Here is a 144,179-nt window from a genome sequence, read left to right on the forward strand (position 1 = left end):
TGTAGCTAAAGCAAAACCAACAGCACCACATGTCACTCATCTGTACACAAGGAGAAGAAAGGGCAGTTAGGACTGTAGTGGTTGGAGACTCAATCATTAGCGGAAGAGAGAGGGGCTTCAGCAGCTGTTCAAGTGACAACAGGATGGTGTGATGCCTCCCTGGTGCAAGAGTCCTGCAGGTTACTGTGTTGCTGCAGTGAATGTTTGCAGTGCATTGTCTAGGTACATAGATATAACTAAGGAGAGATGATATCCTGAAGACTAAAACAAGTGAGTTAGGAGCAAGATTGAAAACAAGTAGCTCAAAGGTAATAATTTCTGGAACACTACTTATGACATGTGACAGTGAAGCACGGAATTGACACATAAGGCAGCTTAATACATGGCAGGGGGAGTGATATAGGAGAGAGAGGTTTTGATTCCTGAATAACTGCATCCATTTCTGGGCTAGGTGGGACCTGCTTAAGACGGACGGTCTTCACCCAAAAGGTGACAGGAGCGACATGCTTGTGGGTGGTTTTCCTACCACTGATGGGAAGACTAGTTTGGCAGTGGAACAAAATCTAAGGGAAGGCTCTGGGTGAGCTGGAATTGGTAAGGGCTTAAGGAAAAAAAGAATCAAGACAGAAAATAAGAAAGCAAAAAGCAGCTGAGCAGTGTAGCATGAAGATAAGTGGAAGCCAGGAAGTGTCAGAAAAAGTGAGAATGTTTAAAAACAAATGTTCTTCTGGTGGAGGTGTTAGAATTCAAAAAGAAGGAATAAATCTAACATAAGAGCATGTTACCTGAATGCTCACTCCATTTGAAACAAGGTAAATGAATTGACGGCACAAATGCTCTCAAATGGGTATGATTTTGTGGCCATTACAGAGACATGTTTGCAACGTAGTCATGACTGCGAGTTAAATATCCAGGAGCATCAGACCTTTTGGAAGGAAAGACAGGAAGGAAAGGGAGGTGGTGTAGCTCTGATATTTAAGGATAACAGAGGGTGGTGGTAAGAGATGATATAGATTCTATGCAGAAAAAGGTTGAATCAGTGTGGGTGGAAATTCGAAATACTAGGGGGAGAAAAGCATCAATAGGCATAATCTATAGGCCATCAAATAATAACATCACAATGGGATTGGCAATAAATAAAGAAATAACTGATGCATGTAAAATTGGTACAGCAATTATCATCAGGAATTTTAATCTACAAATTGATTGGTCAAACCAGATTGGCCAATGCAGCCTTGAGGAGGACTTCATAGAATGCTTCTGCAATAGTTTCCTCGAACAGTATCTAATGGAACTATGAGGCTGCAAGCTATCCTAGATATGATCCTGAGTTATGAGGCAGGAATAATTAATGATCTCATACTTAGGAATTCATTCCGAAGGAGCAATCACAGTATGGTTGAATTTAAAATGGAGATGAAGGGTGAGTAGGTAAATTCCAGTATCAGTGTCTTGTGCTTAAACAGAATAGACCTTGGCAATTGGATGACGAAGAAGTTGACCAAAGTAGACTGGGACCAAAGATTATGTAGTAGAACAATTGAAGAAGAGTAGAGAATTTTCAAAGTGATTTTCACAATGCTCTGCAGCGGTACGTGCGGTGAAAAAGCATGTCTGTTGGAAAAATGATAACCAGCCATGCATAACTAAGGAAATGAAGGAGTTAAAAATCACACAATGCCAGGTTATAGTCCAACAGGTTTAATTGGAAGTACACTAGCTTTCGGAGCGTCGTTCCTTCATCAGGTTGTACACCCCAGTCCAACTCCGGCATCTCCAAATCAGAAGTAAAGCAGGGTATCAAACTGAAAGCAAATACATACAAAAGTGGCAAAGATGAGGGGGAAACGAGAGGACTGGGAAATCTTTAAAGGTCAGCTGAAAGCCACAATAAAAGCTATCAAGGAAGGTAAGATAAATTATGAAAGTAAAGTAGCTCAGAATATAAAAATGGATTGCAAAAGATCCTGCAAATATATAAAATGAAAAAGATTGGCTAAAGTTAACATTGGACCTTTAGAGAATAAGAATGGAGATTTAATGATGGGAAATGAGGAAATGGCCAAGTTGTTGAATAGGTATTTTGTATCAGTGTTCACGTGGAAAACACAAATAACATGTCAAAAATTGATGACAAGGAGGCTATAGCTGGTGAGGACTTTGAAGTCATCATCATCATGAAAGAGGTAGTTTTGGGTAAGTTAATGGGGCTAAAGTTAAGCGAGTCTCTGATTGAATGCATTCCAGGGTTCTACAAAAGATGGCAGGGGAAATAACAAATGTGCTCATTGTAGTTCACCAAAATCTGCTGGACTCTGAGGTGGTCCCCGCACATTGGAAAATAGCGAATGTGATGCCACTGTTTAAAAAGGCAGGTGACTATAGGCCTGTCAGCTTAACTTCTATAGTGGGGAAAATGATTGAATTTATCATCAGGAAAGAAATTGTGGTAGATCTGGATAGAAATTGTCCCATCAGTCAGATGCAGCATGGGTTCGTAAAAGGCAGGTCATGTTTAACTAATTTACTGTAATTCTTCAAAGACATTACAAATGTGGTGGACAATAGGGAACCAATGGATGTGACATATTTGGATTTCCAGAAGAAATTCAACAAGGTGACATTCAAAAGGCTGCTACATAAAATAAAGGTGCACTGCATTACAGGTATTGATGAGCGTGGATAGAAGGTTAGTTAACTAACATAAAGTAAAGAGTGGGGATAAATGGTTTTTTTCTGATTGGTGATCAATGGCTAGTAGTGTGCTTCAGGTATCAGTGTTGTGATTGCAATTGTTTACAATTTACATGGATGATTTCAAGTTGGAGACCAAGTATAGTGTGTAAAGTGTGCGGATGATGCTAAAATGACAGAGCAAAATATACTGAGGACACTGAAAGTCTGCAGAGGGGTATAGAGAGGTTAAGTGAGTGGGCAAGGGTCTTGGCAGATGGGGAACAATGTTGGTAAACGTGAAGTTATTAATTTTGGTTGGAAGAACAGCAAAATACACTATTATATAAATGGTGAAAGATTGCATCATATTGCTGTACAGAGGGATCTGGGTGTCTTTGTGCATGAATCATGAAACGTTCATTTGTAGGAGCAACGGGTAATTAAGAAGGCAAATGGAATCATGTCCTTCATTGATAGAGGGGTGGAGTTTAAAAATAGGAAGGTTATGCTTCGATTCTACAGAGTTCTGGTCTCCTTACCTGAGAAGGATGTACTGGCACTGGATGGGGTGCAACAAAGCTTCACTAGGCTGATTCCAGAGTCGAAAGGTTTGGCCTATGAGGTGAGATTGAGTAGACTTAGACTATTCTCCTTGGAATTTAGAAGAATGAGGAAGAACTCTTAGAGAAACATATAAGATTATAAAGGGAATAGATAAGATAGAAGCAGGGAGGCTGTTTCCACTGGCAGGTGAAACCAGAGCTTGGGGGCATAGCTTCAAGATAAAGGGGAGCAGTTTAGGACTGGGTTGAGGTAGAACTTCTTCACCCAAAGGGTTGTGAATCTGTGGAATTCCTTGCCCAATGAAGCAGTTGAGGCTACTTCACTGAACATTCTGAAGACAAAGATAATAAATTTTTGAACAGTAAAGGAAGTAAGGGTATGGTGAGCAGGCAGGTTAGTGGAGCTGAGTCCATGAAAAAATCAGCCATGCTCTCATTGAATGGTGGAGCAGGCTTGACAGGAAAGAAGGCCTATTCATGCTCCTCTTTCTAATGAACTAATGAGACATGTTCAAAGATATCGGGATTGCAAGGGGGGAAATTGAAGGGTCTCTGACAATAATTTTCAATTCCTCTCTCATCCAAAGGAGAGGTACCACAGGACTAGAGGGCAGCAAATGCATTTGAACAAAACTGGAAAGGAAGCTATTGGAAATCATTCCGAGGAACAGAATTAATCTCCACTTGGAGAGGCAAGATTGAATCAAGAATCAGTCAGCATAGTTTTGTAAGGGGTAGATCATGTCCAACAAAATTCAGTGAAGTGTTTGAGGTGGTGACTAGATGTGTAGATGAATGCAGTGCAGTTATATAGCCCACATGAACTTCAGCAAAGGTTTTGATAAGGTTTTGCCTGCGAGACTGGTTAAGATGCTAAGAGACCATGGGAAATGACACAGATAGAAAGCTGGCTGGCAGACAGGAAACAATAGTTGTAACAGGTCACTTTCTATGAAACAGTTGGGCACTGCAGGAGTCGATGTTTAGACCCCAGTATTCACAATATATTTTAGTGATTTGGAAAAGACAATTGAATGTTAAATCCCCAAGTTTGCAGTTGACACAAAGCTACATAGAAGGTTGAACCATAAAGAGGATCTTGACCTGCTTCAGTGTCTTTTGCATCAATTGAATAAATAGGAAAATACATGGCAGGTGAAATATAATGTGGATAAATGTGAGCTTATCCACTTTGTAGGCAAAAGCGAGAATGCTAATTCTTATCTGAATTGTGATAGACTGGGAAAGGGAAAGATTTAATAGGACCTGGGTGTCCTTATACACCAATTGCTGAAAGTAAGCATGCAGGTGTAGCAGGTGTTGAAGAAGGCAAGTGGCATGTTGGTTTTCAGAATGAGAGAACTCAAGTACAGGAGCAGGGATGCTTTGCTGCAATTAGATCAAGTATTGCTGAGACTACACCTGGAGTATTGTATGCAGCATTGGTCTTCATATTTGAGGATGGATATTGTGGCTTCATTGGAAAGCAACAACAGTTTAACCAAAGTATTACCAGACTGCCCCGCCTGGGATGGCAGGACTGACATATGAAGACAGACTGGATCATTCAGGATGATGGTCACTGCAATAATAGAAGAATGAGGGTGAATTTCATAAAAATTGATTTTTCTTTTACAGCAGTAAACATGGTAAACACAGAAAGGAGGGTGCCAATGACTGGGGAGTCCAGAACCAGAGGTCACAGTTTAAGGATACTGAGTAGTCCATTTAGGACTGAGATAAGGAGAAACTAAATTATCTGGAGAATGGTATGTCTGTTCAATTCTCTGTCAGAGAAAACATTTGAGGCTAAAATATTGAATGCTTTCAGGTAGGAGTTATAGACATTTCTTAGGCTTAAGGAATTGAAGAATATAGGGCAAAAGCAGCAAAAGGATACTGAGTACAATGGTCACCCATGATTGTATTGAATGGTGCAGAAGGCTCAAGGGGACGATTGGTCTACTCCCACTACTATTTTCTTGGTTACTATGCTTCTGTGGTGCAGCACAATTTGGTGAATTGGATGCAAAATTGGCGTAGCGTCAGGAAGTAGAGTGTGATGATCGAAGATATTTTTGCGACTTTCAAACATGTTTCCAGTGGCATAGCACAAGGTTCAGTGCTGAATGCCTTGTGAACATTAATGATCTAGACATGAACCTCGGAGGTATGATTCACAATTTTCACAATTGATTTACAATTCAGGATTGATGTGGACATTTTTCTTGCTGTAAAAAATGAGGAGGATAGTGTTGGATATCACAGCACTGCTGGTCATATGGTCTGAATAGTGGCAAATTCAACATAATCCTGAAAGAGTGAGGTGAAGCATTTTGTTGTGGAATAAGCAAGCCAACGTCATTCATGTTGAATAGTCAGATCCGAGGAAGTACAGAGAGTCAGAGGGACTCAGCTTGCATGGTCATAGATCCTTGACAGTAAGAGGGCAGATAGAAAATGGTTAAAAGATGTATGGGATATTTGTCTTTGTTGTCAAGACAGTAAATACATAATCAAGGAGCTTGTGATGGAACTAAGTGCAATGATAGGCCACATCTGCAGTATTGTGTGCAGTTCTGGTCAGCATATTATAAGAAGGATTAATTATACTAGGCAGGGTGCAGAAGAGATTCAGCAGCATGTCACCTTGGCTGGGGGATTCAGCTATGAAGGTTGGGGTTATTGCCCTTAGAGTTGAGAAGGCTGAGGTGGATCTGATTTAAGTTTACAAAATCCTGAGTGGAATAAATTTGGTAGTTAAGCAAACCTTCCCTCTTAGCAGAGCGCTCATTATCCAATAGACACAATCTTAATTTAAGCAGCAGTAGGTTTAGAGGGGATTCAAGGCCAAAAATAAAATCTGCCATCCAGTTGTGGACATCCAGATCTTACTGCCTAAAAGGGGTGTAGCTGATAAAATTTAAACTAAATTATTAAATCTTGATTTGAATCTAGTCTCAGTGAAGGTAAAATGAAACTATTACAGATTTGAATCTTAAAAGGCTTTTTGAAAAGGCTTATTTTGTCAAAGTGTGTTGTCTTGAGCTTATTGTGATAACTCACAGGAAATACCAATGTGAAGGATAATAACACTGATAGTGCATATGATGAATGTGTTGATTGTGTTAGTGTGCTGATTGTAGTTGGGAAAAGCATTGTCATGGAGAACACTCCATTTAATGCTGATTGACAGTGAACTGCAAAGTTTTTACTTAAATACAAGCCAGGCAGTTTGACTCTGATTGGTCGAAGGTAATTCCATGCCCTCTTACTTTTCCTTTGTTATTTTTTACAAATTGTCTGAGATGAGTGCAAGATGAAAAGCTATAACTGCTTCTTTATCAGCAATAGTGTGTCTCCAAATGACTGTTATCAATTGTAAGAAGAACCTGTCTCATTGACGAGTAGCTGCTAGAACTGGAGCTATTTTCCAATCAACTAGCTCAGTGTTGTTGTTACACAAATCTGGAGCAAGTGGGATTTAAACCTGGGTCTCCTGCTCCAAAGGTAGGGATACTACGACTGTGCTATAAGACCCTTCTTTCTATTTGAGTAGGAAACTTAACACCCTAACCCAATCTGTCCTGTCTATGCTTCAAGATTTGTGGCAATGTGATTCATTTATAACACTGTTTGGAAATGGCCTGGTAACCCATTCAGTTCAAAGTTAATTAGGGAGGAGCAACAGACACTAACCTGGCCAGTGATGCCCACACTTCTGAAAAGAAAAAGCATGTCACTTGGTTTGATTAAGTGACTGCAAATTCTGTGGATTGCAAGCAGCTTCACCTCACGAATTACACGTTTTCAAGAAGATGCTGATCAAAGCAACGAGGAATGATGAAAAAAATGCAGGTCTTTTTGGCATTTTCACAGCCAGAGAATGCCCACAAGCAATGTACCTCATCATCACTGTGATCACCTGAACTGTATCTGATCATTTTTGAGATTTGCTTCACTCAAAATGACCCAGAATTTTCAGCTGATATTCCACCTCTCACAGTTTGCATGCCTGACTTTGCTAATGAACATGGTGAACCATGACGCGTAGTAATATCATGACTTTAATATAGGTTCAATGGAACAGGTCAAAATTCCTATTGAGTTGACACAAGTTGCTATTTAAAAGTAGACCAAATAAACAGGGTAAAATTAATACAAGAATATTTTAAAATCAAAATTGTTTCAATAATGCACTCTAACTGAGGTGGTGGTAAAATGTAGCTAACTAAGGGAGTACTGAAGAGAAAAATGGATTCTTTGTAATTTTTTTGGTGATCTCCAAATAGTATTGTTATGTAAAAACGTGTGTCATTTATGTGCACAGGTGCCCCCACTACCTGAAAGTAGAGCATTCCTCTGAAACCATTCGTAGGCCGAAATGATTTAAAGCAAAGAAGCAATAACTATTAATTTATATGGGAAAAATTCCAGAGCATTCCCAGACCCAAAGAATAACCTACCAAATCATACTAAGTAACATATAAAACCTAAACTAACACTAACATAAAAAAATCACTTAGGTATGCCAACCGCTTGGATGCCTTCCTTCAATGCCTGTATGCCTTCACCTGCTTTTCTTCTACAGGTTTACCCGAATGCCTATTAGTAATGCCCCTGGTGCTCCTGTCCTTAGGCCTTGACTAGCATACCATTCAGAAAATCTGAAGGCACTTAAAAGCATTGATAAGAATACACTTCCTGTTGTGTTTCATTCATATCCAAGCAGTTGGAATACCTAAATGCTTTTACATTGAGTAAATGAGTGGATACATTTGTCCTTTTGCAGAAAACTACTGCAGAGAATATAACCCCGATACTAGGTGTCTTGTGATTGTCGATAATTGTACTGCTCATCCGCCTGTGGCGATAACATTCATGTTGTGTTCTTACCGCCGGGTACAACGTCATTGCTGCAAAAATGTGACCAAGGCCTAATAGCCACAATTAAAGTTCCGTATATGCAAAATGTGATGCATTTTATTCTAAGTGCGATTGACAGAAAGGTCAACTCAGAAGCCTCTTTGTGAGAGATCTGGGAAGAGTACAACATAAAATTGGCAATCGCCAACCTTGGAGATGCTCTCGGTAGGCTTACAGTCTCAATGAGAAATGGCGATTGGAGAAAACTGTATCCTGAAGCAGTGAGCAATTTTAAAGGCTTTGAACCAACAACAATAAATATGGCAACAGTGACTTTGGCTAAGAAGGCTGAATTTGTGGAAGTTTATGAAGATGATGTTGAAGAAGTTTTGATATCCCATGACCAACAACTGACAGATGAAGAACTGATGCAATTGCAAGAGGAAAGGATACAATCAAAACAGAATGCAATAGCAAACAGCCCAAAGGTGAAGTTATCCAGGAGCTGAACATGTAGCATTTGTGGAGATTTTCACTACAATTGACAGTGCTGCAATGACTGCAGAGAAGTATGACTTTAATTTTGAAAGGACATATTGGTTTAGGGCAGGTTTGCAGGATGTTTTGAGAGTCTATAAAGAACTGTATGATAGAAAAATGCTTGAGGATAAGCAGTGAAGCATACTGTCACGTTTCAAGCCTTCCACATCAGCCACAGCAGATGATGAACCTCGACCTTTCACATCAAGGCAGGCAGACATAGAAGCAAGTATAGACATTAGTGACCTGCCTGCCCTGATGGAATAAGACGACAATGAGATGTTAACACATCACCCTCTTCCTCTTTCTCCTACACCCCAGTCTCCTGTACCTCCAACCACCCCAACCTCTGACAGTCTTTACTCTTTGTTAGTGTTATTTTAGATTTTATGTGTTATTTGTTATGATTTGGTTGGTGACTTTTTGAGTCTGGGATTGGATAGAAATTTTTCCCATGTAAATTAATGGTAATTGCTTCTTCATTTTCAACCATTATGGCTTACGAATGGTTTCATAGGAACATTCTACTTTCAGATAATGGGGGCACCAGTATTATAAAATTTTCATGATCACGTTTATGGGTTCTTTTCCATATTTCCAGTGATTTGTTTCTGTCCAAATTCCTCACAAGTACAAGTAATGTTGTCAGTCATATTTATCAGTGAGATACAATAACAAACAGCCCTCTAAAATGCATTATCTGTAAAAGTTTGAAGCAGAAAAATTAACTCAGAGTAAACATAACTGCAACCAGCACTGAGGGCCTTCCTATTTGAAAGTATCATTGACAATTTTTGGGGTTGTTTTCAAACTCTCATTGGAGAACATGACCAAAATAAATTGAGGAGTTGAATGAAGTGACTTGGATCAATGGTCTGCAGAATTTGGAAGGAAAAATCTATATTCTACCTGAAATCTGCATCAGTTGCAGTTGCCTTCGTGACCAAATATCTGAGAAAAAGGACTAGCCCAGAATATTCATGGCTGACAAACTTATTGTAACTTTGATACAGGTTAGTAGCATTCAAGGTGACAGTGCTGCTCATTAGAGGGATTCAGCATCCTGCACTTTAGCATTCACTTGAAATTCTTCAGCTCATAGTCAGATAAATGTATTGTGTAAATATTCCCTCCCTTTGTGTTAATTGCAATATAAGATACAGATCTATGTTTTAACTGGTTTGCAAACATAAGCATTTCTGCATTTTGCAAATATGCGTTTCCAAGACAGGGTGCTGAGTGGCTTAGAGGGGAATTTGCAAGTGATGGTGTCCCCATATTTTTACAACCCTTCTCAAACATAATGGTGGAGTTTAAAGGTGCATTTTAAGAATCTTTGGTGAATTTCTGCAGTGTGTCTTGAGATGGTACATATTGCTGCTACTGTGCATCAGTAGAGAGAATGCTTGTAACTGTAGTGTCAATCAAGTAGGCTTCTTTGTACTCGTTGGTGTCAAGGTTCTTGAATATTGTTTGAGCTGTATTCATCACACAAAATGGGAAGCATTTCATCATGCTTCTGATACATTCCTTGAAAATGATGGACAGACTTTGGGGAGCCAGGAGTTGAGTAATTTACAGCAACATTTATAGCTGCTGATCGTCTTTTCTAGGTGCGGATTTTTTTATTATTATTAATTCACAGGATGAGGGCATTGCTGGCTAGGCAGCATTTGTTACCTATCTCTAATTGCCTAGAGCAGAATTAAGAGTCAACCATATTGCTATGGTTCTGGAGCCATATTTAGACCTGAACAGGTAAGGATGGCAGTTTCCTTTCCTAAAAGACATTAGTTGAACTAAATGGGTTGTCTCAACAATGGATTCATGGTCATTATTACACTCTTAATTTCAGTTTTTGTTTAAGTGAATTCAAGTTCCACTGTCTGTTGTGGCAGGATTCAAACATGGGTCACCAGAACATTATCAGGGTTTCTGGATTAACAGTCCAGCAATAATGACTTTAGGCCATTGCCTCATCCCAATCCAGTACAGTTATTTTTGTGATCAATACGAACTCAATGTTGCTGATAATGTGGGATTGATTGATGGTTATGACAATCAACCGTTCATGTTGTGGAGTACTTCAAACTTACGCTCATCACAAGGTCTTTCATTCAAACATCAAGCAGTGTTTATTTTACACCAGAAGCACAATGGTCTCCATTGCTAAACCAGGCAAATTAGTCAACAATACAGAACTTCAAACAGTCCCTCTTGTATCTACAAACACAGTGCCACCTAGAAAAGGGCTGACCTTTTTTTAGAAAGACTGACATTTAGGACATCACTGCAATGGCATAGGATAACCACCAGCTGTAAGCTAATTAGGAAATGGGGGAGGTCATTGTCACCATCAAATAGCCCTAGACAATATCCATTCACTCCTGTCACAACAAAAGCTAAAGTCTGTTATACAATGACATGCTTGGGAGCCAAGGATTCTTTAACTTTATGGAAAGAATTATTGTTTGCTGAACTAACAATATTAATATGCATCCATCCAGAACAAAATGACAGGGTTAAGTTGGATAGGAAGCACTAAACACACTGCATGGTACCCTTCAAAGATGGTAATGTGATATTATTTACTGGAATTGCGCAGGTCTGTCTGTCACTCGTGGTTTGCATTGTTTCCACACAGTTAGTCCTGTTTTGTAGCATTCGCAAGTTTACTACTTAATTTAAGGAATGCCTGGTGCTGCTTCTGGCATGCCTTCCTGCATTCTTTATTAAACGAGGGCTGATCTTCTGGGTTGATGGTAATTGTAGAGTGAAGGATATATTGTGTCATGATGATTCAGATTGTGTTTACATTACAATTCTGATGCTTGTGATGGCCCATGGCACCTCATGGATGTCCAATCTTGATTTGCTAGATATATTTACAGTCTATGCCACTTATGACAGTGACATAACAAAACAGTATGTGAAGACTCATGCAGGCAATTAGTCATAATAGAGTATACTGACATCATGCAATTTGAATTATGCATTTTACAGATGTCTAAGTTAAATTCTTGTCCACATGCATCACAGTTTATTTGTCTTTCTGGGGAATGAAAAACACTTTGTGTTTTTTCTTCTTTAATTAATGTGCATAAATACATTTTTAATAAATCCATCTCTCTCGACCATACTTTTTCCATTGAGAACATTTTATCAACACAGATGGCCAAAATATATATTTGAAGATCATACTTTAACATTATAAGAAATCCATTGAAATTGCAATTCTTAAAAGAATTACTGAAATTGTAAAGTCAAATTTTGTTGCAGGATGCTGCAATGTCATTAGTATTTACAATTTCGAACAAAAAAAACATAGAATTTGGAACCATACAATGTTTAAAGTTCTATGGACTCTATTATCATCATCAAAAAGTTGCTTAATGAAAGCTTTGTAGACTCTTACTGCTGATATTATGGTCTTCGTATGGATATTCAAGTAACAGAATAGGAGGGTCATAATAGTACAGTGTGCTGATCCTGTGTGTACAAGCACCAAATTAAGTCAGCAATTAACGTGTTATGCCTGAAACAAAATTAGGTAGCTTGAAAAATATGTTTAAAAAGAATCAAAAGTATTGCCAAAAGTAAAATTGTAAACCATTCTGCGTGTGGCAAGCTATTAGATAACTTCATGCAACTTTAAAACAGACACAACGCATGTAGAACTGCAGTCAGGTAGGGTTAGAATAGCAGATACATAGTCAAATTTCAGAGATGAAAAATTAATGGTGTGATTGTACGAGGTGATTTCAATTTCCCCATTTTGTTATAAATTCACTCATGCAGTTTTGGCATCTCTCTGGACCAGCATTTATTATCTATCCCAAGTTGCCCTTGAGAAAGCAGAGATGAGCTGCCTTCTTGAACTGCTGCAGTTCGTGTGCTGTCGGTAGACGCGTAATGCCATTAGGGAGTGAATTCCAAGATTTTGAACCAATAACAATGAAAGAGTGGTGGCATATTTCCAAGTTTGGACTGCGTGTTCCTGTTTCTCATGTATCTGCTCCTATCCTTCCAGATGGAAATTGTCATGGGTTTGGAAGGTGCTGTCTAGGAGCTCTGTTGAGTTTCTGCAGCACATTTTGCACATGCTTCACACTGCTGCTACTGAAAATTGGTGGCGTTGAGAGTCAATGTGAACCGATGTATTGCCAGTCAAGTGGGATGTTTTATCCACAATGGTATCAAGCTTCATGTATGTGTCGAAATTGCACTCTTCCAGGCAGTTGGGGAATATTTCATCACATTTCTGACTTGTGCCTTGTTTTTGGTGGACAGGGCTTTGTCAGTTAGGAGGTGAGTTACACACTGCAGAATTCCTCGCCCTGGATATGCACTTGTAGCCATTGCATTTATATTGCTAGTTCATATCCATTTCCCCTCAATGGTAACCTCAGGATATTGATAGCTGAGAATTCAGTGATGGTAACATTATTGAATATTAAGGGGAGTGGTTAGATCGGCTTTTATCAGAGATCATCATTACCTGGTAATTGTGTGGCACGATTGTTACTTGCCACATGTCAGACAATGCCTAAATATTGTCTCAGCCTTGTTGCATTTGGACATGGGTTGCTTCAGTATCTGAGTCACACATGGTGTTGAGCATTGTGCAATCAATGGAAAATACCCCCACCTTTGACCTTATTATGGAGGTAATGTTGTTGATGATGAAGTAGCAGAAGATGGTTAAATCCTGAGGAGACTGACCTCCAACAAACACAACCAGTGGGCGGCACGGTGGCTAGCACTGCTGCCTCACAGCGCCAGAGACCCGGGTTCAATTCCCGCCTCAGGCGACTGACTGTGTGGAGTTTGCACGTTCTCCCCGTGTCTGTGTGGGTTTCCTTCGGGTGCTCCAGTTTCCTCCCACAGTCCAAAAATGTGCAGGTCAGGTGAATTGGCCATGCTAAATTGCCCATAGTGTTAGGTAAGGGGTAAATGTAGGGGTATGGGTGGGTTGCGCTTCGGCGGGGCGGTGTGGACTTGTTGGGCCGAAGGGCCTGTTTTCACACTGTAAGTAATCTAATCTAACCATCTTTTTTTGTGACAGGAATGGTTATAGCCAGCAGATTGTTTTGCTCTCTGATTCTCATTTACTCCAGTTTTGCTAGGGCTCCTTCATGCCATGCTTGATCAGATGTGGCCTTGATGCCGAGGTCCATCACTGTCACCTCACCTATGGAAATAAGCTCTTCTGTGCATGTTTGAACTAAAGCTGTACTGAGGTTAGGAAGTGGTCCTAGTGGAATCCAAAGTAGGCAGCAGAGAGAAGGTTATTACTGAGCAGATGCTGCTTTAGAGTACTGTTGATGATATATTCCATCGCTTTACTGATGATGGAAAGGAAATTGATGGGACTGCAATTGGCCAGGTTAAATTTATCCAAGTATTGACAACATTTGTGGATTCTCCTCCTTCACTGAACTGGATAATTGTCTGCCACCATTTATGATTGAATGTGATAGGACTGCATCACTTCAATCTTATCTATTCCTTGTGAAATTCTGAGACAAGAAAAAGAAAAAAATAAATTCATATTTGAATTAGAGGTATAAGTTTCATCGGATATTAGTTTGTGTATCCTCATTATTTTTAGGTGCAGTTGAAAACTGTTGTTTTTCTAAGTAGAACTGTTACCTTACATTTCTGTTTAGCCAAATATTTATAATCACCATTATCTCTAAGTGAATTCATTACTTCAGTTGATTACACCAGGTCATTACAACAATTCCTTCTCAATGCATTCATTAATTATTGTACAGTCTATAACATTACAATCATTAATAAAATGTAATTCAGAGCTGCTTCTCAAAATAAAAGGTCATTAAATAATTAGTTAAAAATTTTCGGTTCAAACATTATGGTGGATAGATTTGCGGAGTCATAAGGTGAGTAAGTAACTGTAAGATTCATAGCTGCTGACTTGCTCTTGGAGCCATATTAAGACTATAAGACCATAAAATATAGCAATAGAATTAGGCCATTCAGCCCGTTACGTTTGCTCTGCCATTCGATCATGGCTGATCTGTTACTCAACCCCTTTCTCCTGCTTTCTCCCTATAATTCCCTTCCTAATCAAGAACCTACCTCTATCTTAAATGCAATCAATAACTTGGCCTTTGCAGCCTTTTGTGGCAATGAGATCCACAGAGTCACAACTGGAAGAAATTCCTCATCATCCCTTCACTCTGAGGCTGTGGCCTGGGTCCAAGTCTCTCCTACTGGTAGAAACATCTTCTCCACAACCACTCCATCCAGGCATCTCAATATCCTCTAACTTTCAATGAGATTCCCCCTCATCCTTCTAAACTCCATTGAGAACAGACCCACAGTTCTCAACTGTTTCTTTTATGACCAGCCCTTCATCCTCACAATCATTTATCTAAACCTCCTCTGCACCCTCTCCAATGCCAGCGCATCTTTCTTTAAATGCTGGGCCGAAAACTGCTCACAATATTCCAAATATGGTCTGACCAGTGCCTTATATAGCCTCAACATTACATCCCTGCTTTTGTTTTCTAGCACTCTTGAAATTAATGCCGCTAATGCATTTGTCTTCCAAACCATCAAATGAATCTTCATGTTAAGCTTAAGAGAATCCTGAACTAGGACTCCCTAGTCTCTTTGCACTTCAGATTTCCAAAGCCTTTCCCCATTTGGAAAATAGCTCATGTCTTTGTTCTTCGCTCCAACATGTATAACCTCACACTTTGTCACATTTTATTCCATCTACTACTACTACTACAACTCACCTAACATGTCCAAGTCCTTCTGCAGACTCCCTGCTTCTGCAACAATATCTGTTCTTCCATCTGCCTTTGTATAATTTGCAAACTTAGCAACAAAGCACTCAGTTCCTTCAGGCACATTGTTAAAGCATAAGGTCAAAAGTTGAGGTCTTTGTACTGACCCCTGCGGAACTTCACTAGTCCCCACTTGTAATCTGCAAAAGACCAATTTACATGTATTCTGTGCCTTCTACCAGTCAGACAAACCTCTATCCATGACAGTATATTGCCCCTAACACCATAGACTGTCATTGGTAGCAGAGACTAGGATCTGAGTGCATAGCCTTAGAGTAAAAGGAAGACCTTTTAGAACGGAGATAAGGAGAAACCTTTTCAGCCATAGAGTGTTGAATCTATGGGAGTCATTGCTACAGAAGGCTGTGGAGGCCAGGTCATTGATTATATCTGAGATAGATAGGTTTTTGAATATCAAGGGTATCAAGAGTTACGTGGAGAAAGCGGGAGAATGGGAATGAAAAGCAGATCAGCCATGATTGAATGGCTGAGCAGACCCAATAGGTTGAATGACTTAATTTCTGCTTCTATGTCTTATGGTCTTATCTTCTTTTACAGTTTTCTGTCAAAGGTCTTCGAGCAATCCACATAGATGATATTCACTGGCTCTCCTTTGTCTTAACTATACTTTCCCTCCTCAAAGAATTCTGACAGATTTGTCATGCATGACCTACCCTTGATGAAGCCATGCTGACTCTGCCCTATTTTACCATGTACTTCCATGTATTCCACAAACTCATCCTTAATGATGGACTGTAAAATCTTACCAACCACCAAGGTTGGGCTTTCCAACCCACATTAGTTCAGTTTCTGGGTCATGGTCTTTGACCAGAAAAAAACTTGATAGTGTGGGTCTTAGTAATTATGTCACCATTAAATGTCAACAGTGATATTCAGATTTCATCATGTTGGAGAAGGTCATTGTCTGGCACTTGCATGGTGAAAACATTAGTTGTCACTTTTCAATCCAAGCTTTTGTCATTTGGGCCAGTGGTGGAATTGATAATTCATGACTATGGATCAGAGATTGCAAGTTTAATTCCCACCTGACTTGTATTTATTTGGGACAGCATGGTGGCTCAGTGGTTAGCACTGCTACCTCACAACACCAGAGAACCAGGTTTGTTTCCAGTCTCAGGCAACTGTCTGTGTGGAGTTTGCATATTCTCCTTGAGTCTGCATGGGTTTCTTCCAGGTGGTCCAGTTTCCTCCCAGTGTCCAAAGATGTGCAGGTTTGGTGAATTGGCCATTTTAAATTGCCCCTTGTGTCGAAGGATGTGTAGATTAAGTGGATTAGCGATGGGAAATTCAGAGTTATGGGAATAGGGCAGAGTTTTGGGATGTTCTTTGGAGGGGTCAGTGTGGAGTTGACAGGCCAAATGACCTGCTTAAACACTACAGGGATTCTATGATCATGTTCAGGTCATGCTGCATTTGAACATGGGTTGCTTCAGTCTATCAAGAGTCATGAATTATGCTGAATGGTGTGCAATCATCAGTCAACATCCTCAGTTCTGACCTTATGATGGAGGGTACATCATTGGTGATGCAGCCTAAGATGGCTGTGTCTAGACATGACTTTGAGGAATTCTATGGCGATGTCCTGTCATTTAGATGGCTGATCTTCAACCACCAAAACTAGGTATGACTCCAATGAGTGGAACATATTTCCCTCATTCCCATTGACTCCAGTTTTGCCAGGGCTCCTTAAAAACATATTCATTTCACTGCAGCGTTGATGTCAAGGTTATTCATTCTCACCTCATTTCTGGAAATAAGCTCTTTTATGCATGTTTAAACCAAGCTGTAATGAGGTAAGGAGCTGAGTGGCCCTTGTAGAACCCAAACTGTGTATCAGTTAGCAGGTTATTGCTGAGTAAATGCTACTTGAGAGCACTGTGGATGATACCAGACAACATTTTGCTGATGATAGGAAGTAGACAAATTTGCAGTCATTGACCAAGTTATAACACTACACCTTTTTTGCACAGAACATAACATGTTTGTTTGCCACATGGTCAGGTTGATGGCCAGTGTTGTAGCTCTATCAGAATTATTTCATTAATAAATCCGTGACTTCTAGAACACAGTTCTTCAGTACTACCACAGGACTATTATCTGGGTCCAGAGCCTTTGCAGAATCCAGTACTTCCAGTGAAATCATGTGTCCTGAAAAGAGTTGGCTGAATTCTGGTGTTTATGATACTGTGGACCTAAGGAGGAGGAAAGACAAATAATGCCCTCACCAGTTTGATTGGAAATCATTGTTAGTGTTTCAGTATTATAATTTTCACAGATGTTCTGGTCTCTGTAAGAAACAAACTCAATAAAATTTAGACAAGACCAACAAATCTGGAACCAATACAATTTATTACGAACTTGCAAGTAAGGGCTTCAATTGCATAAGCAAATGAGCAATTTAGACTTCAGTTAGTTTACAATTATACCTTTTGAACTGAGTGAGGTCACCTCTCCAGACTTCTAATTACCCAATCTCTTTTACTGGGTTATACAACTGCCCATCTTCGCTCCACACTTATTGGGCAACAAATTGGGCAACAAATACAGAAATAACTGATGCATGTAAAATTGGTACAGCAATTATCATCAGGAATTTTAATCTACAAATTGATTGGTGAAACCAGATCGGTCAATGCAGCGTTGAGGAGGACTTCATAGAATGCTTCTGCAATAGTTTCCTCGAACAGTATCCAATGGAACCTATGAGGCTGCAAGCCTCCTGTGTAATGAGGCAGGAATAATTAATAATCTCATACTTAGGGATTCATTCAGAAGGAGCAATCAAAGCATGGTTGAATTATACAGATGGAGAGTGAGTAGGTAAAATCCACTATCAGTGTCTTGTGCTTTAACAGAACAGACCCAAGTAATTGGATGAGGGAGAAGTTTACCAAAGTAGAATGGGACCAAAGACTATGTGGTAGAACAATTGAAGAAGAATAGAGAATTTTCAAAGTGTTTTTCACAATGCTCTGCAGAGGTAAGTGCAGTGAAAAGGAAGGCCTGTTGGAAAAATGATAATCAGTCACGGATAACTAAGGAAATAAAGGAGGGTATCAAACTGAAAGCTAATACATACAAAAGTGGCAAAGATGAGGGGGAAACAAGAGGAATGGGAATTCTTCAAAGGTCAGCAGAAAGCCACGATAAAAGCTATCAAGTAAGGTAAGATAGATTATGAAAGTAAACTAGCTCAGAATATAAAAATGGAGTGCAAATGATCCTGTAAATATATAAAATGAAAAAGAGTGACTAGTGTTAACATTGGTTCTTTAGAGAATAAGAATGTAGATTTAATGATGGGAAATGAGGAAATGGCCAAGTTGTTGAACAGGTATTTTGTGTCAGTCTTCATGTGGAAAACACAATAACATGCCAATAATTGATGGCAAGGAGGTTATAGCTGGTGAGGACCTTGAAGTGATCATCATCATGAAAGAGGTAGTTTTGGGCAAGCTAATGGGGCTAAAGTTAAGCGAGTCTCTGATTGAATGCATTCCAGGGTTCTACAGAAGATGGCTGGGTTAATAATAAATGCGCTCGTGGTAGTTTACCAAAATCTGCTGGACTCTGAGGTGATCCCCGCACATTGGAAAATAGCGAATGTGATGCCACTATTTAAAAAGGCAGGTGACTATAGGCCTGTCAGCTTAACTTATATAGTGGGGAAAATGATTGAATTTATCATCAGGAAAGAAATTGTGGTAGATCTGGATAGAAATTGTCCCATCAGTCAGATGCAGCATGGGATCATGAAAGTCAGGTTATGTTTAATTAATTTACTGTAATTCTTCAAAGACATTGCAAACACGGCAGAAAATAGGGAACCAATGGATGTGACATATTTGGATTACCAGAAGAAATTCAACAAGGTGCCACTCAAAAGGCTGCTACATAAAATAAAGGTGCACTGCATTACAGATATTGCATGAGCGTGGATAGAAGGATGGTTAACTAACAGAAAGCAAAGTGTGGGGATAAATGGGTGTTTTTCTGATTGGTGATCAATGACGAGTGGTGTGCTTTAGGTATCAGTGTTGTGATTGCAATTGTTTATAATTTCCATGGATGATTTCAAGTTGGAGACCAAGTATAGTGTGTCAAAGTTTGCGGATGATGATAAAATGAGTCACAGAGCAAAATATGCAGAGGACACTGAAAGTCTGCAGAGGTATATAGATAAGTTGAGTAAGTGGGCAAGGGTCTGGCAGATGGGGAACAATGTTGGTAAATGTGAGGTAAATGGATGAGGCGCAACAAAGGTTCACTAGGCTGATTCCGGAGTTGAAAAGTTTGGCTTATGAGGTGAGATTGAGTAGACTTAGACTATTCTTATTGGAATTTAGAAGAATGAGGAGGAACTCTTGTAGAAACATATAAGGTTATGCAGGGAATAGATAAGATAGGAGCAGGGAGGTTGTTTCCACTGGCAGGTGAAACCAGAGCTTGGGGGCATAGATTCAAGATAAGGGGTAGCAGTTTAGGACTGAGTTGAGGAAAAACTTCTTCACTCAAAGAGTTGTGAATCTGTGGAATTCCTTGCCCAATGAAGCAGTTGAGGCTACTTCATTAAATATTCTGAATACAAAGATAATAAATTTTTGAACAGTAAAGGACGTAAGGGTTATGGTGAGCAGGCAGGTTAGTGGAGCTGAGTCCATGAAAAGATCAGCCATGCTCTCTTTGAATTGTGGAGCAGGCTTGACAGGAAAGAAGGTAAAAACAATGACTGCAGATGCTGGAAACCAGATTCTGGATCAGTGGTGCTGGAAGAGCACAGCAATTCAGGCAGCATCCGAGGACAGGCAAAATCGACGTTTCGGGCAAAAGCACTTCATCAGGAATAAAGGCAGAGAGCCTGAAGCGTGGAGAGATAAGCTAGAGGAGGGTGGGGGTGGGGATAGAGTAGCATAGAGTACAATAGGTCAGTGGGGAAGGAGATGAAGGTGATAGGTCAGGGAGGAGAGGGTGGAGTGGATAGGTGGAAAAGGAGCTGGGCAGGTCGGACAAGTCCGGACAAGTCAGGGGATCGTGTTGCTGGAGGTTAGAAACTAGGATGAGGTGGGGGAAGGGGAAATGAGGAAACTGTTGAAGTCCACATTGATGCCCTGGGGTTGAAGTGTTCCGAGGCGGAAGATGAGGCGTTCTTCTTCCATGCGTCTGGTGGTGAGGGAGCGGCGGTGGAGGAGGCCCAGCACCTCCATATCCTCGGCAGAGTGGGAGGGGGAGTTGAAATGTTGGGCCACGGGGTGATTTGGTTGATTGGTGCGGGTGTCTTGGAGATGTTCCCTAAAGCGCTCTGCTAGGAGGCGCCCAGTCTCCCCAGTGTAGATGAGACCGCATCGGGAGCAACGGATACAATAAATGATATTAGTGGATGTGCAGGTAAAACTTTGATGGATGTGGAAGGCTCCTTTAGGGCCTTGGATGGAGGTGAGGGAGGAGGTGTGGGCACAGGTTTTACAGTTCCTGCGGTGGCAGGGGAAAGTGCCAGGATGGGAGGGTGGGTCGTAGGGGGGCGTGGACCTGACCAGGTAGTCACGGAGGGAACGGTCTTTGCGGAAGGCAGAGAGGGGTGGGGAGGGAAATATATCCCTGGTGGTGGGGTCTGTTTGGAGGTGGCGGAAATGTCGGCGGATGATTTGGTTTATGCAAAGGTTGGTAGGGTGGAAGGTGAGCACCAGGGGCGTTCTGTCCTTGTTGTGGTTGGAGGGGTTGGGCCTGAGGGCGGAGGTGCGGGATGTGGACGAGATGCGTTGGAGGGCATCTTTAACCACGTGGGAAGGGAAATTGCGGTCTCTAAAGAAGGAGGCCATCTGGTGTGTTCTATGGTGGAACTGCTCCTCCTGGGAGCAGATACGGCAGAGGCGGAGGAATTGGGAATACGGGATGGCATTTTTGCAAGAGGTAGGGTGGGAAGAGGTGTAATCCAGGTAGCTGTGGGAGTCGGTGGGTTTGTAGAAAATGTCAGTGTCAAGTCGGTCGTCACTGATGGAGATGGAGAGGTCCAGGAAGGGGAGGGAGGTGTCAGAGATGGTCCAGGTAAATTTAAGGTCAGGGTGGAATGTGTTGGCCTTTATTCCTGATGAAGGGCTTTTGCCCGAAACGTCGATTTTGCCTGCCCTCGGATGCTGCCTGAATTGCTGACAGGAAAGAAGGCCTATTCATGCTCCTATTTCTAATGAGCTAATGAGACATGTCCAAAGATACCGGGGATGGAAATAGGGAGGAAATTGAAGTGTCTCTGACAATAATTTACAATTCCTCACTCATCCAAAGGAGAGGTACCACAGGACTAGAGGGCAGCAAATGGGATCTGATTATTTAAGAAGTGCATTTGATCAAAACTGGTAAGGACACTGTTGAAAAACATTCCAAGGGACAGACTTAATCTCCACTTGGAGAGGCAAGGTTGAATCAAGAATAAGGAGGAGAAAGTGAGGGCTGCAGATGCTGGAGATCAGAGCTGAGAATGTGTTGCTGGAAAAGCGCAGCAGGTCAGGCAGCATCCAAGGAACAGGAGAATCGACGTTTCGGGCATAAGCCCTTCTTCATTCCTGAAGAAGGGCTTATGCCCGAAACGTCAATTCTCCTGTTCCTTGGATGCTGCCTGACTTGCTGCGCTTTTCCAGCAACACATTTTCAGCTCTGAATCAAGAATAAGTCAGCATGGTTTTGTAAGGGGCAGATTATGTCTAATAAAATTCATTCAAGTGTTTGAGGTGGTGACTCGGAGTGTCAATGAATGCAGTGCAGTTATATAGCCCACATGAACTTCAGAGCTGAAAAATGTGTTGCTGGAAAAGCGCAGCAGGTCAGGCAGCATCAAAGGAGCAGGAGAATCAACGTTTCGGGCATAAGCTGGGAATTTTTCAGCTCTGATCTCCAGCATCTGCAGTCCTCACTTTCTCCCACATGAACTTCAGCAAAGGTTTTTATAAGGTTTTGCCTGTGAGACGGGTTAAGATGCTAAGAGACCATGGGAAATGATACAGATAGAAAGCTGGCTGGCAGAATGAAAACATTCGTTGTAACGTGCCATTTTCTATGAAACAGTTGGGTACTGCAGGAGTCGGTGTTTAGACCCCAGTATTCACAATATATTTTAGTGATTTGGAAAAGTCAACGGAATGTTAAATCCCCAAGTTTGCAGTTGACGCAAAGCTACATAGAAAGTTGAACTGTGAAGAGAATGTTGACATGCTTCAGTGTCTTTTGCATCAATTGAATAAGTGGGAAATGCATGACAGGTGAAATATAACGTGGATAAAGTGAGCTTATCCACTTTGTCGGCAAAAATAAGAATGCAAATTATTATCTGAATTGTGATAGACTGGGAAAGGGAAAGATTTAATAGGACCTGGGTGTTCTAATACACCAATTTCTGAAAGTAAGCATGCAGGTGTAGCAGGTGTTGAAGAAGGCAAGTGGCATGTTGGTTTTCAGAATGAGAGAACTCAAGTACAGGAGCAGGGATGCTTTGCTGCAATTGCATCAGGTATTGCTGAGACCACACCTGGAGTATTTTATGCAGCATTGTTCTTTGTAATTGAGGATGGATATTCTGTCTTCAATAGAAAGCAACAACTGTTTAACCAAAGTATTACCAGACTGCCCCGCCTGGGATGTCAGGACTGACATATGAAGACAGACTGGATCATTCAGGACGATGTTCACTGCAGTTATAGAAGAATGAGGGCGAATTTCACAGAAAACGTTTTTTTTTTACAGCAGTAAACATGGTAAACACAGAAAGGAGGGTGCCAATGACTGGGGAGTCCAGAACCAGAGGTCACAGTTTAAGGATACTGAGTAGTCCATTTAGGACTGAGATAAGGAGAAATTAATTTATCTGGAGAATGGTAAGTCTTTTGAATTCTCTGTCAGAGAATACAGTTGACGCTAAAATATTGAATGCTTTCAGGAAGGAGTTGTAGTTCTTGGGCTAAAGGAATCAAAGAATACAATTCAAAAGAAGCAATAGGATACTGTGTACAATGGTCACCCATGATTGTATTGAATGGTGCAGAAGGCTCAAGGGGATGATTGGAATACTCCCACTACTATTTTCTTGGTTACTATGCTTCTGTGGTACAGCACAATTTGGTGAATTGGATGCAAATTTGTCTTAGCATCAGGAAGTAGAGTGTGATGGTCGAAGATATTTTTGCGACTTTCAAACATGTTTTCAGTGGCAAAGCACAAGGTTCAGTGCTGGATGCCTTGTGTTAATGATCTAGACATGAACTTCGGAGGTATGATTCACAAATTTCACGATTGATTTACAATTCAGGATTGATGTGGACATTTTTCTTGCTGTAAAAAATGAGGAGGAAAGTGTTGGATCTTACAGCACTGCTGGTCATATGGTCTGAACAGTGGCAAATTCAACATAATCCTGAAAGAGTGAGGTGAAGCATTTTGTTGTGGAATAAGCAAGCCAAGGTCATTCACATTGAATAGCCAGATCCGAGGAAGTACAGAGAGTCAGAGGGACTCAGCTTGCATGGTCATAGATCCTTGACAGTAATAGGGCAGATAGAAAATGGTTAAAAGATGTATGGGATATTTGTCTTTGTTGTCAAGATAGTAAATACATAATCAAGGAGCTTGTGATGGAACTAAGTGCAATGATAGTTAGGCCACATCTGTGGTATTGTGTGCAGTTCTGGTCAGCATATTACAAGAAGGATTAATTATACTAGGCAGGATGTACAAGAGATTTAGCAGCATGTCACCTTGGCTGGGGGATTCAGATATGAAAGTTGGGGTTATTGATTTTAGAGTTGAGAAGGCTGAGGTGGATCTGATTTAAGTTTACAAAATCCTGAGTGGAATAAATATGGTAGTTAAACAAACCTTTTCACTTAGCAGAGCGCTCATTATCCAAGAGACACAATTTTAATTTAAGCAGCAGGAGGTTTAGAGGGGATTCGAGGCCAATAATAAAATCTGCCATCCAGTTGTGGACATCTAGACTTACTGCCTAAAAAGGGTGTAGCTGATAACATTTAAACTCAATTATTAAATCTTGATTTGAATCTAGTCTCAGTGAAGGTAAAATGAAACTATTACAGATTTGAATCTTAAAAGGTTTTTTGAAAAGATCTGTTTTGTCAAAGTTTTTTGTCTTGTGATAACTCACAGGAAATACTAGTGTAAAGGATAATAATACTTACAGTGCATATAATAAATGTGATGATTGTGTTGGTGTGCTCATTGTAGTTGGGAAAAGTGTTGTCATGGAGGACACTCCATTTAGTGCTAATTGACGGTGAACTGCAAAGTTTTTATTTAAATACAAGCCAGGCAGTCTGATTGGTCGAAGGTAATTCCATGCCCTCTTACTTTTTCTGTGTTATTTTGTACAAATTGTCTGAGATGAGTGCAAGATGAAAAGCTACAGCTGTTTTTTTTTCATCAATAATGTGTCTCCAAATGACTGTTATGAATTGTAAGAAGTACCTGTCTCATTGACTAATAGCTGCTAGAAGAGGAGCTATTTTCCAATCAACTAGCTCAGTGTTGTTCTTACACACATCTGGAGCAAGTGGGATTTAAACCTGGGTCTCCCCCTTCAAAGGTAGGGATACTATGACTGTGCCACATGACCCTTCTTTCTATTTGAGTAGGAAACTTGACACCCTAGCCCAATCTGTCCTGTCTATGCTTCCAGACTTGTGGCAATGTGACTCATTACTAACACTGTTTGGAAATGGCCTGGTAACCCATTCAGTTCAAAGTTAATTAGGGAGGAGCAACAGACACTAACCTGGCCAGTGATGCCCACACTTCTGAAAAGAAAAAGCATGTCAACTGGTTTGATTAAGTGACTGCAAATTCTGTGGATTGCAAGCAGCTTCACCTCATGAATTACAGGTTTTCAAGAAGATGCTGATCAAAGCAACAAGGAAAGGTGAAAAAAATGCAGGTCTTTTTGGCATTTTCACAGCCAGAGAATGCCCACAAGCAATGTACCTCATCATCACTGTGATCACCTGAACTGTATCTGATCATTTTTGAGATTTGCTTCACTTGCAATGACCTAGAATTTTCAGCTGATGTTCCACCTCTCACAGTTTGCATGCCTGAATTTGCTAAAGAACATGGTGAGCCATCACACGTTGTAATATCATGACATTAATATAGGGGTTCAATGGAACAGGCCAAAATTCGTATTGAGATGGCGCATGTTGCTATTTAAAAATAGACCAAATAAATAGGGTAAAATTAATATAAGAATATTTTTAAAAACAAAATTGTTTCAATAGTGCACTCTAACTGAGGTAGTGGTAAACTGTAGCTCACTAAGATAGTACCGAAGAGAAAAATGGATTCTTTGTAATTTTTTGCTAATCTCCAAATAGTATTGTTATGTAAAAACATGCGTCATATATGTGAACAGGTTCCCCCACTATCTGAAAGTCGAGCATTCCACTGAAATCATTCGTCGGCCGAAATGGTTTAAAGCAAAGAAGCAATTATCATTAATTTATATGAGAAATATTCTCGAGCGTTCCCAGACCCAAAGAATAACCTACCAAATCAAACTAAGTAACATATAAAACCTAAACTAACACTAACATAAAAATCACTTAGGTATGCCAACCGCTTGGATGCCTTCCTTCAATGCCTTGTATGCCTTCGCCTGCTTTTCTTCTACAGGTTTACCCGAATGCCTACTAGTAATGCCCCTGGTGCTCCTGTCCTTAGGCCTCGACTAGCATTCCATTCAGAAAATCTGAAAGCACTTCAAAGTATTGATAAGAATACACTTCCTGTTGTGTTTCATTTACGTCCAAGCAGTTGGAATACCTAAATGATTTTACTCTGAGTAAATGAGTGGAGGCATTAGTCCTTTAGCTGAAAAATACAGCAGAAAAAATAACCCCAATAACAGGTGCCTTGTGATTGTCAATAATTGTACTGCTCATCCGCCTGGCATTGCCGACTATGGCGGTAACATTCGTGTTGTGTTCTTACTGCCGAATGCAATGTCATTGCTGCAACTGCGTGTTTAAGACCTAATAGCCACAATTAAGGTTAAGGAGATGCAAAATGTGATGCATTTTGTTGTAAGTGCCATTGACAGAGAGGGCAACTCAGAAGCCTCTTTGTGAGAGATCTGGGAAGAGTACAACATAGAATTGCCAATCGCCAACCTTGGAGATGCTCTCAGTAGGCTAACAGTCTCAATGAGAAATGGCGATTGGAGAAAACTGTGTCCTGAAGCAGTGAGCGATTTTAAAGGCTTTGAACCATCAACAATAAATATGGCAACAGTGACTTTGGCTAAGGAGGCTGAATTTGTGGAAGTTTATGAAGATGATGTTGAAGAGGTTTTGGCATCCCATGACCAACAACTGACAGGTGAAGAGGTGATGCAATTGCAAGTGGAAAGGATACAATCAAAACAGAATGCAATAGCAAACAGCCCGAAGGTGAAGTTATCCACGAGCTGAACGTGAAGCATTTGTGGAGATTTTCACTACAATTGACAGTGCTGCAATGATTGCAGAAAAGTATGACTTTAATTTTGAAAGGACACGTTGGATTAGGGCAGGTTTGCAGGATGTATTGAGAGTCTATAAAGAACTGTATGATAGAAAAATGCTTGAGGATAAGCAGTGAAGCATACTGTCACATTTCAAGCCTTCCACATTAGCCACAGCAGATGATGAACCTCGACCTTTCACATCGAGGCATGCAGACATAGAAGTAAGAATAGACATTAGTGACCTGCCTGCCCTGATAGATTCAGATGACAATAAGATGTTAACAGATAACCCTCTTCCTCTCTCTCCTACGCCCCAGTCTTCTGTACCTACCACCACGACAACCTCTGACAGCCTTTACTCTATGTTAGTGTTATTTTAGGTTTTATGTGTTATTTGGTATGATTTGGTAGGTGACTTCTTTAGTCTGGGAATAGATAGCAATTTTTCCCATGTAAATTAACGGTAATTGCTTCTTCGTTTAAGCCATTTCGGCTTACAAATGGTTTCACAGGAACGCTCTACTTTCAGATAATGGGGGAACCGGGATTATAACATTTGCATGATCACATTTATGGGTTCTTTTCCATATTTCCAGTGATTTGATTCCATCCAAATTGCTCACAAATACAAGTAATGTTGCCAGTCATATTTATCAATGAGATACAATAACAAAACAGCCCTTTTAAAGGCATTATCTCTTAAAGTTTGAAGCAGAAACGTTAACTAAAAGTAAACATAACCACAACCAGCACTGAAGGCCTTCCTATTTGAAAGTATCATTGACAATTTTTGGGGTTGTTTTCAAACTTTTATTGGAAAACATGGCCAAAATAAATTGAGGAGTTGAATGAAGTGACTTGGATCAATGGTCTTCAGAATTTGGAAGGAAAAATCTATGTTCTACCTGAAATCTGCAACAGTTGCAACTCTGATGCTTTTGATGGCCCATAACACCTCATGGATGTCCAGTCTTGAGTTGCTAGATGTACTCAGAGTCTATCCCATTTATGACAGCGACACAACACAACAGACAATGCAGGCAATTAGTCATATTAGAGTATACTCACATCATGCAATTTGAATTATCCCAATCAGTTAGTGATCAATACTAACTCAATGTTGCTGATAATGTTGGATTGATTGATGGTTATGACAGTCAATAGTTCATGTTGTGGAATACTTCAAACTTAAGCTCATCACAAGGTCTTTCATTCAAACATCAGGCAGTGTTTATTTTGCACCAGTGGCACAATGGTCTCCATTGGTAAACCAGGCAAATTAGTCAACATTACAGAACTTCAAACAGTTCATATTATATGTACAAACACAGTGCCTCCTTGAAAAGGGCTGACTTTTTTTTTAGAAAGACTGACATTTAGGACATCACAGCAATGACATAGGATAACCACTAGCCTGTATTCTATTTAAGAAATGGGGGAGGTCATTGTCACCATCAAATAGCCCTAGACAATATCCATTGACTCCTGTCACAACCACAGCTAAAGTCATTTATCCAATGACATGCTTGGGAGCCAAGAATTCTTTAACGTTATGGAAAGAATTGTTGTTTGTAGAACTCACACCATTAATGTGCATCTATCCAGAACAGAATGACAGGGTTAAGTTGGATAGTAAGCACTAACCAACCAGCATGTTATCCTCCAAAGATGGTTTTGTGATATTATTTACTGGATGAAAACAAATTTGCAATGAAGTTGGATAGCTGCTTTTGCACTTTGTAAGCTTAGTATCTGAGAATCATTTTAAAACCTATAATTGCCATTCGGCTCATTGCCACACCTCAGATAAACTTTGTCTTCGCTGAAGATTATTTCAAGCGCTTCAGCCTGATATTTGCATTTGTGTTAGAATTCCCCATTATTGATATTAAGAATATTCATCCTTATTCTCCACAAAGTTGTTTATTTGTCTGCCCACCATTCCTGACTAGGTATCACAGAACTGCAGATCTTAAATCTGACTCATTCATTGTGGAATTCCGCAGATCTGTCTGTTGCTCGTGGTTTGCATTGTTTGCTCACAGTTAGTCCCGTTTTGTGGCATCAGCAACTCTACTACTTAATTTAAGGAATGCCTGCTGCTGCTTCTGGCATGCCTTCTTGCATTCTTCATTAAACGGGGGCTGATCCCCTGGGTTGATGGTAATTGTAGAGTGAGGGATATATTGTGTCATGATGATTCAGATTGTGTTTACCTTACAACTCTGATGCTTTTGATGGCCCATAACACCTCATGGATGTCCAGTCTTGAGTTGCTAGATGTAATCACAGTCTATCCCACTTATGATAGTGACACAACACAACAGACAATGCAGGCAATTAGTCATAATAGAGTATACTCACATCATGCAATTTGAATTATGCATTTTACAGATGTCTAAGTTAAATTCTTGTCCACATGCTTCACAGTTTATTTGTCTTTCTGGGAGAATGAAAAACACTTTGTGTTTTTTCTTCTTTAGTTAATATGCATAAATACATTTTTAATAAATCCGTCACTCTTGACCATACTTTTTCCATTGAGAACATTTTCTCAACACAAATGGCCAAAATGTATATTTGAAGATCATTCTTTAACATTGATTATATTTTTCAAAGTGTTCCATTATACGAAATCCATTGAAATTGCAATTCTTAAAAGAATTACTGAAATTGTAAAGTCAACTTTTGTTGCAGGGTGTTGCTATGTCATTAGTATTTACAATTTTCAACAATAAGAAGTAGAATTTGGAACTATGCAATGTTTTAAGTTCCATGGACTCTATTATCATCATCAAAAAGTCACTTAATGAAAGCTTTATCGACTCTTACTGCTGATATTATGCTCTTCGTATGGATATTCAAGTAACAGAATAGGAGAGTCATAACAGTACAGTCTGCTGATCCTGTGTGTACAAGCACCAAATTAAGTCAGCAATTAAAGTGTTATGCCTGAAACAAAATTAGATAGCTTGAAAAATATGTTTAAAAAGAATCAAAAGAATTGCCAAAAGTAAAATTGTAAACAATTCTCCGTGTGGCAAGCTATTAGATAACTTCATGCAACATTAAAACAGACACAACGCATGTAGAACTGCAGTCAGGTAGGGTTAGAATAGCAGATACATAGTCAAATCTCAGAGATGAAAATTAATAGTGTGATTATAATAGGTGATTTCAATTTCCCCATTTTGTTATAAATTCACTCATGCAGTGATGGCATCTCTTTGGACCAGCATTTATTATTTGTCCCTAGTTGCCCTTGAGAAAGCATTAATGAGCTGCCTTTTTGAACTGTTGCAGATCGTGTGCTGTAGGTAGACGCATAATGCCATTAGAGAGTGAATTCCAAGATTTTGAAAGAATAACAGTGAAACAGTGGTGGTATATTTCCAAGTTAGGACTGCATGGTGCTGTTTCTCATGTATCTGCTCTCCTATCCTTCCAGATGGAAGTTGTCATGGGTGTGGAAGGTGCTGTCTAGGAGTTCTGGTGAGTTTCTGCAGTGCATTTTGCACGTGGTTCACACTGTTGCTACTGAAAATTGGTTGTGTTGGGAGTCAATGTGAATGGATGTGTTGCCAGTCAAGTGAGATGTTTAATCTTCGATGGTATCAAGTCTATTGTATGTGTTGAAGTTGCACTCATCCAGACAGTTGGGGAATGTTTCATCACACTCCTGACTTGTGCCTTGTTTTTGGTGGATAAGGTTTTGTCAGTTAGGAGGTGAGTTACACACTGCAGAATTCCTCGCCCTGGATATGCACTTGTAGCGATTGTATTTATATTGCTCGTTCATATCCATTTCCCCTCAATGGTAACCTCAGGATATTAATGGTTGGGAATTCAGTGATGGTAATGTTGTTGAATATTAAGGGGAGTGGTTAGATTGGATTTTATCGGAGATTATCTTGGCCTGGTAATTATGTGGCACGATTGTTACTTGCCACAGGTCAGACAATGGCTGAATATTGTCTAGACCTTGTTGCATTTGGACATGGGCTGCTTCAGTATCTGAGTCACATGTGGTGATGAGCATTGTGCAATCAATGGAAAATACCCCCACCTCTGACCTTATTATGGAATTAAAGCTGTTGATGAAGTAGCAGAAGATGGTTAAATCCTGAGGTGATTGACCTCCAACAACCACAGCCATCTTTTTTTGTGACAGGTATGGTTACAGCCAGCAGATTGTTTTGCTCTCTGATTCTGATTGACTCCAGTTTTGCTAGGGCTCCTTCATGTTATGCTTGATCAGATGTGGCCATGATGTCAAGGTCCATCACTGTCACCTCACCCCTGGAAATAAGCTCTTCTGTGCATGTTTGAACTAAGGCTGTACTGAAGTAAGGAAGTGGTCCGAGTGGAATCCAAAGCAGGCAGCAGACAGCAGTTTATTGCTAAGCAGATGCAGCTTTAGAATAATGTTGATGACATATTCCATCACTTTACTGATGATTGAAAGGAAACTGATGGGACTGTAACAGGCGAGGTTAAATTTATCCAAGAATTGATGACATTTGTGGATTCTCCTCCGTCACTGAACTGCGCAATTGTCTTCCACCATTTATGACTGAATGTGATAGGACTGCAACAATTGAATCTGATCCATTCCTTCTGGAAATCTGAGACAAGAAAAAGAAAAAAATAAATTCATATTTGGATCAGAGTTATAAGTTTCATAGGATATTATTTTGTGTATCCTCTTTATTTTTAGGTGCAGTTAAAAACTGTTGTTTTTCTAAGTGGAACTGTTACCTGACATTTCTGTTTAGCCAAATATTTATAACTGCCATTATCTCTAAGTGAATTTATTACTTCAGTTGATTATATCAGGTCATTACAACAATTCCTTCTTAATGCATTCATTACTTTAATTATTGTACAGCCAATAACATTACAGTCATTAACATTAAAAGGGTAATTCAGAGCTGCTTCTCAAAATAAAAGGTCATTCAATAAATGAGCTAAAAATTGTCAGTTCAAACTTTATGGTGGATAGATTTGCGGAGTCATAAGGTGACTTAGTAACTGTAAGATTCATAGCTGTTGACCTGCTTTTGGAGCTATAATAAGACTATAAGACCATAGCATATAGCAACAGAATTAGGCCATTCAGCCCGTTACATTTGTTCTGCCATTCGATCATGGCTAATATGTTACTCAACTTCTTTCTCCTGCCTTCTCCCCATAATTCCCTTAATAATCAAGAACCTACCTCTATCTTAAATGCAATCAATAACTTGGCCTCTGCAGCCTTTTGTGGCATTGAGTTCTACAGAGTCACAACTGGCAGAAATTCCTCATCATCTCTTCACTCTGAGGCTGTGCTCTGGGTCCCAGTCTCTCCTACTGGTAGGAACATCTTCTCCACAACCACACCATCCAGACATCTCAGTATCCTCGAAGTTTCAATGAGATTCCCCCTCATCCTTCTAAACTCCATTAAGAATAGACTCACAGTTTTCAACCGTTCCTTTTGTGACCAGCCCTTCATCCTCACAATCATTTATCTAAACCTCCTCTGCACCCTCTCCAATGCCAGCGCACCTTTCTTTAAATACTGGGCCGAAAACTGCTCACAATATTCCAAATATCGTCTGACCAGTGCCTTATATAGCCTCAACATTACATCCCTGCTTTTGTTTTCTAGCACTCTTGAAATTAATGCCGCTAATACATTTGTCTTCCAAATCACCAAATGAATCTTCATGTTAAGCTGAAGAGAATGTTGAACTCGAACTCCCTAGTCTCTTTGCACTTCAGATTTCCAAAGCCTTTCCCCACTTGGAAAATAGCTCATGACTTTGTTCTTCCTTCCAACATGTATAACCTCACACTTTGTCACATTTTATTCCATCTACTACTTCTTTGACCACTCACCTAACATGCCCACGTCCTTCTGGAGACTTCCTGCTTCCGCAACAATATCTGTTCTTCCATCTGCCTTTGGGAAATTTGCAAACTTAGCAACAAAGCACTCAGTTCCTTCATCCACATTGTTAATGCATCAGGTCAAAAGTTGAGGTCCTAGTACCGACCCCTGTGGAACTCCACTAGTCACCACCTGTCATCTGCAAAAGATGACTTTACATGTATTCTGTGCCTTCTACCAGTCAGACAACCCTCTATTCATGACAGTAGATTGCCTCTAACACCATAGACTGCCATTGATAGGAGAGACTAGGATCTGAGTAAAGGGAAAACATTTTAGTACGGAGATAAGGAGAAATGTTTTCAGCCACAGAGTGGTGAATCTGTGGAATTCATTGCTACAGAAGGCTGTGGAGGCCAGGTCATTGATTATATCTGAGATAGATAGGTTCGTGAATATCAAGGGGATCAAGAGTTACGTGGAGAAAGCAGGAGAATGGGAATGAAACGCTGATCAGCCATGATTGAATGGCTGAGCAGACCCAATGGGTTGAATGACCTGATTTCTGCTTCTATGTCTTATGGTCTTATGGTCTTATCTTATTTTGCAGTTTTCTGTCAAAGATCTTCCAGAAATCCACATAGATGGCATTCACTGGCACTCCTTTGTTTTACCTATACTTTACCTCCTCAAAGAATTCTGACAGATTTGTCATGCATTACGTCCCCTTGACGAAGCCATGCTGACTTTGCCCTATTTTACCATGTACTTCCAAGTATTCAACAAACTCATCCTCAATTATGGACTCTACAATCTTACCAACAACTAAGGTCAGGCTAACCAACCCACAGCACTTCAGTTTCTGGGCCATGGTCATTGACCAGAAAAAAATTTGATTGTGTGGGTCTTAGTAATCATGTCACCATTAAATGTCAACAGTGATATTCAGATTTCACCATGTTGGAGAAAGTCATTATCCGGCACTTGCATGATGAAAATATTATTTGTCACTTGTCAATCCAAGCTTTTGTCATTTGGGCCAGTGGTGGAATGGATAACACACCTGACTATGGATCAGAGATTGCAAGTTTGACTCCTACCTGACTTGTATTTAATTTGGGACAGCATGGTGGCTCAGTGGTTAGCACTGCTGCCTCACAACATCAGGGAACCAGGTTTGATTCCAGTCTCAGGCAACTATCTGTGTGGAGTTTGCATATTCTCCTTGTGCCTGCATGGGTTTCTTCCAGGTGCTCCAGTTTCCTCCCACTGTCCAAAAATGTGCAGGTCCGTTGAATTGGCCATGGTAAATTGCTCATTCTGTCTAGGGATGTGTAGATTAAGTGAATTAACAATGGGGAATTCAGGGTTATGAGGATAGGGCAGAGTGTTGGGATGTTCTTTGGAGTGGTCAGTGTAGACTTGATAGGCCAAATGACCTGTTTCAACATTGCAGGGATTCGATGATCATGTTCAGGCCATGCTGGATCAGTGAACATCCTCAGTTCTGACCTGATGATAGAGGGAACATCATTGGTGATACAGCCTAAGATGGTTTTTGTCCAGACATGACCTTGAAGAATTCCTATGGAGATGTCCTGTCATTTAGATGGCTGCCCTTTAACCACCAAAACTATCTAAATTTACTCTAGGTATGATTCCAATGAGTGGAACATATTCCCCTCATTCCCATTGACTCCAGTTTTGCCAGGGCTCTTTAAAAACACATTCAATCAACTGCATCTTTGATGTCAAGGTTATTCACTCTCACCTCATCTCTGGAAATAAGCTCTTTTATGCATGTTTAAACCAAAGCTGTAATGAGGTAAGGAGCTGAGTGTGGTAGAACCCAAACTGAGTATCAGTTAGCAGGTTATTGCTGAGTAAATGCTACTTGAGAGCACTGTGGATGACACCCTACATCATTTTGCTGATGATATGGAGTAGGCAGATTGGCAGTAATTTACCAGGTTGTAATTCTACACTTTTTTTGTACAGAACATAACTTGTTTGTTTGCCACATGATCAGGTTTATGGCCAGTGTTGTAAGTCTATCAGAAATATTTCATTAATGAATCAGTGGGTTCCAAAACACAGTTCTTCAGTACTACCACAGGACTATTATCTGGGTCTAGAGCCTTTGTAGAATCCAGTGCTTCCAGTGAAATCATGTGTCCTGAATAGAATTGGCTGAATTCTGGTGTTTATGATACTGTAGACCTGAGGAGGAGGAAAGATGGATAATGCACTCACCAGTCTGGTTGGAAATCATTGCTAATGTTTCAGTATTATAGTTTGAACTGATGTTCTGGTCTCCAACTGATTGAGGATGAAATGTTTGTAGAGCCACCCCCTGCAATGATTAATTTAGTTATGCGCCACCACTCATGAATCAATGTGAATGCACCTTCAGGGCTTTGATCCGAAGTTGGATGGGGAATTCTTTATCCATGTCATTTGCTGTTTATGGTGTTAGGCAAGCATTGGTCTCATTTTGTAGCTCCAACAAGCCAACACCTCATTTGTAAGTATGGGCCACTCTTGACATGCCCTCCTACACTTTCCATTTAACATGGGTTGATTCAGTGTCTTGATAAAAATTGTAAAGTGAGGTGACGTTCAGGGCCATGAGCTTTGAAATTTGTTTGAATGCAATTTGTCTGCTGTTGATGGATCACAGTGCCTCATGGATTCTGCTTTGACTTACTCTACGTGATTCAATATGATGATATTACCACACAACGCACTTAAGGGTATTCTAAATGTGAAGATCAAACTTGCCTCCAGAAGGACTGTGGAAATGATTCTTCTACCCATATTATCATGAACAGATGCAATTGCAGGAGTTGGTTCACCAAGGATGAAGTTGGTATATTTTTACCTCACGATAGTTCCCTCATCACCCACCACAGACTCAGTTTATCAGCAATGGTTTTTTTTAAATTCACTTTTGGGACATGGGATGTGGCTGTCACTGCTGAGCCAGCATTTATTTATTATCTCTAACTGCCCTTGAGAAGGTGGTGTTAAGCTTCCATCTTGAACCATAGCAATCCATGTGCTGTAGGTCGACCCATGATGGCATTTGGGAGGGACCTGCAGGATTTTGACCATTTCACAATGAAGGAATGGCAATGTATTTCCAAGTCAAGATGATAAGTGGTTTGGAGGGAAACTTAATGTCACCATGTATCTGCTGCACTTGTCCTTCTGGATGGAACTAATTGTGGGTTTGGAAGGGGCTATCTAAGGATTTTTGATAAATTTCTGCAGTACATTTTGCAGATAGCACACACTGCTGCTCTGAGCATCAGTGGTGGTGGACAGAATGGATGCTTCTTGGTGTGGTGCCAATCAAGTGTGATGCCTTATCCTGGATGGTGTCAAGCCTCTACAGTATTTTAGAATTCAACCAGCTCACTCAAAAGTGGTGCTGCTGAACCACTCTTGATAGTAAACATTGAACTCACCCAATCACAGTACATTCTGTACCCATTCACTCTCAGTGTTTCCTCCAATTTCTGTTCAACATGAATGAGCACTGATTCATCAGCTGAGGGTGTGCAGGATGATATATGCTGTTCGGTAGCTTAAAACATGGCAGGGGGAGTGATGTAGGAGAGAGAGCTTTCGGTTCCTAAATATCTGCATCCATTTCTGGGGTGGGTGGGACCTGCTAAGATGGATGGTCTTCACCCAATAGGTGACAGGAGCGACATTCTTGTGGGTGGTTTTGCTACCACTGCTGGGTAGACTAGTTTGGCAGGGGAAGGAAATATAAGGGGAGGCTCTGAGTTAGCAGGAATGGGTAAGGGCTTAAGTAAAATAAGAATCAAGACAGAAAATAAGAAAGCAAAAAAAAGCTGAGCAGTTTAGCACTAAGATAAGAGGAAGCCAGGTAGTGTCAGAAAAAGTGAGAATGTTTAAAAAAAAATGTTCTTCTGGTGGAGGAGTTAGAATTCAAAAAGAAGGAATAAATCTAACATAAGAGCACGTTATCTGAATGCTCACTCCATTTGAAACAAGATAAATGAGTTGACGGCAGAAATGAGTTTGAGGCCATTACAGAGACATGGTTGCAGTGTAGTCATGACTGGAAGTTAAATATCCAAGAGTATCAGACCTTTCGGAAGGACAAACAAGAAGGAAAGGGAGGCGTTGTAGCTCTGATATTTAAGGATAACATCAGAGTGGTGGTTAAAGATGATATAGGTTCTATGCAGAAAAAGTGTGGACGGAAATTAGAAATAGTAAGGGGAAAAACTTATCGGGAGGCATAATCCATAGGCTATCAAATAATAACATCACAATGGGATGGGCAATAAATAAAGAAATAACTGATGCATGTAAAATTGGTACAGCAATTATCATCAGGAATTTTAATCTACAAATTGATTGGTGAAACCAGATCGGTCAAGCCTTGAGGAGGACTTCATAGAATGCTTCTGCAATAGTTTCCTCAAACAGTATCTAATGGAACATATGAGGCTGCAAGCTATCCTCGATATAATCCTGTGCAATGAGACAGGAATAATAAATGATCTCATACTTCGGGATTCATTCCGAAGGAGCAATCATAGCATGGTTGAATTTAAAATACAGATGGAGAGTGAGTAGGTAAAATCCAGTAGCAGTGTCCTGTGCTTAAACAGAATAGACCCTGGCAATTGGATGAGGGAGAAGTTGACTAAAGAAGAATGGGACCAAAGACTATGTGGTAGAACAACTGAGGAAGAATAGAGAATTTTCAAAGTGATTTTCACAATGCTCTGCAGAGGTACATGCAGTGAAAAGGAAGGCCTGTTGGAAAAATGATAATCAGTCACGGATAACTAAGGAAATAAAGGAGGGTAACAAACTGAAAGCTAATACATACAAAAGTGGCAAAGATGAGGGGGAAACAAGAGGACTGGGAAATCTTCATAGGTCAGCAGAAAGCCATGATAAAAGCTTTCAAGTAAGGTAAGATAGATTATGAAAGTAAATTAGCTCAGAATATAAAAATGGGTGCAAAATATCCTGCAAATATATAAAATGAAAAAGAGTGGCTAATGTTAACATTGGTTCTTTCGAGAATAAGAATGTGGATTTAATGATGGGAAATGAGGAAATGGCCAAGTTGTTGAAAAGGTATTTTGTGCCAGTTTTCATGTGGAAGACGCAAATAACATGACAATAATTGATGGCAAGGAGGCATGAGCGTGGATAGAAGATTAGTTAACTATCCGAAAGCAATGAGTGGGGACAAATGGTTGTTTTCTGATTGGTGATCAATGGCTAGTGGTGTGCTTCAGGTATTAGTGTTGTGATTGCAATTGTTTACAATTTCCATGTATGATTTAGAGTTGGAGACCAAAGTATAGTGTGTCAAAGTTTGTGGATGATGCTAAAGTGAGTGACAGAGCAAAATATGCAGAGGACGCTGAAAGTCTGCAGACGGATATAGATAGGTTAAGTGAATGGGCAAGGCTGTGGCAGATGGGGAACATTGTTGGTAAATGTGAGTTTATCCATTTTGGTAGGAATAACTGCAAAATGCACCATTATATAAATGGTGAAAAATTGCATCATGCTGCTGTACAGAGGGACCTGGATGTCCTTGTGCATGAATCACCAAACATTGGTTTGTAGGAGGAGGAGGTAATTAAGAAGGCAAATGGAAACATTTCCTTCGTTGATAGAGGGGTGGAGTTTAAAAATAGGAAGGTTGTGCTGTGGCTGTATCTGTTCTGATCTCCTTACTTGAGAAGGATGAACTGGCACTGGATGGGGCGCAACAAAGGTTCACTAGGCAGATTCCGGAGTTGAAAGGTTTGGTTTATGAGGTGAGATTGAATAGACTTAGACTATTCTCATAGGAATTTAGAAGAATGAGGAGGAACTCTTATAGAAACACATAAGATTATGAAGGGAATAGATAAGATAGAAGCAGGGAGGTTGTTTCCACTGGCAGGTGAAACTGGAGCTAGGGGGCATTGCTTCAAGATAAGGGGGAGTAGTTTAGGACTGAGTTGAGGAAGAACTTCTTTACCCAAAAGGTTGTGAATCTGTGGAATTCCTTGCCCAGTGAAGCAGTTGAGGCTACTTCATTGAACATTCTGAAGACAAAGATAATACATTTTTGAAAAGTGAAGGAAGTAAGGGTTATGGTGAGTAGGCAGATTAGTGGAGCTAAGTCCATGAAAAGATCAGCCATGCTCTCATTGAATTGTGGAGCAGGCTTGATAGGAAAGAAGGCCTATTCCTACTCTTATTTCTAATGAACCAATGAGACATGTCCAAAGATACCGGGGATGGAAATAGGGAGGAAATTGAAAGGTCTCTGACAATAATTTTCAAATCCTCTCTCATCCAAAGGAGAGGTACCACAGGAGGGCAGCAAATGAGATGTGATTATTTAAGAAGGGCATTCAAACAAAACTGGTAAGGACGCTATTGGAAATCATTCCGAGGGACAGAAATAATCTCCACTTGAAGAGGCAAGATTCAATCAAGAATAAGTCAGCATGGTTTTATAAGGGGTAGATCATTTCTCACAAAATTCATTGAAGTGTTTGAGCTGGTGATGAGGTGTGTATATGAATGCAGTGCAGTTATATAGCCCAGATGAACTTCAGCAAACGTTTTAACAAGGTTTTGCCTGCGAGACTGATTAAGATGCTAAGAGACCATGGGAAATGACACAGATAGAAAGCTGACTGACAGACAGAAAACAATAGTTGCAACGGGTCATTTTCTATGAAACAATTGGGTGATTAGACCCCAGTATTCACAATATATTTTAATGATTTGGAAAAGTCAACTGAATGTTAAATCCCCAAGTTTGCAGTTAACACAAAGCTACATAGAAGGCTGAACTGTAAAGAGGATGTTGAGCTGCTTCAGTGTCTTTTGCATCAATTAAATAAGTGGGAAAATGCATGGCAGGTGAAATATAACGTGGATAAATGTGAGCTGATCCACTTTGTAAGCAAAAATGAGAATGCTAATTATTATCTGAATTGTGATAGACTGGGAAAGGGAAAGATTTAATAGGACCTGGGTGTTCTTATACACCAATTGCTGAAAGTAAGCATGCAGGAGCAGCAGGTGTTGAAGAAGGCAAGTGGCATGTTGGTTTTCAGAATGAGAGAACTCAAGTACAGGAGCAGGGATGCTTTGCTGCAATTGCATCAGGTATTGCTGACTCCACACCTGGAGTATTGTATGCAGTATTGTTCTTTATAATTGAGGAAGGATATTCTGGCTTTAATAGAAAGCAACAACAGTTTAACCAAAGTTTTACCAGACTGCCCTGCCTGGGATGGCAGGACTGACATATGAAGACAGACTGGATCATTCAGGATGATGTTCACTGCAGTTATAGAAGAATGAGGGTGAATTTCATAGAAAATGATTTTTTTTTACAGCAGTAAACATGGTAAACACAGGAAGGAGATTACCAATGACTGGGGAGTACAGAACCAGAGGTCACAGTTTAAGGATACTGAGTAGTCCATTTAGGACTGAGATAAGGAGAAATTAATTTATCTGGAGAATGGTAAGTCTGTTGAATTCTCTGTCAGAGAATACAGTTGAGGCTAAAATATTCAATGTTTTCAGGATGGTGTTATAGACATTTCTTAGGCTAAAGGAATCGAAGAATACAGGCAAAAGTAGCAACAGGATACTGTGTAGAATGGTCACCTATGATTGTATTGAATGGTGCAGAAGGCTCAAGGGGATGATTAGTCCAATCCAGTTACTTTTTTCTAGGTTACTGTGCTTCTGTGGATACAGCACAATTTGGTGCACTGGATGCAAAATTGGCTTAGCACCAGGAAGTAGAGTGTGATGGTTGAAGATACTTTTGCGATTTTCAAACTGTGTTCAGTGGCATAGCACAAGGTTCAGTGCTGGATGCCTTGTGTATGTTAATGATCTAGACATGAACCTCGGAGGTATGATTCACAATTTTCACAAATGATTTACAATTCAGGATTGATGTGGACATTTTTCTTGCTGTAAAAAATGAGGAGAGAAGTGTTGAATCTTACACCGCTGCTGGTCAGATGGTCTGAAAAGTAGCAAATGCAACATAATCCTGAAAGTGTGAGGTGATGCATTTTGTTGTGGAATAAGCAAGCCAAGATCATTCACATTGAATAGTCAGATCCTAGGAAGTACAGAGAGTCAGAGGGACTCAGCTTGCATGGTCATAGATCCTTGACTGTAATAGGGCAGATAGAAAGTGGTTAAAAATTATTTGGGATATTTGTCTTTGCTAGTCAAGACATTAAATACATAGGGGTAAAAACAATTACTGCACATGCTGGAAACCAGATTCTGGATTAGTGGCGCTGGAAGAGCACAGAGTTCAGGCAGCATCCAAGGAGCAGCAAAATCGACATTTCGGGCAAAAGCCCTTCATCAGGAATAAAGGCAGTGAGCCTGAAGCGTGGAGAGATAAGCTAGAGGAGGGTGGGGTTGGGGAGAAAGTAGCATAGAGTACAATGGGTGAGTGTGGGAGGGGATGAAGGTGATAGGTCAGGGGGAGAGAGTAGAGTGGTTAGGTGGAAAAGGAAATAGGCAGGTAGGACAAGTCTGGACAAGTCATGGGGACAGTGCTGAGCTGGAAGTTTGGAACAAGGGTGAGGTGGGGGAAGGGGAAATGAGGAAACTGTTGAAGTCCACATTGATGCCCTGGGGTTGAAGTGTTCCGAGGTGGAAGATGAAGTGTTCTTCCTCCAGGCGTCTGGTGGTGAGGGAGCAGCGGTGAAGGAGGCCCAGGACCTCCATGTCCTCGGCAGAGTGGGAGGGAGAGTTGAAATGTTGGACCACGGGGCGGTGTAGTTGATTGGTGCGGGTGTCCCAGAGATGTTCCCTAAAGCGCTCTGCTAGGAGGCGCCCAGTCTCCCCAATGGAGAGGAGACCGCATCGGGAGCAATGGATACAATAAATGATATTAGTGAATGTGCAAGTAAAACTTTGATGGATGTGGAAGGCTCCTTTAGGGCCTTGGATAGAGGTGAGGGAGGAGGGTGTGGGCGCAGGTTTTACAGTTCCTGCGGTGGCAGGGGAAAGTGCCAGGATGGGAGGGTGGGTTGTAGGGGGGCGTGGACTTGACCAGGTAGTCACGGAGGGAACGGTCTTTGCGGAAGGCAGAAAGGAGTGGGGAGGGAAATATATCACCTGGTGGTGGGATCCTTTTGGAGGTGGCAGAAATGTCGGCGGATGATTTGGTTTATGCGAAGGTTGGTAGGGTGGAAGGTGAGCACCGGGGCGTTCTGTCCTTGTTACGGTTGGAGGGATGGGGTCTGAGGGCGGAGGTGCGGGATGTGGACGAGATACGTTGGAGGGCATCTTTAACCACGTGGGAAGGGAAATTGCGATCTCTAATGAAGGAGGCCATCTGGTGTGTTCTGTGGTGGAACTGGTCCTCCTGGGAGCAGATACAGTGGAGGCAGAGGAATTGGGAATACGGGATGGCATATTTGCAAGAGATAGGGTGGGAAGAGGTGTAATCCAGGTAGCTGTGGGAGTCGGTGGGTTTGTAAAAAATGTCAGTGTCAAGTCGGTCGTCATTAATGGAGATGGAGAGGTCCAGGAAGGGGAGGGAGATGTCAGAGATGGTCCAGGTAAATTTAAGGTCAGGGTGGAATGTGTTGGTGAAGTTGATGAATTGCTCAACCTCCTCGCGGGAGCACGAGGTGGCGCCAATGCAGTCATCAATGTAGCGGAGGAAGAGGTGGGGAGTGGTGCCGGTGTAATTACGGAAGATCAACTGCTCTTCATAGCCAACAAAGAGACAGGCATAGCTGGGGCCCATACGTGTGCCCATGGCTACCCCTGTGGTCTGGAGGAAGTGGGAGGATTCAAAGGAGAAATTTTTAAGGGTGATGACCAGTTCGGCCAAACGAATGAGAGTGTCGGTGGAAGGGTACTGTTGGGGACATCTGGAGAGGAAAAAAACGGAGGGTTTGGAGGCCCTGGTTATGGTGGATGGAGGTGTAGAGGGATTGGATATCCATGGTGAAGATGACGCATTGGGGGCCAGGGAAACGGAAGTCTTGGAGGAGGTGGAGGGCGTGGGTGGTGTCTCGAATGTATGTGGGGAGTTCCTGGACTAGGGGGGATAGGACAGTGTTGAGGTAGGTAGCGATGCGTTCAGTCAGGCAGGAGCATGCTGAGACAATGGGTCGGCCAGGGTGGTCAGGCTTGTGGATCTTGGGAAGGAGGTGGAACCCGGCAGTGCGGGGTTCCCGGACTATGAGGTTGGAAGCTGTGGGTGCGAGATCTCCTGAGTTGATGAGGCTCTGTATGGTCTGGGATGGGAGGTGGGGTCATGGTCGAGGGGGCAGTAGGAAGAGGTGTTCTCGAGTTGGCATTTGGCTTCAGCGGTGTAGAGGTCAGTGCGCCAGACTACCACTGCGCCCCCTTTATCTGCTGCCTTGATGGTGAGGTTGGGCTTGGAGCAGAGGGATTGGAGGGCTGCGCGTTGTGAGGGTGAGAGGTTGGAGTGGGGGAGGGGGGTAGACAGGTTGAGGCGGTTAATGTTCCGGCGGCAGTTGGAAATGAAGAGGTTGAGGGCAGGTAATAGGCCAGCGCTGGGTGTCCAGGTGGATGCAGTGTGTTGGAGGTGGGCGAAGGGGTCGTCGGAAGGTGGGCGGGAATCCTGATTCTGAAAGTAAGCTCGGAGGCGGAGGCGACGGAAGAATTGTTCGACGTCACGGCGTGTATTAAATTCATTGATTCGTGGACGGAGGGGGATGAAGGTGAGTCCTTTGCTGAGGACTGATCGTTCATCCTCAGTGAGGGGGAGGTCTGGGGGGATGAGGAAAACTCGGCAGAGCTGGGAGCTGGGATCTGGTGTGGGTGTAGAGCTGGGAGTGGGGGTGGAACCTGTAACTGGAGTGGCTATGATGGTGGGGGGAATGGGAGTGGAGTCATGAGCAGGGGTAGTGTTCCCCTCGGGGTTCTGGAGGGTGGGGATAGTGACAGTGGGGTCTGTGAAGGGCATGTCAGCAGAATGCAGGTGAGGGGCGGAAATGATGGTGACCACGGCAGTAGGGGTGGCAGAAGTCACTGAGCATGTGGCATCAGCGATGATGTGAGGGGCGGAAGTGATGTCACGTGTGATGCATGAGGAATTGTGAGGGGTGCAAGTGGTTGTGAGAGTGGCCATGATGGTGGCAGAAGTGACATCATCAATCAGCGTGGGGGGTGGCAGCTGCATAAGCCGCATGGTTTATGGCATCTGAGTAGATTCCGGAATGTTTGAGGAGCGCTGGTTACGGAGGTGGGTAGATAAAAGTTTATTGTACTTACAGTTTTTGATGTTTGTGATGGAATTGAAATACTGTTTGTTGAGAGTATGAATTCTCATGAGGATGGAGTACAGAGTGGGTCCTTTGCATAATCAAGGAGCTTGTGATGGAACTAAGTGCATTGATAGTTGGGCCACATCTGCAGTACTGTGTGCAGTTCTAGTCACCATATTATAGGAAGGATTAATTATACTAGCAGGGTGCACAAGAGATTCAGAGCACATCACCTTGGTTAGAGGATTCAGCTATGAAGGTTGGGGTTATTGCCCTTAGAATTGAGAAGGCTGAGGTGGATCTGATTTAAGTTTACAAAATCCTGAGGGAAATAAATATGGTAGTTAAACAAACCTTTCCACTTAGCAGAGCACTCATTATCCAACAGACAAAATTTTAATTTAAGCAGCAGGAGGTTTAGAGGGGATTCGAGGCAAAAACTAAAATCGGCCATCCAGTTGTGGACATCCAGAACTTACTGCCTAAAAGGGTTGTAGCTGATAAAATTTAAATTTGATTTGAATCTAGTCTCAGAAAAGGTAAAATGATACTATCACAGATTTGATTCTTAAAAGGCTTTTTGAAAAGTTTTATCAAAGTGTTTTGTCTTGAGCTCATTGTGATAACTCACAGGAAATACCAATGTAAAGGAAAATAACACTGATAGTGCATATGATGAATGTGTTGGTGTGCTGATTGTAGTTGGGAAAAGCATTGTCATGGAGAATACTCTAACCCAATCTGTCCGGTCTATGCTTCCAGACTTGTGTCAATGTGGCTCATTCATAACACTGTTTGGAAATGGCCTGGTAACCCATTCAGTTCAAAGTTAATTAGGGAGGAGCAACAGACACTAACCTGGCCAGTGGTGCCCACACCTCTGGTTTGATTAAGTGACTGCAAATTCTGTGTATTGCTAGCAGCTTCACCTCACGAATTGCAGGTTTTCAAGAAGATGCTGATCAAAGCAACAAGGAATGGAGAAAAAAATGAAGGTCTTTTTGGCATTTTCACAGCCAGAGAATGCACACAAGCAATGTACCTCATCATCACTGTAATCACCTGAACTGTATCTGATCATTTTTGAGATTTGCTTCACTCAAAATGACCCAGAATTTTCAGCTGATGTTCCACCTCTCACAGTTTGCATGCCTGACTTTGCTAATGAACATGGTGAACCATGACGCGTAGTAATATCATGACTTTAATATAGGTTCAATGGAACAGGTCAAAATTCCTCTTGAGTTGACACAAGTTGCTATTTAAAAGTAGACCAAATAAACAGGGTAAAATTAATACAAGAATATTTTAAAATCAAAATTGTTTCAATAATGCACTCTAACTGAGGTGGTGGTAAAATGTAGCTAACTAAGATCATACTGAAGAGAAAAATGAATTCTTTGCAATTTTTTGGTTATCTCCAAATAGTATCATTATGTAAAAACGTGTGTCATATACAGGCGCAGGTGCCCCCACTATCTGAGAGTAGAGCATTCCTCTGAAACCATTCGTAGCCTGAAATGGTTTAAAGCAAAGAAGCAATAACTATTACTTCATAGGGGAAAAATTATTGGGCAGTCCCAGGCCCAAAAATATAACCTACCAAATCATACTAAGTAACATATAAAACCTATACTAACACTAACATATGAAATCACTTAGGTATGCCAACCGCTTGGATGCCTTCCTTCAATGCCTTGTGTGCCTTTGCCTGCTTTTTTTCTGTAGGTTTACCCGAATGCCTATTATTAATGCCCCTGGTGCTCCTGTCCTTTGTCCTCAACTAGCATACCATTCAGAAAATCTGAAAGCACTTAAAAGCATTGGTAAGAATACATTTCCTGTTGTGTTTCAGTCACATCCAAGCGTTTGGAATACCGAAATGATTTTACTCTGAGTAAATGAATGGATACATTAGTCCTTTTGCTGAAAAATACTGGAGAGAAAATAACCCCGATAATAGGTGTCTTCTGTTTGTCGATAATTGTACTACTCATCTGTCTGGCATTGCCGACTATGACGGTAACATTCATGTTGTGTTCTTTCCGCTGAATACAACGTCATTGCTACAACCGTGTGACCAAGACCTAATAGCCACAATTAAGGCTAAGTATTTGCAAAATGTGATGCATTTTATTGTAAGTGCCATTGACAGAGAGGGCAACTCTGAAGCATCTTTGGGAAGAGTACAAAATAAAATTGGCAATTGCCAACCTTGGAGATGCTCTCGGTAGGCTAAAAGTCTCGATGAGAAATGGCGATTGGAGAAAACTGTGTCCTGAAGCAGTGAGCAATTTTAAAGGCTTTGAACCAACAACAATAAATATGGCAACAGTGACTTTGGATAAGTAGACTGATTTTGTGGAAGTTTATGAAGATGACGTTGAAGAAGTTTTGGCATCCCATGACCAACAACTGACAGATGAAGAGCTGGTGCAATTGCAAGTGGAAAGGATACAATCAAAACAGACTGCAATAGCGAAAAGCCCAAAGGTGAAGTTATCCAGGAGCTGAACATGAAGCATTTGCAGAGATTTTCACAACAATTGACAGTGCTGCAATGATTGAAGAAAAGTCTGACTTTAATTTTGAAAGGACACGTTGGTTTAGGGCAGGTTTGCAGTTTGTTTTCAGTGTCTACAAAGAACTGTATGATAGAAAAATGCTTGAGGATAAGCAGTGAAGCATACTGTCACATTTCAAGCTTTCCACATCAGCCACAGCAGATGATGAACCTCGACCTTTCACATTGAGGCAGGCAGACATAGAAGCAAGTTTAGACATTAGTGACCTGCCTGCCCTGATAGATTCAGACGACAATAAGATGTTAACAGATAGCCCTCTTCCTCTTTCTCCCACACCACAGTCTCCTGTACCTCCCATCAGCCCAACCTCTATCAGCCTTTGCTCTATTATGTTAGTGTTACTTTAGGTTTTATGTGTTATTTGTTATGACTTGTTAGGTTACATTTTGAGTCTGGGAATGCACAGAAATTTATCCTATGTAAATTAATGGTAATTGCTTCTTCATTTTAAGCCATTTTGGCTCACGAAAGGTTTCATAGGAATGCTCTACTTTCAGATAATGGGGGCACCAGTATTATAAAATTTGCATGATCACATTTATGGGTTCTTTTCCATATTTCCAGTGATTGTTTGTTTGTTTGTTTGTTTGTTTCTATCCAAATTGTTCACAAATACAAGTAATGTTGTGAGTTATATTTATCAATGAGGTACAATAACAAAACAGCCCTTTTAAAGGCATTATCTCTTAAAGTTTGAAGCAGAAAATTTAACTAAGAGTAAACATAACCACAACCAGCACTGAAGGCCTTCCTATTTGAAAGTATCATTGACAATTTTTGGGGTTGTTTTCAAACTTTTATTGGAAAACATAGCCAAAATAAATTGAGGAGTTGAATGAAGTGACTTGGATCAATGGTCTTCAGAATTTGGAAGGAAAAATCCATATTCTCCCTGAAATTTGCAACAGTTGCAGTTGCTTAAGTGACCAAATATCTGAGAAAAAGGACTAGCCCAGAGCATTCACAGCTGACAAACATATTGTAACTTTGATACAGGTTAATAACATTCAAGATGACAGTGCTGCTCATTAGAGTGTTTTCAGCATCCTGCACTAGAGCATTGACTTAAAATGTATCAGCTCATAGTCAGATAAAAGTATTGTGTTAACATTCCCTCTCTTTGTGTTAATTGCAAAATAAGATTTAGATCTATTTTTTAACTGGTTTGCAAACATAAGAATTTCTGCATTTTGCAAATCTGCATTTCTAAGACAGGATGCTGAGTGGCTTAGAGGGGAATTAACAGGTAATGATATCCCCATATTTTTACAACCCTTCTTAAACATAATGGTAGTATTCATGGGGTTGAAAGGTGCATTTTAAGAATCTTTGGTGAATTTCTGCAATGCGTCTTGAGGTGGTACATACTGCTTCTACTGTGCATCAGTAGAGTGAATGCTTGTAACAGTAGTGTCAATCAAGTAGGCTTCTTTGTACTGGTTTGTGTCAAGGTTCTTGAATATTCTTTGAGCTGTATTCATCACACAAAATGGGAAGTATTTCATCATGCTTCTGATACATCCCTTTGAAATGATGGACAGGCTTTGGGGAGCCAGGAGTTGAGTTATTCACAGCAACATTTCGAGCTGCTGATTGCCTTTTCTCAGTGCAGAACTTTTTAATTATTATTAATTCACAGGATGAGGGCATTGCTGGCTAGGCAGCATTTATTACCTATTTCTAATTGCCCAGAGCAGTGTTAAGAGTCAACCATATTACTATGGATCTGGAGCCATATTTAGACCTGAACAGGTAGGGTTGGGAGTTTCCTTCCCTAAAAGACATTAGTTGAACGAGATGGGTTGTCTCAACAATGGATTCATGGTCATTATTAAAGTCTTAATTCCAGCTTTTGTTTATGTGAATTCAAATTCCTCTGTCTGCTGTGGCAGGATTCAAATATGGGTAACCAGAACATTATCAGGGTCTCTGGATTAACAATGCAAACATCAATTCTTTCCATAAAGATAAAGAATCCTTGGCTCCCAAGCATGTCGTTGTACAAAAGACTTTAGCTGTGGTTGTGACAGGAGTGAATGGATATTGTCTAGGGCTATTTGATGGTGACAATGACCTTCCCCCAATCCCAGGTCATTGCCTCCTCCCAATCCAGTAGTTATTTTTGTGATCAATACTAACTCAACATTGCTGATAATGTGGGATTGATTGATGGTCATGACAGTCAACAGTTCATGTTGTGGAGTATTTCAAACTTACACTCATCACAAGGTCGTTCATTCAAACATCAAGCAGTGTTTATTTTACACCAGTGAGACAATGGTCTCCATTAATAAATCAGGGAAATTACTCAACAATACAGAACTTCAAACAGTTCCTATAGTATCTACAAACACAGTGCCAACTCGAAAAGGGTTGACTTTTTTTTTAGAAAGACTGACATTTAGGACATCACTGCAATGACATAGGATAACCACCAGCCTGTAATCTAATTAAGAAATGGGGCAGGTCATTGTCACCATCAAAGAGCTCTAGACAATATCCATTCACTCCTGTCACAACAAAAGCTAAAGTCTTTTGTACAACGACATGCTTGAGAGCCAAGGATTCTTTATCTTTATGGAAAGAATTGTTGTTTGCAGAACTAACACCATTAATGTGCATCTATCGAGAACAGAATGACAGGATGAGGTTGGATAGTAAGCACTAACCAACCAGCATGTTATCCTTCAAAGATGGTTTTGTGGTATTATTTACTGGATCAAACGATATTTAAAATGAAGTTGGATGGCTGCTTTTGCATTTTATAAGTTTAGTATCTGAGAATCGTTTTAAATGTGACAATTGCCATTCAGCTTATTTGCCACACCTCAGATAGGTTTTGGCTTGTTGGCGATGGCTATTGCTTGGAACCTGTGTGGTACAGACAATAATAGCCACTTGTCAGCTCAAAGCTCATATCTTGTTGCATTTGGACATGGTGAGATACAGTACCTGAGAAATTACCAATGGTGCCTGAATATTGTACAATCAAAGCAAACATGCCAAATTTAGACTTTATGACTAAAGGAACTTTATTGATGAAGCAGCTAAAGGTGTTTGAGCCTCGATCACAGCCCTGAGGAATTCCTGCAGAAATATACTGGACATTAATGACTGATCCCAACAACATCAATCATTTTTCTCTCTGCCAGATATATTTCCAACCAGAAAATAATTTTCCTCTTATTCCCATTGATTTCAATTAAGATAGGGATTCTTGATGTAATATTCAGTAAAATGCAGACTTGAGTTTAAGGGCAGTCACTCTTAGCACATCTCTGGAATTCAGATCTATTTCCATTTTGCTCTATGACTATAATGTGGTCAGATCTGAGTGGCCCTGGCAGAATCCGAAAATGAACATTGTGCACAGCTTATTGCTTGGCAAGTGCCACTTGTTAGCAATGTTGATGGCCATTTACATCACTTTACTGATGATCAAGAGTGGACTGGTGGGATGGTAATTGGCTTGGATTTATTTATCCTGCTTTGTATGTAGAGGATGTACATGGACAATCTTTGACAAGGTCAGATTACTGGAAGTGTTGTGGCTATACTGGACAGTTGGCTCAAGACACATCTCATTCTGGATCAGAAATCCTGAACACTATTGCTGAAGTGTTGACAGGGCCACACTTCTTGATACTATTCAGTGCCTTTGTCCATATCTTGATGTCACAAGAAATGCTAAAATGGGCTGAAGAATGGCATCTGCGATGTTAGGGCCATCCAGATGAGGTTGCGATGGATCATCTACTTGGCTCTTCTGGCTGAAGATTATTTCAAATGATATTTGCACCTGTGTTGGAGCTCCCCATTATTGATGATAAGAATATTTATCCTCATTCTCTACTAAGTTGTTTATTTGTCTGTCCACCATTCCTGACTAGATATCACAGAACTGCAGATTGATATCACAGACTCATTGATTGTCGAATTGCGCAGGTCTGTCTGTTGCTCGTGGTTTGCATTGTTTGCTCACAGTTAGTCCCGTTTTGGAGCATCGGCAAGATTCCTTAATTTAAGGAATGTGTGGTGCTGTTTTTGGTATGCCCTCCTGCATTCTTCATTAAACTGGGGCTGATCCCTGGGTTGATAGTAATTGTAGAGTGAGGGATATATTGTGTCAGGATGATTCAGATTGTGTTTACATTACAATTCTGATGCTTGTGATGGCCCAGAACACCTCATGGTTGTCCAGTTTTGAGTTGCTAGATATACTCGCCCTCCTTCGACTGACTGAACTGGTCCTCACCCTGAACAACTTCTCTTTCCAAACCTCCCATTTCCTCCAAACCAAAGGAGTAGCCGTGGGCACCCGCATAGGCCCCAGCTATGTCTGCCTCTTCGTAGGATATGTGGAACAGTCCATCTTCCGCAGCTACACTGGCACCATCCCCCACCTTTTCCTCCGCTACATCGATGACTGTATCGGCACTGCCTCGTGCTCCCACGAGGAGGTTGAACAGTTCATCCACTTTACCAACACCTTCCACCCCGACCTCAAATTCACCTGGACCATCTCAGACTCCTCCCTCCCCTTCCTAGACCTTTCCATTTCTATCTCGGGTGACCGAATCGACACGGACATCTACTATAAACTGACCGACTCCGACAGCTACCTAGACTACACCTCCTTCCACCCTGCCCCCTGTAAAAACGCCATCCCATATTCCCAATTCCTTCATCTCCGCCGCATCTGCTCCCAGGAGGACTAGTTTCAAAACCGTACAACCCAGATGACCTCCTTCTTCAAGGACCACAATTTCCCGCCAGACGTAGTCGACGATGCCGGCCACCGCATCTCTTCCACTTCCCGCTCCTCCGCCCTTGAGCCCCGCCCCTCCAACCGCCACCAGGACAGAACCCCACTGGTCCTCACCTACCACCCCACCAACCTGCATGTACAACGTATCATCCGCCGTCATTTCCGCCACCTCCAAACGGTCCCCACCACCACTGATATATTTCCCTCCCCTCCCCTATCAGCGTTCCAAAAAGACTACTCCCTCCGTGAATCCCTCTTCAGGTCCACACCCCCCACCAACCCAACCTCCACTCCCGGCACCTTCCCCTGCAACCGCAAGAAATGCAAAACTTGTGCCCACACCTCCCCCCTTACTTCCCTCCAAGGCCCCAAGGGACACTTACATATCCACCACAAATTCACCTGCACCTCCACACACATCATCTATTGCATCCGCTCCACCCGATGTGGCCTCCTCTATATTGGGGAGACAGGCCGCCTACTTGCGGAATGTTTCAGAGAACACCTCTGGGACACCCGGACCAACCAACCCAACCACCCCATAGCCCAACACTTTAATTCCCCCTCCCACTCCAACAAGGACATGCAGGTCCTTGGACTCCTCCATCGCCAGACCATGGCAACACAACAGTTGGAGGAAGAGCGCCTCATCTTCTGCCTGGGAACCCTCCAACCACAAGGGATGAACTCTGATTTCTCCAGTTTCCTCATTTCCCCTCCCCCCACCTTGTCTCTGTCAAATCCCTCGAACTCAGCACCGCCTTCCTAACCTGCAATCATCTTCCTGACCTCTCCGCCCCCACCCCACTCCAGCCTATCAACCTCACCTTGACCTCCCTCCACTTATCGCAATTCCAACGCCCCTCCCCCAAGGCCCTCCTCCCTACCTTTTATCTTAGCCTGCTGGACACACTTTCCTCATTCCTGAAGAAGGGCTTATTCTCCTGTTCCTTGGATGCTGCCTGACCTGCTGCGCTTTTCCAGCAACACATTTTCAGCCATACTCACAGTCTATGACAGCGACATAACACAACAGAGTGTGAAGACTCATGCAGGCAATTAGTCATAATAGAAATGCTCACATCATGCAATTTGAATTATGCACTTTACAGATGTCTAAGTTAAATTCTTGTCCACATGCTTCACAGTTTATTTGTCTTTCTGGGGGAATGAAAAACACTTTGTTCTTTTTTCTTTAATTAATGTGCATAAATACATTTTTAATCTGTCCGTCTCTCTCAACCATACTTTTTCCATTGAGAACATTTTCTCAACACAGATGGCCAAAATATTTATTTGAAGATCATTCTTTAGCATTGATTATATTTTCCAAAGAGTTCCATTGTAAGAAATCCATTGAAATTGCAATTCCTAAAAGAATCACTGAAATTGTAAAGTCAAATTTTGTTGCAGGGTGCTGCTATGTCATTAGTATTTACAACTTCAAACAAAAAGAAATAGAATTTAGAACTATGCAATGTTTTAAGTTCTATGGACTCTATTATCATCATCAAAAAGTCACTTAATGAAAGCTTTGTAGACTCTTCCTGCTGATATTATGGTTTTTGTATGAATATTCAAGTAACAGAATAGGAGGGTCATAATAGTACAGTCTGCTGATCCTGTGTGTACAAGCACCAAATTAAATCAGCAGTTAATGTGTTATGCTTGAAACAAAATTAGGTAGCTTGAAAAATATATTTAAAAAGGATAAAAAGAATTGCCAAAACGTAACGCTGGAAACAATTCTGCGTGTGGCAAGCTATTAGTTAACTTCATTCTGGATTAGTGGTGCTGGAAGAGAACAGCAGTTCAGGCAGCATTCAAGGAGCAGTAAAATCGATGTTTCGGGCAAAAGCCCTTCATCAGGAATAAAGCTTTATTCCTGATGAAGGGCTTGTGCCCGAAACGTCGATTTCACTGCTCCTCGGATGCTGCCTGAACTGCTGTGCTCTTCCAGCACCATTAATCCAGAATTAGTTAACTTCAGGCAACTTTAAAACAGACACGGCACATGTAGAACTGCAGTCAGGTAGGGTTAGAATAGCAGATACATAGTCAAATCTCAGAGATGAAAATTAATGGTGTGATTATAATAGGTGATTTCAATTTCCCCAATTTGTTTTAAATTCAATCATGCAGTGAAGGCATCTCTCTGGACTAGCATTTATTATCTGTCCCCAGTTGCCCTTGAGAAAGCTGTCTTCTTGAACTGCTGCAGTCCGTGTGCTGTAGATAGATGCATAATGCCATTAGAGAGGGAATTCCAAGATTTTGACCCAATAACAGTGAAAGAGTGGTGGCATATTTCCAAGTTAGGACTGCATGGTGCTGTTTATCATATATCTGCTCCCCCATCCTTCCAGATGTAAGTTGTCATGGGTTTGGAAGATGCTGTCTAGGAGCTCTGGTGAGTTTCTGCAGTGCATTTTGCACGTGATTCACACTGCTTCTAATGAAGATTGGTTGCTTTGGGAGACAATGTGAATGGATGTGTTGCCAGTTAAGTGGGATGTTTTATTCTCGATGGTATCAAACTTCATGTATGTGTTGAAGTTGCACTCATCAAGGCAGTTGGGGAATATTTCGTCACACTCCAGACCTGTGCCTTGTTTTTGGTGGACAGGATTTTGGCAGTTAGGAGGAGAGTTATGTACTGCAGAATTCCTAGCCCTGGATATGCACTTGTAGCCATTGTATTTATATCGCTAGTTCATATCCATTTCCCCTCAATTGATAGCTGACAATTCAGTGATGCTAACATTATTGAATATTAAGGCGAGTGATTGGATTGCTTTTTATTGGAGATCATCATTGCTTGGTAATTGTGTGGCATGAATGTCACTTGCCACATTTCAGACAATGTCTAAATATTTTCTAGGAGAAAGTGAGGACTGTAGATGCTGGAGATCAGAGCCAAAAATATGTTGCTGGAAAAGCGCAGCAGGTCAGGCAGCATCCAAAGAACAGGAGAATCGATGTTTCGGGCATAAGCCCTTCTTCAGGAATGGTGGTGGACAATTAGCCAGTTCAGCGAAGGTAGAGGATCCACAAATGTCATCAATACTTGGACAAATTTAACCTGGCCAGTTACAGTCTCATCAGTTTCCTTTCCATCTACAATAAAGATTTGGAATATATCATCAACAGTATTGTAAAACAGCATCTGCTTAGCAATAACCTTCTTTCCTGAAGAAGGGCTTATGCCCGAAACATCGATTCTCCTGTTCCTTGGATGCTGGCTGACCTGCTGCGCTTTTCCAGCAACACCTTTTCAGCTCTAAATATTTTCTAGGCCTTGTTGCATTTGGACATGGGCTGCTTCAGTATTTGAGTCAAATTGTGCAATCAATGGCAAATGCCCCCACCTCTGACCTTCTTATGGAGGGAAAGTTGTTGATGAAATAGCATAAGATGGTTAGATCCTGAAGTGACTGACCTCCAACAATCACAACCATATTTTTTGTGACAGGAATGGTTTCAGGCAGCAGATTGTTTTGCTCTCTGATTCTCATTGACTCCAGCTTTGCTAGGGCTCCTTCATGCCACGCTTGATCAGATGTGGCCTTGATGTCAAGGTCCATCACTGTCACCTCATCTCTGGAAATAAGCTCTTCTGTGCATGTTTGAACTAAGGCTGTACTGAGGTTAGGGGGTGGTCCTAGTGGAATCCAAAATAGGCAACAGTGAGTAGGTTATTGCTAAGCAGATGCTGTTTTACAATACTGTTGATGATATATTCCAAATCTTTACTGTAGATAGAAAGGAAACTGATGAGACTGTAACTGGCCAGGTTAAATTTGTCCAGGTATTGATGACATTTGTGGATCCTCTTCCTTCGCTGAACTGGCTAATTGTCCACCACCATTTATGGCTGAATGTGATAGCACTGCACCACTTTGATCTAATCCATTCCTTGTGGAATTCTGAGACAAGGAAAAGAATAAAATGAATTCATATTTGGATTAGAGGTGTAAGTTTTATATGATACTAGTTTGTATATCCTCTTTATTTTTAGGTGCAGTTGAAAACTGTTGTTTTTCTATGTAGAGCTGTTACTTTACACTTCTGTTTATCCAAATATTTACAACCACCATTATCTCTAAGTGAATTCATTACTTCAGTTGATTACATCAGGTCATTTCAGCAATTCCTTCTCAATGCATTAATTACTTTAATTATTGTACAGTCTATAACATTACAATCATTAATAAAATGTAATTCAGAACTGCTTCTCAAAATAAATGGTCATTAAATAATTAGCTAAAAGTTGTCAGTTCAAGCTTTATGGTGGAGAGATTTGGAGAGTCATAAGGTGAGTTAGTAATTGTAAGATTCATAGCCGCTGACCTGCTCTTGGAACCATATTAAGACTATAAGGCCATAAAATATAGCAGCAGAAATAGGCTATTCAGCCAATTAAGTTTTCTCTATCATTCGATAATAGCTGATATGTTACTCAACCTCTTTCTCCTGCTTTCTCCCCATAATTCCCTTACTAATCAAGAACCTATCTCTATCTTAAATGCAATCAATAACTTGGCTTCTGCAGCCTTTTGTGGCAATGAGTTCCACTGAGTTACAACCGGAAGAAATTCTTCATCATACCTCCACTCTGAGACTGTGCTCTGGGTCCCAGTCTCTCCTACTGGTAGAAACATCTTCTCCACAACAACCAGGCATCTCAATATCCTTTAAATTTCAATGAGATTTCTCTTCATCCTTCTAAACCCCATTGAGAACAGACCCACATTTCTCAACTGTTTCTTTTATGACCAGCCCTTCATTCCCATGATCATTTATGTAAACCTCCTCTGGACCCTCTCCAATGCCAGTGCATCTTTCTTTAAATACTGGGCCCAAAATTGCTCACAGTATTCCAAATATGGTCTGATCAATGCCTCATAGAGCCTCCAGATTACATCCCTGCTCTTGTTTTCTAGCACTCTTGAAATTAATGCCACTAATGTATTTGTCTTCCAAACTACCAAATGAATCTTCATGTTAAGCTGAAGAGAATCCTGACCTAGGACTCCCTAATCCGTTTGCACTTCAGATTTCAAAAGCCTTTCCCCACTTGGAAAATAGCTCATGTCTTTATTCTTCCTTCCAACATGTATAACTTCACACTTTGTCACATTTAATTCCATCAACTACTTCCTTGACCACTCATCTAGCATGTCCAAGTCCTTCAGCAGTCTCCCTGCTTCCACAACAATATCTGTTCTTCCATCTGTCTTTGGATAATTTGCAAACTTAACAACAAAGCCCTCAGTTCCTTCATCCACATTGTTAATGCATAAGGTCAAAAGTTGAGGTCCTAGTACTGATCCCTGTGGAACTCCACTCGTCACCACCTGTCATCTGCAAAAGACCACTTTATCTGTATTTTCTGCATTCTACCAGTCAGATAACCCTCTACCCATGCCAGTATATTGCCTTTAACACCATTGGCTGTCATTGGTAGGTGAGACTAGAATCTGAGTGCATTGCCTTAGAGTAAAGGGAAAACGTTTCAGAACAGAGATAAGGAGAAATGTTTTCAGCCAGAGAGTGGTGAATCTTTTGAATTCATTGCCACAGAAGGCTGTGGAGGCCAGGTCATTGATTATATCAGAGATAGATAGGTTCTTGAATATCAAGAATTATGGAGAGAAAGCGGGACAATGGGAATGAAAAGCTTATCAGCCATGTTTGAATGGTGGAGCAGACCCAATGGGCTGAATGCCCTAATTTCTGCTCCTATGTCTTATGGGCTTATCGTCTTATCTTATTTAGCGGTTTTCTGTCAAAGGTCTTCCAGAAACCCAAATGGATGACATCCACTGGCTCTCCTTTGTCTCAGCTACACTTTACCTCCTCAAAGAATTCTCACAGATTTGTAATGCATGACCTCCCCTTGATGAAGCCATGCTGACTCTGCCCTATTTTACCATGTCCTTCCAAGTAATCCACAAACTCATCCTTAATGATGGACTCTACAATCTTACTAACAACCAAGGTCAGGCTAACCAACCCACACCAGTTAAGTTTCTGGGCTATGGTCTTTGACCAGAAGAAATTTGATAGTGTGAGTCTTAGTAATAATGTTGCCATTGAATGTCACCAGTGATATTCAGATTTCATCATGTTGCAGAATGTCATTGTTTGGCTCTTGCATGGTGAAATTATTATTTGTCACTTGTAAATCCAAGCTTTTGTCATTTGGCTCAGTGGTGGAATGGATAACACATGTGATTACGGATCAGAGATTGCAAGATTGATTCCTGTCTGACTTGTATTTATTTGGGACAATCTCAGGCAACTGTCTGTGTGGAGTTTGCACATTCTGCTTGTGTCTGCATGGGTTTCTTCCAGGTGCTCCAGTTTCCTCCCACATTCCAAAGATGTGCAGGTTTGGTGAACTGGCCATTCTAAATTGCCCATTTTGTCCAAAGATGCTTAGATTAAGTGGATTAGCAATGGGAAATGTAAGGTTACGAGGATAGGACAAGGTGTTGGAATGTTCTTTGGAGGGTCAGTGTGGATGTGATAGGCCAAATGACCTGCTTCCACACTGAGGAGATTCTATTATCATGTTCAGGTCATGCTGCATTTGGACATAGGTGACTTGAGTCGATCAAGAGTCATGAATGATGCTGATAGATGTGCAATCATTGGTGAACATCCTCAGTTCTGACCTTATGATAGAGGGAACATCATTGGTGATACAGCCTAGGATGGTCGAGTCCAGAACATGACCTTGAGGAATTCCTCTGGAGATGTCCTGTCATTCAGATGGCTGACCTTCAATCACCAAAGCTATTTCAATTTATGCTAGGTATGACTCCGACGATTGGAGTATATTCCCCTGATTCCCATTGACTCCAGTTTTGTCAGGGCTCCTTAAAAACACACTCAATCAACTGCAGCTTTGATGTCAATGTTATGCTCTCTTCCCTCGTCTCTGGAAATAAGCACTTTTGTGCATGTTTAAACTAAGGCTGTAATGAGGTGAGGAGTTGAGTGGCCCTGGTAGAACCCAAACTGAGTGTCAGCAGGTTATTGCTGAGTAAGTGCTACTTGAGAGCGATGTAGATGACACCCTGCATCATTTTGCTGATGATAGGGAATAGACATATTGGCAGTAGTTGACCAGATTGTAACTCTACAACTTCTTTCACAGAACATAACTCATTTGTTTGCCACATGGTCAGGTTGATGGCCAGTGTTGTAGCTCTATCAGAAATAGTTAAATAATGAATCAGTGAGTTCCAGAACACAGTTCTTCAGTACTCTCACAGGACTATTATCTGGGTCTAGTGCCTTTGCAGAATCTAATGTTTCCAGTGAAATCATGTGTCCTGAATAGAATTGGCTGAAGTCTGGTGTTTATGATACTGTGGACCTGAGGAGGAGGGAATGTGGAGAATGCACTCACCAATCTGTTTGAAACATTAACAATGATTTTCAATCTTATAATTTGCACTGATGTTCTGGGCTCCAACTGACTGAGGATAAAATGTTTGTGAAGCCACCCCCTCCAGTAATTCATTTGGTTATGCACTACCATTAATGAATCAATCTGAAAGCACCTGCAGGGCTTTGATCTGATCAGTTGGCTGTGGAATCACTTATCCATGTCACTTGCTGCTTATGCTGTTAGGTAAGAATTGGCCTCATTTTGTAGCTTCAACAAGTCAACACCTTATGTATAGGTATGGGCCACTCTTGACATGCCCTCCTACACTTTCCATTTAATAAGGGTTGATTTGGTGTCTTGGTATAAATTGTAAAATGAGGTGACATTCAGGGTCATGAGCTTTGAAATTTGTTGGAATGCAATTTTTCTGCTGCTGGTGGATCACAGTGCCTCACGGATTCTGCCTTGAGTTGCTCAACCTATTTCAGTATGATGATATTACCACAACACAAAAAGGATATTCTCAATGTGAAGCTCAAAATTGACTCCAGAAGGACTGTGGAAATGTTATTTCTACCCATATTATCATGTACAGATGCAACTGCAGGAGTTGGTTCACCAAGGATGAAGTTAGTATATTTTTTACCTCACGATAGTTCCCTCAACACCCGCCACAGACTCCGTTTAGCAGCAATGTTGTTTTAAAATTCACTTATGGGACATGGGATGTGGCTGTCACTGCTGAACCAGCATTTATTTATTATCCCTAACTGTCCTTGAGAAGGTGGTGGTAAGCTTCCATCTTTAACCATTGCAATCCATGTGCTGTAGGTAGACTCACGCTGGCATTTGGGAGGGACCTACAGGATTTTGACCATTTCACAATGAAGGAATAAGCAATGTATTTCCAAGTCAAGATGGTAAGTGGTTTGGAGGGAAACATGATGGTAATATCACCATGTATCTGCTGCACTTGTCCTTCTAGGGGGAACGAGTTGTGGGTTTGGAAGGGGCCGCTTAAGGATTTTTGGTAAATTTCTGCAGTACATTTTGTAAATAGTACACACTGCTGCTCTGAGCGTCAATGGCGGTGGACGGAAAGGATGCTTCTTGGTGTGGTGCCAATCAAATGTGATGCGTTATCCTGGATGGTGTGCAGCCTCTACAGTATTTTAGAATTCCACCAGCTCACTCAAAAGTGGTGTTGCTGAACCACTGTTGGTCGTGAACATTGAACTCCTTCATTCACAACACATTCTGCACCAATTCACTCTCAGTGCTTCCTCCAATTTCTGTTCAATATGAGTAAGTACTGATTCATCAGCTGAGGGTGTGCAGAATGGTACATACTGTTCAGCTGCAGATTTCCTTCCATATTTTATCTGAACCAATGACTGACAAAAATTCATCTACATTGGTTCAGCGGGGACTGTCTTTCAGAAAGCTGGACATGAGCCATGATGACTTGCAATTGTGATCAGATGAGGATTCCCATGAGTACACCACCCATAAAGGTTTGTATCAATATATGAGACTGCCATTTGGCCTATCATCAGCCTATGCAATTTTTCACTGGATCATGCAGAACATTTTACAGGGTCTACCACGGGTTTCCATTTATCTAGATGATTTGCTAATGACAGGGAAAATCAATAAGGAGCACTTAAATAACTTGGGCATGGTCCTTAGAAATTTCTTCCAGCCTGATCTACTCCTTAGAAGGAAAGAATGTGTGTTCCGGGTACCCAAGTGACCTATTTGTGTCACAGAATCATCCAGGCATGGTTGCAACCATTGGAAGACAAAGTGAGGATGATCAAAAGTGGCCCAGCTCCCATGTCTATACCAGAGCCTAAGGTACGTAGCCCACTTTCCTTGTTATGGAAAGTTCAAACATAAACTAGCATCTATTCTTGCATCTTTGCATCAACTCTTAAAAAGGAGTCATTCATGGAAATGCTTGCATAGCGAAGCCATAGCTTTCGGGGAAGTGAGGAAACAATTATAGTGCTCTAAAGTATTTGCACGCTATGGTCCCAAGTGAGATCTCAAGTGCTGACATTTGAAGCCTCACCATATAGTATCAGAGTCATATTAGCTCATAGAAGGCCCAATGGAGAAGAAATCCAATAGTGTATGCATCCAGGACTTTGGCTACTGCACTGCATAAATACACCCAGATGGAGAAGGAAGGTTTGGTGGCCATATTTTGATGCAGGGATTTCCTCCAATACCTTAATGAATGTGTATATCTGTAATAATATGGTGCACAAGTCCCTGCTATGTCCGTTTAAAGTGGGCAAGGCAGTGCTCCCCACATCCCTGCCCAACAGCTTCTGGCCAAATTCAGCAGTAGGTTCTAATCCTAAATATATATAATTATACATTAGAATACCTTTCGGGAGTGGAAAAAGCAAATGCAGATGCATTGAGCTGTCTTCCATTGGCAGATACAGCACCAGTGGTACGGTCACTGGGAGGGTCTGTAATAGTTTTAAATTTTTTGGATACACTTTCAGTCACAGCTGTCAATAACAGAGTTTGAGCACAGAAAGATCTGGTCGAAGCAAGACTGAAACAGTCTGTGGTGATGGAGGAAAGTAAAGGACTATCACTACCAGAAATGAATTATTTATGGACCAGGAGAGACCAGATCAGAGTAGAGTACAGTATATTATTAAGGTGTGCAAAAATTGGTTGTTCCACACTAGAAACTGGCTGAACTCCATGAGTGTCATCCAGGGGTTTTCAAAATGAACATTTGGTGAGACTTTATGGCTGGTGGCCAGGATAAATTGCAGACATATCCGTGCTGGCAGGGCAGTGCCCAGAATGCCAATAAGGACAAAAATTACTGCCATCAGCTCCCCCATATTCATGGGAATGACTGGGTAAACTCTGGACTTGGTGACACAGCAATACTGCAAATTCTTTCATGGTCTCAATGTTTTTAGTCATTGTGGATGCCCACTCAAAGTGGCTGGACATGCATACAGCTCATTTGTCAAACATGGGGGCAACAATAAAAAAACTGTATGCATCTTTTGCAATACGTAATGTCAGAATTGTTGGTCACAGGTAATGAGCCATTGTTCACCAACAGAGAAATTGGTGATATTTTCCTGAAATTGAATGATATTTTAACATACACGGACAACTCCTTACCATCCATCATCCAATGATTCTGCAGAAAGAGCAGTCCAAACTTCAAAGGCAGGCTTAAAGAACCAGCCTATAGCTTCATTAGTTACTAAGCTGTGCCCCAGTTTCTATTTGATTAAAGGACCACCCCTCATGCAACTACAGGGATAGCTCGAGCAGAGTTGTGAATTAGAAGACTCTGTACCAGGTTAAACCTAATCTTCCTAGACCTGGAGGGTGGGGTGAAACCACACCAGGAACACCAATGCCGGACACAAGACTATTAAATGAGAGAGACAGTTCACTACAGGGGATGACATTTGGTGGAGGAGCCACAGGAATGGCCCTGTTATGGGTAAGAGGCATGATTGTCACAAGGTCAACTCCAGTAATGAATAAAGCTCAGGTAGGTGTGATGGTCCTGATCAAGTATGTGGACCATATGCAACCTGGAAAGTCATAAATAGTTTGGGAGAAAAACAGGCCCAGTTTCTGAACAGCCTTTCTAACTGTTCAGGAACCTGTGGCTTCACTCCCTACATCAAGCATTGGAGATAATTTGGAATCTGAGATGGGCATGGTGGATGTTGCTGCCTCGATGCTTTTGTCACCTGAAGAAGTGAACGAATGTCTTCCAAGATGCTCTGGGCACAAGAGGTGAGCTACTGTGCTTTACGTGTCACCCGTATCCCAGGCAGAGCTGAAAGAACCTGACAGGTGTTACAATGCCTCCAGTAGGATCTAAAAAAAAAGACAGCCTATGTCCTCAGACTCGGCAGGAGTGGGGGCTCGGTAGGGGAATGTGGTGATTGCAAAGAGGTCGGGCACGAGGACCTCACAGAATAAGAATTCCATGATTACAGTTTTGAATCTGATCCAATCAGGGAGTCCTCGTTAATGATTAAGAACAGAAATGTCAGACAACCTTTGCATTCTGAGAACTGGCTCTCAGGGATTTGGATCAATGTCAAGGACTGTCCACGTGTAAATACAGGCTGACTTGGTTTTTGGGATACCAGCATCTGATTGTGACCTATTTCACAACCAATGTCCTTGTGACACCTTTTATCTCCTAAGTGATCGTAATGCAGATAATAACATAAAATCTAGGAGGAGATGTAAGCAACTCACATGATCATGAATCAAGCCATTGATATGATCATGATTCTTCTCTATTCAGCCTCAACTCTACTTTCCTGCCTGCTGTCCTTTATCTGTGAACCCATTATTAATTAAAAATCTAACTCCAGATTAAATTTATTCAGGGTCCAACATTAACCACACTCTGCAGTTGTGAGTTTCATTGATTCAAGACCTTTTGAGAGAAGTAATTCCTCCTCATCTCTGTTTTAAATCTGCTATCCATTAGCCAAAAAACTATGACCTCTCATTTTAGGTTGCCCAAAAAGGGAAAACTCTGTTTCTACTTTGTCAATCTCCTAGAGCATTTTATATCCTTCAATTAGATCTTCTTTAATTCTCCAGCCTAAACCAAATATGGACTTTAACTGTGCATTATCTCCGCATAAGGCAAACCTTTCATCTCCTCAACAAATCTAATAAACATTCTCTGATCTGCCTCAAAGGAATTACATTCTGTCTCAAGCAAAGGAACCAAAATTGTACACAATAATACAGATATCAAATCATGTTTATCTTATATATTGTCCCTATTTTGATAGTCCATTTGTCAGCAATAAATGCTAAATTTCCATCTGATCTCTTTTTCACCTGTTGTACCTAAATGCTAGCTTTCTGTGACACGTGCACAAGGACACAAGGACCCTCTGCACAATATCATTTTTAATTTTCTCTTCACTTAGTAAGTTTTTTTTTTCCCTTCTGACAAAAGTTGATAACCTCATACTTATCCATATTAAATTCTATCTACCTAATTTTGACTGTTCACCTAACCTATCCATATCCATCTGTAAATTTTTTGTATCATCATTGTGACATACATGCCCACACAACCCAGTGTTACCTATAGATTTGGCTACAGCGCATTCTATTGCAGTATCCAGGTCATTAGCATAAACTGTTAATAGTCAGGGCTTGAGAACAGAACCCTGTGGCATCCCATTATGACTTGTAAACAAGCAAAGGATCCATTTTTCCTGATCTTTGATTTCTGTTCAGAAGCTAATTCTCTATCTAAACTAATATATAACCCTTAATGCCATGTGATTGCATATGTATTGGACAATTGCCTCTAGGATGTCAAGATAAATTACATCTATAGGACACCAGTAATTGACCTTGCTTATTACGTAGAATCATAGAGTTGTGCAGCACGGAAACAGACACTTTGGTCCAACTCATCCCCACCAAGTAGACACCCCAATCTAATCTCGTCCCCATTGCCATGATTTGGCCCATATTCTTCTCAACCCTTCCTATTTATATATCCATCCAAACACCTTATAATTGTTTTAATTGTACCAGCCTCCACCACTGCCTCTGGCAGCTCATTCTATACATACACCACCCTCTCATAAAAAAGTTACCCCTCAGGAAAATCCTTCCCCTCTCACCTTAAATCTTGGTCCTATCATTTTGAACTCCATCACCCGAGGAAAAAGACCTTGACTATTCACCCTATCCACGTCCCTCATGATTTTATAAACCTCTCTAAGTTCACACTTCAGTCTCTAATTCTCCACAGGGCAAGAAGCCCCAGCCTATTCAGCCTCTCCCTACAGCTCAATTCCTCCACTCTTCACAGCATCCTTGTAGATAATTTTTGCACCTTCTCAAGTTTAGCAATATTCTTCCGATAGACGGGCAACCAGCATCGTATGCAATATTTCAAAAGTGGCCAAACCAATGTCCTGTACAGCCGCATAATGACATTCTACTTCTATACTCAGTGTTCTGACCAATGAAGGCAAATGTGCCAATCACCTTCAAAACCACTCTGTCTACCAATGACTCAACTTTCAAAGAGCTATGTAACTGTGCCCTTAGGGTCTCTTTGTTTGTCAACACTCCCCAGAGCACTACCATTATCTGTACATGTCCTGCCCTTGTTTGCCTTTCCAAAATGCAATACCACATTTATCTAAATTAATCTCTATCTTTCACTCTTTGGCTCAGTGGCCCAACTGATCAAGGTACTGTTTTCATCTGAGGTAACCTTCTCCACTTTCCATTCCACCATCAATTTTAATGGTATCGGACAGGAACTTGTAAAACTTACTAACCATTCCTCTCATATTCTCATCTAAAGCATTTACATAAATGACCGAGCACTGATCCTTGTGATACACTACTGATCATAGGCCTTCAGTCTGAAAAACAACCCTCGACCATCACTTTCTGTCTCTTTCTTTCAAGCCAATTTTATATCCAAATGGCTAGCTTCCACTGGATTGATATGATATAACCTTATGAACAAGTGTCACATGTGGAAACTTTTCAAACATTTTTCTGAAGTCAATAAAAATAGCGCCTTTGCCTTCATCAATTTCTTTGCCACCTCTTCAAAAATCTCAGTCAAGTTAGTGTGACATGATTTCACACATGCAAAGCCAAGCTGACTATTTCTAATCAGTCCATGCCTTTCAAACTGCATGTAAATCCTGTCCCTCAGAATCCCTTCCAACAAATTACACACCACTGATGTGAGGAACACCGGCCTTTAATTCCCTGTCTTTTCTTCACAGCCTTTCTTAAATAGTGGTACCACATTAGCCAACCTCTAGTCTTCTGGCACCCATAGCAATGGATGACACAAGTATCTCTGCAGGGGAAACAGCAATCTCTTTCCTAGCTCCCACAAAGTTATGGGAAATACCTGATCAGCTCACAGGCATTTATCTACTATTATGTGTTTTAAGACATCCAGCACCTCCTCTTCTGTAAGACATCACTACTTATTTTCCCAAGTTCCCTCACTTCTATGTCCTTTTCCATAGCAAATAAAGATACAAAATATTTCCTTATTATCACACACATCACCTGTGGTTCCACACCTTCATGGATACGCTGATCTAAAAGGTGCCCTATTCTATTCTTAGTTACTCTTTTGCCTTTAATATATTTACAGAAGGTCTTTGGATTCTCCTTAACTCTACTTGCCAAAACAAACTCATGCCTGAAGAAGGGCTCATGCCAGAAACGTCGATTCTCCTGCTCCTTGGATGCTGCCTGACCTGCTACGCTTTTCCAGCAAAACATTTTCAGCTCTGATCTCCAGCATCTGCAGTCCTCACTTTCTCCTAAAACTAACTCATGTCCCATTATTGGCCTCCTGATTTTCCTCTTCAGTAGACCTTGAATGCCCTTATACTCTTTCAGGGATTCAATTAATCACAGCTGTCTACATTTGAACAGCTTGAACAGTATCTCAATTTCTCTAATCATCCAGTTTTTTCTACACTACCAGCCTTGCCTTCACACCAATGGAAAAATATTGTTTCTGAACTCTCATTATCTCATCCTTAAATGCCTCACATCTGCTTTACTGACAAATAATATCCCACAATCATTTTTTACAAGTTCCTGTCTGATACTGTCAAAATTGGCCTTACTCCAATTTTGAACTTCAACTTTTTGATCAATTCTGTCCTTTTCCACAGCTATTTTAAAACTAATACAATTGTGATATCTTGCCCAAAGGTTCTCACCCATTGACATATTAGTCACTTGCTCGAGTTATTTAGAGGCATAGTCATAGAGATGTAAAGCACACAAACAGACCCTTCAGTCCAACTCATTCATGCCGAACATATATCCCAAACCAATCTAGTCCTACCTGCCAGCACCCAGCCCACATCCCTCTAAACCCTTCCTATTCAAATGTTGCAATTGTACCATAGAGTCATAGAGATGTACAGCATGGAAACAGACCCTTCAGACCAACCAGTCCATGCTGAACAGATATCCCAACCCAATCTAGTACCACCTGCCAGCACCTGGCCCATATTCCTCCAAACGCTTCCTATTCATATGCACATCCAAATGTCTCTTAAATGTTGCACTTCTACCAACCTCCACTACATCCTCTGGCAGCTCATTCCATACAGGTACCACCCTCTGCATGAAAAAAGTTGCCCCTTAGGTCTCTTTTATATCTTTCCTCTCTCACCCTAAACCTATGCCCTCGAGTTCTGGACTCCCTGACCCAAGGGAAAACACTTTGTCTATTTATCCTATCCATGCCCCTCATAATTTTGTAAATCTCTATACTGTCACCCCTCAGCCACTGACGCTCCAGGGAAAAAAGCCCCAGCCTGTTCAGCCTCTCCCTGTAGCTCAGATCCTCCAACCCTGGCAACATCCTTGTAAATCTTTTCTGAACACTTAAGTTTCACAACATCTTTCCGATAGGAAGGAGACCAGAATTGCAAGCAATATTCCAACAGTGGCCTAACCAATGTCCTGTACAGCCGCAACATGACCTCCCAACTCCTGTACTCAATACTTTGACCAATAAAGGAAAGCATACCAAACACCTTCTTCACTATCCTATCTACCTGTGACTCCACTTTCAAGGAGCTATGAACCTGCACTCCAAGGTCTCTTTGCTCAGCAACACTCTCTAGGACCTTACCATTAAGTGTATAAGTCCTGCTAAGATTTGCTTTCCCAAAATGCAGCATCTCGCATTTATCTGAATTAAACTCCATCTGCCACTTCTCAGCCCATTGGCCCATCTGGTCAAGATCCTGTTGTAATCTGAGGTAACCCTCTTCGCTGTCCAATACACCTCCAATTTTGGTGTCATCTGCAAACTTACTTACTGTACCTCTCATGCTTGCATCCAAATCATTTATGTAAATGCCAAAAAGTAGAGGGCCCAGCACCAATCCTTGTGGCACTCCACTGGTCACAGGCCTCCAGTCTGAAAAACAACCCTCCACCACCATCCTATGTCTTCTACCTTTGAGCCAGTTCTGTATCCAAATGGCTAGTTCTCCCTGTATTCCATGGGATCTAAGCTTGCTAATCAATCTCCCATGGGGAACCTTGTTGAACGCCTTACAGAAGTCCATATAGATCATATCTACTGCTCTGCCCTCATCAATCTTCTTTGTTACTTCTTCAAAAAAACTCAATCAAGTTTGCAAGACATGATTTCCCACGCACAAAGCCATGTTGACTATGCCGAATCAGTCCTTGCCTTTCCAAATACATGTACATCCTGTCCCTTAGGATTCCCTCCAACAACTTGCCCACCACCGAGGTCAGGCTCACCGGTCTATAGTTCCCTGGCTTGTCTTTACCACCCTTCTTAAACAGTGGCACCACGTTTGCCAACCTCCAGTCTTCCGGCACCTCACCTGTGACTATCGATGATACAAATATCTAAGCAAGAGGCCCAGCAATCACTTATCTAGCTTCCCACAGAGTTCTCGGGTACACCTGATCAGCCACCACCACTTCCTCCAGCAGCTCATTCCATACATGTACCACTCTCTGTGTGAAAGAAATGCCCCTCAGGTCTCTTTTATATCTTTCCCCTGTCAACCTACACCTATGTTCTCTAGTTCTGGACTCCACCACACCAGGGAAGAGACTTTGTCTATTTATCTTTTTGATGCACCTCATGATCTTATAAACCTCAATAAGGTCACCCCTCAGCCTTTGAAGCTCCTGGGAAAACAGCCCTAGCCTATTCAAACTCTCCCTATACCTCATATCCTCCAAACCTGGCAACATCCTTGTAAATCTTTTCGGAACTCTTTCAAGTTTCACAACATCTTTCCGTTAGGAAGGAGACCAGAATTGCACGTAATATTCCAACAGTGGTCTAACCAATGTTCTGTACAGCCACAAAATGACCTCCCAACTCCTGTACTCAATACTCTGACCTATAAAGTAAATCATACCGAACGCTATCCTATCCTATCCCACCTGTGACTCTACTTTCAAGAACCTATGAGCCTGCGCTTCAAAGTCTCTTTGTTCAGCATCTTTCCACAGTACCTTACCATTAAGTGTATAAGTCCTGCTTTGATTTGCTTTCCCAAAATGCAGTACTTCACATTTATCTAAATTAAACTCCATCTGCCACTTCTCAGGCCATTGTCCCATCTGATCAAGTGACCTTTGCAATGAGGTAATCTTCCTCGTGGTCCACTACACCTCCACACCTCTAATTTTTGTGTCATCTGCAAACTTACTAAATGTACCTCTTACACTCACATCCAAATCATTTACATAAATGGTGAAAAGTAATGGACCCAGCATCAATCCTTGTGGCACTCCACTGGTCACAGGCCTGCAGTCTGAAAAACAACTCTCCACCAAAACCCTCTGTTTCCTACCTTTGAGCCAGTTCTGTATCCAAATGGATAGTTCTCCCTGTATTCCATGAGATCTAATCTTGTTAACCAGTCTCCCATGGGGAATCTTGTCGAATGGGAGAAAGTGAGGTCTGCAGATGCTGGAGATCAGAGCTGGAAATGTGTTGCTGGAAAAGCGCAGCAGGTCAGGCAGCATCCAGGGAACAGGAGAATTGACGTTTCGGGCATAAGCCCTTCTTCAGGAATCTTGTTGAACGCCTTACTGAAGCCCATATAGATCACGTGCACAGCTCTTACCTCATCAATCCTCTTTGTTACTTCTTCAAAAAACTCAATCATGTTCATGAGACATGATTTCCCTTGCACAATGCCATGTTGACTATCCCTAATCAGTCCTTGCCTTTCCAAACACATGTACATCCTGTCCCTCAGGATTCCCTCCAAAACCTTGCCCACCACCGATGTCAGGCTCACTGGTCTATAGTCCCCTCACTTGTCCTTATCAACCTTCTTAAATAGTGGCATCATGCTAGCCAACCTCCAGTCTTCTGGCATCTCACCTGTGACTATCGATGATACAAATATCTCAGTAAGGGGACCAGTAATCACTTCCCCAGCTTCCCACAGAGTCCTAGCGTACACCCGATCAGGTCCTGGGGATTCATCCACTTTTGTGTTTCAAGGCATCCAGAACTTCCTCCTCTGTAATATGAACGTTTTTCATGATATCACCATCTATTTCACTACATTCTATTACTTCTATGTCCTTTTGCACAGTAAACACTGATGCAAAATTCTCATTTAGTATCTTCCCTATCTCCTGCGATTCCACACAAAGGCCGCCTTGCTGATCTTTAAGGGGCCTCTGTTCGCTCCCGAGTTACCATTTTGTCCTTAATGTATTTGTAAAAGCCTGTTGGATTCTCTTCAATACCATTTGCCAAAGCTATCTCATGTTCCTTTTTTTCCCTCCTGATTTCCCTCTTAAGTATACTCCTTTATACTCTGCTAAGGATACATTTGATCTATCTTGCTTATACCTGAAATATTCTCCCTTCTTTTTCTTAACCAAACCCTCAATTTCTTTCATCATCCAGCATTCCTTACAGCTACCAGCCTTTCCTTTCACCCTAACAGGAATATACCTTCTCTGGTCTGTCGTTATCTCATTTCTGAAGGCTTCCCATTTTCCAGCCATCCCTTTACCTGCAAAGATCTGCCCCCAATCAGCTTTTGAAAGTTCTTGCCAAATACCGTCAAAATTAGCCTTTCTCCAGTTTAGAACTTCAGCTTTTAGATCTGGTCTATCCTTTTCCATCACTATTTTAAAACTAATAGAATTATGGTTGCTGGCCCCAAAGTGCACCTCCACTTACACTCAGTCACCTTCCCTGCCTTATTTCCCAAGAGTAAGTCAAGTTTTGCACCTTCTCCAGTATGTACATCCACATATTGAATCAGAAAATTTTCCTGTATAAACTTAACAAATTCTTCTCCATCTAAACGCTTAATGCTATGGCAGTCCCAGTCTATGTTTGGAAAATTAAAACCCCCCACCATAACCATCCTATTATTCTTACAGATAACCGAGATCTCGTTACAAATCTGTTCTCAATCTCCCTCTGACTATTAGGGAGTCTATAATACAATCCCAATAAGGCAATCATCCCTTTCTTATTTCTCAGTTCAACTCAGGTAACTCCCCTGGATATATTTGCAGGAATATCCTCCGTCAGTACAGCTGTAATGCAATCCCTTAACAAAAGCTTCACTACCCTTCCTCTCTTGCCTCCCTTTCTGTGCTTCCTGTAGCATTTGAATCCTGGAACATCAAGCTGCCAGTCTTATCCATCCCTGAGCCACAGTTCTGCAATTACTATGATATCCCAGTCCCATATTCCTAACCATGCCCTGAGTTCATCTGTCTTCCCTGTTAGACCTCTTGCATTGAAATAAATGCAGTTTAATTTATCATTTTTACCTTGTTCTCTGCTTTGTCCCTGCCTGCCCTGATTGTTTGACTCGGTTCTTTTCTCAACTGCACCAGTCTCAGATTGACCTCTTTCCTCATTATCTCCCTCCATCGCACCCACCACGTTAATACTGTAAATCCTCCTCAGCAGCTCTAGCAAATCTCTCAGCCAGTATATTAGTCCTGTTGCAATTCAGGTGCAATTCTTCCGCCTTGTACAGGTCACTTCGAACCCAGAAGAGATTCCAATGATCCAATAATGTGAATCCTTCTCCCATACACCAGCTCCTCGGCCATGCATTCATCTGTTCTATCCTCCTACTCCTGCCCTCAGTAGCTCGCAGCATCATTATCCAGATATTACTACTCTCGCGGATTTCCTTTTTAAATTATTGTCCACCTCTCTATGTTCTCCCTTCAGAATCTCAGCCTTTTGCCTTCCTAGGTCATTGATCCCGATGTGTACAACGACCTCCTGCGGGTCCCTCTCCAGCAGGATGAGAACATCCTGCACCCTCTCTGAGACATCCTTGATCCTGGCACCAGGAAGGCAAGGCAACATTCTGGTTTTTCACTACTGGCCACAGAAGCTTTCGTCTGTCCCTCAGGCAAGAGTCCCCTAACACAATTGATCTCTTGGAACCCGGCGTAACCCTCATTGTAATAGAGCCAGTCAGGATACCAGAAACCTGGCTGATCGTGCTACATTCCCCTGAGAATCCATTACCCCCTACATTTTCTAAAACAACATACTCATTTGAAATGGGAATAGCTACAGAGGACTCCTGCACTACCTGCCTACCTCTCTTACCTTTCCTCGAGTTAAACCATCTATGTGACCGTATTTGCAACTTTTTCCCTTCCTATAATTCCCATTCATCACATCGCCCTGCTCTTGTAAATTCCTCTTTGCTTCTAACTGTCCCTCCAACTCAACATTCAATCTGATATGATTCTCAAACAACGGCATTTATTGCAGATATAATTCTCAGCAACAGATAAATTCTCCCTAAACTTCCACATCTGGCAAGAAAAGCATATCATCCTACTAAAGGCTAATTTTGCTTCTTCCAATTTACAGACCCAGTAAAAAGCACTGTCTTATTCCTCGACAAAATACTGTTCCAGAGTCTAGATTAGTGTGGTGCTGGAAAAGCACAGCAGGTCAGGCAGCAGCCGAGAAGCAGGAAAATCGACGTTTCGGGCAAAAGCCCTTCATCGGGCTTTTGCCCGAAAAGTCCATTTTCCTGTTTCTCGGATGCTGCCTGACCTGCTGTGCTTTTCCAGCACCACTCTAATCTAGACTCTGGTTTCCAGCATCTGCAGTCCTTGTTTTTACCTAAAATACTGTTCCAGGTTAACTTAATACTTGTGGCTTATATTTTAAGTTTAACCAAGAGACATATTTCAATAAACATATAATCAAGTAAGAACCGACTCCACTCACTGCTGCAGATGTTCTGTAGGCCACACTTAAAAATATTCACTTGTCTGTTTCTCTCCCAAACAGGTTCCTCCAAGATTAGTTGTGAATTTTACTGTTTGTTAATTTTCGCAGATGCACTCCGATGTCCAGCAATACATGAATTCAAATATCAAAGGCAGTAACTGCGCTGGTTCACTGCTGTGTCAGTTAGCACTGTTGGTTTCTTTCTTTCTCTCTCTCTCTCTTCCTGCACGGACCTCACCATGTGCTGTCTTTGTCGGTTCTTCTGCCTTTTAAAAGTGCTGTTGTTTTGCCTTTTTTTCTCCGAAATTCCGAAACAATGCAACAGCATATAAAACAGTAATTGCTGTTCCTGGAAATTGAGGAAATCACCTCCAACACCTAAAATACCTCAAAAAAGGAGCAGCTTGTTGCCGCCAGAAATTTTCCCGTCCTCTGTCTTGGATTACCGTCCCATTGAAGTTGACTCAATTGGCCAGCCAAAATTAAATCGCGTGCCTAGTGCAGTGCATCATTTGAGCTGTTTGCCTTCCACTCTTAACCAAGTTCGATGAATGAAAGTATGAATACCCATTTGATTACATGGGACAGCAGCACGAAATATTTAAAATAGCACAATATGTAGCTTCACAATCTGTACGCCCAATAAATTTCTCAAGTCTATATATTACCATTAATACAGATTACAAAACTTGAATTGATATGTTCTCTGCGTAAATCTACCAGTTGCATTAGCAGACTTCTAACGAGCTATAAGCATGGTGAAGCTCAAAACGTGAAGTGTTTGCTAAACGGCAAGAAAGTTTAGCTCTTCAACAAAACTGCTTCCCTCCACCCCCGCTCTGAAATAAATCAAGCCAAATGCAACCTTATATAGTGGTGGTCAATTAATCAATCAGCACCACATGCACGCAACACTCTGCCCATTATCGTTATGGGTAGTTTTGACACCTGAGTAGGCACAAATTCACTACAATGTTTCCTGCTTTGAAACTTCAATTATTCGTCAGAAATTCGCCTTAGATCCTTATACAGCTTCTTCCAAGCCCACGCCCACTTCCATCAAATAGGACAGGACAGCAGATACATGGAAACACGACGGCCTGCAATTTTTCGTCCAAGGTTCTCACATTCCTGATTTGGAAATATGTCGCCAAACACAGTCGTTGGGTCAAAATCACGAAATTCTGTTCTTAATGATATTGTGAGCCTACCTACAGTGCATAGACTGCAGCAGATCAAGAAGGTAGTTCACCACCGCCTTTTCAAGGGCAACTAGGGACGAGGAATAAATGTCTCCCGAATGAACAAAACTGTGTTTGGCTCTAAAGGACTTGAGAAACCTTGAACAATGAAGGTGCGATATTTAAGTGAAATATTTCTCTTGATTTCGTTTGTTTTTCATTCTCCACGATGAGCAGCCTGAAAACCATTCAGTAAGTAGTTAAAGTTTGCTAATTTATCTTGCTCAACTCCCTACTACTGTCCAGGCCAGTAGTTTTCGCATTGTATTCTCTCTGTGTGACACCACGTAATAAAACTGCACACTGGACATGCGACCAATTTTGCACGAGACAAAACTCCCAGGTGGCGTGCAAGATATCGACATTTCGTTTAAATAATAAGCACCCTAACCTGAGTTTCCTTAGACAATCTACAGTGCTAACATCTATCTCAAAGGTTGTCTCGATGGGCTCTGTTCAAACAAGGTGCACAACTCAGTCAACTACGACGCTGTTGGTCTTCCTCTAATCCAGGATCAGGGTAATGGAATCTGTCATCAGTCGGAGTACTAACCAACAGTTGCTCATTAGCAAATCTGTGCGTGGTACAGAGTGAGGATTCTGCAAGCCTCACTCCCTCTGCAAATCTTTAAAAAAGACGTTCAAATCTGGCCGAGCATCGTCATTCAAAAGGTGAGATAAATAAACTGCCCTGATTGATAGCAATGCTGCATTTTCCGAATATAGAACTAAGAAGGTCTATGGATATTGAAAACAGTCGCGATTAGGCAAAAGAGATCCTCAAGTGAAATTCAGTGAAAGCTGGAACAAAGTTAAATGAAATGCGTCAAAGATTTTCACCCGGAAAAAAAAAACAGCAGGAGTTCATCGCCGCAGTGGTCAATACCGACCTTCAGCTACTTCAGCAATGGCCCTATCTCCGTGGTGAGATAAATCGTGGAACTATTTTCTTTTCAAATTCCATGATGCACAGCTTTATTCCTGAGTCCTCGACGACAGAAGCAACCCAACACACGTGTAGGGACAATTGGGTACCATCGAAATTTTCGTCTGACAAGCTTAAGATTGTGTATCGTGGAATTTGAAAAAAATGTTCCACGACTTTTCTCAGATTAGGCTTTTGAAGTGCTGTGTACTTCAGTTCCTGACTGCCTAAATTTGTGTGCCACGAAGCAGTCAAACTCATGAGAGCCCAAAGTCTGAATTCATTATTTTTGATTATTAGATGAAAACAATCTCTACTGCGTTAAATAACCCAGTCTTATTATAAAGTGTCGCCACGTTTGTTCAGACTCTCTGTAAGCAAAATAACAGTTCTTCCATTTTCAGTTCGTTTAACAGAAGAGCAAAATAGTTGGCTGCTGAAAGAATCAGCAGCAAACCTAAGCCAGCAGGAATTTATTGGTAGATACAATTAACAACTCTCCAAAACGGTGGTCGGTCTGCATTACAGATAAGGGACATTGTGGTTGTAAATTCTAAAATAATGCTTCTTGTGGTGCGGACATGAACTATTCCCCTTCTCAATATTAATTTCCAAACTATTTTACTAATAAGTGAACATAGCCAGAAAATACTAATAACGTCTAAAGCATTAACCAATTGATAACATAAAACAGTGGTTAAAGCAGAGAAGAAATTGTGATTTCACAATACATTTCTCTGATTCAGGATCCCTAAAAGAGCTTCTTGACTCAGGCCGAACCTTTCAAATGAAAATATCATGGTGGTGTGACGAACTTTGACATCAATTGCTTGCAAGGTTAATTTTTGACGGTAATCTCACATTTAAAAGTACTTGGATGAACGTTTGAAGCATCATAACATTCAAAGGGAAAGTGGGGCGAGTGTAGATTTAGTGTATTTTTGGCGGGATAAACTCGATGGTTGAATGGCCTCTTCTGTAATACGGTTCTCTGATTCTACATTCCTACAAAATGCTACGTGGCAAGGGATAATTAATCAATTTTATTGATGTCGTGATGAACAATGACAAGGACACTCCCCTATTCTTTGAAATAGTGGCAGAGGAACTGATTGATATACATGAGATCAGTAACAGGATTTCCTTTTTAACTTGTGCCAGATGTCTTTGTTATCAAGAGTTGGACATCACGGACAGTATTGCTTGCCGTTTGAACGATACGCGACATGCAGCTTGCATTTTACGTTTAGAAGATTTGAATTCTGATTTGAATCTTCTAAATTATAGGCTGGCGCAAACATCCCTCGAACATTTGAAGGTGAGTAATTGTAAACTATCGCAGGATATGCTGTGAGCCCACATCAAATGTTAAACAGCCATACAAAGCGTCGAGCGTGTTGCGCACAACGGAGAGACGTTGGTGGGATAATCTGGTAAGAATCCTGTGAAAGTAAACACACAGTTGACTCTTTAACGCATATGAATTTTGTTCTCTGATCACTGTTTCACAGAGCACTCTCAAGTCCAAAATTAATATCTTCTTTCATGCAATCCGTTGATATAAAGGTGCACTCAGGTCCAAAGAGAAATACAAGCTGTTCAAATGAAATGGTTTTCGATACTATTAAAACATTGGCCTTCTGAAGCTTTTATACAGCAGTTATCAAAAGCAAACATTAAAAGGATCGGGGGGAAATAAATTTTGTCATAACTTTCAGGTAAAGAAATACTTTCAAAGCAGAAAAAAATTAGATTATTCAACAAGGATAACTCTTATAGAACCCCTGGCAGGATGACAACAGGAATGAGAAACTTGTGCAATAATCTTTCCGGTATCAATATGAAAATCCTGTCTGTATAGCAGTGACTCTGACTCTATATTTGAAAATAAAATACGTAATTATTCATCAAGAATTACCTGCCACAGAAAGAATAGTTTGTTGTCGTAGTTAGTTTATTGCGTTGCTGTCACGAACACTCCGATCGTTGAAAGGCAACGTAGGATGACAAGGTTTTAAAAACAGAAAGTCACTCTTCGATGATTCCGGTGACAAGCACACACTGTAATGATAACTTCCGGTCTGAACTTCCCCGCTATAATTCAAAGGATCCCTTCCGGTTGGTGTCCGATTAAAGCCATCAGTCGAATTTCTCCCATTACAACAACAGACTGCAGAGCTATATACTTCAGCAGTATTTCTATCTTGTCTGCACTTCAGGGTGAGCAAAAATAATATTATTATGAGAAACAAAAAGGAAGTGGTTCCGAAAATTATGATTAGATAACTATTTATACCTGAAAAAAATTTCGAGTGTCTGGGTTCATCACGTTGTTCAAATGATTTCTCAGTAACATTGGACATTACGAGAAAGGATATTGTGGCGCTGCTGGAAAGGCTCGGCTGTCCATTGTCCTTCACGCAGAGGACTACGCGCACGGCAAAGATATCTTGATCACTAAATGCTCGCGTTGCTCTAATTTCTCCAGAAAGAAGTCCAACAGTAAACAGACTAGGATCAGTGGCTTCCAATAACTCATAGGAAAGCCTTGCATTCTGACCAGAGTCTTCATCAGTGGCAATTACTTTGGTGACCAGATATCCTGGATATGTTGAACGTGGCATAATCTCCACTGTTGCTGAGTTGTTCCATGTTAGAGGTGAAACAATAATGGGTGCATTGTCATTTTGATCCAAAATAATAACATTCACAAAGGCAGTGCTGCTCAATGGAGGCGACCCAGCATCCTGAGCTTGAACTTTCACCTGGAAATGTTTCTGTTGCTCATAGTCGAAGGAACGCAGAGCGTAAATGTTCCCATTTTTGGAGTTAATCGTAAAGTACGCAGAGGAGGATATTTCTTCTTGCTGTCGATTGTCGACAATGGAATAAGAGATTTCCGCATTCTGATTCAAATCAGCATCATTTGCACTAACAGCAAATATAGAAGTACCGGGTGCGTTATTCTCCATCAGGTACGCTTTATATGACGATTGTGTAAAACTTGGTGAATTATCATTGACATCAATTACTGAAACCAGAACGAATTTACTTGCTGAAAGAGGAGGAAATCCACCGTCCCAGGCTGAAATGGAGATGTTGTACAGTGGGGTAATCTCATGATCCAGAAAGCCATTGGTAATCAACTTGTAGTTGCCCTTCAAAGATCTTTCAATCTTGAACGGAATGCTGTCTGGGATCTGACATTGAACTGTCCCATATTCGCCAGAATCGCGATCTGTTACGCTGATCAGAGCAATACCAACCCCTGAAGAAGCATCTTCCCGCACAGCACTGGACACCACCGTAACTTGCAACACAGGACGATTGTCGTTAGTGTCAAGTACATCAATGACAACATTTGCAAGACCTGACAATTCAGACGGAGCAGAGTTCATTGCTTGGACGTCAAATTCATAAACATTGGCTTCTTCAAAATCCAGTACTCCTCGAACTCTGATCTCTCCAGTCATAGGGTCCAATTTGAACAACTCACGAATAGTTTGGGAAACATGATTGGTGAAAGAATAAGTCACGTCAGCGTTTGTACCTTCATCTATATCAGCAGCATGAACTCTTAGCACCAAAGAGCCATTCGCAATATTTTCCATCACCGTCGCTCTGTAAGTTTCATGATCGAAGACGGGTGCGTTATCATTTGTGTCAATGACGTTAATGATGATCCGCGCTGTGCCTGATCTCTGTGGAATCCCACCGTCAATGGCTGTCAACACTAGAGTAAACGTTGACTGTTTTTCACGGTCCAAAGACCTCTTTAATACCAGCTCGACATTTTTATTTCCCCCTCTTCTTGTCTGCACTTTAATAATGAAGTGCTCGTTCGGATTGATCTGGTATGTGTTGATTGTGTTTGTACCCACGTCCAGATCACGCGCGCTCTCGAGAGGGAAGCGAGCGCCCGGCGCATTTAACTCATTGATTTGCAAATAGAATTCCTTCCTCGAAAAGACGGGTGAATTATCATTTACGTCTAGTATCTCCACTTCAACGGGAAACATTTCCAAAGGATTATCGAGCGTGATTTGGAACGAGAGATAACATGCCGCGGTTTTGCTACAAAGCTGCTCTCTGTCGATTCTTTCATTAACAAATAAGAAACCATTTTCTACATTTATCTCCATGTATTGTTTCGAGTAATCAAAAATCAGAAGAAATTTGCGAGTCGGTAACTCCCAAACCTTTAATCCTAGATCGTCAGCGGCGTTGCCAACATATGTTCCACGTTCTGTTTCCTCGGGAATCGAGTAGCGAAGTTGTTCGGAAACCAGGACAGAAATGCAGAGCAAAAAAACGATGGACACTCGGCTCATCAGAATAGTGGCCATTGTCATACTGATACGTCAATTCTGACAGAAAAAAATAACGAGCTGCATATCAATATCCGATTTTTTGAACTGAGCAACGATAAGGTTATCACTTGGAGAGCTTTTCTGACTGTGACCGCACACGATCAATGCAGACACCAACTGCTCGTATGGTTCTGTTTGTCAAGGAGGAGGCGGTCGATCTCTTCCAACGTCTCGAATTCTTATTGGTCGACAGCGACACGAAGAGTTTCGCCCAATAACTGCAACTATTCTTAAAGCTAGACCCTTCAGAGATCTTGTCAAATTATGGGTGTACAATTAAAAATATCTCGACAAATGGCATTTCACAAATGGCATTTTCAATGTGCTCTATCGGAATCTTGAACCGTTTGATAATTGCATCATTATCGTCATCAACGCTGTCCATGTTTAGTTGTTATATTGCCATTCCACGACTTAAATAAATCGTCGGTTACGAAATTTACTAGCATTTCTAGGCCTTAAATCTGAATTAATGATTCTAAAAGTGGTTAGATATCTCTAATACTTGAAAATGCTAACATTATTTCCGAGAATCTATTTTTTTTTTGTTAAATAGCAATGACTGTAATCGCTACGTTCGGAACAGATCTTTTCTCTCCCTCATTAGTCCTCACAAATCAGTTTATTTTCACGCACGCTACCTCTTTTTAAATGTGACTGGAATACATTTCTGGTGAACCTATCATCCCTCGTTCAGAATCAAACAGCGGCACCCTGACCGTGTCCAAAAAAGTATGTGCCGAATAATTAGTTGTGCTGCTCCAAATATTCAATATTCTGCTGGCATTCTGTTAAAACTAAGAAAATACCTATACGTCAGTATTCAGAGAAACTAATTAACGCATGCAGTAACATGAAAAGAATGAGATAGCCAACTGTGCGCCCTTTGATATTCTTTGATAAACGTAACACACTGAACATCATCACATCGACCAAAATCTTTGGTGTTTGCAACCTTTTACTGAGTTACTTTTTGAAGCATCTCAAATCGGACTGACCAGTCATTAAACACTGCGAAAATGGCCCCGATATCTAGACCGACACCAGACGGAATAGCTCCACGATTGAAGTATCACCGAACTCGAATGTTCTATACAACAATCTGCTTATGTAAATAGTTCACTTAATTAAGGAAAATCATGCTTTAACATCGCAGAAGTAAACGCGAGTTATGAATCATGCTCCTAAAGCCGCAGATGTTGAAGTGCGGCATGGGTGCTGTTTATATTCGTGAGGTTAAGAATAAACAGATGAGTTGAACGGAAACATATAAAAAAAGTTAGAATGCGAGCATCTCGGGCCATCATCATAAAAAACGCACAAGGGGAAGGAATAGCTTTTGAAATGAAAACAAAATCTGTTAAAATATGTCACGAATTCTAAATGGTTTAAATGTTAGATTTTGTCTAAGAATTCGAAGGAAGAGAGGTAGATCGCTATATCGATTAAAATCGCAACGATCGGCCTCGATGGTGGACAACGTGGACAGCAAAAATGAGGCCACTGGTAGCAGATTACAGTAGAAAGTTTCCCACAAGTGAACGCAGTCCATGGAGCGCACAGCACTGGCAAAGTTCTATTTTTAATGATCGGAACTGAGAAACATAGGAGCAGGAGAAGGCCATTCAGCCTGCCAGCCTGTCATGTTATTTAACGCGATCATTACTAATCTAATACTTTGATGTATTTCATTTTCTATCCCCACTAATCTCTACCCCTTTGGCAGTTAGAAAACTATCAAAGTATGTTTTAAACATAGTTAAGCTTTACTTGAAGATTGAGCTTCCACAGCACTCTGTGTTAGGATTTCCAACGGTTGACAACGACTGAATCAAAAAAAATCCTCATCTTAGTCCAACGTGGGCATTCCTTATTTTTAATTGTCCCTGATGGGACTAGGATCCCCAACCAAGGGAATCATCTCTCCAGCATCTGTGATATAGTGACTTTAATATTTAACTTTTAATTTTGTTCCTTGTTTCTTTCTACATTGTTCTTAACTTTTTGTATCAAGATACTTGTACCTAAAATGGACCATTGTGCGTGCATTTGTATTTGTGTGCACGTGACAATAAAGTCGAAACAAAATCTAAATCTATTTTGTCTCCTTTAATTATGCTGCAGGTTGCAATGCGATCACTTCTTCTAAACCCTAGAGAATAAGCCTTCAATTTGCCCAATATTCTTCATAGGACAGTCGCGCCATCAGAGGAACAAATCTGGTGAACCTGTGCTGGACTCCCTCTGTGTCAGTAATAACGTTCTTCAGGTACTGTGCACAACACTGCCTTTGCCTTGGAAGCTATCTTCTACAAAATTGAACCAGTACTTGATTATCTGTAAACACAAATCCTCTCGAATTGAAGATTAATATTCGTTTAGCCCTCCTAGCAGCTTGCTGCACCTGTATGTTAGACTTTAGTGACACATTGATGAGGATACCCAGGTCTCTTTATACGTCGACACTTTGCAATTTCATGTCATTGAAGTAATAATATCGCAGACTTTAAATTACATCCCCATTCGACTAGTTATTGTCATCAGACTTTTATAGAATTAAAATACCATCCACAGTCGCAATGGTACTCCAAGCCATCTCTTAGGAAAAATCTAGGAAGTATTGATTGTATTAGGACCAACATCTGGTCTTGAGCACTTTCAACAGCTAGATTAAAAGATTGGGCTGCAACTGAAATCTTCATTTGGAAATCGTCTACATATAATATTCGCATTGCAGCAAGGAGTATTTTCAAATAATTATCCACTTGTATTAGCAAACAAAGAGAACGGATACAACGCTGCATAACTTTGTCCTCTGGTCGCCCTGCCTGAAAGTAGGAGCAAGTTTACTATGTTTGAGTGGATTACAACGTAAGTTTGGTCACAACAGGTGCATTATGCAATTCTGGTCGCAATGGATGAAGGATGTGATTAAATAAGGGAGCGTGTTGTCTTGACTGCAGCGATTCAGCTACGAAAAAAGAGGTAAGGTGATTGATTCCCTTACCGCAGTGAAGGATGAGGGGCATTGATACTGAGGGGTACAACGTTCGAAGGGACATTAAAAGCCGAGGTAAAGAGAAGCTTATCCCCTTATTAGATGGGTCAATAATCAATACGACGTAATATTAACAGAAGGATCAGGAGTTTTAGAATGGATTTAAGGATTATTCTTCTTCAACGAGAGCGTTGTGGACATCTTGACTTCACTGCCTTAAACGCTGGTAAAAGCAGGAAGCCTCAAGAGACAACTATTTAAATGAGCACGTGAACTTCGTAACATGAAAGGCTATAGGCGAAATATTGGAGAACTTCGATGCCCAAAACAGACACTGAGCCTCTTTCCTACTGCAGCCATTTTAGGACTCCAGCCGCTGTCAATCAGTTTTCTTTGTTCATTGTTTTGTTGGACGAGGACTTCAGCTTGGTCAGAATTTATGGTCCATCCAAATAAATTGCTCAACATATTGCTGTACATCTGGAGTCACATGCAGCAGCTGTGACTAGTAGTTTGCCATCCCTCCAAGGAATGGGTTTGTACATAAACCTACCATCAGGCCAGGTCTCGACTTCACGTCAAATTTAAATTCAAAACTCACCTCCCGCCGTGGGATTCGAACCCACGTGCCCAGATCATTGGATTTCTGACTGCTATTACATCCACACAAATGTTCCCCATTGTGACTCTCAGCGGTTAATTAAGAAATACAACTCAAATTTACAAATTAACCTCAATGTACTAACGTCTTTCATCAAAGACCAGACGAGATGTCCGCGTGGATAATTCCCACACACTTGGTCTCAAATACTCAGCGATATTCTCAACAAAGGGCTTGTGTTCCTGCTGCTCGGGAACCGATCAAAGGGCTAGCCCCGTAAAGAGGTCCGACACAAGCCCGCTCATTATTGCCATTGTTCTCAGGTGGATGTTGCTGTAAAATAGATTAGCAAATTGATTACCTTATCTTATCTCTTACTGGACAATGGTACGGATGCATGTCAATACATTAATATGGAAGAGAGGAGGTAAACGAAACATAGACCCGATGAGATTGGCAGTTCATGGCTGCACGGCACATACACAGGCACTGTTGGTTTAGTCGCTTCTTCGCTGTGGTGCTTTAGCTGTAGAATGAGGCACTGTAGATGCAGGGCAGCGTTTCAGGTTCTTATTGGTAGACAGCGACACGAATAGCCTCAAACAATAACTGCAGCAATTGTCGTGAATGTTATATTGTTTCAAGCTTTATTGCAACTGCATCAAATGAAAGGACGGTGCACGTGCAAATCCAGAATCCTTTAGAAACACAAGTAATAGCATGTTTTTTTACGTATTCTTTGTAAAATCGGTATAACGTTCTTTAGCAGCAGAAAGGCTGATTCTCCTTAGAATCGTATTTCCAATTAATAAGCAGAGCAAACAAAGAACTGTGCATGCTAGAGAACTGAAACAAAAGAAATCCTAAAATTTAGCAGACCTGGTAACATTTGTGGAGAGAAAACAATTAATGCGTCAAGTTCAGAAGAATGTTGAGTGTTTTCTCTACACAAGGCTGCCAGACCTACTGCGTTTCTCTAACATTTGCTGTTTTGTTCCAAATAATCCACGGTCGTACAGGATTCAAATGCCTACTGTAATTATGACAGTATTCCCAGTAACATACAGCACATTGTGATTCAGTTTCACTTAGTCATAGAGTCATAGAGATGTACAGCACGGAAACAGACACTTTGGTCCAACTCGCCCATGCAGACCAGATATTAAACCCAATCTAGTCCCACCTGCCAGTACCTGATCTATATCCTTCCAAAAGTTCCTATTCATATAGCCATCCAAATGCCTTTTAAATATTGCAATTGTGCTAGCCTCCACCACGTCCTCTGGCAGCTCATTTCATACACGTACCACACTCTGAGTGAAAAAAGTTGCCCCTTAGGTCGCTTTTATATCTTTCCCCCTCACCCTAAACCTATGCCCTCTAGTTCCAGAATCACCCACCCCAGGGAAAAGACTTTGTCAATTTATCCTATCCATGCCCCTCATGATTTTATAAACCTCTATAAGGTCACCCCTTAGCCTCCGACACTCCAGGGAAAACAGCCCTAGCCTATTAAACCTCGCCCTATAGCTCAAATCCTCCAACCCTGCCAACATTCTTATACAGGAGAAAGTGAGGTCTGCAGATGCTGGAGATCAAAGTTGAAACTTTATTGCTGGAACAGCACAGCAGGTCAGGCAGCATCCAGGGAACAGGAGATTCGACGTTTCGGGCACAGGCCCTTCTTCAGGAATGAGCAGAGAGTGTTCAGCAGGAGAAGATAAAAGGTAGGGAGGAGGGACTTGGAGGAGGGGAGTTGGAAATGTGATAGGTGGAAAGAGGTCAAGGTGAGGGTGATAGGTCGGAGTAGGATGGAGGCGGAGAGGTCAAGAAGAAGACTGCAGGTCAGGAAGGCGGTGCCGGGCTGGAGGGATCCGGCTGAGACAAGGTGGGGGGAGGGGGGATGAAGAAACTGGTGAAGTCCAAGTTCATCCCCTGCGGTTGGAGGGTTCCCAGTCGGAAGATAAGACGCTCCTCCTCCGACCGTCGCGTTGTTGTGGTTTGGCGGTGGATGAGTCCAATGACCTGCATATCCTCGGTGGAGTGGGAGGGGGAGTTGAAATGCTGTGCCACAGGTTGGTTGGGTTGGTTCGTCCGGGTGGCCCAGAGGTGCTCTCTGAATCGCTCCGCAAGTAGGCGGCCTGTCTCCCCAATATAGAGGAGGCCACACCGGCTGCAGCGGATGCAGTAGATGATGTTGTTGGAGGTGCAGGTGAATCTGTGGCGGATATGGATGTTTCCCTTGGGGCCTTGGAGAGAAGTGAGGGGGGAGGTGTGGGCGCAAGTGTTGCACCTCCTGCGGTTGCAAGGGAAGGTGCCGGGAGTGGAGGTTGGGTCGGTGGGGGGTGTGGATCTGACAAGGGAGTCGCGGAGGGAGTGGTCTCTATGGAAAGCTGATAGGGGAGGGGAGGGAAATATATCCTTGGTGCTGGGGTCTGTTTGGAGGTGGCGGAAGTGACGGCGGATGATGCGCTGTACATGGAGATTGGTGGGGTGGTAGGTGAGGACCAGTGGGGTTCTGTCCTGGTGGCGGTTGGAGGGGCGGGGCTCAAGGGCGGAGGAGCGGGAAGTGGAGGAGATGCGGTGGAGGGCACCGTCGACCACGTCGGAGGGGAAATTGCGGTCCTTGAAGAAGAAGGCCATCTGTGTTGTAGGTATTTTGAACTGGTCCTCCTGGGAGCAGATGCGGCGGAGACAAAGGAATTGGGAGAATGGGATGGCGTTTTTACAGGGGGCAGGATGGGAGGAGGTGTAGTCCAGGTAGCTGTGGGAGTCAGTTGGTTTGTAGTAGATTCTTATACATCTTTTCTGAACTCTTTCAAGTTTCACAGCATCTTTCCGATAGGAAGGAGATCGGAATTGCACGCAACAGTAGCCTAACCAATGTCCTGTACCGGAGCAAAATGACCTCCCAACTACTGTACTCAATACTCTGACCAATAAACGAAAGCATACCAAGCGCTTTCTTCACAATCCTATCTACCTGCGACTCCACTTTGAAGGAGCTATGAGCCTGCACTTTTTGCTCAGCAACACTCCCTAGGACCTTGCCATTAATTATATAAGTCCTGCTAAGATTTGCTTTCCCAAAATGCAGCACTCACATTTTTCTAAATTAAGCTCCATCTGCCATTTCTCAGCCCATTGGACCATCTGATCAAGATCCGGTTGTAATCTGAGGTAACCTTCGTTGCAGTCCACTACATCTCCAATTTTGGTGTCATCAACACACTTACGAACTATACCTCTTATGCTCACAACCAAATCTTTTATATAAACGATGGAAATTAGTGGACCCAGCACCAATCCTTGTGGCATTCCACTGGTCACAGATCTCCAGTCTGAAAAACAACTACCTTTGAGCCAGTTCTGTATCCAAAAGGGGGGTTCTCCCTGTATTCCATGAGATCTAACCTCGTTCACCACTCTCCCATGGGGAATCTTGTCGAACGCCTTACTGATATCTATATAGATCACATCTACCACTCTGCCCTCATCAATCCTCCTTGTTACTTCTTCAAAATAAACTAAATCAAGTTTGTGAGACATGATTTCCAACGCATAAAGCCATGTTGACTATCCCTAATCAGTCCTTGCCTTTTCAAATACATGTACGTCCTATCCCTCAGGATTTCCTCTAACAACTTGCCTACCACCGACATCAGGCTCACTGGTCTATAGTTCTCTGGCTTGTCCCTACCACCTTTCTTAAACAGTGGCACCACGTTTGCCAACCTGCAGTCTTCCGGCACCTCACGTGTGACTATTGATGATACAAATATCTCGGGAAGAGGCACAGCAATCACTTCCCTAGCTTCCCAAACAGTTCTAGGGTACGCCTAATCAGGTCCTGGGATTTATCCACTTTTATGCATTTCAAGAGATTCAGCACCTCCCCCTCTGTAATATGGATATTTTCCAAGATATCACCATCTATTTCCTTGCATTCCATACTTTCTACGTCCTTTTCTACAGGAAACACTGATGCAAAATGCTCATTTAGTATCACCCCCATCTCCAGTGGTTCCACACAAAGGCTGCCTTGCTGATCTTTGAGGGGGCCCATTCGCTCAGTTGTTGCCCTTTTGTCCTTAATATGTTTGTTAAAACTCTTTGGATTCTCTTTAACACTATTTGCCCAAGTTATCTCATGTCCCCTTTTTGCCCTCCTGATTTCCCTCTTAAGTATACTCCAACTGCCTTTATACTCCTCTAAGTATTCATTTGATTTGTCTTGCTGATACCAGAAATATGTTTCCTTCTTTTTCTTAAGCAAACTATCAATTTCTTTCGTCATCCACCATTTCTTACACCAGCGTTTCCTTTCACCCTAACAGGAATATACTGTCTCTGGACTCGCATTGTCTCATTTCTGAAGGCTTCCCATTTCACAGCCAGTCGTTTACTTCGACAATCTGCCTCCAATCAGCTTTTGAAAGTTCTTGCCAAATACTGTCAAAATTAGCCTTTCTCCAATTTAGAACTTCAACTTTTAGATCTGAACTATCCTTTTCCATCACTATTTTAAATCTAACAGAATTATTGTCGCTGCCCCCAAAGTTCTCCCCCACTGACACCTCAGTCACCTGCCCTGCCTTATTTCACAAGAATAGGTCAAGTTTTGCACCTTCTCCAGGAAGTACATCCACATATTGAATCAGAAACTTTACATGTATACACTTAATAATTGTTTCTCCATCTAAACCCTGAACACTATTGCAGTCCCAGTCTATGTTTGGAAAGTTAAAATCCCCTACCATAACCACCCTATTATTCTTACAAATAATCGCAATATCCTTACATATCTGTTTCTCAATTTCCCTCTGACTATTAGGGGTTCTATACTACAATTCCAAAAAGGTGATCATCCCTTTCTTATTTCTCAGTTCAACCCAAATAAGTTCCCTAGATGTATTTCCGGAATATCCTCCCTCAGTACAGCTGTAATGCTATCCCTAATCAAAAATGCCACGACCCTTCCTCTCTTGCCTCCCTTTAGTCCTTCCTGTAGCATTTGTATCCTGCAACATTAAGCTGCCAGTGCTGTCCATCCCTGAGCCACAAATCTGCAATTGCTATGATATCCCAGTCCTATGTTCCTAACCATGCCGTGAGTGCATCTGCCTTCCCTGTTAGGCCTCTTGCATTGACATAAATGCAGTTTAATTTATCAATTTCACCTTGTTCTCTGTTTTGCCCCTGCCTGCCCTGACTGTTTGACTCGCTTCTTTTCTCAAGTGTACCAATCTCAGATTGATCTCTTTCCTCACTATCTTCCTTGGCTCCACTCCCATCTTAATATTTAAATTCCTCCTAAGCAGCTATGGCAAATCTCCCTGCCAGTATATTAGTCCCCTTCCAATTCAGGTGCAATCCGTTCTTCTCGTACAGGTCATTTCGACCCCAGAAGATATTGCAATGATCCAAATCTGTGAGTCTTTCTCCCACACATCAGCTCCTCAGCAATACATTCATCTGCTCTATCTTCCTATTGCTACCGTCAAAAGCTCGCAGCACCAGGAGAAATCCAGTGTTATAACTCTCGCAGATCTCCTTTTTTAAATTCCTGCCTAACTCTCTACGTTCTCCCATCAGAATCTCATCCTTTTGCCTTCCTATGGCATCGGTTCCAATTGTACAATGACCTCCAGCTGGTACCTCTCCCCGTTGAGAATATTCTGCACCCTCTCTGAGACATGCTTGATCCTGACACCAGGGAGGCAACCACCATTCTGATTTTTCACTGCTGGTCACAAAAACGTCTATCTGCGCCTCAGACGAGAGAGTCCCCAAACACAATTGATCTTTTTGAACCCGACGTATTCCTCATTGCAATAGAGCCAGTCTCGATACCAGAAATCTGGCTGTTCTTGCTACATTCCCCTGAGAATCCATCACCCCCTACATTTTCCAAAACAGCATACTCGTTTGAAATAGTGATAGCCACAGAAGACTCCTGCATTACCTGACTACCTCTCTTACCTTTCCTTGAGTTAACCCACCTATGTGACTGCATCTGCAACTTTTTTCCCTTCCTATAACTGCCATTCATCACATCCCCCTGCTCTTGTAAATTCTTCATTGCTTCTGTCTCTCCAACTGATCGTTCAATCTTACAAGATACGCAAAAACGTCATTTATTGCAGATATAATCTTCAGTCACACGTAAACTCTCCCGAAACTACCACATCTGACAAAAAGAGCATATCACTGTACTAAAGGCCATTTTTGCTTCTTCCAATCTACAGACACAGAAGATAGCACTGTCTCATTTCTCGACAAAAATACTGCTCCTGGTTGACTTAATACTTGTGAGTTATATTTTAAGTTTAATCAAGAGACATATTTCAATATAACATATAATCAAGAAAGAACCGACTCCACTCATTGCTGCAGATGTTCTGTAGGCCAAACTGAAAAATATTCACTTGTCTGTTTCTGTGCTGTGACCTCTCCCAAACAGGTTCCTCCGAGATTAGTTGTGAATTTCACTATTTTATAATTTTCCCAGATGCAATCCGATGTCCAGCGATACATGAATTCAAACAGCAAAGGCAGTAACTGCGCAGGTTCACTGTTGTGTCAGTTGGCAGTGTTGGATTCTTTCCTCTCTCACTCTCTCTCTCTCTCTGTCTCTCTCTCTCTATCCTGCACTGACCTCACCATGTGCTGCCTTTGTCTGTCCTTCTACATTTTAAGCCGTTGCTTTGACGTCTGTTTTCCCCAAAGTTCCAAATCAGCGCAACTGCACATAAAACAGCAATTCCTGCTCCTGCAATTTGAGGGAATCACCTCTAACAACTAAAATACCTCAATAAAGGAGCAGCCTGTTACAGTCTGAATTTTCTTTCATCCTCCATCATGGATTACCATCCAATTGACCAGTCAAAATTGGATGGAGTGCCTGGTACAGTGGATCATTTGAGCTGATTGCCTTCCTATCTGAACAAAGATCGATGATTTAAAGTATGAGTACTAATTTGGTAACATGGGACAACAGCAGTAAATATTTAAAACAGCGCAATGTATACCTTCACAATTTGTAGACCTTTTAAATTACTCACGTCCATAAATTACCATTAATTCAGATTAGAAAACCTGAATTAATATGCTCCTTGCGTAAATTCACCAGTTGCATTAGCAGACTTCGAACAAGCTATAAGCACGGCGAAGCTAAAACTTGAAGCTTTTGCGAAATGGCAAGAAAGTTTAGCTCTTCAGCAAAATTGCGCCCCCCACCCCCTTCCACACACACACCCCGGCACTGAAATAAATCGTGCCGAATGCAACCCTAGATAGTGGTGGTCAATTAATGCAACAGCTCCACATGCACGCAACACTTTGCCCATTATCGTTATGGGTGGTTTCGGGGTCTGAGTAGACACAAATCGACTACAGTGCTTCCTGCTTTGCAACTTCAATTACTCATCAGAAATTCGTCTTAAATCCTTATACAGCTTCTTCCAAGCCCACTCCGACTTCCCGAAGGACAGGACAGCAGATATATGGGGACACCACGGCCTGCATGTTTTTCTCCAATGCTCTCATCTTCCTGATTTGGAAATACGTCGCCAAACACAGTCGCTGGGTCAAAATCATGAAATTCTGTTCTTAATGATATTGTGAGCCACCTACAGTGTATGGACTGCAGCAGTTCAAGAAGGTAGTTCACCACCGCCTTCTCAAGGGCAACTAGGGACGAGCAATAAATGTCTCCCAAATGAACAAAACTGTGTGTTTGGCTCTAAAGATTTTGAGAAACCTTTAAAATTAAAGGTGCCATATTTAAGTGAAATATTTCTCTTTCTTTCGTTTATTTTCCAATCTCCATGATGAGCAGCGTGAAAGCCATTCAGTAAGTAATTAAAGTTTGCTCATTTATCTTGCTGAAATCACTACTCCTGCCCAGGACAATATTTTACACATTGTATTCTCTCTAAGTGACACTACGTAATGAAACTGCACATTGAACATGCGACCGATTTTGCACCAGACAAAACCACCAGCTGGCGTGCAAGACATCTATATTTCGTTTAAATAATAAGCGCCCTAGCCTGAATTTCCTTATACCGTCTACACTGCTAACATCTACGTGAAAGGTTGTCTCGATGGGCTCTGTTCAAACAAGCAGCACAACCCAGCCAACTCCCACCCTGTTGGTCCACCTATAATTCAGGATCAGGGTAATGGAATCTGTCATCAGTCGTACTACTAAGCAACAGTTGCTCATTAGCAAATCTATGCGTGGTACAGAGTGAGGATTCTGCAAGCCTCACACCCTCTGCAAATCTTTACAACTGATGTTCAAATCTGACGAAACATCGTCACTCAAACTGTGAGATAAATAAACTGCCCTGATTGATAGCAATGCTGCATTTTCCGAATATAGAACTAAGAAGCTCTATGGAAATTGAAAACAGTCGCAATTAGGCAAAGAAGATCCTCAAGTAGGATTCAGTGAAAGCTGGAACAAAGTTAAATGAAATGCGTCAAACATTATCATCCCGGAAAAAAAAACGGCAGGAGGCCATCACCATAACGGTCAATACCGACCTTCAGCTATTTCATCAATGGCCCTATCTCCGTGGTGAGATAAATCGTGGAACCGTTTTGTTTTACAAATTCCACGATGCACAGCTTTATTCCTGAGTCCTCGACGACAGAAGCAACCCAACACACGTGTAGGGTCAATTGGGTAGCATCGAGACTTTCGTCTAACAATCTTAAGGTTGTGCATCGTGGAATTCGGAAACAAAAGTTCCACGATTTATCTCAGATTAGGCTTTTGAAGTGCAGTGCAGTTCAGTTCCTGACTGTCTAAATTTATGTGCCACCAAACAGTCAAAATCATGAGAGCCCAAAGTCTGAATTCTTTAATTTCGATTATTAGATGAAAACAATCTGTACTACGTTAAATATCCCAGTCTTACTATACAGTTCGCTACGTTTGTCCAGACTCTCTGTGAGCAATGTAACAGTTCTTCCATTTTCACTTCGCTTAACAGAAGAGTAAAATAGTTGCCTGCTGAAAGAATCAGTAAGCCGGCAGGAAGACATTGGTAGATACAATTAACATATCTCTAAAACGGTGGTCGGTCTGCATTACAGATAAGGGACACTGTGGTTGTAAACTCTGAAATACTGTTTCTTGTGGTGCGGACATGAAACATTCACCTTCTCAATATCAATTTCCAAACTATTTTATTAATAAGTGAACGTTAGCCGGAAAATACCAATAACGTCCAAAGCATTAACCAATTGATAACATATAACAATAGTTAAAGCAGAGAAGAAATTGTGATTTCACAATACATTTCTCTGATTCAGGGTCCCTAAAAGAGCTTTTCGACTCAGTCCGAACCATTCAAATGAAAATAACATGGTGGTGTGACAAATTTTGTCATCAATTGCTTGCGACGTTAACTTTATACGGTAATCTCACAACATTGAAAACTACTTCGATGAACACTTAAAGTATCGTAACATTCAAAGTTCAGGGCCTATTACTGGAAAGTGGAGCGAGTGCAGATTTAGCGTATTTTTTTGGCGGGATAGACTCGATGGCTGAATGGCCTCTTCGGTAATATCCGGTTCTATGATTCTACCATGCCAAAAACAGCTACGAGGCAAGAGAATGTTAATCAGCGTTTTACTGATTTCGAGATGAAAAGTGACAAGGACACTCCACTATTCTTTGAAATAGTGCCATAGGAACGGTTTGATATACATGAGATCAAAAATAGGATTTTCTTTTTAACGTATGCCAAGTATCTTTGTTATCCAGAGCTGGGCATCACGAACAGTATATCTCGCCATTTGAACGACACGCGACATACAGCTTGCATTTTATGTTTAAAAGCTTTGGATTATGATTTAAATCTTCTAAAGTTGAGGCTAGCTCCTCAAAATTCCTCCAATATTTGAAAGTGGTTAATTGTGAACTATCGCCGGATATGCTGTGTGGGGGAGCAAACACCAACACATGAGCCCACATCAAAAGATAAACAAGCCATGCAGAGCATCGAGCGTGTTGCACACAATGGACAGACGTTGGAGGGATAAACCTGTGAAATTAACCACAGTTGACACCTTAACGCATATGATTGCAAAAAATAACATCTTGTTCTCTAATCACTGTTTCACAGAGCACTCTCAAGTCCAAAATTAATGTCTTCTTTCCTGCAATGCGTTGATATGAAGGTGCCATCCGGTCTTCAAAGAGAAGAGAAATACAAACTGTTCAAAGTAAATGGTTTTCGATACCGTTAGAATATTGGCCTTCTGAAACTTTTAAACAGCAGTTATCAAAATCAGAAACATTAAAAGGATTGGTGGGGGTGGGGGAGGGGGGAGTGGGGAAGGAACAAAAATTGTAATAACTTCCAGGTAAAGAAATACTTTCAAAGCAGAAAAAAATTAGATTATTAAACAAGGATAACTCTTATAGAACCCCTGGCAGGATGGCAACAGGATTGAGAAACTTGTGCAATAATCTTTCCAGTATCAATATCAGAGTATCAGTATCAGAGAGCGGCGCGAGCTGTGCGGAAGTGAGGTTGGAGCGCAGAGCTGGTCGGGAAGGTAAGTGACTGATATTTGAGTGGGTGTGTTCGAAATCCCAGGCCCTACATAGTAGGGCCTCCCTCCCATCCTCCTCCTCTAACCTAATTTTAAAGTCCACAGGTAAGCTACTCAGTGTTCTTGTTTTCGGAGACGAGGTGTAGAGTAATGGCAGCGCAGGCAGTGGAATGTTCCTCCTGCAGGATGTTCGAGGTAGGGGTGACCACCGATACTCCTGCCGACTTCATCTGCAGGAATTGCAGTCAGATCCTGCTCCTCACAGAACGAGTTAGGGAACTGGAACTGGAGTTGGATGAACTGAGGATTATTCGAGAGGCTGAGAGGGTGATAGATAGAAGCTACAGGGACATAGCTATGCCAGAGAACAGAGGTAGCTGGGTAACAGTTAGAGGTGGGAAGGGGAGGAAGCAGGCAGTGCAGGGATCCCCTGTGGTCGTTCCCCTAAACAATAAGTATACTGCTTTGGATACTGTTGGAGTAGCAGGGGTAAGCTGCAGTGACCGGGTCTGTGGCACGAGGTCTGGCTCTGAGACTCAGAAGGGAAAGGGGGAGAGGAGGAGAGCGCTAGTTATAGGAGACTCTCTAGTTAGAGGGACGGACAGGCGGTTCTGTGGACATGGGCGAGACTCTCTGATGGTTTGTTGCCTCCTGGGTGCCAGGGTCCGAGACGTCTCAGACCGTGTCTTCAGAATCCTTAAGGGGGAGGGTGTGCAGCCAGAAGTCGTGGTGCATGTTGGCACCAACGACATAGGTAGGTAGAGGGGTAGGGAGGTAATTCAAGAGCTCAGCGAGTTAGGCTGGAAGCTAAAAGCTAGGACAGACAGAGTCATCATCTCTGGGTTGTTGCCGGTGCCACGTGACAGTGAGGCAAGGAATAGGGAGAGAGTGCAGTTGAACACGTGGCTGCAAGGATGGTGTAGGAGGGAGGGCTTGTATTTGGACAATTGGACTGCATTCTGGGGAAGGTGGGACCTGTACAAGCAGAACCAGAAGGGCACCAATATCCTGGGGGTAGGTTTGCTAGCTATCTTCGGGGGGGGGGGGTTTAAACTAATTTGGCAGGGGGATGGGATCCGGACTTGTAGTCCAGCAAGTAGGCTGGCTGTTTGTCAGGATGTCCAAGAATGTAGGGAGGCTGTGAAGAAGGTAGTACAGACAGGGAATACTTGCGGACACAGAGATGGGTTCAAGTGCGTATACTTCAACGCAAGGAGTATCAGAAATAAGGTGGGTGAACTTAAGGCGTGGATCGGTACTTGGGACTACGATGTTGTGGCCATCACGGAAACATGGATAGAAGAGGGACAGGAATGGTTGTTGGAGGTTCCTGGTTACAGATGTTTCAGTAAGATTGGGGAGGGTGGTAAAAAAGGAGGGGGGGGGGTGGCATTGCTAATTAGAAATGGTATAACGGCTGCAGAAAGGCAGTTGGAGGGGGATCTGCCTTTGGAGGTAGTATGGGCTGAAGTCAGAAATAGGAAAGGTGCAGTCACCTTGTTGGGTGTTTACTATAGGCCCCCCAATAGCAGCAGAGATGTGGAGAAACAGATTGGGAAACATAGTTTGGAAAGGTGCAGAAGCCACAGGGTAGTAGTCATGGGCGATTTCAACTTCCCAAATATTGATTGGAAGCTCTTTAGATCAAGTAGATTGGATGGGGTGGTGTTTGCGCAGTGTGTCCAGGAAGCTTTTCTAACTCAGTATGTAGATTGTCCGACCAGAGGGGAGGCCATATTGGATTTGGTACTCGGTAATGAACCGGGACAAGTGATGGGCTTGTTAGTGGGTGAACATTTTGGTGATGGTGACCACAATTCTGTGACTTTCACCTTGGTTATGGAGAGAGATAGGTGTGTGCAACAGGGTAGGTTTTACAATTGGGGGAAGGGTAATTACGATGCTGTAAGACAGGATCTGAGGAGCATAAGTTGGGAGCAGAGGCTGTCAGGGAAGGATGTCGTGGAAATGTGGAACTTTTTCAAGGAACAGATACGATGTGTCCTTGATATGTATGTATCTGTCAGGCAGGAAAGAAATGGTCGTGTGAGGGAACCTTGGTTGACGAGGGAGGTTGAATGTCTTGCAAAGAGGAAGAAGGAGGCTTACATCAGGTTGAGGAAACAGGGTTCAGACAGAGCAATGGAGGGATACAGGATAGCCAGAAGGGACCTGAAGAAAGGGATTAGGAGAGCTAAGAGAGGGCATGAAAAATCTTTGGCGGATGGGATCAAGGATAACCCAAAGGCATTTTATGCGTATGTGAGAAAAATGAGAATGACGAGAACGAGGGTAGGTCCGATCAAGGACAGTAGTGGAAGACTGTGTATTGAGTCGGAAGAGATAGGAGAGGTCAGTATTTACGAACGAGAGGGACCGTATTGTTGAAGAGGAGAGTGTGAAACAGACTGGTAAGCTAGAGGAGATACTTGTTAGGAAGGAAGATGCGTTGGACATTTTGAACAACTTGAGGATAGACAAGTCCCCCGGGCCTGACGGGATATATCCTAGGATTATGTGGGAAGCAAGAGAGGAAATTGCAGTACCGTTGGCAATGATCTTTTCGTCTTCACTGTCAACGGGGGTGGTACCAGGGGACTGGCGAGTGGCGAATGTTGTGCCCCTTTTCAAAAAAGGGAATAGGGATAACCCCGGGAATTACAGGCCAGTTAGTCTTACTTCGGTGGTAGGCAAAGTAATGGAAAGGGTACTGAGGGATAGGATTTATGAGTATCTGGAAAGACACTGCTTGATTAGGGACAGCCAGCAAGGATTTGTGAAGGGTAGGTCTTGCCTTACAAGTCTTATTGAATTCTTTGAGGAGGTGACCAAGCATGTGGATGAGGGTAGAGCAGTGGATGTAGTATACATGGATTTTAGTAAGGCATTTGATAAGGGTCCCCATGATAGGCTTATGCAGAAAGTCAGGAGGCATGGGATAGAGGGAAATTTGGCCAATTGGATAGAAAACTGGCTAACCGGTCGAAGTCAGAGTGGTGGTAGATGGCAAATATTCAGCCTGGATTCCAGTTACAAGTGGAGTTCCGCAGGGATCAGTTCTGGGTCCTCTGCTGTTTGTAATTTTTATTAATGACTTGGATGAGGGAGTTGAAGGGTGGGTCAGTAAATTTGCAGATGATACGAAAACTGGTGGAGTTGTGGATAGTGAGGAGGGCTGTTGTCGGCTGCAAAGAGACTTAGATATGATGCAAGGCTGGGCTGAGGAGTGGCAGATGGAGTTCAACCCTGCCAAGTGTGAGGTTGTCCATTTTGGAAGGACAAATAAGAATGCAGAATACAGGGTTAACGGTAGGGTTCTTAGTGAGGTGGAGGAACAGAGGGATCTTGGGGTCGATGTTCATAGATCTTTGAAAGTTGCCATTCAGGTGGATAGAGCTTGTAAGAAGGCCTATGGTGTATTAGCGTTCATTAGCAGAGGGATTGAATTCAAGAGTCGTGAAGTGCTGTTGCAACTATACAGGACTTTGGTTAGGCCACATTTGGAGTACTGTGTGCAGTTCTGGTCCCCTCACTTTAGGAAAGATTTGGAAGCTTTGGAGAGGGTGCAGAGAAGATTTACCAGGATGTTGCCTGGAATGGAGAATAGGTCGTACGAGGATAGGTTGAGAGTGCTAGGCCTTTTCTCGTTGGAACGGCGAAGGATGAGGGGTGACTTGATAGAGGTTTATGAGATGATCAGAGGAATAGATAGAGTAGACAGTCAGAAACTTTTTCCCCGGGTGCAACAGAGTGTTTCAAGGGGACATAAATTTAAGGTGAAGGGTGGAAGGTATAGGGGAGATGTCAGGGGTGGGTTTCTTTACCCAGAGAGTGGTGGGGGCATGGAATGCGCTGCCTGTGGGAGTGGTAGAATCAGAATCTTTGGTGATCTTTAAGCGGCAATTGGATAGGTACATGGATGGGTGCTTAAACTAGGACAAATGTTCGGCACATCATCGTGGGCCGAAGGGCTTGTTCTGTGCTGTATTGTTCTATGTTCTATGTTCTAATATGAAAATCGGGTCTATGTATAGCAGTGTCTTTATATTTGAAAGCATAATACACAATTATTCACCAAGAATTAACCGCCGCAAGAAAAATACAAGTAAAGAAATACTTTCAAAGCAGAAAAAACTTAGATTATTCAAAAAGGATAACTATTGTACAACCCCTGGCAGGATGGCAACAGGAGTGAGAAACGTGTGCAATAATCTTTCCAGTATCAAGATGAAAATCCTGTCTTTATAGCAGTGACTCTGACTCTATACTTGAAAACATAATACGTAATTATTCAACAAGAATTACCTGCCACAGAAAGAATAGTTTGTTGTCGTAGTTAGTTTATTGCGTTGCTGTCACGAACACTCCGATCGTTGAAAGGCAACGTAGGATGACAAGGTTTTAAAAACAGAAAGTCACTCTTCGATGATTCCGGTGACAAGCACACACTGTAATGATAACTTCCGGTCTGAACTGCCCCGGTATAATTCAAAGGATCCCTTCCTGTTGATGTCCGATTAAAGCCATCAGTCGAATTTCTCCCATTACAACAACAGACTGCAGAGCTATAAATTTCAGCAGTATTTCTATCTTGTCTGCACTTCAGGGTGAGCAAAAATAATATTATTATGAGAAACAAAAAGGAAGTGGATCCGAAAATTATGATTAGATAACTATTTATACCTGAAAAAAAATCCGAGTGTCTGGGTTCATCACGTCGTTCAAATGATTTCTCAGTGACATTGGACATTACGATAAAGGATATTGTGGCGCTGCTGGAAAGGCTCGGCTGCCCATTGTCCTTCACGCAGAGGACTACGCGCACGACAAAGATATCTTGATCACTAAATGCTCGCGTTGCTCTAATTTCTCCAGAGAGATGTCCAACAGTAAAGAGACTAGGATCAGTGGCTTCCAATAACTCGTAGGAAAGCCTTGCGTTCTGACCAGAGTCTTCATCCGTGGCAATTACCTTCGTGACTAGATATCCTGGATGTGTTGAATGGGGTATTACCTCCACTGTTGCTGAGCTGTTCCATGTTCGAGGTGAAACAATAATGGGTGCATTGTCATTTTGATCCAAAATAATAACGTTCACGAAGGCAGTGCTGCTCAATGGAGGAGACCCAGCATCCTGAGCTTGAACTTTCACCTGGAAATGTTTCTGTCGCTCGTAGTCGAAGGATCGCAACGCGTAAATGTTCCCATTTTTGGAGTTCATTGTAAAGTACGCAGAGGAAGGTATTTCTTCTTGCTGTCGATTGTCGACAATGGAATAAGAGATTTCCGCATTCTGATTCAAATCAGCATCATTTGCACTAACAGCAAATATAGAAGCACCGGGTGCGTTATTCTCCATTAGATACACGTTATATGACGACTGTGTAAAACTTGGTGAATTATCATTGACATCAATTACTGAAACCACAATTAATGTACTTGTTGAAAGAGGAGGAAATCCACCGTCCCAGGCTGAAATGGAGATGTTGTACAGTGGAGTAATCTCATGATCCAGAAAGCCATTGGTAATCAACTTGTAGTTGCCCTTCAAAGATTTTTCAATCTTGAAGGGAATATTCTCTGGGATCTGACAATGAACTTCCCCATATTCGCCAGAATCGCGATCCGTGACGCTGATCAGTGCTATACTAATTCCCGAAGAAGTATCTTCTCGCAAAGCACTGGACACCATCGTAACTTGCAAAACAGGACGATTATCGTTCGTGTCAACAACATCGATGACGACATTTGCAAGAGTTGACAATTCAGGTGGAGCGGAGTTCATTGCTTGGACGTCAAATTCATAAACATTTGTTTCTTCAAAATCTAGTACACCTCGAACTCTGATTTCTCCAGACACAGGATCCAATTTGAACAAATCACGAATATTCTGGGAAACATCATGGGTGAAAGAATATGTTACCTCCGCGTTTGTCCCTTCATCAATATCAGTAGCATGAACTCTTAGCACCAAAGAGCCATTCACAGTGTTTTCTAACGTTGACGTCCTGTAGGTTTCATGATCGAATACGGGGGCATTATCATTTGCGTCCATGACATTAATGATGATCCGCGTTGTGCCAGATCTCTGCGGAATCCCACCATCAATGGCTGTCAATACCAGAGTAAACATTGACTGTTGTTCACGGTCCAAAGGCCTCTTTAATACCAGTTCGGCACGTTTATTGCCTCCTCTTCTTGTCTGCACTTTAATAATGAAGTGCTCGTTCGGACTGATCTGGTATGTGTTGATTGTATTTGTACCCACGTCCAGATCACGCGCGCTCTCGAGAGGGAAGCGAGCGCCCGGCGCATTTAACTCATTGATTTGCAAATAGAATTCCTTCCTCGAAAAGACGGGTGAATTATCATTTACGTCTAGTATCTCCACTTCAACGGAATACATTTCCAAAGGATTATCGAGCGTGATTTGGAAAGAGAGAGAACATGCAGCGGTTTTGCTACAAAGCTGTTCTCTGTCGATACCTTCATTAACGAACAAGAAACCATTTTCTACATTTATCTCCATGTATTGCTTCGAGTAATCAGAAATCAGAAGAAATTTGCGACTTGATAATTCCCAAACCTTTAATCCTAGATCTTCAGCGGCGTTGCCAACAAATGTTCCACGTTCCACTTCTTCGGGAATCGAGTAGCGAAGTTGTTCGGAAACCAGGACAGAAATGCAGAGCAAAAAAATGGTGGACACTCGGCTCATCAGAATAGTGGCCATTGTCATACTGATGCGTCAATTCTAACAGAAAAAATAACTAGCTCTATATCAATATCCTATTTTTGAACTGAGCAACGATAAGGATATCACCTGGAGAGCTTTTCTGACCGTGACCGCACACGATCAATGCAGACACCAACTGCTCGTATGGTTCTGTTTGTCAAGGAGGAGGCGGTCGATCTCTTCCAACGTCTCGAATTCTTATTGGTCGACAGCGACACGAAGAGTTTCGCCCAATAACTGCAACTATTCTTAAAGCTAGACCCTTCAGAGATCTTGTCAAATTATGGGTGTACAATTAAAAATATCTCGACAAATGGCATTTCACAAATGGCATTTTCAATGTGCTGTATCGGATTTCCGAGCCATTTGATGATCACATTATTCTCGTCATCAACGGTTGTTCATGTTTAATTGTTATATTGTCATTCCACGGCTTAATTTTAATAAATCGTAGATTACGAAATTTACAAGTATTTCTAGGCTTTAAATACAAGTTAATGATTTCAAAAGTGTTGAGATATCGCTAGTACTTGAAAAAACTAACAATATTTCCGAGACGCTAATTTTCTTTTGTTAAATAGCACTGACAGTAATCGCGACGTTGGTAACAGATTTTTTTTCTCTCCCTCAGGAGGCCTCACAAATCAGTTTATTTGGCTCTTTTCACCTACGCTACCTCATTTTGAATGTTACTGGAATACATTTCTGGTGAACCTATTACCCCTCGTTCAGAATCAAACAGCGGCACCCTGACCGTTTCTAAGAAAGTATATGCTCAATTAGGTGCGCTGCTCCAAAATTTAGATATTCTTTGGCATTCTGTTGAAACTAAGAAAATGCCTGTATGTCTATATTACGAGAAACTAATTAACCCATGCGGTTACATGGTAAGAATGAGATAGACAACTATGTGCCCTTTCATATTCTTTGATAAACATAACAAACTGAACATCATCACATCGACCAAAATCGTTGGTGTTTGCAGCCTTTTAGTGAGTTACTTTTTGAAGCATCTCAAATATCACTGTACAGTCATTAAACACTGCAAAAATTGCCCCGATATCTAGACCGACACCAAACTGAATAGCTCCAAGATTGAAGTATCACCGAATTCGATTGTTCTATACCTCAATCTGATTTTGAAAATAATTTACTTGATTAGGAAAAATTATGCTTTAACATCGCAGAAGTAAATGCGATTTATGAAACATGCTCATGGAGCCGCAGATGTTGAAGTGCGGCGTGGGTACTGTTTATATTCTTGAGGTTAAGAATGAAAAGATGAGTTGGACGGAAACACAGAAAAAGAGTTAAAATGTGAGGATCTCGGGCCATAATCATAAAAACGCACAAGAGGAAGTAATAGCTTTTGAAACGAAAACAAATCTGTTAAAATGAGTGACGAATCCTAAATGGTTTAAATGTTAGGTTTTGTCTAAGAATTCGAATGAAGAAAGTAAACCGACATATGGATGTAACATCGCAACGATCGGCCTCGATGGTGGACAACGTGGACACCAAAGATGAGGCCACTGGTAGCAGATTAAAATAGAAGGTTTTCCAAAAGAGAAAGCAGTCCATGGAACGCACAGCACGCGCAATGTTGCATTTTCAGTAATCGGACTGAGAAACATGGGAGCAGGAGTAGGTCATTCAGCCCGCCAGGCTGTCATGTTATTTAACGCGATTATTACTAATCTAATACTTTAATGTCTTTCATCATTTATCCCCACAAGTCTCTACCCCGTTGGTCGCTAGAAAACTATCAAAATATGTTTTAAGCATAGTTAAACCATCATTGAAGATTGAGCTTCTACAGCACTGTGTTGGGATTTCCAAGGGTTTGCAACGATTTAATCAAAAAATCTCCTCATCCTCGTCCAACGTGGGCATTCCTTATATTTAATTGTCCCTGGTAGGACTAAGATCCCCAACCGAGGGAATCATCCCTTCTGCATCTGTAATGTAGTGACTGTAATATTTAACTTTTAACTTTTTTCCTAATTTCTTTTTACCTTATTCTTAACTTTTTGTATCGAGATACTTGTACTAAGACGGACCATTGTGTGTGGCGACATTGAAAACTTTTCAATATACTCGGATGCATTTGTTTTTGTGTGCACGTGACAATAAAATCCAAACAAAATCTAAATCTGTTTTGTCCTTCCCTTTAATTATGCTGCAGGTTTCAATGAGGTCACTTCTTCTCACCCCTAGAAAATACACCTTCAGTTTGCCCAATGTTCTTCAAAGGACAGTCACGCCATCACAGGAACAAGTCTGATGAACCTGTGCTGGACTCCCTCTGTTTCAATAATAACGTTCTTCAGGTACTGTGTAAAATACAGTCTCTGCCATGGAAGTTATCTTCGACAAAATTCAACCTGTACGCGATTATCTATAAACTCCAATCCTCTTGAATTGAAGATTAATATTCGTTTAGCCTTCGTAGCAGCTTGCTGCACCTGTATGTTAGACTTCAGTGACACATTGATGAGGATACCCAGATCTCTTTATACATTGTCACGTTGCAACTTCATGCCATTGAAGTAATAATATCACAGACTTTAAATTACATCCCCATTCAACTAGTTATGGAGATAAGATGTTTATTGAATTAAAATACCACTCAAAGTCGCAATGGTACTCCAAGCCATCTCTTAAGAAAGATCTAGGAAGTATTGATTGTGTTAGGACGGGCATCTGGTCTTGCGATCTTTCAACAAGTAAATTGAATGACTGGGCTACAACTGAAATATTCGCACTGCAGCAAGGAATATTTTCTAATAATTATCCACTTGTATTCACAAAGCAAGAGAACAGATACAGCGCTGTATAACTCTCCTCTGGTCGCTCTGTCTGAATGCAAGAGCAAGGTAACTATGTTTGAGCTGATTGCAACGTGAGTTTGGTCACGGCAGATGCATTGTGCAATTCTGGTTGCAAGGTACGAAGGATGTGATTAAATAAGGGAGCGTGCTGTTGACCGCAGCGATTCAGCTACGAAAAAAGAAGAGGTAAACTGTGATTGATTCCCTTACCGCAGAGAAGGATGAGGGGCATTGAGATTGAGGGGTACAACGTTCCGAGGGACAATAAAAGCCAAGGTAGAGAGAAACTTTTCCCCTATTTAGATGGGGTCAATAATCAAAACGACGTAATATTAACATAAGGATCAGGATATTTAGAACTGATTTTAAGATTTTTCTTCTTCAACGAGGGAGTTGTGGACATCTTGACTTCACTGTCTTAAACGGTGGTGAAAACAGGAAACCCTCAAAAGACAACTATTTAGATGAACACGTGGACGTCGTAACATGCAAGGCTATGGGCGAGATTTTGGAGAATTTGAATGTCTGATGCCCGAAACAGACACTCTGTCTCTCTTTCCTAATGCAGCAACTTTAGGACTCTAGGCTCAATCCTTTTTTTTTTGTTGCTTTGCTGGACGAGGACTTCATCAGCTTGGTCAGCATTTATGGCCCATCCATATAAATTGCTAACCATATTGCTGTACATCTGGAGTCACATGCAGCAGCTGTGATCAGTAGTTTGCCACCCCTCTAAGGAATGGGTTTGTACATCAACCTACCATCAGGCCAGCTCTCGACTTTACGCCAATTTTAAATTCAAAACTCACCTCCCGCTGTGGGATTCGAACCCACGTGCCCAGAGCATTAGATTTCTGACTGCTATGACCTCCACACAAATGTCTCCCCATTGCGACTCTCAGCGGTTAATTAAGAAATACAACTCAAATTTCCAAATTAACCTCAATGTACTAACGTCTTTCATCAAAGACCAGTCGAGATGTCCGCGTGGATAATTCCCACATACTTGGTCTCAAATACTCAGCGATATCCTCAACAAAGGGTTTGTGTTCCTGCTGTTCGGGAACCGATCAAAGGGCTAGCCCCGTAAAGCGGTCCAACACGGGCCCGCTCATTATTGCCATTGTTCTCAGGTAGATGTTGCTGTAAAATAAATTGGCAAATCGATGACCTTATCTTGTCTCTTAAAGGATAATGGTACGGATGTATGTCATTACTTTAATATGGAAGAGAGGAAGTAAACGAAACACAGAGCAGAGCAGATTGGCAGTTCATGGCTGCACGACACATAGGCAGGCACTGTTGGTCTTGTCGCTTTTTCGCTGTGGTCCTTTAGCTGGAGAATGAGGCATTGCAGATGCAGGGCAGCGTTTCAGCTTCTTATTGGTAGACAGCGACACGAACAGCCTTTAACAATAACTGCAGCAATCGTCCTGAATGATATATTGTTTCAGGATTTATTACAACTGCATGAAATGAAAGGACGGTGCATGTGCAAATCCAGAATCCTTTAGAAACACAAGTAATAGCATGGCATTTTTTCGTATTCTTTGTAAAATCGGTATAACGTTCTTTAGCAGCAGAAAGGCTGATTCTCCTTAGAATCGTATTTCCAATTAATAAGCAAAGCAAAACAAAGAACTGTGCATGCGAGAGAACTAAGACATAAAAAAATCCTAAAATTTAACAGACCTGGTAGCATTTGTGGAGAGAAAACAATTAATGGGTCGAGTTCAGAAGAATGTTGAGTGTTTTCTCTGCACGTGGCTGCCAAACCTACTGCGTTTCTCTAACATATGCTGTTTTATTCCAAATAATCCATGATCGTCCAGGACATAAATGCCTACTGTAATCATGACAATATTCCCAGTAATGTACAGCATATTGTGATTCAGTTTCACTTAGTCATAGAGCCATAGAGATGTACAGCACGGAAACAGACCTTTTGGCCCAACTCGTCCATGCCGACCAGATATCCCCACCCAATCTAGGCCCACCTGCCAGTACCTGACCCATATCCCGCCAAACCTTTCCTGTTCATATAGCCATACAGATGTCTTTTAAATGTTGCAATTGTGCTAGCCTCCACAACTTCCTCTGGCAGCTCATTCCATACAGGTACCACCCTCTGCATGAAAACGTTACCCCCTTAGGTCTCTTTTATATCTTTCCCCTTTCACCCTAAACCTATGCGCTCTAGTTCTAGAATTCCCCCACCCCAGGGAAAAGACTTTGTCTATTTATCCTATCCATGCCCCTCATGATTTTGTAAACCTCTATAAGGTCACCCTTCAGCCTCCAACACTCCAGGGAAAACAGCCCCAGCCTATTCAACCTCTCCATATAGCTCAAATCGTCCAACCCTGCCAACATTCTTGCAAATCTTTTCTGAATTCTTTCAAGTTTCACAACACCTTTCCAATAGGAAGGAGACCAGAATTGCACGCAATAATTCAACAGTAACCTAACCAATGACCTGTACAGGCACAACATGACCTCCCAACTACTGTACTCAATACTCTGACCATTAAAGGAAAGCATACCGAACGCCTTCTTCAATATCCTATCTTCCTATGACTCCACTTTCAAGACGCAATGAGCCTGCACTCCAAGGTCTCTTTGCTCAGCAACACTCCCTAGGACCTTACCATTAAGTGTATAAGTCCTGCTAAGATTTGCGTTCCCAAAACGCAGCACCTCACATTTATCTGAATTAAGCTCCATTTGCCATTTCTCAGCCCATTGGACCATCTGATCAAGATCCCGTTGTAACCTGAGGTAACCTTCTTTGCTGTCCACTACATCTCCAATTTTTCTGTCATCAGCAAACTTACTAACTGTACCTCTGATTCTCACATCCAAATCATTTATATGTGATGAAAATTAGTGGACCCAACAGCAATCCTTGTGGCACTCCCCTGGTCACAGACCTTCAGTCTGAAAAAACAACTACCTTTTAGCCAGTTCTGTGTCCAAATGGCTAGTTCTCCCTGCATTCCATGAGATCTAACCTTGTACTCCACTCTCCCATGGGGAACCTTGTCGAACGTCTTACTGAAATCTACCACTCTGCCCTCATCAATCCTCCTTGCTACTTCGTCAAAAAAAAAACACAATCAAATTTGTGAGACATGATTTCCCACGCACAAAGCCATGTTGACTATACCTAATCAGTCCTTGCCTTTCCAAATACATGTACAGCCTATCCCTCAGGATTGCGCCCAACAACTTGCCCACCATCGATATCAGCTCAATGGTCTACAGTTCCCTGGCTTGTCCTTACCACCTTTATTAAACAGTGGCACCACGTTTGCCAACCTCCAGTCTTCTGGCACCTCAACTGTGACTATTGATTATACAAATATCTCAGTAAGAGGCCCAGCAATCACTTCTCTAGCTTCCCACAGAGTTCTAGGTTACTCCTCATCAGGTCCTGGGATTTGTCCACTTTTATGAATTTCAAGAAATCCAGCATCTCCTCCTCTGTAATATAGATATTTTCCAAGATATCACCATCTATTTCCTTGCATTCTATACTTTTCACGTCCTTTTCCACAGTAAACACTGATGCAAAATATTCATTCAGTATCACCCTCATATCCTGCGGTTCCACACAAAGGCTGCCTTGCTGATCTTTGAGGGGCCCCATTCGCTCAGTTGTTGCCTTTTGACCTTAATATATTTGTTAAATTGTTTGGATTCTCTTTAACACTATTACCAAAGCTATCTCATGTCCCCTTTTTGCACTGCTGATTTCCCTCTTAAGTATACTCCAACTGCCTATATACTCTTCTAAGTATTCATTTGATCTGACTTGCCTGTACCTGAAATATGGTCCCTTCTTTTTCTTAACCAAACCATCAATTTCTTTCGTCATCCACCATTCCTTACACCTACCAGCCTTTCCTTTCACCCTGATAGGAATATACTGTCACTGGACTCTAATTATCTCATTTCTGAAGGCTTCCCATTTCACAGCCAGTCATTTACCTCGATCATCTGCCTGTAATCATCTTTTGAAAGTTCTTGCCAAATATTGTCAAAATTAGCCTTCCTCCAATTTAGAACTTCAACTTTTAGATCTGGTCTATCGTTTTCCATCGCTATTTTAAATTAATAGAATTATGGTCGCTGACCCCAAAGTACTCCCCCACTGACACCTCAGTCACCTGCCCTGCCTTATTTCCCAAGAGTAGTTCAAGTTTTGCACCTGCTCCAGGAAGTGCATTCACATATTGAATTAGATACTTTTCTTGTATATACTTAATAAATTCTTCTCCATCTAAACCCTTAACACTATGGCAGTCCCAATTTATGTTTGGAAATTAAAATCCCCTACTATAACCACACTATTATTCGTACAGATAACTGCAATATCCTTACATATCTGTTTCTCAATTTCCCTCTGACTATTAGGGGTTCTATAATACAATTCCAAAAAGGTGATCATCCCTTTCTTATTTCTCAGTTCGACCCAAATACGTTCCCTAGATGCATTTCCGCGAATATCCTCCCTCAGTACAGCTGTAATGCTACCCCTTATCAAAAATGCCACGACCCTTCCTCGCTTGCCTCGCTTTCTGTTCCGTCCTGTAGCATTTGTATCCTGGAACATTAAGCTGACAGTCCTTTCCATCCCTGAGCCACATTTCTGTAATTCCTATGATATCCCAGTCCCAAGTTCTTAACCATGCCGTGAGTGCATCTGCCTTCCCTGTTCGGCCTCTTGCATTGAAATAAATGTAATTTAATTTTCAATTTTACCTTGTTCTCTGTTTTGTCCCTGCCAGCCCTGACTGTTTGACTCGCTTCTTTTCTCAACTGTACCAGTCTCAGATTGATCTCTTTCCTCACTATCTCCCTCGGCCCCACTCCCCAACTTAATATTTTAAATCCTCCTAAGCAGCTATGGCAAATCTCCCTGCAGTATATTAGTCCCCTTCCAATTCAGGTGCAATCCATTCTTCTCGTACAGTTCACTTCTACCCCAGAAGATAATCCAATGATCCAAAAATGTGTCTTTCTCCATGCACCAGCTCCTCAGCAATCCATTCATCTGCTCTATCCTCCTATTCCTACCCTCAGTAGCTCGCAACAGCAGTCGAAATCCAATATTACTACTCTCGCGGATCTCCTTTTTTCAAAATTCCTGCCTAACTCTCTACGTTCTCCGTTCAGAATCTCATCCTTTTGCCTTCCTATGTCATCGGATCCAATTGTACAATGACCTCCAGCTGCTCTCTCTCCCCGTTGAGAACATTCTGCACCCTCTCTGAGACATTCTTGATCCTGACATCAGGGAGGCAATCGACCAATCTGTTTTTTCACTGCTGACCACAGAAACGTCTATCTGTGCCTCAATCGAGAGAGTCCCCTAATCCAATTGATCTTTTTGAACCCCGACGTACTCCTCATTGCAATAGAGCCAGTCTCGATACCAGAAATCTGGCTATTCTTGCATCATTCCCCTGAGAATCCATCACCCCCTACATTTTCCAAAACCGCACACTCGTTTGAAATGGTGACAGCCACAGAAGAAATCTGCAATACTTGACTACCTCTCTTACCTTTCCTTGAGTTCACCCACCTATGTGACTGTATCTGCAACGTTTTTCCCTTCCTATAGCTGCCATTCATCACATCCCCCTGCTTTTGTAAATTCCTCATTCCTTCGAACTGTCTCTCCAACTAATCATTCGATCTTACAAGATATGCAAACAACGGCATTTATTACAGATATAATCTTCAGTCACAAGTAAACTCTCCCTAAACTCCCACATCTGACAAGAAGAGCATATCACTCTACTAAAGGCCATTGTTGCTTCTTCTAATCTGCAGACCCAGAAAATAGCATTGTCTTATTCCTCGACAATACACTGCTCCAGGTTAACTTAATACTTGTGGATTATATTTTAAGTTCAATCCAGAGACATATCTCAAAAAACAAAATCAAGAAAAAAACGGAATCAACTTACTGCTGCCGTTGTTCTGTAGGCCACACTGAAAAATATTCACTTGTCTTTTTCTGTGCTGTGACCTCTTCCAAACAGGTTCCTCCTAGATTAGTTATGAATTTCACTATTTTATAATTTTCCCAGATGCACTCCGATGTCCAGCGATACATGAATTCAAGCAGCAAAGGCAGTAGCTGCGCAGGTTCACTGCTGTGTCAGTTGGCAGTGTTGGTTCTTTTCTCTCTCTCTCTCTATCTCTCTCTCCTGCACAGACCTCACCATGTGCTGCCTTTATCTGTCCTTCTCCCTTTTAAAAGTGCCGTTGCTTTGACATCTTTTTTTCCGCAAAGTTCCAAAGCAACGCAACAGCACATAAAACAGTAATTCCTGCTCCTGCAATTTGAGGGAATCACCTCTAACAACTAAAATACCTCAAAAAAGGAACAGCCTGTTACAGCGTGAATTTTCTTCCGCCCTCCATCTTGGATTACCATCCTATTAAACTTGACTCAATTGACCAGTCAAAATTGGACGGAGTGCCTGGTACAGTGGATCATTTGAGCTTTTTGCCTTCCTATCTGAACAAAGATCATGAATTTAAGTATGAGTACTAATTTGGTAATATGGGACAACAACAGTAAATATTTAAATCAGCACATATGTAGCTTCACAATCTGTAGGCCTTTTAAATTACTCACGTCCATACATTACCATTAATTCAGATTAGAAAACCTGAATTAATATGGTCTCTGCGTAAATCCACCAGTTGCATTAGCAGACTTCGAACGAGCTATAAGCACGGCAAAGCTAAAACTTGAAGCTTTTGCGAAATGGCAAGAAAGTTTAGATCTTCAGCCAAATTGCGCCCCCACGCGCCCCGCACTGAAATAAATCGTGCCAAATGCAACCCCAGATAGTGGTGGTCAATTAATCAAACAGCACCACATGCACTCAACACTCTGCCCATTATCGTTATGGGTGGTTTTGGGGCCTGAGTAGGCACAGATCGACTACACTGCTTCCTGTTTGCAACTTCAATTACTCATCAGAAATTTCGTCTTAGATCCCTATACAGCTTCTTCTAAGCCCACTCCAACCTCCATCATATAGGACAGGACAGCAGATATTTCTGGACACCACGGCCTGCATGTTTTTCTCCAACGCTCTCATCTTCCTGATTTGGAAATACGTCGCCAAACACAGTCGCTGGGTCAAAATCATGAAATTCTGTTCTTAATGATATTGTGAGCCTACCTACAGTGCATAGACTGCAGCAGTTCAAGAAGGTAGTTCACCACCGCCTTCTCAAGGGCAACTAGGGACGAGCAATAAATGTCTCCCAAATGAACAAAACTGTGTGTTTGGCTCTAAAGATTTTGAGAAACTTTGAAAAATGAAGCTGCGATATTTAAGTAAAATATTTCTCTTCCTTTCGTTTATTTTTCATTCTCCATAATGAGCAGCGTGAAAGCCATTCAGTAAGTAATTAAAGTTTGCTCATTTATCTTGCTGAAATCACTACTACTGCCCAGGACAATATTTTACACATTGCATTCTCTCTATGTGTCACTACGTAATAAAACTGCACACTGGACACGCGACCGATTTTGCACCAGACAAAACTCTCAGCCTGCGTGGAAAACATCTATATTTCGTTTAAATAATAAGCACACTTGCCTGAATTTCCTTAGACCGTCTACACTGCTAACATCTATGTGAAAAATTGTCTCGATGGGCTCTGTTCAAACAAGCAGTACAACCCAGCAAACTCCCACACTGTTGGTCTACCTATAATTCAGGATCAGGGTAATGGAATCTGTCATCAGTCGGAGTACTAACCAACAGTTGCTCATTAGCAAATCTATGCGTGGTACTCGGTGAGGATTCTGCAAGCATCACTCCCTCTGCAAATCTTTACAACTGATGTTTAAATCTGACGAAGCATCGTCATTCAAAATGTGAGATAAATAAACTGCCCTGATTGATAGCAATGCTGCATTTTCCGAATATAGAACTAAGAAGCTCTATGGAAATTGAAAACAGTCGCGATTAGGCAAAAGAGATCCTCAAGTGAAATTCAGTGAAAGCTGGAACAAAGTTAAATGAAATGCGTCAAACATTTTCACCCCGGAAAAAACCGGCAAGAGGCCATCACTATAATCGTCAATACTGACCTTCAGCGACTTCATCAATGGCCCTACCTCCGTGGTGAAGTAAATCGTAAAGCTGTGCATCAATTTCCTCGATGCACAGCTTTATTCCTGAGATGTCGACGACAGAAGCAACACAACACATGTGTAAGGACAATTGGGTAGCATCGAGACTTTCGTCTAGCAAGCTTAAGGTTGTGTATCGTGAAATTTGAAAACAAAAGTTCCACGATTTATCTCAAATTAGGCTTTTGAGGTGCAGTGTACTTCAGTTCCTGACTGTCTAAATGTGTGTGCCACCAAGCAGTCAAAATCATGAGCTGAAAGTCTGAATTCATTATTATTGATTATTAGATGAAAACAGTCTGTACTGTGTTAAATAACCCAGTCTTATTATAAAGTGTCGCTATGTTTTTTCAGACTCTCTGTGAGCAATGTAGCAGTTCTTCCATTTTCAGTTCGTTTAACAGAAGAGCAAAACAGTTGCCTGCTGAAAAAATCAATAAGCCGGCAGGAAGACATTGGTAGATACAATTAACAACTCTCCAAAACGGTGGTCGGTCTGCATTACAGATAAGGGACACTGTGGTTGTAAACTCTGAAATACTGCTTCTTGTGGTGCGGACATGAACCATTCACCTTCTTAATATTAATTTCCAAACTGTTTTACTAATAATTGAACATTAGCCGGAAAATACTAGTAACGTCCAAAGCATTAACCACGTGATAACATTAAACAATAGTTAAAGCAGAGAAGAAATTGTGATTTCACAATACATTCCTCTGATTAAGGGTCCCTAAAAGAGTTTTTTCGGCTCACGACGAATCTTTCAAATGAAAATAACATGGTGGTAAGCCGAATTTTGACATCAATTGCTTGAGAGTTTAACTTTCGACGGTATTCTCACAACATTTAAAACAGTACTTGGATGAACACTTGAAGTATCATAACATTCAAAGTTCAGGGCCTATTGCTGGAAAGTGGACCGAATGTAGATTTAGCGTATTTTTTGGCGGGATAGATTCGATGGCTGAATGGCCTCTTCTGTAATATCCGGTTCTATGATTCTACCATCCTACAAACAGCTACCGGGCAAGAGAAAGTTAATCAGCGTTTTACTGAGCTCGGGATGAATAGTGACAAGGACACTCAACTAATCTTTGAAACAGTGTCATAGGAAAGGTTTGAAATACATGAGATCATAAATAGGATTTCCTTTTGAACGTATGCCAAGTATTTCAGTGACCCAGAGCTGCGTATCACGAACAGTATAGCTCGCAATTTCAATTACACGCGACATACAGCTTGCATTTTATGTTTAGAAGCTTGGGATTGTGATTTGAATCTTCTAAATTAGAGGCTAGCGCAAACATTCCTCCAAATATGAAAGTGGGTAATTGTGAACTATCGCCGGATATGCTGTGGGGGTGGGGGTGAGGGTGGGGGGAGGAAAGGCCAACACGTCAGTCCACATCAAAGGATAACCAGCCATGTAGTGCATTGAGCGTGTTGCGCACAACGGACAGACGTTGGAGGGATAATCTGTAAGAATCCTGTGAAATTAACCACAGTTGACACTTTAACATATTGTCCTCTGATCACTTTTCACAGAGCACTCTCAAATCCAAAATTAATGTCTTCTTTCCTGCAATTCGTTGAAATGTAGGTGCCCTCCGGTCTTCAAAGAGAAGAGACTCTGACTCTATATTTGAATACATAATACGTAATTATTCATCAAGAATTACCTGCCACAGAAAGAATGGTTTGTTGTCGTAGTTAGTTTCTTGCGTTGCTGTCACGAACACTCCGATCGTTGAAAGGCAACGTAGAATGACAAGGTTTTAAAAACAGAAAGTCACTCTTCGATGATTCCGGTGACAAGCACACACTGTAATGATAACTTCCGGTCTGAACTGCCCCGGTATAATTCAAAGGATCCCTTCCTGTTGGTGTCCGATTAATGCCATCAGTCGAATTTCTCCCATTACAACAACAGACTGCAGAGCTATAAACTTCAGTAGTATTTCTATCTTGTCTGCACTTCAGGGTGAGCAAAAATAATATTATTATGAGAAACAAAAAGGAAGTGGATCCAAAATTATGATTAGATAACTATTTATACCTGAAAAAAAATCCGAGTGTCTGGGTTCATCACGTTGTTCAAATGATTTCTCAGTAACATTGGACATTACGATAAAGGATATTGTGGCGCTGCTGGAAAGGCTCGGCTGCCCATTGTCCTTCACGCAGAGGACTACGCGCACGGCAAAGATATCTTGATCACTAAATGCTCGCGTTGCTCTAATTTCTCCAGAGAGATGTCCAACAGTAAAGAGACTAGGATCAGTTGTTTCCAATAACTCGTAGAAAAGCCTTGCGTTCTGACCAGAGTCTTCATCCGTGGCAACTACCTTGGTGACCAGATATCCTGGATGTGTTGAATGGGGTATTACCTCCACTGTTGCTGAGTTGTTCCATGTTAAAGGTGAAACAATAATGGGTGCATTGTCATTTTGATCCAAAATAATAACGTTCACGAAGGCAGTGCTGCTCAATGGAGGCGACCCAGCATCCTGAGCTTGAACTTTCACCTGGAAATGTTTCTGTTGCTCGTAGTCGAAGGAGCGAAGCGCGTAAATGTTCCCATTTTTGGAGTTCATTGTAAAGTACGCAGAGGAAGGTATTTCTTCCTTCTGTCGATTGTCGACAATGGAATAAGAGATTTCCGCATTCTGATTCAAATCAGCATCATTTGCACTAACAGTAAATATAGAAGCACCGGGTGCATTATTCTCCATCAGATACACGTTATATGACGACTGTGTAAAACTTGGTGAATTATCATTGACATCAATTACTGAAACCACAATTAATGTACTTGCTGAAAGAGGAGGAAATCCACCGTCCCAGGCTGAAATGGAGATGTTGTACAGTGGGGTAATCTCATGATCCAGAAAGCCATTGGTAATCAACTTGTAGTTGCCCTTCAAATATTTTTCAATCTTGAAGGGAATATTCTCTGGGATCTGACAATGAACTTCCCCATATTCGCCAGAATCGCGATCCGTGACGCTGATCAGTGCTATACTAATTCCCGAAGAAGCATCTTCCCGCACAGCACCGGACACCATCGTAACTTGCAACACAGGACTATTATCATTAGTGTCAATGACATCGATGACAACATTTGCAAGAGTTGACAATTCAGGGGGAGCGGAGTTCATTGCTTGGACGTCAAATTCATAAACATTTGTTTCTTCAAAATCTAGTACACCTCGAACTCTGATTTCTCCAGACACAGGATCCAATTTGAACGAATCACGAATATTCTGGGAAACGTAATGAGTGAAGGAATATGTTATCTCCGCGTTTGTCCCTTCGTCAATATCAGCAGCATGAACTCTTAGCACTAAAGTGCCATTCGCAATGTTTTCTACCGCTGACGCCCTGTAGGTTTCATGATCGAATACGGGGGTGTTGTCATTTGCGTCCATGACATTAATGATGATCCGCGCTGTGCCTGATCTCTGCGGAATCCCACCATCGATGGCTGTCAATACCAGAGTAAACATTGACTGTTGTTCACGGTCCAAAGACCTCTTTAATACCAGCTCGACATTTTTATTCCCCCCTCTTCTTGTCTGCACTTTAATACCGAAGTGCTCGTTCGGATTGATCTGGTATGTGTTGATTGTGTTTGTACCCACGTCCAGATCACGCGCACTCTCGAGAGGGAAGCGAGCGCCCGGCGCATTTAACTCATTGATTTGCAAATAGAATTCCTTCCTGGAAAAGACGGGTGAATTATCATTTACGTCTCGTATCTCCACTTCAACGGGATACATTTCCAAAGGATCATGGAGCGTGATTTGGAAAGAGAGAGAACATGCAGCGGTTTTGCTACAAAGCTGTTCTCTGTCGATTCTTTCATTAACAAACAGGAAACCAATTTCTACATTTACCTCCATGTATTTCTTCGAGTAATCAGAAACCAGCAGCAATTTGCGAGTCGGTAACTCCCAAACCTTTAATCCTAGATCGTCAGCGGCGTTGCCAACAAAGGTTCCACGTTCCATTTCCTCGGGAATCGAGTAGCGAAGTTGTTCGGAAACCAGGTCAGAAATGCATAGCAAAAAAATGGTGGACACTCGGCTCATCAGAATAGTCGCCATTGCCATATTGTTGTGTCAATTCTGACAGAAAAAAAAACTAGCTGCATATCAATATCCTATTTTTGATGTGAGCAACGTTAAGGATATCACCTGGAGAGCTTTTCTGACCGTGTCCGTACACGAGAAACGCAGACACCGACTGCCCGTATGGTTCTGTTTGTCAAGGAGGAGGCGGTCGATCTCTTCCAACGTCTCAATTTCTTATTGGTCGACAGCGACACGAGGAGTTTCGCTCAATAACTGCAACTATGCTTAAAGCTAGACCTTCCAGCGATCTTGTCAAATTATGGGTGTACAATTAAAAATATCCAGAATATCCTTGGATATTCTTTGATAAACATTGCAAACTGAACATCATCACATCGACCCAAGTCCTTGGTGTTTGCAGGCTTTTAGTGAGTTACTTTCTGAAGCATCTCAAATCGGACTATACAGTTATTAAACACTGCGAAAATGGCCCGATATCTAGACCGACACTAAACTGAATAGCTCCAAGATTGAAGCATCACTGAACTCGAATGTTCTATACCGCAATCTGCTTTTGGAAATAATTTACTTGATTAAGGAAAATCGTGTTTTAACATCGCATAAGTAAACGCAAGTTATGAATCATGCTCATGAAGCCGCAGATATTGAAGTGCAGCGTGGGTGAAGTTCATATTCGTAAGGTTAAGAATGAACAGGTGAGTTGAACGGAAACAGAAAAAGAGTAAGAATGCGAGAATCTCGAGCCGTCATCATAAAAACGCACAAGTGGAAGTAATAGCTTTTGAAACGAAAACGAATCTGTTAAAGTGAGTGACGAATCCTCAATGGTTTAAGTGTTAGGTTTTGTCTAAGAATTCGAAGGAAGAGACGTAGATCGACATATCGATGTAAAATCGCAACGATCGGCATCGATGGTGGACAAACGTGGACAGCAAAGATGAGGCCACTGGTAGCAGATTACATTAGAAGATTTCCCAAAAGAGAACGCAGTCCATGGAACGCACAGCAAGCGCAATGTTGCATTTTCAGTGATCGGACTGAGAAGCATGGGAGCAGGAGTAGGCCATTCAGCCTGTCATATTATTTAACGCGATCATTACTAATCTAATACTTTAATGTCTTTCATTATCTATCCCCACTAATCTCTACCCCGTTGGTGGCTAGAAAAGTATCAACATATGTTTTCAACATAATTAAACCATACTTGAAGATTGAGCTTCTACAGCACTCTGTGTTGGGATTTCCAAGGGTTTACAAATATTTAATCAAAAAATCTCCTCATCTTAGTACAACGTGGGCATTCTTTATTTTTAAGTGTCCCTGGTGGGACTAGGATCCCCATCCAAGGGAATCATATCTCCTAAATCTGTGATGTAGTGACTTTAATATTTAACTTTTAACTTTGTTCCTTATATCTTTCTACATTGTATTTAACTTTTTGTATCGAGATACTTGTACTTAAGATGGACCATTGTGTGTGGCGACATTGAAAACTTTTCAATATAATCGGTTATATTTGTATTTGTGTGCACGTGACAATAAAATCTAAACAAAACCTAAATCTATTTTGTCCTTCCCCTTAATAATGCTGCAGGTTTCAATGAGATCACTTTTTCTAAACCCTAGAGAATACACCTTCAATTTGCCCAATGTTCTTCATAGGACAGTCACGCCATCAGAGGATCAAGTCTGGTGAACCTGTTCTGGGCTCCCTCTGTGTCAACGATAACGTTCTTCAGGAACTATGTAAAATACTGCCTCTGCCGTGGAAGCTATCTTCTACAAACTTGAACCAGTACTCGGTTATCTATAAACACAAATCCTCTTGAATTAAAGATTAATATTCGTTTAGCCTTCCTAGCAGTTGGCTGCATCTGTATGTTAGATTTCAGTGACACAATGATGAGGATACCCAGATCTCTTTATACATCGACACTTTGTAAATTCATGCCATTGAAGTAATAATTTCGCAGAATTAATTACATTCCCATTCGACTAATTGTTGAGATCAGATTTTTCTGGAATTTTAATACCACCACAGTCGCAATGGGACTCCAAGCCATCTCTTGGGAAAGACCTAAGAAGTGTTGATTATGTTAGGACTGGCATCTGGTCTTGCGCTCTTTCAATAGCTTAACTAAATGACTCGGCTGCAACTGAAGTCTTCATTTGGAAATCGTCTACATATAATATTCGCACTGCATCAAGGAGTATTTTGAAATAATTACCCAATTGTATTAGCAAACTAAGAGAACGGTTCCAACGGTGCGTAACTCTGTCCTCTGGTCACTCTGCCTGAATGCAAGAGCAACGTAACTATATTTGAGCTGGCTGCAACGTAAGTTTGGTCACAGCAGGAGCACTGTGCGCAATTCTGGTCGGCACAACATACGAAGGATGTGATTATACAAGGTGGAGTGAAAAAAAACATTCGCCAGAATGTTGGCTTAACTGAAGAGATTCAGATACGAAAAAAAGACGAGATAAACTGTGATTGATTCCCTTACCGCACAGAAGGATGGGAGACATTGAGATTGAGGGGTACAGCGTTCCGACGGACAATAAAAACCAAGGTAGAGAGAAACTTTTCCCCTACTTAGAGGGGTCAATAATCAAAACGACGTAATATTAAGATAAGGATCAGGATATTTAGAACTGATTTAAAGATTTTTCTTCAACGAGAGGATTGTGGACATCACGGTGGTGAAAACAGGAAACCTCAAAAGACAACTATTTTGATGAACACGTGGACGTCGTAATATGCAAGGCTATGGGCGAGATATTGGAGAATTTGAATGTCTGATGCCCGAAACAGGCACTCTGTCTCTCTTGGAGAAAGTGAGGACTGCAGATGCTGGAGATCAGAGTTGAAAATGTGTTGCTGGAAAAGCGCAGCAGGTCAGGCAGCATCCAAGGATCAGGAGAATCGACGTTTCGGGCATGAGCCCTTCTTCAGGAATCATCTCTGTCACTCTTTCCTGCCGCAGCAACTTTAGGACTCGAGGCTCAATCGTTTTTTTTTTGTTGCTTTGCTGGACGAGGACTTCATCAGCTTGGTCAGCATTTATGGCCCATCCATATAAATTGCTAACCATATTGCTAACCACATTGCTGTACATCTGGAGTCACATGCAGCAGCCATGATCAGTAGTTTGCCTCCCCTCTAAGGAATGGGTTTGTACATCAACCTATCATCAGGCCAGCTCTCGACTTCACGTCAACTTTAAATTCAAAACTCACCTCCCGCTGTGGGATTCGAACCCCCATCCCCAGAGCATTGGGTTTGCGGACTGCGATTACCGCCACACAAATGTGCCCCCATTACCACTCTCAGAGGTTAATTAGCAAACACAGCTCAGATTTCCGAAATTAACCTCAATGTATTAACTTATTTCATCAAAGACCAGCCGAGATGTCCGCGTGGATAATTCCCACATACTTGGTCTCAAATACTCAGCGATATTCTCAACAAAGGGCTTGTGTTCCTGCTGCTCGGGAACCGATCAAAGGCCTCGTAAAGAGGTCCGACACAAGCCCGCTCATTATTGCCATTGTTCTCAGGTAGATATTGCTGTAAAATAGATCGACAAATCGATGACCTTATCTTGTCTCTTACAGGACAATGATACGGATGTATGTCAATACTTTAATATGGAAGAGAGGAAGTAAACGAAACACATACCCGAGGAGATTGGCAGTTCATGGTTGCACGACACATAGGCAGGCACTGTTGGTCTTGTCGCTTCTTCGCCGTGATCCTTTAGGTCGAGAAAGAGGCACTGTAGATGCAGGGCAGCGTTTCAGTTTCTTATTGGTAGACAGCGACACGAACAGCCTCAAACAATAACTGCAGCATTTGTCCTGAATGGTATGTTGTTTCAGGATTTATTGCAACTGCACGAAATGAAAGGATGGTGCATGTGCAATTCAAAACTCTTTTACAAACACAAATAATGGCCCTTTTTTTAGTATCCTTTGTAAAATCGGAATAACGTTCTTTAGCAGCAGAAAGGCTGATTCTCCTTAGAATCGTATATCCAATTAATACGCAAAGCAAAACAAAGAACTGTGGATGCTGGATATCTGAAACAAAACAAAATCCTTAAAAATTCAGCAGACCTGGTAGCATTTCTGGAGAGAAAACAATTAATGCTTCGAGTTCAGAAGAAGTGTTGAGTGTTTTCTCTGCACAGAGGCTGCCAGACCTGCTGCATCTCTCCAACATTTGCTGTTTTGTTCAAAATAATTCGTGATCGCCCAGGACTCAAATGCCTACTGTAACCGTGACACTATTCCCAGTAACATACAGCATATTGTGATTCAGTTTCACTTGTTGGTCACTGATACAATTTGCAGATCCCCCCAACGATCATGCTGACGGGCTGAATAATTATTTTGCTGTTGGGTTACGTCAGGAAACTAGGAATGCATTTGCCAATATATTTAAAGAATTAACATATTTGCATAAAAATTAACGTGAGGGTAGACACCAAGTGTAAAATGTTATCTGCAACTCTGCTCTCTAAATACTCCTAGCCAATAGATCCATGCCATATAACTGAGTCAAAATTAAAATTCGAGATCTGGAGCTCCTGATATGAAATAAAACAGAACATGATGAAAACACACACCAGCCCTAACAACAGTTGTGGGGAAGGGGTCGGGGATATCCATCGGGTTAACATTTCGTGCCGTGAACTTGCATGGGAACCTGTTGTGTTCAGAAACACAATTCGAAACATCAACTTTCTTACACTCATTTCAAATACTGCCATTCCTTTTGAGTGAATCCAACGCATTCTTTTTCATTTTGCATAACTTACTGGCGTGCTGATGGAACTGACTATGGAGTATTCTTCAGTTTAATAAGCACAGGTGAGCAGCACAATATCAAAATTTAACATGCAATTTTATAAAACCAGCAATTTGCATTTACTTTTTCCTAGTTACTGTAGTCAATCATGGCATGCATCTCACAGGAACAATTATCAAAAGCAAGTATAAAAGCAAACCACCAACTAATCACGTCAGTACATAATATACCAAATTGCCAAAAGCTTGCAAAAAAGACAAGTTTTAAGATTTACCCCAAATGATTCTGAAATATTAAGCAAGCGAGGTCCAAGGCAGGTGCAGCAAGTCACCCACTGATGGAGCAATTAAAATCCAGGATGAATAAATCACCGAAATTGGAGCAGTGCAGACACTTCGAAAGGTTATGGTCCTAGAAGTGTTTATAAGTATAGAGGGCTTTTGAAGCATTTGAAGAAGCATAGATAGTTTTTAAATCGACGTACTGATCCACTGAGTGCCATTTATATCAACAAGCACAGGTCTGATGAGTGAACAAATCTTGATATTCATTTGAGATTTGCATGGCTGTAAGCATATCGAAAATGAGATTTGGGACATTGCCAGGAATGTATTGAAATAGACTTCTCCCGAAAGTGTGGGGGGCGCGGGGGGTGTGGGGGGGGGGGGGGGGGGGGGGGGGATGCGGGGGCAGTGGACTTTGCACTCTTTTATGAGATGTTGGCATCTCAGGCAAGGCCAACACTTTTGCTCACTTTTCGTACTCTTGAGAAGCTGGTGCTAAATTGCATTTTTGAAAAGTGGCAGTCCATCACTTTTAGTAGACCCGCAGTGCTTTTAGCAATGGACCTCCGGGACATTAACATAGGAACTGTGAAGGAATAGCACTCAAATTCCAAATCAGGATTCTGTGTGGTTAGTGAATAAATTGCAGATAGTGGTTTAACCATTTATTTGCTGCCCTTATTTTTTAACTCGTTGAGGTCCCATGTTTGGAAGATTTTGGTAAGGAAACCTTAACAAAGAGTTACATTACGTTTTGTAGGTGCTACAACAGCTAAATTCGAAGGGGGCGAGATATAGACATATCTGGTACACATAAAAGATTTAACAAGGAACTTTTTTTCTCTAACCGATAGATATCTGTTCAGTGGTGTCTAAGAGGAACAATCTCAGCTTCTGCATACTCATTGTATGGCTGAAGACCCTCTGGTATCACTAAAACACCACTGAGTCTAAAAACCTGATAATAAGCGACGTTAAATCCTAGTTTGATAGATTATATTATCATTCAAAATTCTAGTGAATATTAGAGGCAGAATTGTGAGCTACTCTCCCATGTTACACAATGCTTTGATACGGGAAGCTGTCGATGAAACCATATGTTGAAGCAAAACTGACAACAGATTTAACTGTATAGTTTTGGCGACGCTTACAGCCCTAAATAATATGAACGCAATTTATTAGATTCTGGATTGCGGAAAATGGTTGAAGTTCTTCGATCTAAAAAGTCAATGTTGGATATATTGGAAAATTAACGTGTAAACCTTTTAGGCTATCATAGCTCTCGGTTCAATGTGCATACTGCCCAGACAACCTTTAAGGTTGGGGATCAATCCAGTTTCAATGCAAAATGTGGGACAGACCATGAATAGCAGCAAACATACCCAAAAGTGAAGTGTCAACATCGAACATAGAACAATATAGCATCAGGCCCTTCGGTTCTTGATGTTGAGCCGACCTGAGAAACCAATCAGAAGCCCATCTAACTCACACTATTCCATTATCATCCATATGTTTATCCAATGACGATGTAAATGCCCTGAAAGTTGGCGAGTTGCAGGCAGGACATTCCACGCCCTTACTACTCTCTGAGTAAAGAACTTACTTCTGACATCTGACACCCCTCAATTTACACCTATGTCCCCTCGTGCTAGCCATCACCATCCGAGGAAAAGGGCTGTCATTGTTTACTCTATCTAATCCTACAAATTTGGAGAAGCAACAAAATGATGAAGCAACAACGCTTGTGTACCAAACAGCAAGCTGCAGCAGTTCAGGTTCAGAAATTCCAGATGGTCTGAATCAGAACGAAACCGTCTGTGGTCTTTCCACTTGAAATCCTGAATGGAGGTATACGATGAGGAACCGTTTCAAGGCAGAGGAGGTTCCGCAAATATCATTATGTCAATGCTCATTGATAATAGGAGACGCAGGATATCACTGCAAAAGAGGAGTCTGAAGCTTTACAACAATCTTCCTCCAGAGGTGCCGAATGTATGATTCAGCTCAACCATCTGCAGATATCCAAACAATCACAGATGTCAGGCTACAGCCATTTCAATTCACTTCACGTAGTACCAAGAAACTTATGGAGGCACTGAACATTGCGAAGGCATTGGACCCTGACAACATTCCAGCAAAAATACTGATGAACTCTGCTCCAGAACTTGCATCTGATTATTACTTCACCTTTCTTGTGAACATCAGAATTTAAAGCGCTAACATCTTCGATGAAAAGAAAGCTCGTCTGTTCCTAACAGTATAGAAGAGTTGTGTGAAGCACGGTGTGATGTCATTTTCATTCAATACAAAAAATTAACTGGCGTTGAACTTTGACATCAGGGCTGACCCGCTGTCTGTAATATATTTTGCACGTCTTGTCAAACAAAGTTGTCTACTTCCTGCACACGAAGCTAATAGATTTCGATTTCACCACATGTTGACCGCATGATAATTAATTTAAGAGTCTAGCTAGAAGACTACAGAGTTGAGGCGCTGGTCTCTAAGAAAGCAGGGATTCTGAGAGAGAACGACCCTTCACAGGTAAACAACATACCTGAAGAATTTCGGCTGTCCGCCAGATTTAGAAGGTGTGCCCATATTGAATATTTACGTTTCTCGTTTTAATATTAATTAATAAAATAATTGTTGAAAAACTGTGGTCAATGTAGTCGATTTTAGAATGTTCGACCGATCTAAGAGAAACATAAAAGTACACCTTGATCACCGGCAACATCCAAAATGAATTTGATCAATTCGTGATTTCCTTCAATAGCACTGCTCTCAATATAGTGATCTGCTGACTTCCCTCTCCTGGGTTGCATGACCTTTGTTATGACGGAAATGTGGAGAAACATGGTATGTATTCGCGTGAAAGTTGGAGGTGTAGCTCTTGAAATCAGAAGACGCGGGTTTTATCTTCATGTTGTCATACGCTCTAACTCACCAATGGCCTATGCAAACCGGTTCAAAATAATATGAGAGCGATTTCAAAATACGTACTTTTGCACGGGTTAGAAGATTTAATTAGTCACTTAGGTCTCGAGCATGCCGTGATATTAGGTTAAAATCAAAATACTGCATGTTGGAATTGTGAAATAAGAGCAGAAAGTAATGGGGAAATTCGCAAAACCCAGCAGCAGTTGCAGAGAGAGAAACAGAGTTAACGTTTCGTGTTTCATATGATTCTTCATCAGAACTATCTATCAGTAATAGCTGATCTCAATGTAATCTCAAATCCAGATTTCTGCTTACACCTGTTACCTTTCAGTTCCGGAATTAACAATAATTCATGCTGTCTGAAACAGATTAAAGCTCTCTGATTCCACGATCTTTTGAGAAAGAGAGTTCGAAAGGCTTACAGTACTCACAGAAAAAAAGCATTTTGCTTCATTTCTATTTTAAATAAACGATCCCCAATATTAAAATTGTGATCTCCCCCTCCCCCCTCCCGATCTAGAGTCTCCCATAAGATGAATCTGCTCTCCATATTTACAAAACCAAGATCACCTATGATCTTACATGTTTGAAGAAAATCACGGCTTACTCTTCCAGATCAAAAGGGTACAACTCTAGCTGTCGAAACGTGCCTCACAAGGCAAAACCACACACATTAAAGGTATTAATTTCGCTAACATTTTTATGAACCTCCTCCAACATATTTAAATTGTTCCTTATATAAAGTGACCAGTACTGTGTAAGGCATTCTAGATGCAGTTCCACAACGCTGTATAATTGAAGCATAGCTTCCTTACTTTTGTGTTTAACCCACAACTGCACGATAATTTTCAATTTCCTGTTTGTTTTCCGGATGACTTGCTGCAAATGAATATTTGCATTTGAAACATTTTGCACTCCATTCGCAACGACACGCAGAACTTTCTGCATCTACACAAGATACAACGACATGCATTCATTAAGGGAGTCGAGGGTTAAGGGGATAACACAGGAAAGTGAAGTTAAGGATTATGAAAAAAAATCTATGATCTCATCAAATCATGGCGTTTACTCATTGGCCTAAATGGTCTAATTCTGATCCTACTTCTTGCGCTCTTATCTTAGAACTCTTCAATCCCTCACTAGAAGCTAGAGAAGTGATTGTTGGGCCCCTTGCTTGGATATTTGTATCATCGATAGTCACAGGTGAGGTGCCAGAAGACTGAAGGCTGGCTGACGTCGTACCATTACTTAAGAAAGGTTGTAAGGACAAGCCAGGGAACTATACATGAGTGAGCCTGACGTCAGTGGGGCAAGTTGTTGGAGGGAATCCCAGATTTGGAAAGGCAAGGACTGATTAGGGATAGTCAACATAGCTTTGTGCATGGGGAATCATGTCTCACTGACCTGAAAAAGTAACAAAGAAACAAAGAGTACTGATGAGGGCAGAACGGTGGACGTGATCTATGTGGGCTTCAGTAAGGCTTTCGACAAGGTTCCCCATGGGAAACTGGTTAGCAAGATTAGCTCTCATGGAATACAGGGAGAACGAACTATTTCGATACAGAACTGGCTGAAAGGTAGAAGACAGAGGGTAGTGATGGAAGGCTGTTTTTCAGACCAGAGGCCTCTGCCTAGTAGAGTGCCACAAGGATCAGTGCTGGGTCCACTACCTTTTGTCATTTATATAAATAAATTAAATATGAACATAGGAGGTACTGTTAGTAAATTTGCTGATTACACCAAATTTGAAGGAGTAGTGGACAGCAAAGAAGGTTACCTCAGATCACAACGAGATGTTGATCAGATGGGCCAATGGGCTGAGGAATGGCAGATGGAGTTTAATTTAGATAAATGCGAGGTGCTGCATTTTGGGAAAGCAAATCTTAGCAAGACTTATACACTTAATGGTAAGGTTCTAGGGAGTGTTGCTGGACAGAGAGATGTTGGAGTGCAGAGTTCATAGCTCCTTGAAAGTAGAGTCGCATGTCGATAGGATAGTGAATAAGGCGTTTGGTATGCTTTCCTTTATTGATCAGAGCATTGAGTATACGAGTTGGGAGGCCATGTTGCGGCTGTACAGGAAGTGGGAATATTGCGTGCAACTGTGGTCTCCTTCCTATTGGAAAGATGTTGTGAAACTTGAAAGGATTCAGACAAGATTTACATGATGTTGCCAGGATTGGAGGATTTGAGCTACAAGGAGAGGGTGAATAGGTTGGGGCTGTTTTCCCTGGAAGGCTAAGGGGTGAACTCATAGAGGTTTATAAAATCATGAGGGGCATGGGTTGAATAAATAGGCAAAGTCTTTTCCCTGGGATGGGGCATCCAGAACGAGATGGCATAAGTTTAGATTGAGAAGGGAAAGATAAAAAAGGGACCTAAAGGGCATTTTTTTTTCAGGCAGAGGGTGGTGTGTGTATGGAATGAGCTGCCAGAGGAAGTAGTGGAAACTGGTACAATCATCAACATGTAAAAGGCATCTGGATGGGTATGTGAATAGGAAGCGTTTAGAGGAATTGCTGGCAAATGGGACGAGATTAGGATACCTGGTAAGCATGGACGATGGGGACTGAAGAGTCTGTTTCTGTGTTGTCCATCTTTCTGACTCCGTGACTCTATTTGCCTACTTCTTCTATATTCTTTATGTTAAAATAGACAATTTTACACTTCCCTCATTATATCAACTTATTGTCCCTTTGTTACATCTTTGCCTACTCGTTAACATATTTTTATAATGTTGTTGTGTCTTCCTCAAATTATTTTCAGAGTTACCATTGACAATTTCTATCTAAAAATGTCAATCCACTCAACTTGTCAGTTCTTGCAGGTGTTACTGACGGTCTGGCATAGGTGCTCTACTGACCCATTCCTCTTGGTGATACCTACAAAGTGTTGCTAGGTGCTCACGTTGCATGCTTTTCAAGGGGATGCTAACTTCCTATCTCGTATTCCTCCCATGCATTCTCACATACGAGGTGGGGTTTTCTGCCTATCACAGGATCCTCACTTCAGTTGCTCTTGAAAATGATTATAATTATCATTCAAAATAATCTGCTCCCCAATGCTGAACCTCTGTCTAGTAAAGTTAAAATCAACGTAGTTTATAGGAGTGTATGACAATTGCGCTATTAGTAGATTATCAGACAATTCAAAATGTATGGAAGAGTAATATATTTTATAAGTTGTGACGTATTTCTTTTTCTTACGCACCTTAAGATAACATTTATGCCTCAACATTTCTATCATGTATTCGTGCATGCCTCCATTATTCAAACATTTATCAGTTTCTATGTCTTCTTTTGAGTTACAACTTTAAAATGTTACAATTTGCCTTCTCACTATCGTGCCCAAATTTCTATCTTAGGTGCTGTATGAGTGTGCATTACAAAGTTGTAAAGACCTCAATCAAATATTATTTTCCATTGTTCCATTGCTTCTCTTCTATCTAAATTAGCAGTAGGAACATAATTCATGCTAATAGCCAGATTTACTGACAATGAGAAAAAAATTTAAAACGTAAATGTGAATAGCTGTATCTCCAAAATACCAAGCACAATGACCTAAGTCACAATAAATTTGATTGCAAACAGGACTGAGCGTTACAAATGTTATAGTTGAGTTGTCAATGTTCAGGATAATTATAGACTCGGGTTGGAGCCTGTGATGAAACTGATTTATTTGGGTATGTTTATCATTGGAAATATATGATTTTGAATTAGGTTTTGGTGCATTAATTTGAAATCTATTGCTGTCCTCGAATAGATTTTCTGCATTAATGTTTATGATTGATTACAACCTGCTAATCCAATATTGTAAAGCCATGGCACTTTTTTTTTAAGCTGACGTGTTATTGGAGTATTTTAAAATGCTTTATTTCACAATGTCTGCAAAAAGAATTTTATACTTAAGAGTTTTGGATGAAAACAAAACACTCATTATAGATTAAAAATATCCTCATGTTCTATGGTGGCCTGCCCGGGAAATGCCTTGTTTTAAACGTTGATTTAACAAAATGACCAGAACTTTACATAATAGTCGAAATGAGAAATGAAATTACGTCCATTTGATCTTTGTTTTATGTTCACTTTATGATTTTCAAAATCAATGTACGTATCAAGGAATACAATCTGAGAATATTACGCAAAAATACTTATTTTAAAATGCCTAAGTACTTCACATATTCTTATCTAAAATCTATGATTTTAAGGGATCAAAATGACCAGAAATATTTTAGACCCATCATTGCCTATATTTCTAGTTACTGGAAGAATGTTGATTCCAAATATTTAGTAACTTTGACAAGATAAAAATTGCAACAGTTTGGCAGAGAGTTATTTGCTCTAGCATTTATACAACATGCTCCACTAAAGCCATTCAAAGCATCCGTATCAAACAAACAGATATGATGATTAATATTTGTACATTTATGAATGTTGTTTATGTGCATAGGTGCATTTAAAACTAATGGACAATAGATAAATTCCACTCAACAGTAAAATGTTATCAATCATTTCCAGGAGAAAATTATTATTTTCCTACACTGCTTCCATGAACATTGATATCATTAAGAGGTAACGTTATCTCGCAAGGCTTCAAGAATAAGAAATCACTTTTGGATGATTCTGGAGATAAACAGAGAGTGTACTGATTTCCTTCAGGAATGGGGACAGTCAGAGGACCACGAGGATAACTGTTCATTTCTTTCGGAATAGCTCTTCGATTAAAAGCAGCATTCGACTCCCTCTGGCTGCAGCAACAATAATTTGTAGAATCGTAGTAATTTGAACTTCTGGCTTGTTTACACTTCAGTACCACTAGGAAAATTATGATTACAAGGAACATAAAGGATGTGGAACCAAATATGATGATCAAATAAACATTCAGATCCGAAAATTGTTCTGGATTTCTGGGTTGGTGACTATACACAGAGAGTTTATCTGTACCATTGGGCATGATTGAAAAGTAGACTGTCGCCGTGCTGGAGAGACTGGGCTGTCCATTATCCTTCACCAGGATCACTACTCTTTGCATGGTGGAGTCGTATTGCTTATAACCTCGGACTGCTTTTATTTCTCCAGTGAACAGGCCGATACTGAGGAGACTGGGATCCGTGGCTTCAATAATTTTGAAGGAAAGCCGCATGTTCTGTCCTGAATCCGCATCGGTTGCGATTACTTTGGTGAGCAAATTCCCCGGATATAGCGATTGGCTCAGAATCTTCACAGCTGATGAATTATTCCACGCTGAAGGCGAAACAATAATAGGAGCATTGTCATTTTGGTCCAGAATAATAACATTCACAATGGCAGTACTGCTCAATGGGGGATTTCCAGCGTCGCGAGCTTGAACTTTGAACTCAAAGTTTTTCAACTTTTCATAGTCGAATGACAGTAGAGCATTAATATTTCCACTCTTTGAGTTAATTGTAATATAAGGTGCGGGAGATCCACCTTTTATTTGCTTTTTCAAGATAAGATAAGACACTTCCCCATTTTGATCCAAATCTGCATCCGAAGCAGTGACGGCAAATATAGAAGCACCAGGATTATTGTTTTCCATTACAAACACGTTATATGAGGATTGTGTAAACCTTGGAGCGTTGTCGTTTACATCAGAAACTGATACAATTAGAAGCTTCTTTGTAACTAGAGGCGGAGATCCTCTGTCACGAGCCAAAATTGATATATTGTACACTGGTGTTGTTTCCCGATCCAAAGTACGACTAGTGACCAATTTATAATTGTTGCTCATAGTCATCTGCAATTGAAATGGTACATCCATGTCAACATCACATTGAGTTTGTCCGTTTTCACTGGAGTCAGCATCCCTGACATTGATTGTAGCTATTCTGGTCCCTGGTAGAGCATCTTCTGATACTGTACTGGATAATGACGTCACCTCAATCTCGGGGGCATTGTCATTCGTATCAATTAATTCGACGATAACTTTGGCACGTCCGAGCATTGGATAGGAACCTTTATCCACAGTTTCTACATCAAGTTCATATATAGCCAATTCTTCAAAATCTAGAACTCCTTCAACTCTGATTTCTCCAGTTATCGGGTCTAATTTGAAAACCTCACGAGCCTTTTGCGAAGCGTGACTTGTGAAAGAATATGTTAGCTCAGCATTTGTGCCTTCATCTAAATCAACAGCATTGAGTTCCACAACTAAAGTACCTTTAGGAGTGTTTTCTTCAACATTGACTCTGTATGTTTCATGATCAAACACAGGTGCGTTGTCATTGACGTCCATAACATAAATTCGAATCCGAGTAGTACCGGATCTCTGGGGCACCCCACCGTCAATGGCAGTAAGCACAAGATCAAAGGTTGACTGTTCTTCACGATCCAAAGGCTTTTCTAGCAGCAATTCGGCACTTGTACTCGCATCATTTCTGGTCTGAAATTTGAGGCTGAAATGCTCGTTTACGCTGATCTGGTAAATGCTGACTGCATTTCTGCCTACGTCCGCGTCGTGAGCGCTCTCAAGAGGGAATCGCATTCCTGGCGTAATCGCCTCAATAATCTGTAAAACATATTCGTCCTTTGAAAAACGCGGTGCGTTATCATTTATATCTAGTATTTCCACTGAAACGCGATGCATTTCCAAAGGATTTTCCAGCACTATTTGGAAGGAAAGGAAGCAGGTAGAGCTTTTTTTGCAGAGCTGTTCTCTGTCTATTCTTGCATTAACAAACAAAATTCCATTTTTCAGATTTACCTCCATGTATTGCTTTCTGCTGTCAGAGACGGTACGAAATTTGCGGGCCGATAATTCCTGAACGTTTAGACTCAAATCCTCAGCAATATTCCCAACAAAGGCCCCATATTCCAATTCCTCGGGAATCGAGTAGCGAATTTGCCCCAAAACCAGTTCCAACACGGTTTGCAGAAAAATGAAAGACGCTCCGATGCCGAATATGTTCGCCATTGCTCTTTCTGATTTTTAAATCACTAATAGTCACTCTGTCGCCTCTGATAAAAAGGGCAATCTCATCTAATTTCTAACACGAACGCGCGAGATAGAAATTCAAGCTTGTCGTAACACGCCCTTTCAGCATTAATGGAGCGACAGTCTGTTTCGAACATTACCAATCTTCTTCTTTAATCCCTGCGAGAGGAGGTGGGTAGATCTCGACCGCTGTTTCAGCTCCTTATTGGCGGACAGCGACGCAAAGTGTCGCAACCAATAACTGCAACAAACGACCTTAAAGCTGCACTCCTTCCAAAAACTGTAAACATTTAGAAGTGTGCAATCAAAATCTAACAAGCAGGTACAATAATTTGTGTGTATTGTGCAATCACACGTTCGTCTAACTTAAGGTATGACATGCATTAAAAAATATTACATTTCCTGGAATACGTTTGTGATATCATTAATTGCCAGTTTTACGTTGCCACATTTTCACCCGTTAAATTTTGCTGATCGAGCATTTTAATTTTAATTTTGACATAAATAAGTTTATATAGTTTTCTTTTGAGAAATGAACGTTTAATAAACAGTTTATTTGGTTAATGTAAGATAAATAAGTGGAGGTAGATCCTGCCCACTGACAAAAAATGAAAGATTCAATCATCAAACTTCATGTTCAAACTTTGAACTTTGACTTCGCTTATCTTTAGGGTGTGTGTTTAGTAATTGGCATTTAGGCTGAGGCCGTTAAGTCAATCCTTTATATATTGTTTTTAATTATCTAACCTATTTTTTTCTAAGCAACCTGCGGACAGATGATAGTCCATCCCTTTGCAGCATGTTGGGCTTGAACCCGAGCATCCCGGTTCACAGGTAGGGATTCTACAACTGTACTATAAGAGGTCCTCACAAATAGTTGTGTTTTTTTTTAATTTAGGCTTTTTTTTCTAACAAAACAGTTTCACATATTATTGCAGACCTCTCGAGCAAGTGGGACTTGAAGCCGGATGTCTTAGTCTAAGGGTAGGGATGCCATCAATGCGCCACAAAAGGGACAAATCAGTAGTTATTTTGAATGTCTTACTGTGACACATTCAGCTGCACCTGGACTTAAATTGGATATCAATTAATTCTGCAACGTTTAAGCTGATATATTTCGAACAATGTCCAGTTTTGTTTCAACTTACCACTCAATGTCAGCGTGTTTACCTGGAACGTTCGCTCTGACTCTGCAGCCACAGATACTGAGCATTTTCAGTATTTTCTGGACTTATCATTAAATTGTCTTGTCGCACCAATATAATGAGGCTTCCCGTAATGTTGCCTAGAAAAAGAACACTTGACAATATTGGGACTTGTGAAACAGCTATGATTATGGCAAACTACGTTGTAGACTATATACCTGCCAAACATCGATGTGTTTCAAAAACATGGAATGTAAATCTTATCATCGTTAATGACTTACACAATGCAAATATTGAAATAGTGCTGTAGTGCTGGAGACACCAGGTTGATTCTTTGCCAGGGTAACAACAGAATGATTCCAGAATAATGAGGTAACGCTTTAACTATTGAGTACCTAATTAAAGAAAAAACATATAAAGCAAGCATCACACTGCTAATTTGTCGACAACTTGCAAAGTAACATTCTAGCATGCACACAGTAACACTCCACAGTATCTTGTACTGTATTTATGAATAAGAATAGTTCCTCTTAAGCCATTGAAATCTATGTTTGCGTCAGAAGATTTCTGGTGGATAGGAAGAAGCCCATGACATGAAAATGCTTGCTGTCTAGTAATCATAATTGCATAATGTGAATTGAGTTGTGTTTTTCAGATGCCTCTCGTTAACCTCAGATCTTTATGCTGCACAACCTACTCATCATTTAGGTGAAATACTTGACTCATGTTTCTTACTTAAGTGAAATGCACAAACCGACTGTCAATAAATTTATCTTCTGACAATACTTTTTCTGCCAAAAAAATATTTATCAATTGGGATAATATGCGGTTTCGATCAATTTAATATTTTAAACCTTCATTATGATTTTTGTTTTCAGTACAAATATATTAGCAGAAATCCATTGAACTTCCTAGCCAGAATAAGAATTGCTGAAAATGAAATAAGCACTTATTTTAACGGATAAGAGTTGTGAATATGTTGTTATTTTATTAGTTTTTACAAACTAAAAATATATATAGTGATCATCCGTTCTCACTTGCATGATGATACCAATTAATATAATGTCTTCTGTACATTGAAAGCTTCGTATCGGGCTAGGTGATATAGCATTTCTAGCTGCTGGCACCTGTGATCATTTGTAATTGGTCTTCAAATGTCTCTTCTGCTAATTTCTAACAAGTTCATACCAATAACCGAAAAATTGCCTGCTGCCTGCTTAGGTCTATCGGCGTTTCTCTTAGAAAGGTGTCTGAAAAACTCTGGAACACAGAACATAGAACATTGCAGCGTAGTACTGGCCCATCGGCCCTCGATTTTGCGTAGACCTGGGGAACTGTCGGCGCAACTCTACTAACTGATCACCAAGGCTACTGTTGCTAAGCTGATTAATCGAATCTGTAAGTAAAACAAAACTCCTCCATGCTTATTGGCCTGCTTCACTCGCAAGTCCCTACTAAATGTTACAGAGTTACAGAGTTATTAATGCTAGGGGGTCTATGAAACTGTGCAAAATGTTACATATAACCTTTCTTATTTCTCATTTCCAGAAAAAATAATTTGACATCTTAATTTCAAGTACTGAGACAATCACGCTGCAGTGTATTGGTGACATTCCAACTAACAGAAATACACTTCAGTCCTTACATATCTTTCTGTACTTCTTAAATGTATTGTAATCTTGAATACCCAGGTCCTAATTTTCCTATCTCACAGCTCTATCTGTCTGATGGTTCTAAGATCACACTTACTTATTTCCTGTTGCACTGTCAATGCATCGGTTTTGTTAAAAGTTTATCATTATTATCATTATTATTAACTCATTTATTCATTCACAATACTTAACAATCATGGGTTAGCCCATCATTTATTGCTCTTTTTGAATTTCCTCGCAGACAGTTAAGAGTCTGGAGTCATTCGGAGGCCAGAGCAGATGAAATGTGTATGGCAAGTTTCCTTCCATGAAATGTATAAATGAACCAAAAGAGATTTAAAACAAGTAAGAATGGTGAAATGATCACGATTACAACAGCTTTGCATCCCAGATGTGCACTTTTATTGAATTTGCATTTCCACATCTGCCATGGTGGATTTCAAACTCACATCTGAAATAATGGAACAAAACAAAGAACTGCAAATGCTGGAAATCCAACATAAAAGCAGAAAATGCAGGAGAAACTCAACAGGTCTTGCAGGGTCTGTTGAGAGAAAACAGACTTAAAATTTCGGATCCAGTACCCTCCTTGAGAAATGCAAGATGGCGACAAGATGGCAAAATTTGTATTTGTGTATTAAAAACAAACAAAACATTTAAGAAGCGCAGAAAACCAGGACGAAATAGAAGTGTAATTTTGTTAATTAGAATGACATCAATATATGAAGACAAAATGACCTCTGTTTTAGAAATCAAGAAGAAGAATTAGTTTATCTAGAAAAGAGAACGTTCTGAAGATGTATCAGTGGACCCCAAAGTGTTAACTTTGCTTTCTTTTCACAGATGTTGCAGTCTGGCTGAGATTTTCCAGTAATTCCTATTTTTGTTCCAAAAAATATTAGCCTGGGCTGCTTGAATTATTTGAGTCCAGTAATATTAATACTGAGCTTCCAACTCTCCAGGAATATGCCAAATCCATTCAAATACTGTGACCTTGATTTGTTACTTTAAGACTTTCCTAATCTCCATTTGTTTTGTGTCCCATTTGCTGCCTATCACTCATATTGATCAACTTTACTCTCATTGCTACTTTGCTTTTTTGCCTTATCTTCTTGATTTAGTCTACAAAATATTCCCGCAGCTCAAGCCATCTTCCATCCTAGTTATGCAGCTCACTAGAAAATTAACCCAAGCACTGTTCAGGCGAATATTAGCCTGAAGATATTGAACTCAGTTTTCAGTATTGCGAGAGTGATCCATGTTCAAAACCTATTTCACCAACACAAATACCTAGGCCAATTTTCGTCAGGTTTTGGGTCATGTTTTTTTGATGTCACTATGCTTGCAGCTCACGTAATAATGCAGATATGATTACCTTTGGTGTTCATTTATTTCGTTAATGACTATCTGTTCATAGAGTCCCAGCAAAGGCTTTGGAATTGAACAAAAGTGGTATTGAGCTGATTAGGATTTATCAGAAACAATTACTATGTTTATTCATTTGTTTTCAACAACAGATTTTTTTTCGATTCTGTCCAGCTCTGGGCAGCTCGTGGTAGGCTGCTAAAAGTTTAAAGAATTATAACCCACATGTCTGAAAAAGAAATAGAAGAAACATTTGGTCTCTCTCAAAAATATTTGCGAAGAGAGTGGTGCAGCCTGCCAACTTTATGAAATGAAATGCCTTGGCATGTAGGCATGAATTACTTCATTCCATCAATAGCAAGCACCAAAATATAAAAATTAGAAATGTTATGTGGAAAGAATTTCATTTTTAAAAAACTGGGATTTCAGGGAACCAGCCGCTATTACAACAGAAGAATTGGAATTCTACAGTCTATTTCATGGCCCTGTGATCCCTAAATCAGCTTTAAAGTGAGCAATCTGCTATTGAAGTCAAGATAGGAATACAATTTTACTAAATGTGTAATTAAGGAACAGAATGAGGTTAAGACCGAGTTAATCTATGTTGTTTTAATTACATATATATTGAGGGATGAAAGGTAATGCAGATATTCTATTTTCTTTGAAAGAATGTTGAGGGAATATTTTCGAACACCTGACAGGGTAGGCAGGAATTCAGTTTAAAACATCTTTCCTAAAACTACACTTCCAACAGTTCTGTGTTCTTTCTGCACTGAACGGTCATGCCAGCCAAGATGTTATGCTCAGGTTTATAAAATGCAATATGAATTGACATCAGGGTTCTTAGCTGAGGCAGCAATGCAGAGACTCAGACAAACAGCTCTGCTAACTATTCAACCCAAAAATTAGGTCCACGACGTGGATGACATCTTTATCATCACTAAATGAAACAAATTAGATGAAACTTTCAAGACCATCAATAATACGCTTACTGACATAAAATTCACTACAGAGGATGAAACCAACAACAAACTGCCATTCCTGGATGCTACAGCTGATAAAACAGCTAATGGGGAACTTCAAACCAGTGTCTACTGGAAAACAACGCATACAGCCTAAATATGGAACTACTGAATCAATCATCCCAACATCCGCAAACAAAGCTGCATTAGAAAAGCATTTCAACGAGCCACCACACACTGCAGCACAGAAGAACTATGCAGAGCAGAGAGAAAAAAAAATCACCGATACAGTGTATTCAAAAAGAACGGGTACCCAATGAACACAGTCCGCCGACTTCCCAGCAAAAAACTCAAACAAGCAGGCAAAACACGTCCAGAAACCCTAGCCAATCTCTTCTACATCAAAGACATCTCACAAATGAATACCAGACGACTCAGACCCCTTGACATCATGGTAGCTCACAAACCCACCAAAACAGCAGCTAATGAACTTGAAAGACCCCGTACAGACGACAAGCAAAACTCATGTTTAGATTAGATTAGATTACTTACAGTGTGGAAACAGGCCCTTCGGCCCAACAAGTCCACACCGACCCGCCGAAGCGTAACCCACCCAGACCCATTCTCCTACATTTACCCTTTCACCTAACACTACGGGCAATTTAGCATGGCCAATTCACCTAACCCCTGCACATTTTTGGATTGTGGGAGGAAACCGGAGCACCCAGAGGAAACCCACGCAGACACGGGGAGAATGTGCAAACTCCACACAGAGAGTCGCCTGAGGCGGGAATTGAACCCGGGTCTCTGGCGCTGTGAAGCAGCAGTGCTAACCACTACTCATTTAAAAAATACCTTGCAAGAACTGTAAAACACTACATGGACAAACAGGCAGAAAACCTGCCACCAGGATGGCACGAACATCAACTCGTCACAAAATGACATGACCCACTCTAACTAGTATCCTTACATATGGATGAGGAAGGAAATCACTTTGACTGGGACAACACATCCATCCTAGGACAAGACAAACAGAGACAGGCACTAAAATTCCTAGAAGCATGGCATTCCAACTGGAACGCAGAAGCTCACTGAAGATGTTACCTAGTGTTGTGACAAAACATCTGGAAACGAACCTTCCAGCTCAGCGAGCAAACCTACATCCATGAATCAACAATGTCCAAACTTTTCTGCAAAGATTTCACTGCGTGGTTTTGAAGAATTTCTGAACGTACTGCACATGGAGCACAGACGCATCAAACTCCATTGCATTGAGCATGTTTTGACTTCATTTATTAATTCACGGAATGTGGCTGTTAATGGTTAAGTCACGATTTACTACCCCACACAATCGCTGAGAAAGTGGTGTACAGATCCATCGTTGAACTGTTGCAGTTGATGAAGTAGATATAGAATCGAATCGAATAACAATTTATCGTCATGGGAATTTTTCAAAAAGGACTACAGTGAAAAGTTTTATAAGTTGCCATATCACCAACCGAAATTAATGTCAGAAGTTATAAACAAGAATAAAAGAAAAGTTCATCACTGTTCAATTAACGGTTCTTGCCTAGGCTGGAAAGCCAAGCCAATGTTGCCACACTTGGCTGGGCCAAGAACGCCACGTTTGGACGACGCAGCCCTGCCATTCCGAGACAAGACTTCAATGCTCGGACCAGACCTCCACACTGGGACTTCTTGCCAGCTGCTGGAATACCTGGAAGCCACGGAAGAAGATATCTATGTCGGGACAAGACCGTCATGCAAGGCTGACACTATCCCTCTTGTTTACCACCACCTCACGTGGTGACCACGAAAGCAGATGACAGGTCTGCCAGGTGCCATATCTATACTACCATTCCAGGCTGCCAAACGCCACGTGTTTGCTGGGCCTGTGTCAAGTCATTAAAAGAAGATAAGGTACCATAATAAATTGAAGCATTAAATAAACAAGTAATTTTACGGAGTAGAGGATCTCTGGGCTCCTACACTGAGGAGACTGCATGTTGCGCTGCTACTCTGCTGTCATTGGAGATGTACATCCACAATGTTGTGAATAAGGGAATTTCAGGTGTTGTGGCACAGAGACAATGAAGAAATGGATATGAAGTTCATGTTAGGATGTTATCTGGCTTCGAGTTGATTCTTTTCATGATGCTTGCCCTATGGATCTGCCCTCCTTCCATTTCTGAGTCGTAGGAATGATGCGGTGGAAAGTGTTGTTGAAGAAGGCATTTTTCATTAGTGCGCTGCACTCTGTAGACGTAAACACTGAATTTCAGAGTTGAACTGGGAATTATGCCATTTTACACCCAGGCTGCACTTGAACAATTGTGACATCAAGTTATTATCGTAGAATTAAAACTATTGAGGAGCAATGAGAAACGGCCCGCTGAGTTTAGTCATACCTACAAATGAACATGCTTGTAGTTGTTGCACGGTTGTGGTAGCTCAATTCTAGCACAACAATTCAGTAATTCTTCACTGTGCTGTCCTGGAACCAACCATCTTCAGCTTCTTCATTAATCACCTTCCCTCCATCTTAAGATCAGAATTGTGAATGCTCTCTGATGATTACACAATCATTAGTGCCTTCGCAATGTCTCAGATAGTGAAGTAGTCCATTCCCAAATACAATAAGAGGTGGAGAATTTGTGGACTGACATGTTGGCCGACACTGTACTAACAATGACAACAGAAAGTTGGAAACGAGGAGTAGGAATAACTTATCAGAAATTTTATCCTGATTTTTCTGCCATTAATTATGATAATGGCTGATCATGCAACGCAATACTCTGTTCTTGTTTTTTTCCACCTATATGCTTTGATCTTTAAGCCCCAAGTGTTAAATCCAAATCCTTTTTGACAACCTTCAGCAAGACCGAACCTCGTAATCAGCTTTACAGTCCACTAGGCCCCGAATGCCAACATACTGGGCGTATCATTAACCAGAATCAAAACAGAACAAGTTACATAAATATGGTGGCTACAAGGGTCCTCTCCAATTTATTGCAGGGCAACTACATCAAAATTACTGCAGCAATTGACAAACGTAGCTTAGAACCTCCTTCTCAAGCGTAATCAGATGTGAGCAATAAATGTTGACTTTCCAGTGACGGCCGAGTCGCATAAAAGAATGAAAAGCCTGCTGGCAGAATAGTCTCAACGGGGAGTGAAGGTGGAAACTAGGGTGGGAATCAATTATGCTGCTTTAGGAATATTGTTGGAGCTGCACTTATGCAGCAGTGTTGACAGTACTTCATCATGTTCCTGACTTGTGCATTGTGGATGTCGGATGGTCTCTGGGGAGAGGATGAGGAGAATTGCTTGCTGCAGTATTCATAGGCCCTGATCTGTTCTTGAAACCAGTCTCTTTATGGCTTGATTAATTCCGTTTCAAATCAATACTAAAATGCAGGTTGTTGATTGTGGAGTTATTCAGTGATGCAATGACACTCAGGCTTATATGGTTAAGTATTCTCTTGTTGGAAATAGTTGCTGACGGGAGTATGTGTTGTGTAACCATGCTTGCTTCTTATCCGATTAAGACTTGATGTTGTCCAAGTCCTTCTGCAGATGGGCATGGACCACTTCGGTGCCAGGTATACTTCAAAAATGTGCTGAAATTTGCACAAACATTAGCAAACGTACCCACTTCTGGCTTTATCAAAGGGGGAGATATGTTGATGAAGCAAATGAAGATCTCTGAGCCGAGGACATTATTTTGAGGAAACACCACGGCGATTGTCTGGGACTGATATTACGGAAATAATGAATTATTGGGTTCTAGCTGTATAAGTAGCATGTTTAAACATTGCTTACGACCCTTGATGTTGGAGAAAAGAATAGATTTTTCCTTCTTCGTAGGTTTACAATATAATGAAATGTTTCATAATGCCAGCTAAAGGCTCGACATTATAACAATTGAACATCTTCGGTGAGGGTGCAGCTATTTGTGGCTAAGCAAATCCATCAGACGTTCGAAGAACTAATGGATGAGAAGACAGCGAAATGCACAACAGCTGACAATTTAACGCAAATTGTATGAAAATAAAAAAACAATATTTCCAACTAGTAACCATCACTGTTTCACAGACTTGAACCCAGGCTTCGACACAAAACTTATACATTAATCGTTTAATGTGAAATTTCAGTTTTTTGGAATACATAGGGACTGTTCAAAATAAATGAGTTTAGACTACTGAAATACTCCAGGGCGGAATTCAGAACATCTCACAATTACTTGATTTCATTACCTTATTTAACTGCATGCGCGTGAATATACAGATATTCTTTGTTTCAAACCATAAATAATAAAAGTTCAAATTCAAAATTGAATTTTAACATTCATGTTAAGAATATGGCTCTCAATTTTGAACTTTTACACAAGCATAAATATAATTGAATACATCTGGAGCGGCCAAAGGGTACGGGTAATTGGAGTACATTAATGTTTGCAGTACCAACTAAATAATGTGTGAGCAGGACGTTTAACCTACAAGTGAGCACAGACTAAGTAATTGTGCGCCAGCAAGTATTACCTGTCACGCAGAGCATCTAATTGTCTGCAAAGATTAGTTCGTTGCGTTGTTGTCATGAACACCCATTTCATTGAACGGCAACGTAGGATGACAGGGTTTCAAAAAGAGAAAATCACTCTTCGATGATTCTGGTGACAAACACACACTGTAATGATAAGTTTCAGTCTGAACGGCCCCACTATAACTCAAAGGATGGCGTCCTGTTGGTCGATTCAAGCCATCATCTGAATTACCCTGACGATAACAACAAACTGTGGGGCTGTAATCTTCAGCAATATTTCTATCTTGTCGATACTTCAGGACGAGCAAACAAACAATGAGCATGAGAAATAAAAAGGAAATTGATCCTAATATAATGATGAGGTAGCTGTTTATATCAGAAAAATGTTCCAGGCGTCTGGGCTTATCAGTTTGTTCAAACGATTTCTCAGTTACGTTGGTAGTTACGGTAAAGGAGATTGCAACTGTAGTGGAAAGACTTGGCTGTCCATTATCCTTCACACGGAGGACCAATCTTTCTGTACTGATATCTTGATCACTAAATGCTCGTGTTGTTCTGATTTCTCCAGAGAGATGTCCCACAGTAAAAAGGCCAGGATCAGTGGCTTCCAGTAACTGGTAGGAAAGCCTTGCGTTCTGGCCAGAATCTTTGTCAGACGCAAGTACCTTGGTGACCAGGTACCCTGGATATGTTGCTTTGGGCAGGATCTCCACTGTTGCTGATGTGTTCCAAGTTAAAGGTGAAACAATAATGGGTGCATTGTCATTTTGATCCAGGATAATAAACTTTACAAGGGCAGTGCTGCTCAGTGGAGGTGATCCAGCATCCTGAGCTTGAATTGCCACATGGAAATGTTTCTGTTGCTCATAGTCGAAGGAGCGCAGTGCGTAAATGTTCCCGGTTTTGGAATTAATCGTGATGTACGCGGAAGAAGGTATTTCGTGCTTTTGATCGTCTAGAATGGAATAAGATATTTCCGCATTCTGATTCAAATCAGCATCATTTGCACTAACAGCAAATATAGAAGCACCGGGAGTATTATTTTCCATCAGATACACGTTGTATGACGATTGTGTAAATATTGGTGCATTGTCATTTACATCAGTAACTGAAACCACAATGGATTTACTAATTGAAAGAGGAGGAAATCCACCATCCCAGGCTAAAACGGAGATATTGTACAGTGGGGTAATCTCATGATCCAGAAAGCCATTGGTAATCAATTTGTAGTTGCCCTTCAGATATTTTTCGATCTTGAACGGAATACTGTCAGGAATCTGACACTGAACTTCCCCATATTCTCCAGAATCGCGATCCGTTACGCTGATCAGAGCTATACTAACCCCCGAAGCAGCATCTTCCTGCACAGCACTCGATAGTATTGTTACTTGCAAGTTAGGGCGATTATCGTTAGTGTCAATGACATCGATAGCAACAGTTGCATGGGCTGACAATTCAGGTGGAGCGGAATTCACCGCCAGGATGTCAAATTCATATGCATTTGTTTCTTCAAAATCTATTACTCCTTGAACTCTAATCTCTCCAGTCACAGGGTCCAATTTGAACAAGTCGCGAATATTTTGGTTAACGTGATGTGAGAAAGAATATGTTACCTCCGCGTTTGTTCCTTCATCTATATCAGTAGCATGAACCCTTAACACCAAAGAGCCATTCGCGATGTTTTCTAGCGCTGACGTCCTGTAGGTTTCATGATCGAATACGGGGGCGTTATCATTTGCGTCCATGACATTAATGATGATTCGCGCTGTGCCAGATCTCTGCGGAATCCCACCATCGATAGCCGTCAATACCAGAGTAAACATTGATTGTTGTTCACGGTCCAAAGACCTCTTTAATACCAGCTCGGCATTTTTACTGCCACCTCTTCTTGTCTGCACTTTTATACCGAAGTGCTCGTTCGGACTGATCTGGTATGTGTTGATTGTATTTGTACCCACATCCAGATCACGCGCGCTCTCGAGAAGGAAACGTGCCCCCAGCGCGTTTAATTCACTGATTTGCAAATCGAATTCCTTTTTGGAAAAGACGGGTGAATTATCATTTACGTCTAGTATCTCCACTTCAACGGGATACACTTCCAAAGGATTATCGAGCGTGATTTGGAAAAAGAGAGAACATGCAGCGGTTTTGCTACAAAGCTGTTCTCTGTCGATTCTTTCATTAACAAACAAGAAACCATTTTCTACATTTACCTCTATGAATTGCTTCGAGTAATCAGAAATCAGCAGAAATTTGCGGCTCGATAATTCCCAAACCTTTAATCCTAGATCGTCAGCGACGTTGCCAACAAAGGTTCCACGTTCCATTTCCTCGGGAATCGAGTAGCGAAGCTTTTCGGAGACCAGGTCAGAAATGCATAGCGAAAAAATTATGGAAACCTGGCTAATCAGTGGAGTCGCCATTGTGATATTGATGCGTCGCTTCTGACAGAAACAAAAGCTAGCTGCGTATTAAAATCTTATTTTATGATGTTAATAACCGCAGGGATATCACCGGGGAAGCTTTATTGCCGTGACTGCAGACGAGAAACGCACAAACCGACTATCCCTTTCGTTCTGTTTGTCTAACGGAGGAGGCGGTCGATCTCTCACAACGTCTCGAATTCTTATTGGTAGACAGCGACACGAAGAGTTTCCCCCAATAACTGCAACCATTCTTAAAGCTAAACCGTTGGGATATCTTGTCACATTACAAGTGTACAATTAAAAATGCCTGGACTAAAACGATTTTACGGTTCGGTTTTATTTACACTGTGGTGTATTGGAATCATGAGCTGTCTCATAGTTACATCATTCTAGCCACTAATCATTGGCCATGTTTAGTCCATATAATGTCATTCCACGATTTAATTTAAATTGGTACTAGGTTATCAACTTTACAAAACTGCCAGGCCTTAAATACAATATAGTGATTCTAAAAGATTCCAGATATCCCTAGGACTTGAAAAGGCCAACATTATTCCCGAAATGCTGTTCCTGTCATTTTTTTTCAATGACAATAACAATCTCTCAATTGGAAACATTTGTTCTCTCTCGCTTAACAGTCGAAGTCAGTTTATTTTAACGCACGCACACAGACTTTTTGAATGTCATTTGAATATATTTCTGGTAAACCTATCACCCCTTTTCCAGGAGCAAACATCACCACCCTGACCATCTCCAAGAAACTGTATATCCAATACATAAGTGTGCTGCACCTAACATTTGAAATTTCTACTGCCATTTTGTCAAGACCAGAGCATTAACTTTGCGTCTGTATTCTGAGAAAGTAAGGAAGTCCTGTGGTAAAGTATAAAGAATATCGTCGACAGATTCGACAATCATAGCGAACTGAAAATCATCATATCTGCCAAAATCATTGGTGTTTAGGGTGTAGGTTTGATCGCTGAGCTGTAGGTTTGATATTCAGACGTTTCATTACCTGGCTAGGTAACATCATTAGTGGCGACCTCCAAGTGAAGCGAAGCTGTTGTCTCCTGCTTTCTATTTATATATTTGTCCTGGATGGAGTTCCTGGGGTTTGTGGTGATGTCATTTCCTGTCCGTTGTCTGAGGGGTTGATAGATGGTATCTAGATCTATGTGTGTGCTTATGGCGTTGTGGTTGGAGTGCCACACAAACCCACCAACACTCTCAAACAAAAACTAACAAACTTAGAAGACCCAGTACAACCCATGGACAAAACCAACGTCATCTACAAAATTCCATGCAAGGACTGCCACAAACACTACGCAGGACAACCAGGAAGAAAGTTAGCCACCAGGATACACGACCACCAGCTAGCCACAAAAGGACACGACTCTCTCTCCCTCGTAGCCCTACACACGGATGAGAAAAAACACCACTTCGACTGGGACAACACATCTATCCTGGAACAGGCTAAGCAAAGATATGCCAGAGAATTCCTAGAGGCCTGGCACTCCAACCACAACGCCGTAAACAAACACATAGATCTAGATACCATCTATCAACCCCTCAGAAAACGGACAGGAAATGACATCACCACAAACCCCAGGAGCCCCATCCAGGACAAACATATAAATAGAAAGCAGGCGACAACAGCTTCACTTCACTTGGAGGTCGCCACTAATGATGTTACCTCGCCAGGTAATGAAACGTCTGGATATCAAACCTACAGCTCAGCGAGTAAACCTACACCCGAAACCTCAGCCTGAGCTGCAAACCTTCACAAACCTTGCATCATTGGTGTTTGCAGCCTTTTTAGTGAGTTACCTT

General features: G+C 41.3%; 2 protein-coding genes and 2 pseudogenes across 5 annotated transcripts; all 4 read right to left on the reverse strand.

The window, feature by feature from the left end:
* Nucleotides 1-27,912: 27,912 nt before the first annotated feature.
* Nucleotides 27,913-115,412, reverse strand: LOC148147467 (protocadherin alpha-C2-like; annotated as a pseudogene). Its single transcript, XR_015759692.1, has 2 exons — nt 112,855-115,412; nt 27,913-31,606 (listed from the first exon to the last, which is right to left on the reverse strand). The product of XR_015759692.1 is annotated as a protocadherin alpha-C2-like (transcript).
* Nucleotides 75,441-100,352, reverse strand: LOC122556971 (protocadherin alpha-C2-like). 3 transcript variants are annotated; one of them, XR_015759691.1, is made up of 3 exons: nt 97,743-100,352; nt 92,924-93,071; nt 75,441-76,332 (listed from the first exon to the last, which is right to left on the reverse strand). XR_015759691.1 is itself a non-coding variant. In XM_087995095.1 (2 exons), the coding sequence occupies exon 1, from the start codon at nt 79,240-79,242 to the stop codon at nt 76,840-76,842; it is 2,403 nt and encodes an 800-aa protein (XP_087851221.1). In that variant the 5' UTR covers nt 79,243-79,335; the 3' UTR covers nt 75,441-76,332; nt 76,809-76,839. The 3 variants fall into 3 exon arrangements, 2 of the variants coding, with proteins under 2 accessions (XP_087851221.1, XP_087851220.1); XM_087995095.1 differs by lacking the exons at nt 92,924-93,071; nt 97,743-100,352 and adding an exon at nt 76,809-79,335; XM_087995094.1 differs by lacking the exon at nt 75,441-76,332 and having other exon boundaries at nt 92,044-93,095; nt 97,743-100,350.
* An 11,966-nt stretch (nt 115,413-127,378) lies between the features above and the next one.
* On the reverse strand, nt 127,379-130,524 carry LOC122556972 (protocadherin-10 pseudogene; annotated as a pseudogene).
* An 8,779-nt stretch (nt 130,525-139,303) lies between these two features.
* Nucleotides 139,304-142,480, reverse strand: LOC148147468 (protocadherin beta-15-like). Its single transcript, XM_087995028.1, has one exon. It carries the CDS (start codon nt 142,344-142,346, stop codon nt 139,956-139,958), a length of 2,391 nt encoding a protein of 796 aa, XP_087851154.1. The 5' UTR covers nt 142,347-142,480; the 3' UTR covers nt 139,304-139,955.
* Between the last annotated feature and the right edge of the window lie 1,699 nt (nt 142,481-144,179).

This window comes from Chiloscyllium plagiosum, unplaced genomic scaffold (assembly GCF_037043375.1).
Source record: "Chiloscyllium plagiosum isolate Xiang-an unplaced genomic scaffold, Cpla_swu_hap1 HiC_scaffold_16, whole genome shotgun sequence".
Lineage (NCBI taxonomy): Eukaryota > Metazoa > Chordata > Chondrichthyes > Orectolobiformes > Hemiscylliidae > Chiloscyllium > Chiloscyllium plagiosum.

Bases quoted from the DNA above. Each gene is read 5' to 3' on its own strand.
- LOC122556971 (XM_087995095.1), bottom strand. From the start codon at position 79,242: ATGACAATGGCCACTATTCTGATGAGCCGAGTGTCCATCGTTTTTTTG.
- LOC148147468 (XM_087995028.1), bottom strand. From the start codon at position 142,346: ATGGCGACTCCACTGATTAGCCAGGTTTCCATAATTTTTTCGCTATGC.